The following is a 144,179-nucleotide window of genomic DNA, read 5'->3' as shown; positions in this document are numbered from 1 at the left end:
CATTGCGGGTCGAACTCGGTGAGGTCGAAGTCAGTAGCGCTGGTGTCGGCGGGGCCAGGGTTGTAATGTGTCGTGCAGTCCCCACAGGTCACAGTGCAGGTAGTGGCTCAGTGACGGCATCCAGCATCGTCGGTGAGACCAGGGCTGCTATTTGAAGAGGGGAGATGTGATGTGTGGTGTCTAAAGGTCATGGTGCAGGCGGCAGCGTGGCGTTGTTGCTGAATTACTGTCATTGATAGAACAAAGGTTGCGATAAGAAGCGGGCGATGCGATGTGTAGTGCCCACAGGCCGCTGTGAAAGCAGCGGCATTGGTTAACAATGCTGGAGCAGGTGGCGCTGACGTCGGTTGACCAGGGCTGCAGTGTAGGATGGGGTGATCCTTTGTGTACCTCACAAGCGGTGTCTACAGGGCATGGTGCAGGCAGCCGTGTCGGTGTAAGCGTGGAACAACATCATCATTGGTGATACCAGGGCTGCGATGTAAAGCGAGGCAATGCAATGTGCGGTGCCCACAGGTCACGGTGGAAGCAGCAGCTCGATGACGGCAGCGGCAGCTGTGAGACTAGGGCTACGTGGTAAAGTGGGGCGATGCTTCTTGCAGTGCCGTCAGGTCACGGTGCAGGCAGCGTCGTAGGAGACAGCATTAGAGATGGCGTTGTTGTTATTTTTTCTTCTGTTGCAGCATGCACACGGAGTTCCCAGTGCTGGTAAGCAGATGACATTGAAGTCTTTGATGTTTGTGAGACTTCCAATAGGAGGCAAGCTCTACCTCATGCCCTTGGAGAAACTTAAACAGCAGAATCAAAAAAAGTTCAGTCCAGTCCTTTCACTGCCCAAGACCGAAGCAGCACACACCAGGTCAACACAGCAAAGCACGCAGCAAAGTGGTAGTCTCTCCTGACAGTGGTTCCAGCTCTTCTTCTTTACAAAGTCGTTAGTCCAGAATAATCTAAAGCTGTAATGTCAGAGCCCCAATACTTATACCAGTTTTGGTTTGTGAAGGAGTTAAACAACAAAGAATAATTTTTGTTATGCACAAAACTTGCCCTTCCCTGATCTGCCCCCAGACACACTACGGGGTGTGGAGACAGCATTGTGTGGAGACAAGAACAGCCCTATTCAGGTGTCAGTGAAAACTCCTCCCACCACTCTAGCTCAGGAAGGCCCATCATCTGGGTGATGAGCCATCCAGATATGCAGGGCACACCTCAGCTCCCTTTGTGTGACTGTCCAAAGTGCATGCAGGAAAGCCCAGCTGTCAGGCAACACAGAAGTGAATTCCACAGGCACGTATGCAGGAAAATGCCCACTTTCTAAAAGTTAAAAACCATCCTCACTAAAAGATGTATTTTTAAATAGTGAGTTCAGACATCCCAAACTCCAACTTCCTATCATCTTCCAATGAGAATCTGCATGTTATCCTATGGAAGAGATAGCCTTGCAATAGTGAAACACGAAATGCACAGTATTTTACTATCAAGACATGTAAAAGCAAACCACTACATGCCCTACCCTTTACGTGCACTGCACCTGGCCATGGGGCTGCCTTCAACCTACCTTTGGGGGTAACTTACATGTAATGAAAGGGAAGGTGTGGGCCTGGCAGGTAGGTGTACTTGCCAGGTCGACATGGTAGTGTAAAACTGCTCCAGAGATGCTGCGGTTGCAGGTCTGTGACACCTTTGAAAGGCTAAGTAGCAAGTATGTGGGTGGCACAATCACTGCTGAAGGCCCACTGGTAGCATTTGGTTTACTGGCCCCCGAACACATACAGTGCATTTTACTAGGGACTTATTAGTAAATCAAATATGCCAATCATAGATAAAATCCATCACCAATACAATTTACACAGAGAGCATATGCACTTTAGCACTGATGAGCGTGGTAAAGTGTGTGGAGACATCAAACTAGCAAAAAGAAAGTCCAGCATACGATCAAAACAGGAGGTCAGGAAGCAAACAGACAGGGGAAGCACGCCAAAAGAGGCCAGGTCTAACACCCCTTTAGGGTCTTGTTGAATTTTTCCACAAGCCCATTGGTCTAGGGATGATGTTGGGTAGTGAACATTTAGGTAACACCACATTCATCCCACATCGCCTTCCAAAAGCCAGACATAAAGTTAGTCTCCCTGTCTGAGACCACCTCCTCAGTAAAGGCAAATCATGTGAAGATGCTACTTAGGGCTCTGGCAACTGTGGGAACAGTGCACGCCATGATGGGTATTGCTTCTGGGTATCTGGTGTCATGGTCCACTACCACCAAAATAAACCTGTTTCCAGAAGCAGTTGGTGGGTCTAGGGGACTAACAATGTCAATCCCCGCCTTCTCAATGGGAGTCCAAACCACTGGCAGTGATATTAAGGAAGCCTATCAAGGGAGAATCTAAATGAAGAACAGGAGCCAAATTTCCCATGTCTCTAACATTGAGCATGGTCTGTCCAGAGCTCTTGCTGACTGAGGAGGGCATTTACACTTGGAATAAAGGTGAAACATGTCCTCTTTTGAGCCACTAGTTACAGGTGGAGCCCACTGGCGCTATATTTTAGGGACCAAATCCTTTTTTTTCCTCATCAGACTTTCACCAAGAGCAAGAGAAAAGCAGACATGGGGAAAGAAGGACGAAGAGACAGACAGAAAAACGTGGAAAGGGAAAAAGCAGGAACCTCTAAGAGTGAGAAAAATAGAAAGGGAGAGTCTAGTGGTGGTTTGAGGAGCCATGGGAAGGAATTAAGACTATACTACCTTGGTATTTGACATACTGACATTAAGTAGTGCTGACCGCAGACACCTGAGCAAAACGTTCCGCCCTAGCACATATTCTTTTACAAATTAAACTCTGGTTGTACATGTCGTACATTTTTCCATTGATTTTCACCTTAGAAATTGGTTTTGTGGCCTTTTTGATGTTCTCTCAGGGCCTGCTTTTTTACTCAAATATAAATTGGAACACCTCGGTACTGTTTCTCTGCAGCGACCTTTTGTGTGGGGCATAGGAGCAGCACTAGTACGCGAAGAGGCAGCAGTCTGGTGTCAGGTCAGATGCTGGGCTCTTGCTTTGCACCACTCCAGCTGTCAGATTACTTCCCCTCTTGATCCCACTCTGAGACACGGAGGTATTGAATGAGTTGGCCTACTCACAGAGCATGCATTCTACAGTCTTCAGTTAACCTATAAGTGCCAGGAGGGAAGATTAACCATCAAGCCCATTCAGTAGATTGAAGGGTATTTCTTTGTGTATGCTTTTTGAGTACTTGCTATGTTTCTGAAAAATGCCAGCAGCAGTATGTCAGTAGGGGTTGCAGACAAAGTGTAGGAGAGGGAGAGATATTTGAGAGTTGAACACAGAGCAGGTTTGGGGAAGGATACACTCTTGCATCTTGTTTTTCAGTAAAAGTCCCATGTAGAGGACAGTCTTCTACCGAGGTTGTGACTGATAAGAACGCTTGCATCACTAATAGTTTAATTAACATAGATTAATCACATCTAAACTGTGCTTGTATGTTGATTAGTGCTCCACACAACACTATCATTAATTATATACTGAGCATCGTGTCACTTAGCGATTCCCTCTGGACCTACATCTGTAAAATTCAAAGGAACTCCTACCTCTCTGTCAGTGTTCCCCGGCGCTTTCATCTATTCTTACTGGCAATCTGAAGCAACACTGCTATGGTGTTGATCTGAGCCTGCCACTTTATCATCTGTACACCATCCTGCCTCGGATAACCCCAGGACAGGTGTTGTTCCCATGATATCAGTGTCTCCTGACCAGAACACCCTTGCTGTGATTTTGACGTTTCATTACTTCATGCTTCATGCCAAATAGTCCATACTCAGGTGGCTCCTGAACTTCCTTTATCAGCACGCATACTCCACTAACCGGGCAGCAGTAGGTCATGTTGTGGTGGGCAGACTGTACAGCAGCACACATGCGTACTGGTACTGGCCAATCAGAGCCAGGGGAGGCAGACTGGTCAGACTGTGCAAAGCAATGCAATAATACACAGTCCAAGCACCATCCCCATCATAATTTACCAGCCTCTCTAACAATAGCAGAGCCAATACTAGAAAGCATGAAAAGAGGTGATACACTCAATTTTTCAATAAGCTGCTTTACATGACAATCTTTTATTTGCAGTAATGTGGTACATTGGCCTAAAATGCATAGGACATCTCGTAACACGATAATTGCACCTCATCAGAGGATGAAGTGGGGCGTGGGGGGTGGGGGTCTGTTGGGAATCAGGTTTCCAATCTTTTTTTTACTTTTATTGCAAGTTTCCATACTTTTTGGTACAGAATAACGGTTCTTACAATATTAATGACAACCCTACGTTACTTCATGTTATAAAGAAAGAAGGGGGGTGTCCCTTGCACGGTGAATATTAGCATTTGTTTCACATTTAAGTTGTGAGCCTTATATTATATATATATATATATATATATATATAGTCACTGAAAAAACCATAGGGTTTACAGACGTTATAGTTAGTTATAGTTAGGAATTAGCATTTAAAAAACCTTAGAAATTCACTAAAAAAAACATAGGTTTCAGGGACGTTATAGTTAGTTGAACATTTGACTCATATAAAACCAGAAAAAATTGCCTGTTATAGTTAGTTGAGCTAACTATAACTCGCGTGCCCGTAATGCACTGCTGATGGTGTCATATATTACATCACTCATGACATGGTCAGTGACATCACTGATTACATCACTGATGACATCTCAAATGACATCACTGATGACATCACTCACGACAGGGATCCATGAGGTGTACACTCTCCTGCAATCAACACTCCATCTGATTTGTGAGCACTGCTGCCCGTAGTGTTTGCTCACATAACAATGACAGCAGGTAAGCAGAGCGGCCTGGGTGCACAGGGCCTCCAATTGAGCGCGCTGCGGCGAGAGGGGTGCGGTGCTTCAGCCTAGCTGCGCAGGTCCGAACAGACGATATTGCCATGTGTTATGATGTGATCTTTGACCTCATTCAGTCACATCTCTGTCTCATTTTAAAGACCTGCTGGACTGTACTGTAGGCCTGAGCCAGCGGGCAGCGCTGGCCTACAGACATCACTTCAGCGCGCTGCTGCGGGAGGGATGGGATGCATCAGACAGACTACGTACGTGCGAATAAGCGATATTGCCATGTGTTATGATGTGATCTTTGACCTCATTCAGTCACATCTCTGTCTCATTTTAAAGACCTGCTATACCATAAGGTAGGCCTGAACCTACGGGCAGCGCTGCCCTACAGACACCTGTTCAGGGTGGTTCTGCGGGTGGGATGCATCACCCTGAGTGCGCACGTGTGAAAAAGCAATGTTGTCGTGAATGTTGTCGTGCGTAATGATGTGATCTCTAACCTCATTCAGTCACATCGGTCTAATTTTAATGACCTGCTCGACCGTACTGTAGGCCTGAGCCAGCGGGCAGCGCTGCACTACAGACATGTGGCGTTGGCTTTTAGGACACTGTAGTGAGCTCCTTACTAAGTGTACATGCACACAGGCTCCCGCCACTGCATTACACGCGCACATTATGCTTCTAGCATGCACTCTGTTCCTTTGTATGTGAACGTTGGCATAACATATTATTATTTAACCTTGTGTATTCTTGTGCACTCCAACTCCTCTTTGAACAACGATTACCACTAACAATTGGTAGATCGTACTTCAAAAACGAAGGATGCACTCAACTCCTATTTTCTATCAAGCTAGAAATAACCCTTCATTTACCTCCAGACGTTTCCACCATTAAATTATTTCTTCCTTTTCAGACATTCCATTGATTGCCACAAAAAGGGCGGAGCAGGAGCTGACCCCGCAATGATGCCCTGGCATTCTGACACCTTCCATCGTGGTATCAAGACACCATTCCCAACCGGAAACCTGGTCTATCGTAGTAACATACCCCGGACTAGAAGCTTGCACCAACACATCGTGGGACACACCAGTGGTGGCAGGTGAGCAGTGAAGCCTTGGTGTGCAAGACCTACAATTGAGCACAGTCTGGGGGAAGGGGTTGGGGTGCAGCACCCTAGGTGCACAGGTGCATGCAAGCGATTTTCCCGTAGCTAATAATGTAGGACTATATTATCAAACAACGGCGATAACATTATCACCACTTTAGCGACAGGAAACTGCAGCTAAAGCGATGATAAGGGGTTGATAATATGCCCTTGTAAATTCCCATAGAAGCCCAGGTTCACACCAGAACCTGGGTTTCTAAGGGAATTCACAAGGGCATATAATCAACCCCTTATCGCCTCTTTAGCGGCAGTTTCCTGCCGCTAAAGCGGCGATAATGTTATCGCCCTTCCTTCATAATATGGCCCATAATCTCTGGCCTCGTGTATTTAATTTTAAGGACTTGCTGAACCACACTCTTTCTCGCAGGCCCCAGCGTCCTAGACAAACGGGTGACGGAGGGTAAACACTAAGAGCTGGGTGCAATAGGCCGACGCTCTGTCTCCTCCTCCCTCTCTTCTTTTGACTCTCCCTCCCCTTCTCCCTTCCACCCACTCCCCCTCCCTTCCATTCTCACTATGGTCCTTTCATTCGGACTACCTTTCTTTACCTCTTCCACATAGCACACATACTTATGTTTCATTTTTATCTTGCAGGTTTCCTACGCTGCTTCCACTGGAGTCCAACCCACGTTTTTTTTTATTATACTGTTCTATTAAAGTTACATTTCTATTTATTTCTGTTTTAATAAAGGTTACTTATTTTTTCAAATGAATAACTGAGTGTATAGGTCTTCTTTTTCTGACGACACTTTTCTATTGTTTATTGTGAAAATCATCTGTTTATAGGAGATTTTAAGGACAACATTATTTAATATTAGAGTGCACCTACCAAACATAATCTAACTGACTATTAGACAAATGAAACCTGGGTAATTGTACAACTGCAAGAGTTCTATGAGTGTATCACTTTATAACACCATAAGTACTGCCCGTGTGATTACAGAACAAATAAGGCACTGCCTAGGACCCCCGGGGCTTCAGGGACTGCTGAGGCCCACCCTACATATTTAAATAAAGAACCAGTGTGTGGCGATCCCCGGACTTGAGTTGGCCTTGAACCCCCCGAACAATTAGTAAACAATACCCGGGAAGGTGGCGCTCCCCTAGGCTGCAAAACGTCTATGTGCCCTTCCACGCCTAATTTACATGTGACATTAAGATCCCCAGTCCTACAGAGACCCCGCAATATAATAATTGGATTGGCCACGGAACATTACCCACCCATTAGAGCCCTCATTTAAAAGAACAGGTGAGACCCCGCTTTTCTTTTTTTTGTTCTTTTGTCTCCATTTTTACCATCGGCATCCCCTCTATTACGGTGATACAAGGTTTTCCTCCTCTCGCTTCAAGTAGTCGAACAAGTATTTGCTATCACAGTGTGGAAGCCATGCACCACCCCCTAATAGAAAACACAAATGTCCAGTGAATGCACACCCAGGGACATTGTGTGAGCTGCGCCTGAGAGGTCGCCCTCCCTACCACCATGATGCATTTGTTAGTATAAACGCATACTAACACTACTTACACACGTGTAGTACAGCGACCAGATTGTAGTGAAGAAGCAGAGGAAGCGCAAAATCTAAAAATATAAATCCTACCAGAAGTCGGATGACATAGTTTAATAAGCCGGCGACTCTGGCATGAGTATAAACAGCTACACAAACAAAACGGGTCTTCAGCACAACGCAAGCAATTTTGAAATATTGCTGAGTGGTGCCTTCTTTTTGCCTTCTCCCACTCGTCGCCAAATTTATGTAGTGAAGAGACAGACAACAGTGAATCCAATAAGTAGATTTATTACAAGAAAACAAGACACCTGAAACAACCACCAACAGGAGCAGACAGCAAAGCAACCGTCTAATCCAGTACCGTGTACAAACTCCGCAAGGTTTCCCTCATGACAGCCCTACATTCTAACTTTACATACTGAGGGCCATATTGTCAAGGAACGGCGTTAAAATTATCTACGCTTTAGCAGCAGGAAACTGCCACTAAAACGGAGATAATGGGCTTGATAATATGCCGTAGAGAATTCCAATAGAAGCCCATGTTCTCATGTTAACATGGGCTTCTATTGGAATTCTCTATGGCATATTATCAAGCCCATTATCGCCATTTTAGCTGCAGTTTCCTTCTGCTAAAGCGGCGATAATTTTAACGCCATTCCTTGATAATATGCCCCTTAGATTCTAGTAGAATTACATACTAACATTCTACTATGACTTACAATGGAATACTACACGGAGCACATGAGCTCATAGTTTCATCCACGAGTCTTGACACCGGTAGGGGTAAGACTTTCGCTTCCCACTCCCTATATTGTATAAACGTAAACTAACACTTCTTCCACAAGTATGCTACAGCGCCCAGAGCACATCACTTTACAGCAATGAGCTCACAATTTAGGCTCACGGTTTAATCCCAGAGTCTTCACACCAGTAGGGAGGAGTAGTTCACTTCCCACTCCCTATATACTATAAACGCATACTATCACTACTTACACACTTAAACTACAGCGGCTAGTATCCTACACTGCCCAGAGCCCATCACTTTACAGCAATCAGCTCGGTTTCATCCCCAAGTCTTCACACCGGTAGGCGTAACTACTTCGCTTCCCGCTTCCAGTATACTATCAACACACAGTAGCAGTCAGTAGTTCGCTTCCCACTCCCTGTATGGTATAAACGCCTACTAACACTACTTGCACACATATGCTACAAACACCAGACCACATCACTTTACAGAAATGACCTCACGGTTTAGACTTTCGGTTTCATACCCGAGTGTTTCACCATATCAGATCACCACAATGCCACTCTGAGCAACAACGCACTTTCAGACCGTTAACAGTGATAACTACCTACTGGCGACCGCCAGTTGGTAATCAAGAACAAATTACAATAGTTCCTTGATTCTTTTAGCTTTCAAAAATTCTCTCTATTACTGTCTTTCTACTTTTCCCATATAAATAGTTTTTTTAATATTCAAGTACACATCGAAGTCAGAAATGCAACGTATTCTATCAATACACTTTCTAGAACATTCTACAACACGTGGAGGTTAAAAGTTCATCAAGGTTTTTAAACCTAAAGATATTTTTTTGCAACATTTGCTCGAACATTTAACAGCATGTGCAGGTTAAAAGTTCACGATTGTTTTAAGTTCGAACAGTGCCTTCCAAATGCAAGTAGCAGGTGTGGTTGAGTTGAGCAAATGTTATCCTATAATATGTACTATAATATGTACGTGCAAACTGCTTTTTCTTAACCAATCACAAACATACTTTTCCACAAAACGAATGTGCACCCTACTTTTAAAAAACATTGCTTTTCATCTCCCATTCAGGTACCGTTTTGAATGCGAAAAGAAACTAGTTCCCCATCTTTAAACATATCTCTTATTCTACGTGGGAACTGCATGAGCTACAGACATCTTTCCATACCTTCCAGCCATACCTTCAAAATGCTAGTGTGGATCATAGGACATAGAGGTTCAAAAGGTATGCAGAACAGAGACGTATTGACTTAGACCTAGGTTTACAAAATGTGGACATTAAATGGTTTGGACAGAGAGGATTGAAGCGGCACCAATTGTTGCCTTTGGTTAAAACCTGTTTGCATCTCCAACACCCTGACCTCATGATTGTGCACTGTAGTGGAAACGACCTAGGTACATTGACTGGGGTACATTTGGAAATGCTTATGAAGGACACCTTTGGACAAATTATGTTACTTTTGCCTCAAACTGTCTTTGTATATTCCAATATATGCCAAAGACAGAAGTGGAAATAGTCCAAACAATTTTGTCCTCAGATTGAAAAATCTCGGAAAAAAGTAAACAAAGCTGTCTCTGCATACCTCAGAGACCACAAAATGGGGTCCATATACAACAACGACATACGTTTTGATATGGCGGATATATACAGAAGTGATGGAGTACACTTCACAGATCAGGGAAACCGAGTTGTCCTGAATAACTGGAAGCTGTGCATCCGCACTTATATGTAGCTCCAACTAATGAACACAAGGGCTCTTTTTAGAGCCACCCTATAACTTACAACGTAGGCCCCCTATTTTAGGGCCCTATAACGCCAACTCCCGCACCCTCGCCAAGATTTATTCTCCACACAGCTGTGGCGCAGCGGCCAGACTATCTCACTTTGCAGCACAGACCTCTCGCTTTGATCCCCAGCTCTACTCACCCATAGGGGTGAGTAGTTTGCGCTCAACAAATACCATAATGATTTACCTTCACACTCCCTATACAACACCACCTAAGCACCATACACAAGCTACAATGTTCTAAACAAAAGTTCATCCAAGTACCTATAACTACATGCTGACACTACTTTCACAGATGTGGCACAGCGGCCAGATCACATGACTTTACAGCATATGACACACAGTTTGGGCTCACGCTTTAATCCCCGACTCCGGCAGCAGCTCATCTTAGCAACATGAGACTCAAGACAATACCTCACATATATTCTGTACCCCAGGGCTTTCATACCAGTACAGGTCAGTAGTTCGTCCTAGTAGTTATAAACACATCCGGCCACTACTTCCACAACTGTAGTGCAGCGGCCACGGCACATGACTTCACAGTATAAGACACACAATTTGAGCTCACGCTTTAATCCCCGAGTCCCGCACCAGCTCACCTTACCCGCATCAGACTCTACCCAATACCTTAGTTAATTTCCATAGCCCACCACTTACACACCGGTAGGGGTAAATACTTCGCTTTGCACCCCCTCTATAGCATACCCTAAACACCCCACAGAGGTTACAGTGCTCCTACCCTCCTATTTCCCTCTTTTTTCACCCTACTCGCTTCAACAGAATCACAAAATGGTGGCCAACACTTCCTAGTTGCAACCGCTCGCAGCCAATCAGCAACAAGCTCGTGCTCGTAACGCCTCAGCCAATCATATGGCAGAATGCCCAAATATCAATATCTGTAAATTTCGATATTTCTCAAAAACTACTGAATTAATTTACACCACATAAACAAAAGCGTGCTTTCTAGACCAAGACCCTTCTCCCAGCCAAATGTGGGGTCATTCCGTTCACCCGATCGACCTGTAGCCTTTTCTAAAGTTTCCTATGGAAATTAACATAGAGAAAACACGTTTTGGGACCGACCTTTTTCCTCAGCCCCCCCTTCATGTATCACCCCCAAACTTTCAACATAGGAGCGGATCTCAACAAAGAATTAGTTTTGAAACTTTCGCGAAGATTCGTCAATCGGTGCCAAAGTTATTGGGAATAGAATGTTGCCCTTTTCCTATGGTAACTAGGTCCTAACTATAACTACCTACTGGCGACCGCCAGTAGGTAATATATATATATATATATATATATGTATATATATACACACCTTTAATATAGAGCGCAAATAACTCCCGAAGGAGCATCTCGGTGCTGCACTGCTGTGAAGAAGAAATGTCCTAAAACAGCCAGGTCTTCAAAGCCTTCTTGAAGGCGATAGTGAGTGAGCATAAGCGAAGGTTAGTGGGGAGTTTATTCCAATGATAAGGGGAAATGTAGGAAAAAGATCTACCCCCTGATTTGAGGTCCGAATGAGAGGGATAGTCAAAAGAGCCTTATCCGAAGATCTAAGGCAGTTTGCGGGTCAATAAGGTATTAAATGCATTGACAAGTAGACAGGGCTGGATTTTTGAAGTGCCTTATGTGTCAGACAACAGAGTTTAACAAGCATTTGCAATGCAATAGGTCTTGCATTTGCGAGAGTTTGAGCTATTGGCATTGTAAATGACCACACATTCTATTTATGTGTGTTGAAAATGTGCAAGTGGTGCATAAACATGCACGTGTACTTATAGTTGTTGTTTACGAGAAGCTAGGCTGGCAGTTACCGCAACTATTTTACTGCCAGCCATGCATCTTGTAGGCAAGAACAACAAGTACAAAGTGTGTGTTTACGCAACACTTGCAGGTTTTAAAAACACATAAATGAACCTCGCAGATTTTAAAATCACATAAACTAAAGGTATTCTAAATTACAATGTCAATAGCTCAAACTCTCGCAGATGCAAGACCTTTTGCATTGCAAATGCTTGTTTATTTTGACTATATTATCTTACTTTTGTTTTTAGGCTACTGATGCATTTTTGTCTTGTGTAGGTTCTCTAAAAAGCTATTAGAATCTGAGCCACCACAAATACTTTGTGAACAGCGGCCTGAATTTAGAAAAATTAAAGTAACCTGCGATTAAATGAGTAAACATGTTTTAACTAAACTGGTAAATAAACACTATCTTTCATTACTTTTAACACATCATTTAATGTGTTTCAGTGCATTTCCTTTGCATTCATTATTATCAAGGGGAAACAGCACACCTCCCCATTCTTGAAACACATTCTTTTATTTTCTCTTTTCATTGTAGAGAACCCTCACATCTCTCTAGCTTAGTGACTGCACCTAAAACTAGCCCTGACCATAGACATTTTGCTGTGATCTGAAAGCGCTTTGTATACCAGAGGTATAGGATTAGATGCAGGTGTGATTGGTTGCAGGATCACTATGGGTGGCACTGTTAAGGGTTGTAGGAACAGTGCCAGAAGCAGTGTTAGCTATTCATGTTGAGTATTCATGTCATGGGTTAAGCCCAGAAAGCATGATCAGTCCATGCATGAAGCAAAGGAGTGGTAAGAATGCCTTACGGTCTGCGCTGGTGTAGATGATGTCTGAAGTTCACACAAAAAGTCATACCTTTATTGGTCTAGTCGTCTTGGACTGAGGTCAGAAAGTCGAGTGAGTGCTGACACTTTCCTGCTGTGGTGATGCAGCCCACCCATTGCTAGTAGGACATAAGCGACACACTGTTTGAGCTTGGTTTCCCATTTCTGGCAGGTAGGCTCAACAGCACATACTTGTGTGGCGGTAACAGCAGCTTCACGGTGCTGACTGGAATCAATTCTTTATTGTTTAAGTTAGTTAAAACCATAACAATGTCACAGTGCAAATAAGGTATCAATAGTTTAACATCATATAAATGATTTAAGATATAAAAAAGATAAGGAAAAAAAAGAGCATGTTACTTAGTTTATCCTAAAAGCTGGACATAATGTCCCCATCATGAGACCTGTTAAATTTAGTTTGTGATTCTGTATCGTAAAATTGTTGTCAGGATTACAGTTTCATCAAATATTAACATTAAAAACTTATTAACATTTTAAAATTGCAATAGAGATACTAAACATTACTGGGTTGGCAGTGCCTGCTTCCATCAGCCATATTGTTTTTTTCATAAAATAATACAAATTTCGTCATTTTATAGGTCAGCTAAGGGTCTGTTGTACCAAGTCCTCTAATGATGGCCGATCTACAAGTTCGGATTCCTCTGTCATTAAAAGCCTTTTTTAGGAGCGGTATGCGTTTCGATTTTAAGCTGGGGCAGACACACATGAGATGGATAAAATCTTGCCATGCTGCACCACATAAGCTGCATGTTTTGATGCCTAAATATATCCATGTAGGTTGATCAGCCAGGCTTGGTAATAATACCCCAAATCTAATTGCCATTAACTTTCGTTTCAAGTGGGGCGAATATATTGTACCGAGGTATTCCGCCGGTCGAACTGATGTATAAGATTGAAGAACCATCCAGGCATGGGATCTTTTGGCTAAGGTACATTTGTCTTCTAGTGATAATTGTAGCTTAGCCGCTTTGTTTGTTATGCTATGGAAGACTTGGAAGGAAGGGTTCTGCGCCCAAAGTTCGGTTGTCTCGGTTTCATTCAATGCCTTTTTCAGGAATTTGCCGTAACTTGAGCATCGATCATCTTCCTGGGCTCGACACAAGGCGTCATTTAAGGTATTAGATCGGTTCTGCCAGAGTTTGTACCAAATTTTTATCGCGGCGTATTTCCTCCCTATCTCCTGTTTGATAAGGCAGAATTCCAGTCAGACCTGAGCCAGGGAAGCTGGCTGAGGTAGACTAAAGACTTTTTTATAGGCCTTTTTTTGCAGAGAGTCTAGAAGTTTTCCGTCTTTGCCATTTAACACTATGCTTGCATAGGTTACTGCAGGGAGTAGTTTAGCGGCCATCACTGCTATTAGTGGCGTAAAGGAGGGACCATATAGTTTTTTTGCAAGGACGCAGAATGCATGAATAATGCTGTTTCCTTTTTTTCCAGATATTGTTTCTGAAATTGAAAATTTAATCTATTGTCAATATATACCCCCAGGTACTTATAAGTACTGACTATTCCAAGGCTCGTCTCTCTCACCTTGAATTGATACTGATGTCGCGTACAGTTCGTGAGTGACATAGTTTTTGTTTCGGTGTTGTTAATTTCTAAGGCGTTGGTGGTAGCAAACATTAGTAGCTCATTAAGTGCTCTCTGTAGGCCTTTTCTGGTTAGACTAAGCAAGACTATATCGTCTGAATATGAGAGGTGCGTTATGGACAATGTTGCCAGGCGCGGAAGATGTGTATTTGCCTGATCCAATCGAGGTGAGAGATCTGCCATAAAGAGGTTAAATTAATGGGGGGCTAGTACACAGCCTTGTTTTAGTCCAATCTCTGTTTGTATCTTCCTGGACAATTTTGTGCCATTTGCTATTTTCACACGGACCCACGTACACATATACAGTTGTATAATGGGTCGTAACATTGTTTCCGGGAGACCCAGGTTCTGTGTTTACTCCATAACAGACCGCGGTTCACACAGTCGAACGCAGATTTGAAGTCTATAAAACACAGTTGTAGTGGTCTATGCAGGCGTTTGCACTTATCAGCTATTGTGGCAAGGGCTAAAATATTTGTTGTTGTGCCACATACTTTGCGGAACCCTGTTTGGTTGAATGGAATCAGCCCTTTTATGTTGGACCATTCTACCAAGTCTTCCAGGATTAATGAGGCAAAATATTTTGCTTCCACATCAATAAGTGCGATTAGCCTGTAATATGCCAGGTCTGCCCTGTCACCTCCCTTGAAGATCGGGTTAATGATTGACCCCTTCCAGCTTGGGGGGAGGGTATTTGTTAGACCGATATCATTGTAGAGACCTGTTAGTGATTTTGCCCAATAGTCGGGATCACCCCTGAAGATGGCCTGTGGGATGCCATTTGGGCCTGGGGCCCCGTCGTTGCGACCCTGTTTTATGATTCTGGAGATATCTTCTAAGGTGTAATGTTGACTTTCCAGGGCTTGTGGTGCGGCTAGGGTGGTACCGAGGTCTTGTGGTCCAGGGTGTTTCTTCCCAGAAAGTTTAGGGTCCAGAGATTTGATGTTACTGTTTGTTACGCTTTTCGGGAATATTGTGAGATCTTCAAATATTTTACTTAAATGAACTACCCAACCAGTCTCTGTTACAGAGGCATTATTCTATTGATCTTGTTGTGCCATTTACTAATTCCCAGAAGAGCCTGTTGTTTGTTTGTTTAGCACATGAAAGTAACTTTGTCCAGAATGTCTCCTGTTGTGCTTTCTGGTCCTTCCAGATTTGATTTTTGTACTGCTTCTTGATGATCTTTATTTTCTCCCAGGCATGATTTGGGACTTTCTGTAAGTTATTTTTACTCACCGCCTTTCTCAGTTCTTTTCTTAGAGAGTAGGCCTTGGTTGAAATATTTGCATTGGGCTTAAACCTTCTGTTCTGTGTGTAATTCATTTTGGGTGCTTGAATTAATAATTTGTTCGTGAAGGTGAACCAGTTCTCTACTGAGTTGTTGCCGGATGTGATCTTTGTTTCAATTATTTCTTTTACTAACATTATTAGTTCTGGCAGAGTTTCTACTGACCATCGAATACGTTTCAGGTTAGTTGTAGTTAGTTGGCCCATCTTGGGCACCCTGATAGGTCCATCGCGGAGCAGTGTCATCTTTTGTTCTACCATTTAAGACTCGCAAGCCAAGATGTTCTAGTGCCAGAACCAGCTTTTGCTCGTTCAAATCGTGTCTCTTTATTGTAAAGGATGGTTGTGGGGGAACAGACCATAGCTCATTATCCGCTGTTAGTTGCTCATCATCATGTGGTGTATAAATTAAATATGAATTGAAATCGCCAGTTATTATTATCTCCCAAACCGGGTTGTCAAATCTGATTGAGGTGATTATTGACATCAGTTATCAAATTGTGCCTCTTATTTCCTGGCGTTCGGGTGAAAATAGAGGTTAATTAATATTACTGTTGTTGTCTGACTTTTAGGCCCTTGGACCATTTTAATTACTTGTAGGTCTGATGTCGTACTAGGTAGCTGTTCAGTTTTGATGTTTAGAGCCGCTGATGTATATATTGCTAAGCCACCCTTTGGCCTTCCATGTTTATGTGTTCTGGTTGCCATTACGTGGTGGAGTGTGTAATTGGAAACTTCCTTGCGCTCCATCAGCCATGTTTCTTGGAGTGCAATGATGTCATAATACTCCCAGTATGTCGGAACAGTGTTGTCCTGTAGTTTTCTTTTTGCACCTACGATGTTCCAGGATAAAAGTTTTACGGTATTGTTATTGGTGCTTTTTCCCTTTGTGGCGAGTCATTCTATTTTCCGGACGTTTAGGGCTAGGCCATCTAATTCCATTTGTTAGTGTTGTGGTGTTCTTCAGAAAGGATGACCAGGAACACAAGCATACGTGAGTAATGTCTTGTTGTGGAGTTTGACTGCCCGTAATATCTTCGGAAAGGTTTGTTTTTCCTCTTGCATTTTGTAGCACTGAGTACACTGAGATGTTGTGTTCCTCTTTTTTTGGTTTATTTTGCACATTTAGTAGAGGTGAAGGATATTGTGGTTTCGATGGTCTTGCCATTGTAATGCCCCAACCTTCAAACTCTTGTCTGGCATTCATTATTAAAGCCACTATTTCATCGTTTTTCCATGTCGATAGTGTTTTTTCTGTGATACTGTGTTTTTCTTGACGAATAAACTCAATCGACAATAGGTTTGTGGTGGTCAGATGCTTTAGGTTGGGATTTCAGCTACAAGTCTCAATATGTTCCCTCTATTGAAGAAATCTTGTTGCCCCTGAGAGATGTAGTGGGGGATTAATATGATCTGCTTATTCAAAGTGTTTTCTTGATTACTGTCCAATGTTATTACTGTAGGTGCTGAATGTTGTAATACCTCTCTTTGATTGATTCCAGGTATATCACATGTTTGCATATTGATTTTGATTGAGAATTTTTCCTTCGGTGCATCTTCTTTTGGGGGGCTTCTTTGCTCCATCTCTGGGCTGCCCTTTGTTTGCACTTGGTTATATCTGATATCAGATGATCGCTTCACAAGAGTCTTTTCTCGTACCTTTCTTCGATTGATTTTGGGTCTATCACCTGTTTGCTTATTGATTTTAACTGTAAAGTTTGTCTTCCTTGCATTTTCTTTTGGAGGGCTTCTTTGCTCCATCTCTGGGCCGCCCATTGTTTGCACTGGGTTGTGCCTGGTATCAGATAGTTGCTTCACAAGAGGCAGTTCCGATGCGCATTTTTTTTGCTTCTGTCTTCCTTTGTTTTCTGTGCTGATGTCATCTCGGGTTGTATTAACGACTTCCTACGTTGCTCGATTTACCATTATTCTGTCTTTCTGTACTTCTCGACTTATGTGTCTAGTTTCCTGATTTGTTCGGGATTCGTGTTTGTGTTGGGTCTGAAGGTTTCTTATTTTTACTTCCAGTGGTTTGCTATTAATGGATGCTGTTTGGATTCGTGTTTGGTTTGTCTGAATCATATTGAATGATTCATCTGTTTGTAGATTGTGACTTAATGAGGTTGACGAGGTGTGGTGTCCTTGTTGTTGCTCTTCCTCTACTATGGTCCTCTGGTCTGTATGTGTACTTGACAGTTCTTGATTTGTTTGTAATTTTTGGGTTTCGAAGATATGAAACCATTTCTTGCTGGAATTGGTGTCTTTTATTGTGTTCTGAATGTTCTTTCTGGATTTCCTTGCTCGTTTCCTCTGTCTCTTGGTTTGCCGGCATATTTCTGTCTTGCCTTGGCCATCTAGTAAGGCCGGATGAGAATTAGCTTGAGCCGTGTCTTTATCTATCCTCCTTGTCCCTTCACTGATCATCTTTGGTCGGTCACTTATGTGTAGTACCTTAGGTTGTTCCTTTCCGAGATTACTGATGTTATTTTTAAGACGTGGCTCTGTCCGAGATTATTGGTGAATCTGCTATAATCAGTACGTTTGAATGACCAGCGAGGGAAGTTTGTTGGTTTGTCTTTGGGGACTTGGTGGTAAGATTTGTGTTTATTGTCGGACCATAACCCGTCTTTTGCCTTTCATTTAAAATACTTGTTATAATTGCTGGTACTTTACTTAGCTTATCGATTATTGGGCCACATACACAATCTTTGCCTGCTGCTGCATTTGTTTCTCGCTCCTTAATTGTCAAGTCCGCTAGCATTTCCAATTTCGTATTAATTCCTACGGTGTATGAGGCGATTATATTCATCAAGTCCATCTGTGTGTCTATCTTGTCCGATTGCATATTAAGTACTGTTATTGTGGTTTCTAGCACTTTTAATAGTGATGAATATGCTGACTGGTGGATCCCCTCTTTTATTTCCGATGCGGGCCCTGCTCCGCTTTTGTCTCTGCTTCCATCTCGTTCCTTTGCTTTATCTCCTGTTATTATGTTATTCTGTAAAAGACTTGTTGTGTTGGAGCTCTTTTGCAACTGTGCAGTCAGATCTTGTTTGTTTCTTTTTGCGTTATGACTCATTTGGCTCTGAGTTTTGATGACTGTTCCAATGTACTTGATATTTCGATTATTGGTAGCGAGTGTTCTATTTTCTTTTCTCTTGTTTCTTTACTCTTTCCGTTCTCCGATTGGTTAAGAGTCTCAGCTTCCAATGCCTGCAAGAGTTCAGTGTTGCTTGATAGTGAAATTGAGCGCATCCATGAGTTGTTTTGGTCAATATTTACAGATTTTAGATTATCTGATGTTTCCAAATGTGTTACCTCTGACATTTGTTTAAATGGTACTAGATTTAATACTGATTTTGGCGTTGAATGTCACCAAGGGTGGACGAGCTATCTCAGTCCTTCTGCCACAACTTTGGAACCAGCTACCGGACACTTTACGGAAGGAATCGGGTCTGTTTCCCTTCAGGAAGCAGTTAAAAACTCTGCTATTTAGGGATACATCTTAAATTACTTGTTACCATGACTGTCCTCCCCGGCCTGAATGCTGCCTCTCTTCTGTCAAGCGCTAAGAGACCTGTCGGTATATATGCGCTATATAAAAACAACATACAAATACAAATACAAATAGTCAGAGGCATGGACTTGTGCCTGTATGACTAAGTTACTGCTGTTTTGTTGGTCGTTCACGATGACATTTTCATTTGTTTTGCTGACCTTCTGTGTGCTTTTGATCTCCGTGTTGTTAGACTAAGTTCTTAAAAGATTATTTTGTTGTGTCAATGGTTTTTGGAAGGCCCTCCAGTTGGCCTGTTTCTGAGAAGATAGCTGTCGTTGGATCTTTTAGAAATGGAATCGAATACTTCCCTCTAGGGTAAAGGTCACTACCAACGAACTGTTCACTCGTGTATTTTTGTATTTATTTTATGTTTTTACCAGCACTTGCTCCCGCAGCCTCCTACTGCCCTACTTAGTTTTTGGGAACGCTGAATGGTGTTTACTTTCTTGATCGCGTATCATTTGAAATCACAAAGTAGAGATTTGGGTGGTTGACAAGTGCAATGTTCTAATTTACGATTAACCTGAACTGGAGTAAAAGGCTTTATCTGTTAGAAAAGAATGAATTTTTTCTAATAAAAGGAAATTAGATCCCTAAAAAGCGGGTAGTTTCACATATATGTATTATCTCCTTTTGTATCATCTTATATTTATTTGCAGTTGTATGTAGTGCGAACTCGACCACAGGTATATCAGAGCGCTTTACATGATCACCAGTTGCATTTCAGATAGGCACATTCTTTTTTTTAGTCACAGGGAGTCTAAGTCATTTGCCCGGAATCACCGGATGTTTGAGCCGACGCCGAAAGCCAAACCTGCTTCCCCAGCTTCAAAGTCGGCCGCACTGGCAGTTAAGGCACATCCTCCCTGCTTTGCCTAAAGTCATTCAATGAATAAACAAACAAGGTCCTCAGACATACAAAAAAATTCGATTCTGTCCTACTTTAGTATGAAGAACTTGCACAGTCGCTGGCACAGATATGTACAGTCACGGAGAGCCTCTGTTCTCAGAATAGGACCCGCCTCAGGAAGGGTTTGGAAGAGCTGGAGTTTGTTATGCTGCTTCGGTAATTAGAGCACTGAAGGAAGTGCTGTGTCCGAGCAGCTGCGCTGAAGCCAGTCTTGGTGGCTCAGAAACAGGCTGTTACTTATCTGCATATGTGAGCTCTAAACAACATTTACGTTAACTATCTCTGCCTGATTGAAAGGAAGGGGCTTGGATGGGCTACAAAACCCACAAATGACTCAGTTGTTTTTTATTATTTATTATTGATAAACTTCTTCAAGCTGTTGTATGCTCCGGACACACAGCTGGAACGCAGAGTGCAGTGCAGACGTCGATAGTCATTTTATTAGCCTCCTGTGAGTGATGGGAAAGCGCGCTCATGACGTGCAGTCAAGGGCAGCGTCTCGTTTGTGCAGATAATTAACACAATAAGCGTCTTGAATGCCCGGACATTCAACTGGCATGCCGACTGCAGTGCAGATGTCGATGGCCATTTTATTAGCCTCCTGTCAGTGATGTGTGCGGCGGCCACCACTGCCATTCTGACAAACAAAATTAAAGGGAAATAAAATGAACACGAGAAGTACCTTGTGACAAAACAATAAAAGTGAACACACGCATGGCTGGCAGTCAAGGGAAGCATCCTATGAGTGGTGTGTGTGGCACCCACTGCCGCAATTGTAAACAATGAAAAAACAAAACTGAAAGTGCGCAGAAAATGACAAGCACTGGCGAGGGACAGCGAAAGTCCAAATTAAAGCAAGTGACGGGCTGCTGGTGGCGAGCGTGAAATCCGCCATCCGTCCACTCTAGTAGCTTCAGTAATATACCGGCGCATGCGCGCACACACACACACGCATCCACTAGTCATGCGCCTGCCGCTATAGCATAAAAAAACAACAAAGTAGTCCATACATTAAAAGATACAGCCCTGCAGCGGGACTTAACTGTAGTTAGGCGGTGCTGCTTCCGGAATAAACGGAAGTACGTATCAAATCAACAGCCAATAAAAAAGCAGCTAAGAAGAGCAATGCCACAGTTAAACTAATGGCAAGCGGCAGGACAATTTTTCCTGCAATGGGTGGAGTTTCACCCAACATACAGATTACTTGATGTCTCGGAGAAACAACGCATGTGCTGCCTAGGCAAGACCTAAAAAATTACCTGTTTTTTAGGTCTCGCCTACGCAGCAGAGGAGACCTCTTGAAATCGATTCGCTTTTTCTGCCAAAACGTGCACGCATTGCATTGCTTTCAATGGCAACGCGTGCACGTTTGGCGATTCCCTTGCGGGAGCGAGCTTTGAAACCATCTGTTTGTAATTAACTTTCAAAAAGATGGTGCCCCTGCTCGCTCCTGCAAAGGAAACTCTGTGTGTGTTCTCGGCCGCACTCCCACACCCCTCCCACTTGTTTCATTTGCCTCTTTCTTCCTCCCATATCCGCTTCCTTCTTCTCTTCCTTCCTCTTTGTTTTTGCTTCCGTTCCACTTGATCCTTCGGTCCCATATGTACGTCATCCCTTTCTTCCTTCATCCCGTCCATTGTTTCTTGCTTCGTCTCTTTCTTCAGCCCATACGTGCTTCCTCCCTGCCTTTCTTTCATCCTTTCCCTCTAGCTATCTTCCTGCCACCCCCTCCTTCCTGTCCTGTCCCCTGCCATCTGTCACTAATGTTTTTTTGTTTTTTTCCTTTCCCTCCTCCGAGCCTCTTTTTTGGACTTTGTCTCTTTCCTTCTCTCTGGTGCGGGGCTTCTCGAGGCACACGGGGGGGCCTCAATGAAAGGGTCCACAGAACACGTCACACAGGGAAATGTATGCCACTTCAATCCCCTAATTACTTGTGAATGCGGAAGTGATGCTCTTTGCCCTTCACGCGCTCTTGTGACACAAACAACTGCGAGCCTCGAAACTCATTCACACTGAGGCATGAAACAAGAAATACATCCGAGTGAGACTTGTCTCAGTAAAAAACATAAAGTGCACTAAATGGCCCAGTAATGACGTTTTGGAAAGAATGGAAAGCTAATGGACAGGTCTATTTGTACCATAATTGAAATGTCCTCCATATAAAGCAGTAAACCGGCACATTTCCTCCCATTTAGACGGTGAGTGGAATAAGAAATGCTTCACAGGGGACGCTCGGAAGGGAACTGGGGGATACTTTAGGTGACATTGGTGGGGGGGAGCGTGGGCAGATGAATGACCGTGCAGAACTAAATGCCAGAAAACTCAGGGTAATCAGTAAAATGGTGAAATACTGGATCTGTGCTCATGTTCTATCACGTTTTATCACTTGACTGAGGGGTTCAAGGTGCTTGTGGGGGACGTGATCTAAACAAGCATTGGCATAGCCAATAGGTCTCGCCTTTGGGACCTCATAAGTGTTTAGTTATCCAGCACAATATCCTTGGTGCAACAACATCAAGTGTTGCATGGCTAAACACTTATAAGGTCCCAAAGGTGAGACCTATTGGTCATGCCAATGTTTGTTTGATAGGCAATCAATGGAGATTCCGAAGAATAGGGGAAGTGGGGGAACGAGACAGTAGCTTACAAATGAGTCTAGTTGCGGTTTTTAGTACCACGTGCAGCTTCCTAAAAAAAAGAGCTGTTTACTGATGTTACCAGAGCATTACAGTAGTCCAGGCGACTAAATATGAGAGCTTGGACAAGAGTTATTCTTGCATTGTCGGGAAGCCAAAGAAGAGCCGTTTTTAAAACCGTTGTGGAGGCAAAGTTAACTCTAAGTGAAAGTCCAACAATATAGTTATAAAGTATTTTTTTCTTTTTTACTTATGCATCTTACTGCACCCCTACACTTCACTGACATCACATTACAACACTGAAATTCTGAGAGCTATGTTTTTCAGCCAAAGCTTTCCCCGCATACTGCCTCCCCACATTCTCTTTCATAGGGCATGCCATCAATTCTACCTCCCCCTCACCCCCGTTTTCCCCGCCCTCCCTGAATTTCCAGTCCCACTGTACAATGCACATAGCTGCCAAGGTTTCAGATTGCTATGTGTGACATTTTCATAATTTCATTGTAATTATGAGTGACATTTTTACGACTATGAGTAACACTTTCTCATGATAACATCAAGCAATTTAGACGAGGTCAACATATAAATTACATCAGAAATTACACCCACTTGAGCAACAAGAAACTAAGAAGTCACTGAACTAAAATGCGCTAATGGCAGGCAACTGAAAACTGAGCAGAGCAGAGTCAGGCTGCATGACTGCACAGTTCTCAGACGCAGTACACTACATGCCAGGGGGAGCTGGCAGCTCAGAACGATTGAAGCATTAATGTTATTTATTAGTAGCAGCCATAGCAAGTTTGCTGAATTACTAAAACACAGATGCCACAGCAGCATTCATCCACACTGGGCCCCCTGGATCCTCCTTGCTCCCCGGCAGTCAATCAAGTCAGGATGCAGAGCATCAGTGTGTACTCCACGGCCTTTCTGTCACAAATGGGACCGAGCCCACAACTGAAGGATGTGAGGCCCCAACATCAAAAATACGCCAATACAGTGTGGCAGGATACACCTCTACCCTCTGCCTCGAATTTGGAGGTAAAGGAGCACTTTGCTAACGAAGAATTCTGTTGGGCGGGCGGTTATATATGTTGCCAACCCTTTTCACTATTTACTGTTAAAGAAAATCGCTATTTGGAACTTTGCCCTGAGGAAGTCTTTTGGAAAATTAACCATAGACGAAACACGTGTTGGCTGTTTTTTCTAAGATCGAATGAATTAAGAATAGAACCTTTTTGCTCAAAATAAGTGATTCGAAGAAAATCTTCTTTACGAATGGACTTGGATTATTTCTCGTCCTGATAATCAAGCTTTTTGCTTAAACAAGTCTTCTAAGGACAATGACAGAAGCTGTAAATAAAGATTGTGAATGAAGATGAAGATCGGACAATATTTCCATCTGTTACACAGAAACTCGTGATTCTGAGAAAACTTCTATGAACTGTAATTGAAGTTTTATATATGCGAAGATTGCTCAGGGAACTATTATTTCATCAAAAATACGCACCTCAGCTGTAATGTCTATAAGCTGCAACAGTAGTAGACTCCTTGCTGTCCCATGTGCTCGAGTCTTGCCGGTTCAGTGCTGCATGCAGTGCCAGAGTCGGACTCACTGTGCAGACGTCAGCTGCAATGATAGCAGGTTCAGCACTCTAACCTAAGCTCTTCAGAGGCATGGCGGAGGTGTACTGAGCTGAGACCATGACTGCAAGCCTCGTCAGCCGGCCTTTGCTTTTTGAGAGAACTGTGGCGCAGTACTACCGGCATGGAAGGTAGCAGGTAAGTTGGCACAACTTTGCAAAATTAACTCTAACAGCCCTTACACATAAAAAGGCTCTATGATTTACATTTTACTTACTAATGTTATTTTAACATGTAGCTCCAAAATCTACAGTCGGAAAACATAAACCAGTGTGCAGTATGAGCTGTTAAAGAGTGTAGCAATTGGGAAACAGGCAGCTGCACACATGGACAGCAGACTGATCCCATTCGACAATATAATGTAAACAAATAACAACATCTCTCTTTTTCAGTGCAGGCAGTTAAAAATGCACTCCGGAAACTTCAGTACATAGTTTCTTGCATCCAATAACTGTCACGATGCAAGAACGTGCAGAGGACGTTCTGTTTTATGCACTCCATTTACCCTGCAAGCGTTAAAAAGACAATTTGACACTCGGATGTTCTCACACTTACTTGCGAGGAGAGCACGGAATTTCAGTTTATAGGCTCCTCAGAGTTCGTCCGCAACTTCTCACTCAACTCCCTTGGCAATGGCAAAGTGCCCCCCCCGACTCACTCAGGCTCAGCAGCAGGCGCAGCTCAGAGCGGAGCTGCGCAGTGGGCTGCATCCGCCCCCTCGGTCCATGGGGTTGGGTCATCATTGATTTTAATTTACGGTCGCGGGCGGTGCGAGCAGGCTGTCGCAACCTAGCCAGGCAGCCTCCCAAACTTTTAACTGCGGCCAGAGTAGGACGACGTGACGTCACATCCCCCGATCCACTGTGTCAAACCTGAGTCCTGGTGACAAGAGGATGTGGTCTGTTGGCTTAAACTGCCGACTTTGGTGCAGAAAACCAGGGTTCGAGCCTCGAGGTCGCGTCCACATCCTGTGATTCTGGGCAAATCACTTAATCTCCCCGTGCCTGAATGTGTAATGTAAATACGGTGCTCATGTAAAAGCGCTCCAATACCTTCGGGTCAAGTTCGCGCTTTATAAATATGCCTACCGAAAAAAACAGAATGCTGCTGAGCAGCAGAAATCTTGATTCCTTCATTGAGAAAGCCTTGTAGCAGCCAGCGCCTTATCAGCTATTAGCTCAGCCAGCCCCCAAGCCTGCCGAGAATAGCGCGCACGCAGCGGTGCGCTGCCAGACAGCTTTAGTTTAGTCATATCAGCGCTTTAACAGCTTGTAAAGTGGTTAGTTAAATTCTTTTATTGAAATAGGTGTAATCTTATTTGCAGAGCTTCTTTTATGTTTATCACTCTCCTAAAGTTCTAGCTCGGCAGCCGAGGCAGGTGCTATGGCCGTTATGCGTGACTTTGCAATTCAGTGCGGTGATGCTGATCACCACACTGAAATGCGTTAATCTAACGCATGATGCGTGACACTTGGCAGGGCTGAATGCAAAGAACGGTGAACGAGTTTCTTGTTTTGCTTGTTTCTTAGGTGGATTGTCTTAAAAGCGAATATGCTTCCAACTATAGTCCTCTTTATATTTCTGTTTGAAACAACTTGACTTGCCAACAAAGCTCCTATTAATTTGGAAACAAAAATAAGACTAGAATGAAGGAAAAAGAGCTTCGCTAGGAGCTCGTTTAGTTTATTACTTCTGTCTGGCTTTACGCTATATGTCTATGAGTTTGACCAATCCGTCCAGCCAGGGTTCGGAATTTTATGTACGTTCTAGTATCTGCTCTTTCTTACAGGAAACCACGGGACGTGTCACTGTAGCGCTCTACATTTACGTCACCAACATCGAAAGTTCCTGTCTAGTTCTACATTATAAGAAACGCCATATTGCTACTGACAGCCCACTTCGGTAATAGAGGACTGTGTAAAAGGATTCACGATGTTATGTAATTGATCAAAACTCTATCTATCGGCTTATTACGCATCTGCATGTTTTTGAAATTAGGGACTTGAAGAATGTGCCGCGTATGCAGTTGTGTAATTGAAACGCAGTTCGTAGCTAGCCAAGAGCTAGTGCAGGGAGTATCTCAGGAGGTATAGATGTATGTCTAATTTAAAGCTGGGCAGCACCTGAAGGGGAAACGTCTGCAAGTATGCGTTGACAGACATCGTTTCTGTAGTGGCTAATTAAGGACCACAGTTCCCGTCGTACCCTGTGCACTGGTGTGCGGAAGTGACGTCCTAAGTCTGCTGCGGTGCCGCCCGGCAGAGAGAAAGAAATCCCAAGTCATGGAGGAGTTAGGAATTGCCGTGGCTGAGAAAGTGCAGGTATGCCGGGTTATGTGCCGAAGCCATGTCAGCTCTCGAGTGCGTCGTTTAATGTGGGTCCTTTGTCTGAAGTTGGTCTCAGACAGGTTACTGGCTGTGACCTCTGGACATTCATGGTTACTCACTGATTGCTGGGTCTTTGAGGGCAAGCGGAATAAGTCTGCATAGATATAGAGGAACACTGGTTCTGCTACCGCCGATTTCTAGAAACAGATTTTACATTTGATTGTGTCTAAAAATGTCGCTTGACATTTTCCTAACTACTGCTGTACAGTGACATTAAAGACTATCGCTTTTATCCATCCTCATTAAAGTAACATTCTTTTTGAAACCGCGTTAGGGCGCAGTACCATAAACAACCCCCACAGAAGAAACAAGATTTTGCCATGCACTAGGTCTCGCATTTCTTATATTTAGAGTTATTGGTGTTCTAACGGTATTTTTTTTATTTATTTGTCAGTTGTGGTTGTTTGTGGTGTGTGGTGAAATTATATTAGTTGTAATAGAATGGTTTTTGTTTTAGTGGTGATTATGTGTTGTGTAGTTTATTTGTGTAGTAGAATTATGCGGTATGTTGAATAGATAGTGGTAACAGTTGTAGAGAAGAGGTTGATAGGAAGAATTAGTCGTATATGTAGTTTACGGAGGACGTTGTTATTGATCTGGGAAGACAGAATGATAAATATTGTGTGAGAAAGGAGTGCATAGGTAGTACTTGTTTTAAATAAGTATTTTTTTAAATCAGAAGATAGGTTAATGTGAGGATTAGTGTTTTTAGTGATAATTTGAATTGTGTGAAACTGTAAAGATGTGTAGTTAAGTATTTTATTGATGTGGTGGTATTGTATGGGATAGAGAAATAGATGTGTGGTAGAGCAGTAGAGCAAGATAAGGGTGTAAAGGAAAGGGGTATTTGGAGAAAAGGTGGAATGTGAGAGGTGTATTAGTGTATAGGTTGAGAAGATTTAGTAAGATAGTATATGTTAGTAGGTTGTATAGAAAGGAGATGGTTAATAGGATGAAGGAGTAATATCGTGTAGCGGTACATGTTGGTTAGCATGTAATTATGTATTTTCCCAAATAACTAAGTATAAGTAAAAAAAAAAAGTTCTACTTCTTCTCCTCCGAGCTCCTACAACAAACTAATCAAAAACGCTAAGGCAGAGTACTTTAGATACCAACTTGACCAGGCCGCTAACCTCCCCAAGAAACTCTTTGAACTTGTTAAACAGCAATCGGTGGTAGCTCCAAACCACTCTGATTCTGAAGGCAGCCCACCCTCCTGTGACGAACTGGCTGCTTTCTTCACAGAGAAAGCAAGTCTCATCAATATTGAACTCGCCTCTAAAAAGGCACTACTGCCATCTTCGGGGCCCGCACCACCTCCTGACCTCTCTGAGAAGCTCAGCCTGACCACCAAGAACAATGCATCATGGGGCACCTTCACTCCCCTCAGTGAAAAAGACATCAACAAGATTCTTCAGAGTATCAACCCTTCTAATCATTTCAGCGACCGTTGCCTCCTTCCATCTTCAAAGAAATCAAGAATTTCCTCATCCCCACCTGGACAAGGATTGTAAACGCTTCACTGTCACAGGGCTCAGTCCCAGAGTGCCTAAAAGCAGCTCAGGTATTACCCATACTAAAAAAAAAAACGAATGCTCATAGGGCTAACTTTAACAACTTCCGCCCTATATCCAACATCTCCACCCTAGCCAAGCTCCTAGAAAACTGCATCCAATCCCAACTCTGTGTGCACATAGAGAACTTCCAACTCTTAGACCAGCATCAATCTTGCTTTCGGAAGGGGCATGGCACTGAATCTGCTCTCATTCACGTCTTGGATGTGAAGTACGCAGAAGCTCCTCCATGGCTGCTTTCAAACTGGAAGCCAAAAGATTCCTAATGAACAAGTTCTTACCTTAAATGGGTTATGATCATCCGCTCGAAATCTCTGATCCTACAACCGTTAAAGCTTCATTTGATGCCACTCTTCTTTAGCTCATCGTTTATCCCCTCTTAGCCCAATATGTATTAGTTGTTGTATTTTTCTCCTTTGACCACTTTGTACTGTAATTATTCATGTTTATAATGCCTTTTTTTTAATGTCAATATTGCATTTATTACCTTCCTTCCATCCTTTTGTAAAGTACTCTGATGTCCTTCGGGATCTTGTTTGCGCTATATAAAACTTTATAAATAAATAAAGTTGGTATTATGGAGGAAAAGCTATACTTGGAAAAATCATATTTTCGAGTGAATTTACTACCAGTGTGTATATTAAAATTATTTTTTTTTAAATCCTGAAGTGTATTTTTTTTTTATAAAAGCTTTGCTGAATTGTGTATGTAATCTTTGGGGTTGTGTAAATTGTTTTGGTTTGGTTAAATTTGTGTGTTTTAAGGGTTCTTTGTGAAACTGAAAGTTCAGTTAAGGATATAACACTTTGGGGGTGATGTGTGTGTGTGTGAAACGCAAACCCAAAAGTATGACGAAAATAGCCTTGGTGGGCTATATAATAATTTCAGTGGCACGCCGATGGTGCTTTTGAGTTTGGCAAGAAAAGTGGCAGAAGCTACTGCATCTGTCCCCTTAGCATATAGCAATTACTGTGTGTAAAAAAAAAAAAAATTCTGCAAGTTTCCAAAGGCACATTTTCACCTATTAAGAAATATAAGTGAAACCCACTCCAATAAATCAGAGCACTTCCTACAAATAAGCATGCAGGTGCTTGCGTGTGTGGGTGAGAGGGTTTTCACAACTGAGTCCTAATTGTGGGAAGTGCTTTGATGCTGTTGAGTGGGATCCAGTTATATGTCCTAATAGGTGGAGATACACTTTGTAAACATTTCAAGGGTACAGAGTGTTCTAAAAATGGTTATTGCTTTATGCAATATAGTCTGCATTACCTTTAAGACCAAACTGGGGGAGTACATTTATCCATGATATACGTCTATAAGTGGAGCAGCCTGTTACACCTTGCTTGCCCTTTGGTACCCCTCGCTACTTCTTTTCGCAGGATTCCTGGCTGAGGGATTATAAAATAAGCACGGGTTTTAAAAAGTTGTTTGTAACTTCCCATTTCATTCTCTCCACGTAGCTTAAGCAATAATTGGAAGCCAAAAAGGCATATTTGAAAGTGCTCCACGACCTCCTCTTATAACAGACTTTGAGCGTACTCTTTTTAAGTAGTCTTAACATCTTCATTAGCGCTCCCGCTCCCCCTAAATTAAAACCCCTGTTCAGGACTCCCCTACTGGCCTGCTGAGTACTCCGAGCAGCATATGGATGTAAAGAACTCTATAACAAACAGGACATGTCAAATACTGTTGGGTAATGTACATCTCTTTAATTTGCAATGAAAGTGCACCCGCCACCATCTACACTTACAAAGCAACCCTTGAACGTGCACTTTATATTCGCACACAAACAATATAGCTTATGTATCCTAAAAATTGCACGCCGTATTTCTCTTAAAATAAAAAATTAACGTCGACCACTTCATAAACTTTACACTCCAGTCATTCCACCATTGGGGCCTCGTGCGTTGTATAACATTGCAGTGTGTGTCCTTCCGGAGGACTTACCTAATTAATATTAAATATATGTTCACTCGCTTCAGTACCATAATGGTACGTTGCACATCTATTTATATTAGGGTGTCTGACATAGTTGGGGGGACCATATTTTGAGCAGCAAAAACTGGAAAGGCATAAAAGTAAGACTATATGCCTATCCCTGTTTTTGTGTGGCCATGTAAAAATATGGGCCCATATGTATATGCTAGGTGTCTTGTAAATACATCTATATATAAATGCACACACACAAAACTGTGTTTACATAATATTAGCTATCGCAGTACCCTGTCTGACAGAAACAAATAACTTTCTTACAGTTGTTAAGAATTCGGATGCGCCTCTGAAAAGAAAGCAGAGCATACCTTTTAATCCTGCTTTGCAGAATGCCCTGACCTTTGTCCCAAATACCGGGACACGTATTTAAATTTAGGAAAAAATCGGGACACCCGGACAGTCCTCTGAAACCCTGTCCGGGGAAATCCGGGACGTCTGGTCACCCTATAATAGACTAAAACCTGAATTACTTTAAGACTGAGAGGCAACTGTGATTGCATGCCACTGCTTAACCATCACCTGCTCCTTTTCCTCTCTAAGCGGACTCCTTACGGCTACTCCTACTCTGTTATCTGTAATACATGGATAGTCGTCCACCCTTGCTTCCTTACCCTCTTCTTTGCCTGTCGTTCGTCCTCCTGCCTACCCTACCGCCCCAATTACCTCCATCATGACTTACTTGAAGCATATTTCTTCCTGTAGTCCTGCATTTCAGTAAGTCTTGTCTGGACCCTTCCTTCGGTGGTTTCCTAATAACACCGTGATCCGCTTTGATTTGTGAGGAATCGAGCGAATTGCAGTTTGGAATTCTGGCACCCTACCCTCATCCTTTAAGAAACTGACAGTTTGTAAGGCCTTTTATAATAATCTAGCACATTCTTTTTGTGGCGCCCTTAAGCGGCTGCCTACTACCTGTTATAGTATTAGCTATTTTTGTTGCTGTGTTTAATTTCTGAAATGGTGTAAAGGGAATCCTTTCTCGTTTCCTTATTTGCTTCTCTATTCCTATTACCTATTCTTGTATTTTTTCATTGTAATGCCGTAGTTTAACTGATAACATACCCCCAGTTTCCCTTTTCGAACACTTAAACCTTTTCCGGAACCGGTGAAGGCTTCTATTCTCTCAGTATGCATATATCCTAGTTGTTTATCTGCTTGTGCTTTGTGTCCGATTTTGATAAAGGGATTTTCCCAAAACTTTCCAACACATATAGCAGGCTACACCGATTGCCATCAAATTGACTTGCCGCTTTCATACCAAGGTGGCTTCGTTGCTAGAGTTTTTTGTTTCCAGTACTAATGGTTTGGTCGTGATCTTTTTCACACTGCATATTCATAGAAAACAATTTTCATTCCTAGTGTAAAGCTGTTCTCTTTGAACATAATTCTCTTAATGGGGTTCGTACTGCATTCTATGTCGCAACTGTCAAAGTTGTCTTTTGTTGGCTGTATTCTGTGCCTACCCATTGTGTAATTTATTCACGTCTTCCGTTCTTTACCTGAATGGTGCTTGTCACTAAACCCCCAAAATAATTACAGTGGCACTATTTATTTTTGCACTCCTCCTCAGCATCATCACTGTTAAAGCCTCCTGCGTGGCTAGACCTGATCTAGGACTGGTAGTGTTCTTTAAAAACATTGGTTACTCGTTTCAAAGGGATTTTTCTCGTTCAAACGAGGAATCACTTTAAAAAATCGTGTCATTGTAGGAATATATTAACCATGCATAGAACCCACTTGCAATAGAGTTAGTCACACGTGGCTTGGTATAAGAATTTTAGTAGTCTGAGGCATGTAATATTGCCTCAGGTGACCTTTGAGACAATTCACCAGGATCAGACCTGTTTGGAATTTGTCACTGCAAAAAAAGCCCGGAATACAACGATAACCTGGAGGTAAAAAAGTGTCTGATAATACAGATTTTCATGTGTTAATCCCCCTTCTTAAAGGGCATATGGTATCACTTGTAAGATGATCATTGTAATATTGCCTCCAGGAGTTATTGTTACCAACACCAAAGGGTACAGTAATACTGCATTACAATTACCATGGTGAATGTAAAGTGGGCTTATGTGTTGGCATAATGACATAAAAGCAAAACGAAAACAAATTCTGGATGAAAATAGTGCTTTCTTGGAATGTTGTGACTAGGGTGAATACCTCTTCTAGTTCTAGAACGTTTCCCTCACTGACAGGAAGCCTCTGCAAAATAATTGTCTGTCTTCCCAGGGAATATTCGGTTAACTGGATACTATTGGTCCCCTGTCCTTGGTGTGATAGATTCTTGACCCTATCTTTATTGTTCTCGTATCCCCCTCTCTACACCTAGGACACTATCTTCTTTGTGAGACTGGTGCTCTCCAAAATGCTGGAATATCTTTATCAGTGTCACTTGAATCCTCTTGGGGAGTGCTAACTATGCTCTTACTGCAAGGAAGAGCCTCCTTTAGAAAAGCTAGTTACGGCCATTGGCTTCCTAGGCAGTGATAAACATTGAGACCTGTCTGAGTGATTGGTCTCTTTCTTCAGTCAGAAGGAACTTGTTAAGCGTCACATGCCATTGACGTCGTTGTGCCAGGGATGCAATGAACCTCTTCCACCAGTAACAGGAGCCCTCAGTCTGGGAGTTGTCTTAGAGTTCTTCACTTAGAGTGCGTTCTTTGAGTGTTTGCCTCTGTGTCGATGATGTCACCGTTCTCCAAACAGTGAATGTTGTGCACAGTTTTCAACAAAATGCATCTGAGCTGTTTTTCGATAGTACATATAATTAAAATTAATGTCATCGTCTGATACTTGTAATGAGCCAAAGTCTAATTTTCTCCATCTACCTACCTCATCTTTGAAACAATGCCTCTGTCTAGTGATGGTGCGACTGTTCTCTTGCAGTGTATTTTTGCCACTGCTAATGCTTTATCCAAGCCTCCTTTAAAGTTGGTCGAACGCTTACCAGGTTACTGCATCACTACTCCTATTTAAAACCATCTCGCAAAATAGGTGTTTTTGTATGTACCCCATTATTAGGGTTGATGCGTACAGATATTGTAATAGTGAGGAATAGAATGTGATATCTGCCAGAGAAATACGACTCCTAAATATATGATAAGAAAATATGACGGGTGAATAAGAAGCTTATGACATGGTTTTTAATATTTCAATTGAACTTTTTGAATATAGTTCGAGTTTCTGTAAATTGAATAGAATGTGATTTGCACTTGTAGACTGACAGTTTTTTTCTTTTTTGAAAAACTTTTCGTAAGTATATTGAGTCTCCTAAAGGTATCTTAGAGTCACCAGTAAATGGAGTAGGATTGGGAAGTGTATGTGATTATAGTTACCATAGTGAGAATTATTGGTCATTTCTGTAGTACGTCTTGATTGCAGCAATGCCTTTCAAAAGAACTGCAGGGTGATACGGGTGGTGCATGCATGGAAGCTAATTGTAGATCATGCACATGGCTGAAAGTATGGGCATTAACTTCTTCCATTAAATAAGTATATGCTTATAAAGGAAAACAAATTGTCTTGTGGGTAAGATGCGTTAAAATGTCTTTTATTATAATCCATTTGTTTCACACCAATTTGCCAGTCAAAGAAGTGAGGTGGTCGTGCTATTTGCCCTAAATGCTACCCATGTACTTGATCCGCTGCATTGCACTATTGCAGACTAAGTCATAGGCCAGATATCGATGGGTTACCTCTATTCTGCAGATACTTTACCGTCCATGACAAATGTTTGCATTGCATTTTTTTTTTTTTACAGGATGAAACTCCTATTTTATCTGTATCAAGACCCCAGACTGGACTCTCATTCCTGGGCCCAGAGCCCGAAGATTTGGAGGACCTGTACAGTCGCTATAAGGTGGGGTGAACTTTGATATGTCCTTCTCCTGATTTGGTTTTTAATTTTTTTATACTTATCAACACTGCCAATGTACTGAGCCAAATCTGCCTTTTATTCTTTAAGCCTTTCTCCATCTATCCATCCCATCTTTGAGTTAGTGTTTCTTTCTAACTTTACTGCGACTGTTCTTTAAGTGATATCTTCACCACTGCCAGCGCTTTTAGGTCTGACGTTAGCCAAGACCTTTTGATATCTATCTGTCTCTCTATCCAGATAATCCCCAAGTTAATGTTCCTTTATTTACAACAAAATTGTTCCATCAGCGCGTTTCAACCTCGCAGGGTCGTTTTCACAGTAGGCAAGTCTATTGTTATATACTACTCCCACAGCAGCTAATTAGGAAGCATTGTAGGAGTTGGAGTTTCACCATACTTATTTGCAAGCAAACAAAGGGAGATGGTCCCTTTTGTCAACATAACATATTTTTTTTTTGTCTGCATATTTTTTTACTTTGTGTTGTGCTCCTTCACACAGACAGTAACCTGTTTAGTAGATGATTAAAAGTATTTTTACAATTGTGTAACTCAAATATATAACGCCATTGTACATTAATTGCAAAATTACATCAAGGTTATAACTAGTATTAAACCATAATTATTGTTTAAGAGCTTAGTCTCTTTAAAAAATAAATTGTTCAATTACATTTTTTTATAGCTTTATTTTAGGTCTAGTACCATCTTTGTTTTTAGATCATAGTTTGTTTTTAGATCATAGTTTGTATATCTATTGCAGTTTCTTGATTTGCTGCACTTCAAACTAACACTGCAATGGGCATCATTGTATGTTCATATTAATTCATGACATGTTCATCGATATAATTTCAATGGTTTCTTGATATAGATGTACATATAATCCCTCATCGTTATTCAGACCTTTCGGTGTCCTGGTTTTAAGTCTGCCAATATAAAGCAATTTCAATTGTCTTAATCTTTAGGTTCTGTTACCTCCATGTTTGTTGTTAGGAATCCTATCCAATCCAAAGAATCGCATTGTTTTTCCAGTTACTGTTCCGGAATAGGCAATATGTTTTGCTGTTGCTTAATTTACATCTTTGTTTTTGGCCACTTTTATGTGTTCTAATATGCTGTTCTTCTGCATGCATAATGTGCTTCCTATATATTGTAGCCCACAGACGCATTGTATGATGTAAACTTCGAGTTTTGTGATTTAGGTAATTTTGTGCAAAATCTTGAATCATTTTCCGTATTTATCTGTGATATTAATCCCTCTTTTGCATTTTGTAAAGCCATTGTATCGTTCTTCTAACCAATTCTTTTTGAGTTTGTCTTGAAAATGACTTTGCACCAACTGGTCTTTTTAGGATTTGGTTTTCCTGTAGGTTACTAAAGAAGGTGGTCCTAAACATGTGCCCATGTCTGGATCCTTGAATATTGACTGCCAGTGTTTTTGGATTATATAGGTGATTTTCTATTCTATAAGTCATTATAAATCTTGGTGCTTTGTGTTCCTGATGTTTGGGTACTAATGCTTTTTTTTCTCTTCGAATAATCAATGTCCCTGCACAAGATTTATTTCTGACTTTTTTTTGCAGATTTTTGCAGATCTTAGTTTCTATCCTCTGTTTCTCAATCTGTATACTGTCTCAGAAAACTTTGCTTCTGCAGCCTCATCTTTGGAACAGTTCCTTCGCATTCTGATCAGTTCACCATATGGGATACTTTTGATCAGAGGTGTCTGCTGGAAGCTCGTTCCATGAAGTATGCTGTTAGTTGATGTCTCTTTTCTATATAATGGTGAATGGATTTTTCCATATAGACCTGCATCTCCAAAAAGCTATTTCCAGTGCTGCTGGTTGAATAGGTAAATGATAGTCCGAAACTGTTTTGATTCAACTTTTCAAAGTACTTAACGTCTCTGTAACTATAGACACCAGGATTGGTATTTATTGCAACTTAAATAGGCAAAAATACATGCATGTAAACCTTCAAAATCAGCCTCTGCAAACATAAAATTAGGAACAAGAAACCAATCTCATAAAAGAACAAATCCAAATATCGAAAATGTGTTCGACCTCATGGATAATCTTGATGAGGAAGACCTGACAGAAAAATAAATCATACAGGAACTTTCTATAGAACCAAGCAAACATTATTTCAGTAAACTAAAACATAAATCCAAATATTGTCCTTCACTGTCCTCAAGAAGTAAATTTGATCTTTTTTCTGAAGCTATTACAACAGATCTAGAGAAAATGACAAAGATATGACATTGTGGTAAAACAGAAAAACCTCATACTAAAATAACGAACCGCATTGACAAATTTGATGGAAAATGATTGCTTAATAATCCAACCGGCCCGAAGGGGACCAGTATAGTTTTACTTACCAAAAGTGACTATATGGAAGAAGCCTACAGAAAAATAAGCAACACAACCAACAACACACAACTAAACTCTAATCGTATAAATCGAATGACTATGGATTTGAACATAAACTTAAAGAATGGCACGATTTAACTCTAATCAATGACGACGAATATCGTTTCATGTTAAATGATCAACCTACTATTCCAACAATATACTTTTTACCCCAAATTCACAAAACACTTGCAATGCCCATGGCAGACCTATTGTTTCCTCTTGTGACTCTATATGAAAATGTCAATCTATGTAGCTCAATACCTGGCACCAATAGTCTACAGCTTAAGCTCTTATATGAGAGAGATGGGAGATTTCTTATGCATACTGGCTGAGACCAATTGGAATTAAAATTTCTTAATGGTAACCATATACGTGGTGTCTCTTACCACCACAATTAGACATGAAATAGGGCTGCAGGCTTGCACCTATTTTTTTGAAGCAAAGGAAAATCACAGAATTGCAACACTCAAGGATGCTATTGACAATGATTGAAATGTGTCTAATGTTTTCCTGTTTAACCACTAGTTTTATCAACAGTAATGCGGAACTGCCATGGGCAAATCTTTTTCACCAAATTATGTTAATATTGTAATGGGCTGGTTGGAATAGGAAATTGCTTGGGGAACAGAAAATCAAGAGGAACTCAATAAGATAGTACTATGGGTCAGATACATAGACCATTTATTTTTAATTTGGGATGGGAACAATAACTAATTCATGAAGTACTTTGTAAAGTTGAATCAGAACAGTTTAATACTATCATTTGCCTATTCAAACAGCAGCATTGGAATAAACGTTTTGGATGTACAGGTCTATTTTGAAAAAGGTGACATCCATTCAATATGATATAGAAAAGAGACATCAACTAACAGCATACTTCATGGAACGAGCTTCACACCGACATCACTGATCAAAAACATCTTGCGGGGAGAACTAATCAGAATGCAAATGAACTGTTCCAAAGATGAGGGCTCAGCAGAGTTTTCTGATACAGTGTACTGATTGAGGAAAAGGACACAAACTAAGATATCTGCAAAAATGTGTAAAAAAAAGTCAGAAATGAATCTTGTGCAAAGACATTGATTACTCAGAGAAAAACAAGCAGTAGTACCCACACAACAAGAATAAGAAGCAACAAGATTAATGACATACACTAAAGAAAATAAGAGAATTACCAATATAATCCCAAAACACTGCCACATGATATCAAAGGAGCCAGACATATTCACATGTTTAGGACCATGTCCTTCATTAATCTAAAGGAAAACCAATCCTTAAAAGACCAGCTGTTGCAAAGCCATTTTCAAGACCAACCCAAAAAGACACAATGGCTTAACAAAATGCAATAGTTTGGATATGTATATGATTCCTCAGACCGAACGCAGGGGTAAATGAACCCAAAGATTAAGACAGTTGGAATCGCGTCATATTATCAGACTCAAAACGAAGACACCTAGAGGTCTGAATAACGATGAGGAATTATTATATGTACATCTATAACAAGAAACTATTGAAATGATATCTATGAACATGTTATGAATCAATATGAACATGCAATGCTGTCCATTGCAGTGTTAGTTTGAAGTGCAACAAATCATAAAACTGAAATTGGTATACCAATTATGAACTAAAAACAAAGCTGGTTCTAGACCTAAAAAAAGGCAATAAAAAATTGTAATTGAACGATTTTTTTCTTCGAGATTAAGCTCTTAACAATAATCATGGTAAGATATTGGATATAACCAGGTTGTAATTTTTGCAATTTTTGTAAAATGCTTGTATATCTTTTTGAGTGACACAATCGTAAAAATAACATTATTCATGTACTAAACATGTTACTATCTGTGTGAAGGAACTCGGCAGTATGTAAAACCATATGCTGACAAGAAATGTAAAACATGTTGACGTGACCAAAAGCACTACCGCCGTTTTTGTTTGCTTGTAAATAAGTATGGTGAAACTCCAACTCCCACAATGCTTCTCAGTTAGCTGCTGTGGAAGTAGTATATAAACCTTTTTAGAGAGCAGACTCGCCTACTGTGAAAAAGACCCTGTGAGGTTAAAATGCACTGGTGTAGCTTTTTTTTTCTTTTCTAAATAAAGCAACATTAACTTGGAGATTATAGAGTGCAGAGTATTTTTGTCAAATTATTTTTTTATATATGTTTATTAATTTTTTTGTTGCAAGGGACATTATTTTTGTTTTGCCTTCAGTTTCTTGTATTTCCAGAGATTCTGCTGTTGGAGAAAGCAGTCTAGATGGTGTTCTCAGGCTTTTACAAAGAATAATCTTTGTTTGTTACAGAAATTGCAACAGGAGCTAGAGTTTCTGGAGGTGCAGGAGGAGTACATCAAGGATGAGCAAAAAAACCTGAAGAAGGAATTCCTCCATGCTCAGGAAGAGGTGAAGCGGATCCAGAGTATCCCCCTGGTCATTGGCCAGTTCCTTGAGGCTGTGGATCAGAACACTGCTATTGTCGGGTCCACTACAGGTAATCAACTGCTTCTGGTATTAGTTGGTTTTGTTTGGCTTAATACGTAATGTGTTTAGTCAAATCTTACTTGCATCCTGATCTCTTCTTTCAGGTTCCAACTACTACGTGAGGATTCTTAGCACAATTGACCGGGAGCTCCTGAAGCCCAATGCCTCAGTTGCTCTTCACAAACACAGCAATGCCCTTGTGGACGTGCTGCCTCCTGAGGCTGACAGCAGCATTATGATGCTTAGTTCAGGTAAGGGTCTAATGTTTTGCATTCGAGACCTCTTGTGACTTATCTTGCTTTGACATTAGTGCTTTAATAGTATTTCTCCAAGCCTCTCTCCCTGGACGGCTGTGGGTGTCCTGTTGTATACTGCTATCCCATGCAGAGTTTATTGGATCCTTTATCTGAAGAGGAGTGTTTGATCTGGATTGACCTCTTCATAGACTAACTTTCAGTTGGACATATATTTACCATTCCCGTTTTATTCTGATTTTCCAACTGCGGTCTGGCCACAGATTAGAATGAGGGTTTTTTCATTTAATTTCTTATTCATTTAACCATATCTATTTGGTGGGATTTTGTACCTATTTAATGTTGTTTATTTTTTCAATGCAATATAAGAGGAGCTGCTACTGTCTTTGTCTGGAGTACAAAAAGTAAAAATCTTGACTAAGCACTGACCTGAAGGTGGAAGGGGCTGAAAGGAAAGACTGACACGCAAGATTTTTAGAAATGTCTCATGGATTTATACTACTTTTTCTATAATGGATTATCCCATGGCAGCTGGTTCCATATAAATACAAATAGAACATTAATGCAGCAATCCATTACAAAAACTCTGTGTAGAGTTGGTGAACAGAGAATTTATTTTGGTGGCATTTTTAATTAGAATATGATTGATCATAGAAGAATGGAATGCATTTGATTTATTGTTGAGTATAAATGTAAAGATGAAATGGCTTTGTTGCTGATGTTTTTGAAAGGCTTTGGTACAAAACTGTTTTGCGTTTGCTATGAAATAGAACCTTTTGTGCTCTTTGTTTCCACTTGACAACAGCTGTGTTCAGCCAGTCCTTAGATTATGACCAGGGTTGTGGAAGTTGCATAGATGATGAAACTTTGCTTTGCTTTGTTCTATGCGACTGAGAACCCGGGGGGGGGCAGCATATTGCGAGAGAAAGAGCTGATTTTCCATTTTAGAGCATCCGATTATAGGAATCTGATATTAAAGTGGCAGTGCATGTTTCAACAGAGCCTATTTCAATTGGTGAATAAACGGACTGGCACAAATCCTTAGAGCAGTATGCCCAATGCAAGTTGATTATGTTAAAAAAGAAGAAGCATAAGTAGTATGGCTCCAACAATGGGAACCACTGTTGATTAAATTGTGACTTTTGACACATTTTATCAGGAGCTTTGAAGGTCAGAAAACCCTACACAGATGGTGAAGTAATTTATGCACATGGAGATTAAAATCTCCTAAAAAATTAATAGATGTTGGGCTCAGTCCATCCACATTACTGTTCAGCTTGTCATATTGGTGTGGGAACAGAGCTTGTGTCTTATTCCTAAAGGGGATCTGATCTGACGAATCCAGTAGCTGAAATTAAATGCAAAGCAAAGTAGTCGCTTTGCCTGAGAGCTCTGATGCCAGAGCACGCCATTAAACTGAATTTGAACTGTTCTTGATTACCTCACCCAGTTCATTTCCCTGGTTCTTGATTTTCATGCACATGCTCTAACATGTTCTGGGAGTCTTCTGCAAATGTAGCCTGTTAGTGTTTTAAAAAACATATATTTATTTGCTCTCAGATCAAAAACCAGACGTTCTGTATTCGGATATTGGAGGAATGGACATTCAGAAGCAGGAAGTTAGGGAGGCAGTTGAGCTGCCACTGACACACTTTGAGCTGTATAAACAGGTATGTGCGGTGTCTGCTGATGAGTGTTTCATGCGCTCATTGGTCATTGAGGTACTAACCTGTGTCTTTTTAATGCTGTCCAAATTCTTAAACATGGTAGTAGATGCCCTTTATGTTACAAATTACAATGCAGCAAGTGCTGCGTAGATGATTTAGCTGACAATGTTGTTTTTTGATGGCCAGCATAACTTTATTATTCTGCATATGTTTGAGAATCTATCTTTCCCACACTGAGCAAAGAATATTTGTATCCTTCACATGCATTAACATTTTGTATTGCTATTATTCAGGGCTCATGTATCGAAACATTTGTGTGATAAAATTATTAACATTCAAAAAGTGTTTTTCTACATAGTCTCAATAGAGCCTGTTACACTCATAGTTCTTTCATAATGGTTACATTCCACTCTTTCAGCCGAAATGATAAAATATGTTTGTGGGTGTACTACCTTTAAATTGTGGTTTAGCACATTAGAGATTTTAGATCGCAGATATGTAGGGTCTTTTTTAGGTCTTACTTAGACAGCTCATGAGCTGTCTCTGAGACATTTTGTTCTCTATTAGTGGTCTTGGAGCTCACCCATTACTTATCATTGGTTCACTTCACTCTCATTTACTTGGTGTTTATTGGTCAGATGCACTCTTTGCATGGTCCCTCCTTTTCCGTGGGTTTGTCACTTGTCCGGAGTATGAACGCATTGATTGTGTCCCTCTACTGCTTTGTTTATGAGCTTCACTTTTCTTTCTGTTTCAGCACTCCATCAGGGCGCGGTTATTTAGCTGGCTCAGTCATGTTGTGTTTTTCTCCCCCCTCGGTGCCCCACCTGATTCCCTCCATCTTCATTGTTGCTTGCCCCTACGGCCCTTCCTTCGTCTGTGTCCTCTTTATCGTTTTACCCACCCACATGCCGCCTTTGTAATGCGACCTCACACTATGCTGCTAGCAGCAGATGGCAGCCCCTGGTTTAGACCCCCACTTTGGGCAGGAAAACTGGCAAGGAAAATCTAGCAAGAATGGGAGGTGTGCCTACCTCTACCAACTCCACCCCTAAGGTGCAGGAGACGAGGCGAACCACATCTTGAAGATGGTGGGACTCCTCCAACCAGGGCTAGGACTATGCCCTCTCCCAAACGAGGGTGGCATAATTGAGGGTGTAGACACCCCAGGTAAGTTGCCCATTGGCCCTACCGGTCACTCCCTTAAAACACTCCTAATTCTAGCTTTTAGGTGGCTCCCCCAGACCCTGAAACTAGGGCTTGCTGACTTAAGAAGGACGAAGAAGACACTGTGCAGAGAGAACTGACGACGCCCACTGCCTTGGCCCCAGCCCTATGGCCTGTCTGCAGCTTCCAAGACCCTGCAAAGAGAGCGACGCCTCTCCTGCAACGAGCGACCGCCACAACCCCGGGAGGACTGCCTGCCTTTGAAAAAGATCAGAATTCCATAGGACAGCAGCTCTGTCCACAAGAAACCAACACAAAGGACTCTGTTGCCCTCCAGATCCGCGATCCCTGACCACTTCACCTGACGCCTCCAAACTGTGTCCAGCTGGCCCACAGATCCTGAGTCCAAGTCCAGCATTGGCGGACCCGTCCTGGACTCCACGACTATGCCTGCCGTCTGAATCCAAATGCTCCCCCTGACTGCAACCGGCTCCCGTTAGAGAAACCTGACTTATCCAGTATTAGGGGTGTCTTTCATAGATTCACATGCCTGAATCATTCCCAGTCGTCGAGACGGGAGCCTCCGGTACATAGAAAAGTAATGTCCTATAGACATACATAGCGAAAACTAGGCCTAAGGGCCTCCCCTTAGTAGCCTATCCTTGTCCTTATGTAAAAAGGACCAAACTCTTAGAGCCAGCCAATCAGCTATCACCTCCCTCTAGAACCTTCCTGACAGGAGCCTCAGTCCCTCAGATTTTCTACCGCACGTTGTGCTAGGGAGTCTCCAGCCTGAGTTCTCCTCAGGATCTCTTTAAAACCAACTTGTTCACTTTTGAAAGTGAGTTCTTCCTTCAAAAACTTGAACAGGATTACCTCAAGCCACTTATCACTGCAGTGAGTGATTTATTTCTTCAAAATTCTGGCATGTCTGAATCCCAGAAGAAAGCCCTTTTCAGGGCCTGCTCTTCATGTGGGAAGAAAAGGCTACATGTGGATGACAAGCATGACCTCTGCCTATATTGCCTTTATCCTGACCACATACCTAAAGACTGTAAGATATGTAGGTCTTTCCCTCACAAGACCTTGAGGAACAGAGAGGGTCGCCTGCTCATCTGGCTGGACAGGCTTAAGGAGAGGGAGAGTGTGGTATCCTCAGAGGGAAGCTTTTCAAGGACCTCTGAAGTCTCCCTGAAGAGGCCAAGAGTGGCGTCTCCTGGCCCCTCAGACACTCCTCCTATGAAGGCACAAAAGAAGTCTTCAGAGGCAAGATCGACAAAATCTTCAGTGTCTGAAAAGGATTCTCAGGCTTTTAAGAAGCCTACCCAGTCGTCCAGCAAACTTGCGACATCCTCCTCAGCACAAAAAAGAGTTGGGGCGCCAGTTTATGTCTCCACAGCGACGACAACTGTGTCAACGACGACAGCGTCGTCGGTCTTCTCGTCGACGACGACCACTCCATCGTCGTCAGCAGGTAAACCTATTCCATCTAGAATACTGCTAAAGCCGTCGTCGACGTCCAAAAGCTCGTCGACGACGAACATTGCCCCGTCGACGACGACCTTATCGATGAAGAGCCCCCCCGTCGACAGGAGTGTTGAAGACGACAACGAGGAATGAATCGTCGACGAGCGCATCGTCGACGAAAGCATCATCGACAAAGAAAATATCGTTTACGGGGGCACCGTCGACTAAGGTCATGCCGTCGACGAGGGTATCGTCGACGGAGGAATCGTCGACGACCTTGGTCATTACTGAGCCATGGAAGAAATCCAAGCAGATAGAGACGTCGTCTATGACCCTACCACCGTCGACAACACCAAGGACGACGGCAGGGGATCCTGCAAAAGATTCTGTGTCTGGCAAACTGACCAAGAAGCAGATTACACCAGAAACAACGTCACCAAGTAAGGTGCAAACTCATTTGCCTACGGAGATTCTCCAGAGTGAGGAATCTGAAGAAGAACTCCTGGATCAGGCTACTTCCCCTTCAGAACTTCACGTGAAATGTCAGAGCACGGACGAAGAACAGGAGGAGATGAGCCACCAGGAACACTCTTTCCGAGCTCAGGTTCGCACGGAGGTCACCCCGATGGTATGCCTTCCCGTTTCAATTGTAAATGACCTTAAATACCTTATCGAGGACTACAAACAGCGTTTCCCGGAATCACCGGCAATTGAGACAGGGGGCCCGACGCCTACTACAAATACACCAGCGGCAGCCCCAAAACAGACACGGCCAACTACTCAGGTCCGCCATGAGAAAGTGCCACCTCAGGTGATAGAATCATCAGATGAGGAGGCTGAAGAAATGGAAGAGGGGGAAGTCCAAGAAGACCACACGGATCACGATGAGGAGGAAGAGTATGTGGCATCTTCCCCAGCTTCACCCCAACCGCGCCAAGCAGATTCACCGCCAGTGGACATTGGCGGTTTCCATAGAATAGTGGAAAGAGCAGCGAAGCGATTTCATATGGTGATGGAATCGACAGACAGAGTGCTTCTTACATGACTTCAAGGAGCAAACAAAGAAGACAACGAAGTCGATCCCAATAATAGACTTTCTCTGGGACCAGGGAAAGAAACTGATGCTGACACCGGCCTCTGTACCTGCGGTTGTTCCACGCCTGGATAAAAAATACAAGGCTCCAACCACGGCGCCAGCTTGCCTTAATGGGCACCCAAAACCGGATTCGGTCGTAACCCAGGCGGCCCAAAAGAATTCTCGCAACCCTTCCTCTCCTCTCAGCCCCACCGGACAGGGAAGGCAGGAAGTTGGACACAATCGGTAAAAGGTTTACTACGACATCGGCCATGACCATCAAGGTGGCCAACTCCATAGCCCTGTTAGGGCGTTATAACCGCCAGCTTTGGGAAGATATAGCCCCATATATAGCGGAACTGCCAGACACAGTTCAGGAGGAGGTCAAGGCACTGCTTACGGAGGGCCAAACCTCGGCAGCTGAGATCATTGATTGTGCCATAAATGTGGCCATGACGGGCTTTCGACAACTAGCTGGGGCAGCAGTCCTGCGCCGTCAGGGATGGCTTAAGGCAACATCATTCAGGCAAGAGGTGCAGACGAAGGTGCTGGACATGCCCTTCGACGGCTAACACCTTTTCGGGGACAAGATTGACGAGGCGCTCCAAGCGATCAAGAAAGACACTGATACTGCTAGAGCACTTGGTACTTTGCAGGCAAGGAATCAGTCCTTTCGAGGCAACAAATCCAGGGGCCAGTCCTCCTACAGGGGATCCTATCAAAATAGGTCCTCGTATTCCTACCAGAATAAATCCCAGTACCAACAGAAGCAGCAACAAGGTCGTCAGACTTCTTATGGGAGATCAAACTTCAGGGGCAAAAACCAGAAGAGGGGCACTGGCGGACGCCAGTGACCAATTACTCCAGCCAGTCCAGCAACTATATCCCTCATTAAAGATTGGAGGAAAATTGACCCATTTCCTAGAAAATTGGCATCTCATCACCACAGATCGCTGGGTACTCCAATTAATAAGATTCGGCCATTCCCTGGAATTCACCACCATCCCACCTGCAACCCCTCCCCGCAGGCTTCCGCACAAACATCTACGACTGCTGCTCCAAGAAATATCTGCGATGTTGAAGAAAGGAGCGATCGAGCGAGTTCCATCGTCTCAAAGAGGGAAAGGATTCTATTCCCGCTTCTTTCTTGTACACAAGAAGGAGAAAAAGTGGAGGCCCATACTAGACCTCAGGGCACTCAACTCTTTCCTGAAGAGTCAGTCGTTCAGGATGGTGACGATCCAAGAAATACTAGGCATTCTAGAAAAAAGATTTTATGACCTCTTTGAATCTCCAGGATGCCTACTACCACATCCCGATACTCAAGGGGCACAGAAAATTCCTGAGATTCGAGGTGGCAGAACAGCACTACCAATTCAAAGTCCTACCGTTTGGCCTCAAATCCGCACCGCGGATTTTCACCAAGTGCCTTTCACCTGTGGCAGCTTTCCTGCGTCAAATGGGTCACCAAGTCTTCCCCTACCTCGACGACTGGCTGGTAAAGGCACCTTCAGCTGCAGGCACGACCGAATCCTCCAACACCTGCACCGATCTTTTTCAACAACTAGGATTAACTCTCAATCACGAGAAATCCTGCATGTCCCCAACAAGAAACATCACCTTCCTCGGGGCGACCTTGAACACTGAATGCGCAAGGGCATTTCCTTCAAAGGAAAGGAAAAACAAAATAATATCTCTGGCCACGGCTGTGGCATCAAAGAAGTCCCTAAGAGTTCGAACCTACAAATCACTACTAGGAATGATGTCTTCTTGTATACTCCTCATCCCTCACTGCAGACTCAGGATGCGTCCATTGCAAGAAGCCCTCACGAACCAATGGACACAGAGTACCAGTTCTTTCGAATACATTGTGAAGATAACACCGCAAATATCCAAGAGCCTGGAATGGTGGAGAAATCACAAGAATTTGTCTATAGGACTGCCATTCCTACTTCCAGCAGCACCTCTGGTGATCACCACCGATGCATCCCTGGAAGGCTGGGGAGCCGTCCTACAGGACCTCCAAGTAAGCGGCAAATGGACAAATCAGGAGAAGCAACTCCATATCAATCTTCTGGAACTGAGGGCTGTGTATCTGGCGCTAGAAGCCTTTTTACCACGCATCCAGAACTCCCAGGTGCTCGTCAGAACGGACAACACCACGACGATGCACTATCTCAACAAACAGGGAGGAACGCGTTCGCTCTATCAATTACGCGAATCGCAAAAGGTCTGGAACTGGCTTGTACTCCAGGGGATCACGCTCCGGGTGGACTATGTCCCGGGCAAGGACAACACCATTGCGGACGCCCTAAGCAGACAGAAATCCCTCTCCCACGAATGGGAGCTCGACAAGAGTACGCTGGATCACATATTCTCAGAATGGGGAGTCCCAGGAATCGACCTGTTTGCCACCAGGGAGAACGCCAAATGCCCAAACTACGCAAGCTGGCGTCCCCAACCAAGGTCACTCGGAAATGCTTTTTCCATAGGTTGGTTCAGCGTATTTGCGTACGCTTTCCCACCGTTTCCGATTGATTTCCAGGGTTCTCAGGAAGATGAAGGCGGAGCCCTGTACCCTGATCCTAATTGCCCCGTTCTGGCCGAGGCAGCACTGGTTCTCGGATCTTCATCGCCTCCATCAGGACACCGATTCGTCTGAAGCAGCACCCGAACCTGCTGACAATGTCCAACGGGCAGGTGCAATACCCGAACCTGCAATCGCTCAGGTTATCGGCCTGGCTCCTGAGCACAGAGTTCGGTCAACTAAACATTCCGCAGGAATGCAGGGACGTGCTGGCAAAAGCGAGAGCGGACAGTACCAACAAGACGTACTCTCTAAAATGGAAATGATTCTGCACATGGTGTTTAGAGAAAGGCCTGAGACCACTCCATATCACACCCGTACAGATATTGCCATATCTACTACACTTGACACAGTCAGGATTGGCGCACTCATCCATAAAGGTGCATCTGGCGGCCATTTCACGATTCACCAGGACTTACAAAGGACCGTCTCTCTGGTCCAATAGGCTTATCAAGCGGTTCCTAAAGGGACTATATAGATCCTTCCCCAAGACCTAGAAGGGTCCCACCGACATGGCACCTCAATTTAGTCCTTAACCAACTCATGAAGCACCCTTTTGAGCCCATTCATCGAGCATCCATCAAGTACATCTCATGGAAAACGGCTCTGCTGCTCGCTCTAACATCTGCCAGGAGAGTAAGCGAGCTACAGGCTCTATCCATTCAGGAACCCTTCATGCAGTTCAAACAGGACAGGGTGGTGCTGAGGACAAATCCCAAGTTCATACCGAAAGTGCCTTCAGACTTTCACCTTAATGAACCGATGGTTCTACGTTCCTTCTTTGCAAACCCTACCACCGCAGCAGAAAGGACGCTACACTCCTTGGACCTCAAAAGGTGTCTAAAATTTTACATAGACAAAACAAAGAGCTTCAGGAAGTCATCACAGCTATTTGTGGCCTACTGTAGGCCAAGGATGGGTATGCCTCTAACGAAACAGAGCATCTCAAAGTGGATCTCCTCAGCGATAGCATTCTGCCATGACGGGGCCGGACGGCCTTTGAGAGCTAATGTTGAAGCGCATTCCACCAGAGCGATGTCCACATCAGCAGCGCTGTTCGCTGGAGTGCCGATTTTGGACATATGTAGAGCGGCGACGTGGAAGTCACCGCACACCTTCTCCAGACACTACTGCCTGGATGCTGAACTTCTGAAGGATGCAGCAGTGGGCCAGGCGGTGCTTCGCCATCTATTCCAGTGAGGTGAGCCTTCCAACATCCCGCCATCCTGGTATGCACATCTCTTGCTGCTATGATATATTGATGTATGCCAATGTTTCAAAGTCTCATGGTAATATGTGTATTATCTAAAATGACTATATGGCATGATTACATCAGTAATGTGCATAATGTATTGCTGACTACTCTGATTCAGGCATGTGAATCTATGAAAGACACCCCCTAATACTGGATAAGAAACGCGTTACTTACCTGTAACAGCAGTTATCCAGTATTGGTGTCTTTCATAGATTCACATGCAACCCTCCCGCCTCCCCTGGAAGGACTCACGTCTCTCTCCAACTGTATTACGCCTACCTAGCTTGGTGCGTACGAAAATCTGAGGGACTGAGGCTCCTGTCAGGAAGGTTCTAGAGGGATGTGATAGCTGATTGGCTGGCTCTAAGAGTTTGGTCCTTTTTACATAAGGACAAGGATAGGCTACTAAGGGGAGGCCCTTAGGCCTAGTTTTCGCTATGTATGTCTATAGGACATTACTTTTCTATGTACCGGAGGCTCCCGTCTCGACGACGGGGAATGATTCAGGCATGTGAATCTATGAAAGACACCAATACTGGATAACTGCTGTTACAGGTAAGTAACGCGTTTCTTCCAAGGACAAACCTGCACCCGAAGCCCCAGGGCAATGAGGTGTTCGACTGACTGTGTCCCTGCGACCTACAGCATCCCAACTTAACTCTGCTGTCACTGATGTTCCTCGTAAAGCCTCCAGTTCGACGCCTGCAGCCTGCTTTCAAATCCAAGATTCTCTATTTACTTGCATTGGGCCCCAACACCATGTTTGCACCTTGCACCCGGCTGCCCCTGTGCCGCTGATTTGTTTGGTGCTGCCTTGTGGCCCCCTGTACTTGCCTAAACCACAGAAGCTTGAACTCTGCAGCTGCTTTGATTACCTGCCAGCAGTGTGTCTTAAAGCACCACCAGCCCCATTTGGTAATTTTGGGCCTGATTTTCAACTTTTACCTCTGCACCCGGTTGTCCCAATGCCCCTGGTGGTGCAATGTTTGTGCTGACCTGAACCTTGCCCTCTGCTGACCCTGCAACCTGAAGACTGGATTTGTAAGTTACTTACCTGTAAAACTGCATTATTGTTTCCTCCATAGGTTAACGTTGCAAAGACTGGCAATTGCACTATGTGACCACTTTTGAAACTGAAAATAATTTCCATTTAAAAAACATACTTACCTTTTTGCGAAGATCTTGGTCTCAGAATAAATCTTGAGAAAACCTTCTTTTTAGATTTTGGTGTGGATCTCCTTTTTGAGTTGTCATTTATTGGTCATTGTGTGCACAACAAATGTTTTGCACTCCTCTTTGTTAGGCCTAAGACTTCTCGCTCACACTACTACAAATAGAGCACTTTGGGTTTGCATTGAGCCCTGTACGCTTCTGGGGGAATCTCTGGATTCTGTGCAGGGTATAACCACCTAGTGGTATACAATATACAGAGCCAGCTTCCTACAACTTTACTTATAACACATTGATATTGAGCAGAAGAGTTCAGGTCAGTGTCCAACAATGTACATTCTAGAAACCTTGATTACTACACAAAGGGGTGCCATTATAACACAATACTAATCCAAGATGGCCATCAAGTTGCCTGCAGTCAAGCTATGCTCTATGCATGTGGTATGTTTGATGATTGGGAAGCAGCTTAACGTACCTGCTCTCTCATTCTCCACCTCCATCGCCCATAGGCAAGATCTGTTGGCTTTGCGGGCTTGTTTTGGTAAGTGTTCATTGTGGTAATTTGCATCGTAGGCCGTTAATTAAAAAAACAAACATTTTAAAAAAATGAGTTGTCATAACTTTAGATTTGTGTGTGTATATATCTGTAACTGTAAAGATCTGTTTTAATTTACGCGGGGATGCAAGGAGCTACCCTCGACTGAATCCAATCCTTCCTCTCCAGCCGAACGGAAATCAACTGCGGAGTACACCAGGGATCGTCACTCAGCCCCACGCTCTTCAACATCTACATGGCCCCTCTTGTCACCATCGTCCGACAGCATGGGCTCAGCATCATATCCTACGCCTAAGACACCCAGCTTATTCTCTCACTCACAAAGAATCCCGAAGATACCAGACTCTGCTTCCAGGAAGGAATGAAGAACGTGGCTGCCTGGATGAAAGACAGCTGCTTGAAGCTCAACTCAGAGAAGACAGAGGTCCTCATCCTTGGACCCTGCACCTCTGTCTGGGACAACACCTGGTTGCTCTCTGCGCTCGGGAACCCACCCACCCCTACAGACCACGCTCGGAACCTCGGCATCATCCTTGACTCCTCCCTCTCCATGAACCGCCAGATCAACGCCGTTGCTTCCATTAGTTTCAACTGCCTTCGCATCCTCCGTAAGACCTTCAAATGGAATCCCCTCCCCCCCCCCCCCCCCCGACTGCAGAAGAACTGTCACCCACGCACTCATAACTAGCAGACTGGACTACGGCAACGCCCTCTACACCGGAATCAACAAGAATCTTCTACACAAACTCCAAACCATCCAGAACACCGCAGCCAGACTTCCTCGGTACACCACGTCACGAGCACATGACCCAACCTCTACGAGGCCTCCACTTGTTCCCCATCGAGAAGAGGGTCACCTTCAAACTCCTCACCCACGCCTACAAATCCCTCAACAGTGGACCCAAATACCTCAACAAGAGAGTATCCTACGTACCAAAGCGGAACCTCCGGTCCGCCGACCTCGCCCTGGCAGAGGTCCCCCGCATCCGCAGAAACAGAACCGGCGGGAGGGCCTTCTCCTACATCGCAGCCAGGACCTGGAACGGGCTCCCTGTGAACATCGGACGCTCCCCAACCCTGCACACTGTCAGGAAGGACCTCAAGACTTGGCTCTTAGACTGATCCGGAGCAGCTCTTCTCTTTCCCCCCCTCCCCAACCCAGGCGCCTTGAGACCCTCACGGGTGAGTAGCCCACTTTACAAACCCCTTGATTTATTGATATATATCCTACTGGCGGTTGCCAGTAGGTAGTTATAGTTAGGACCTATTATCCATAGGACAATCGTAACATTCTTTTCCCAATAACTCGTCGTTTGATCAATCTTCGGAAAATTTTCAAAACTCGTGGGGTGCTCCGGTCGCCGCCTATCTTAAAAGTTTTGAGGTAATTCGCCAAGCGGGGGGCGAGAAATAAGAGGGGGGGTCCCAAAACATGTTTTCTCCATGCTAATTCCCATAGGTAACTTTAGAAACAGCTACAACCCGAACTGCTGAACGGAAATACACCAAATTTGGTGAAAAGGTAGCCCTTGGTTCAGAAAGATCCCTTTTTGTTAAGTGGTGTAAATCCGTTCAGTAGTTCATGAGAAATTAGAAAAAGAAAATTTAAATATCTGGGTGGAGCCTAACGGCATCTCATTGTGGGATCTGATTGGCTGTCAGCACTTCATCCTGGAATTGCTGGCAGCCATCTTGGGACCCATATACATGATAGTACCCCATTGAAATGCATTGTAGTGAATAGAAGATTTTGAGGGTTACCAAAAGGAGAACTATAAAGGGTGATAACAGACATTAGTTACATTAGAATTCATTTGTTTATGGTACCATACTAATTTCAGGAATTTTGGTGTGTTCTAAGGTGATTTTACCCTGTGAAAAACCTTCGGCTGGGATATCATGAATCATGTTTGAGAGAAAACTGAAGCTAAAATGAGAGCATATGTTATGTAAATTCACATTATCTTTCTCAGTCATGTGAGAATGAAATCTGTCATTCTCAGTAAATCATGTACATCCAACAAGGGCAGACAGACTGTCAGTTGATTCCTTTTGTGTTCTACTGCAGCTTCTCAGAGTGTTTTAAAGAAGAACTAGAGAGCTAACAGTCTTACTTATGAGACAATTATGGCACACCTGAAGCCATCTTGATTGGAATAGACTTGTAACACTTAACATTTAATTTAAAATGGAACAAAATGAGGGGGTTCATTTTGCCATAGAAATTATGGTTAGTGCTGCAGAAAGAAAATTTAGGGCATTTTTTAAGTGAGATCTCAAATCCTCTTTTATTTCATTTGAAAATTCTGACATGCAGACTGAAACAATCACTTTCAATACCAGCAGTAGACTTCCCTGGTGAGCAGTAGCTTTACTACAGTGATCTAATGAACAACTAGAGTGCTAACATTCTGAAGTTATGGCAAATGTGTGACACATCTGAATGCCTTCTTGATGGAAACAAAGTAAAAAACTGAAAGCATTTCCTACTGAGGAGACTGCAGTAAAGGAGAAAATTTGGAAACTTTATAACAAATAAGTCTCCCAAGATGGTCACCAGAGAAAAAAAAGCCCAAATGTAGCACAAATATCACCCAGATGTAGACCACATATAGCCCAATGACAGAAGTGTGCAAAACACTTTTTATTTTTATTTTTTCTGCATTTTTATATAGTGCAGACTGGTCAGGTATTGGAGCGTTACATCTTACTTGGACCCCTTATTGCGTATTTTGCACTAAGTACATGAGATTGATCTTGCGAAACATTGAACTTTACGATTCTGTTAACCTGAAGTTGCTCTGAACCGGGCTTTGTAACGCCCGTTTTTACCTACTGGTTTTAATTAATTCTCACTGTATTGTATAAGAAAGAGGATTTACTGTTTTTATGTACACTTTTTTATGATCTATGTTTCTAAATCGGATCGAATAAAGTTTAATGAATTCTATGGCAGGACGGAGGCAAGGATTATGCATATCTTTCCTCACTTTATTTGCATAGCAGTTCAAAGAAAACGTAGCACAACAATCATTAAACAAAACACTACACAACCCATGAACCATTAGGGGGTAATCTCCAAGGCAACTATAATCCAATCATATCACAGTCCATCGTATGTTATATAGTGACGTCCCTTCCGCTTCCTCTTTCTTCACTGCTCGTCAGTTAAGTGCATTCCTTACATTCTTGGCTTAATCTGACGTTGTTGCTGTTTGTATAGTGGTTTCTTGTGCACGTTATTAGCTCTACTGCCTTGGTATTGTTTCATATTCCCTGCGCAGCAGGCTCTTTCCTGAGAGCGTTCTCCCCCCTCGCAGTTTCTCCCGCTGCGTGCGCGGTGAGATCTGTCGGATGGGTCTGGTCCGAGCGAGGCAGCTCCATCAAACGCTCCCGCTGGTCGTTACGCGCGTTTGGGAATCCCGTCACTCCTTTAGTGTCCGCTTGATTCCCGACCAACCCTCACCTAATTTTGACACCGCAACGCAGTGATTTTCCCACACGGCCACGTTAGTGACCAGTGCCACCTGGTGGTGGTAATTGGTATCGCACCTCAGTCTATTCTTATAACAGCTTCGGGGAAAGCCCAGCTGTTGGAGCACCGGCGAGGGGGCTGCCTTAAGGAGTTTAAGGGCATTTGTTCTGTGCTCACACCCTCGGCTATCATGTCTTCTCCAGAAGACCATTTTTACTCCTCCTGCCAGGAAGTGGAGGAGGAATGGTCCCCCAACTTCTCCCTCCTGAAGTGGACCAAGCCCTCTCTCTGGCTATTTCTATGGCGCTGGCTTCTCTTAGGGATCAGGTTGATAAGCTGGCGAAAAGCATCCCTGGGATGTTCAGTGACCCAGATCTGGTGGTGGCGGGACCCAGTAGCTCCCAGATGGGAAATAAAAGGGCCGTTAAGCAGAACGCGGGGCTCTTGGAAGGATTTGATAAACTTACGAAGACATTCCTCAATCGTCCGGGAGGAGAAGGACGAGTCCGGAGAAAATTGCGACGCTGTCACCACTATTGTACACCCCGACAGTGGGTTTCCCTTAGAGGTAGAGGGTGTATCGGAGGACGATTTCTATTCTGATGAGGATAAAGACATCCCTGGCATCCAGAGTCCCACTCCTCTCAGTCCCGGGTTGGGGATGGGATCCACTCGGACATGTTCGAGCCTACCCAAATTTACCATCCTAGGTCGGCGGAGTGGACCCCTGACACCAAAGTGGCAGAGTATGTGGTGGGGAAAATCCATCAACCCCTTGAAAGGGAGGTCAGGAATAGGATGAGGGGAGAATGCCCCAGGCCCTCACTGAAGGGGAAGGTGGCGCACACACCTGAAATTGATGAGAAACTATGTACCTTTTTCTCTAAGTACGAGGGATCCCAAGAAAGGAATTGATAGGTCTTGGACGTGGTAGGGACCTTGACCCAAATTATTCAATTGGCGGAGCGTTCAAAAGATCCCCTTTGTCCACTGATATTGTGGCTGGTTGGGCGCATTACCCTAAATCACTACCCAATCACCACTGCACTACCCTAAATACTAAAACACTACCACCAGCACGACTCCCTACACTACCCAAACACCACTACACTACCCTAAACCCTAGAGAAAAAGAAAACACTCCATGCCCAATCCCCCTTACCTCTCACTCCTCGTGGTTCTTCTCTCCTCGTGGTTCTTCTCTCCTCGTGGTTCTTCTCTCCTCGTGGTTCTTCTCTCCTCGTGGTTCTTCTCTCCTCGTGGTTCTTCTCTCCTCGTGGTTCTTCTCTCCTCGTGGTTCCTGCTTCACGTCGTCTCTGAGGGGCGGTGCACGTCGTTGTGAGGAAACGTAACAGCCTTTGTTTCCTTACAACAACGTGGATCGTCTACATGTTTTTTAGAACGCATGGTCATTTACCATACATACCTTTACAACTAAATTTGTTGTAAAGGCATGCGTGGTAAATGACCATGCGTTCTAAAAAAATGTGTAGTAATGACTTCGCAATGTACAACGCATGTGTGGTAATGCATGCGTTGTAATGGTATCGCGAAGTAAAATTCGTAACGGCTGTTTACCGATCGAAGCTGGCCCCTGTTCTTCAGTGAGACGTTTATTTGATAAATTAGGAGGAAGGAATGTGTTTTTTTACCGAAAAGTGCATTCCCAGCTGTCGTATTGTGAAAGTGTCTGAGTGGCCTGGTTTCACTTCCGGTGAGAAAGTTGAAGAGTCTGTTTGGATCTAAAGGAGTTCTGTTGTTGGACGGGGCCAGCGCGACACGTCATCAGGAAACATAGCTAATGGAAAGCGTCCTCCCTGAAGTGTGGAGCAGTGCCATGAGAGGTCAACGAGTGTGCGTCCCACCGCAGTATGACCGTACTGCGTGACCCATGTGTCACCTCCAAGGTACGGGAGGCAGAAGTAGCATAGCAGGTCCTCTTGTAGACCGTTGTAGCACTAATTCTACATTTTGGTACTAGGTCATTTTAACTGTGTTGTTCCTGCCATACAAAGAGAAGATCCTGTTATTCAGTGCCCTTGTTACCTTTTTTGTGGGTTGTGGTGCTTGTCACTAAGCTGCCCCGCCGGTGCACACCACTGGGCACCCCACCTCGTGTGCCATCTGCAGGGCCTCGGCCCTCGGGTCACTGGTTTCGGTTTCTTGAGTGGCAACAAACAGTTGCTCCGAAAGGACTAGCCTGAACACTTAGGTGAATATCCCCTACACCAACATTCCGCGGAAATTCTTTAGTAGCTCTCCCACGTCGACGAGGACGTCATAATAGCACAGCTCTGCTCGCGACACTGTATGACATCATAGGAGCCAAAAGAGGACCTCGTCGGCGTGCTGACGTCGGATCCACCCATTTTTTTCTGTGCCACCGAGGCAAACCAATGGACCGAGACATTTTCACATGTATGCATAGTATAATAAATATATATATATATATATATATATATATTCACTGAAAAAACCATAGGTTTCACACATGTTATAGTTAGCTGGACATTTCAATCATAAAAAACCAATGAAATTCCACGTTATAGTTAGATCAGGTAACTATAACTTGCGCGCCCACAATAAACTGCTGATGACGTCACATATTACATCACTCATGACATGGTCAGTGACATCACTCTTCACATCAATGATGACATCTGAAATGACACATTGTGGATTGCGGTCGCTCAAGTTATAGTTACCTGATCTAACTATAACGTGGAATTTCATTGGTTTTTTATGATTGAAATGTCCAGCTAACTATAACATGTGTGAAACCTATGGTTTTTTCAGTGAATTTGCAAGGTTTTTTAAATGCTAATTCCTAACTATAACGTGTGTGAAACCTATGGTTTTTTCAGTGAATTTGTACGTTTTTTTTAAATGCAAATTTTTTTTGAGATTTTTTGTAAACCTATGTATAAAATAATATATGTACTATATCCTGCATTATGGAATGGTTAATTTTTTTAATGCATTTTTTTTCCGTGCGCGTACGGTAAGCGGACGCTACGCGCTCCGTACGTCATAAGTACGGTGTGCTTACGTGATACGATGCGCGTACGGTAAGCTGACGCTACGCACGTCATAAGTACAGCGCGCTTACGTGATACGTACGTGACGTACGCGTACACGCGGAAGCAACGTCGCGGTTACGCAGGGGCGTGTAATGCGCATGCGCGAGTGCCTCTTACGTACGCGCTCCGTAAGCGCCACGTTTGCGCATGCGTACTTGTTTGCGAGCGCATACCGTAAGCTTACGGAGCGCGCACGGTAGGTCATGTGATCCACAAAACACTTTTCATTGGTTGAAACTAGTTTCAGTTCCAGAAACTTCCCACACCACACCCATTCCCCTCATTACTGCTTGAGATCCCCTAGGAGAAGGAGCTAAATTGACATTGAGATACAATGGCAGAACAGCAGACATCTTCTGAGAGTGAGGCTAGCAGCACCACCATCATCCAGAGAAGGAGGAAACAAAAGAATTCTTTTGTTGGGAGTATCTTACTTTTCCAGAGGGGGAGAAAAAGGTCAATGCTCCATTGGTCACTTGCACACTTTGTGACCGTGTTTTATCTAGAGGAAATCCAAGGAAGAAGTATTCCTTTGGAAATCACTCTATGATGAGACACCTTAGGGATAGACATCCCAGGACCTTTGCTCGACATACTGGAGAAAACTCTTCAGTAAGTCACCAGAGCCCAACCTCAGAAGCTCAGCCGAGTACATCATCGGCAGCTCAGCTGAGCCCTTCCTCTGAGGTGGGAGCATCCCCTTCTTCTGCTCCTCTGGACGTTAACCCTCTATTTGGGAGGGTTGTAATGAGGTGTATAACGTGTTCTGGTCTTATTGTTTTTGGGGAGACCAGTGTTCCCCTTATTAACAATAAGATAGATCAGCACGTTTGTAGACGCTCATAATATTCCCATTCTTTCTTTCCTCCATCCCTGTATTAACCAAACGGTTCTTTTAGGAGCCAACCTTACCTCACAATTTTTTTTTTTTTTTTTTTTTAAGCTTTCCTTTTTGAAAATGTTTTTTTGCCGTGCGCGCACGGTACGCGTAATTACGCGAAGTTCGCGGAATTTTTCCTCGCGGAATTTCTCCGTTTACATCGTGCGCGTACGCTGCGTGCATTCGGCTTTTTTATTTTTTTTTGTTTTTTTTAATTAAAATAAATTTTTTGCCCTTGGGGGTCCTTCTGGGACCCCCTGACAAAGGCTAGGGGGTCAGGAACTGTCCACCCTGCCCCCTTTTCACGTTCTCCACCTTTGTTTTTCACCCCCTCAGACTGCGAGAGACAAAATGGCGGCCGGCACTTCCTGGTTTCGACCGATTCGAATGTTTACTTTGATCTAACAACCAATCAGAATCGCGCACCGTACGCGTACGGTAAGCTTACCGTAAGCGCACGGAGCGCGCCCATAGATATATATATTGATTTAAATGATATTTTCTCAGGAAATAGTGAACAGATTTACACAAGACCTTCAAAAGGCACATCCCTGACCTGAGGGCTACCTCTCTGCCAAATTTCACATAATTCTGTTCAGCCGTTCGGGCTGTAGCTCGGACTAAAAGTCCTATGGAAAAATGCATGGGGAAAGCGCGTTTTGGGACCCCCCTTTTTTCTCAGCCCCCGCTTGACGAATCCCCCCGAGACTTTCAGGGTAGGAGCGGAGCGTGCGCCCCATTAGTTTTTAAAATTTCGCGAGGATTCGTCAACCGGCGCCAAAGTTATTCAAAATAGAATTTTGAGATTTCCTATGGAAACACAGTCCTAACTATAACTATCTACTGGCGACCGCCAGTAGATAATATATATATATATATATATTACCTACTGGCGGTCGCCAGTAGGTAGTTATAGTTAGGACCCCTTTTCCATAGGAAATCCGCAACATTCTATTTTGAATAACTTTGGCGCCGGTCGACGAATCCTCGCGAATTTCTCAAAATAGGTGGGGCGCCACGCTCCGCTCCTACCCTGAAAGTCTCGGGGGGATACGTCAAGCGGGGGCTGAGATAAAAGGGGGGTCCCAAAACGCGTTTTTCCCATGCATTTTTCCATAGGACCTTTAGACAGGGCTACAGCCCGAACGGCTGAACAGAATTACTTGAAATTTGGCAGAGAGGTAGTCCTCAGGTCAAGGAAGTGCCTTTTGTAGGTTTGGTGTAAATCTGTTCAGTAGATTCTGAGAAAATAGCCTTTGAATCAATATATATATATCTGAGCCAGCTTACGGTACGCTTACCGTACGCGTACGGTGGCGTGCGCGAGCGCAATTCTGATTGGCTCTTAGATCTTAGTAAACATTCGAATCGGCCGAAACCAGGAAGCGGCGGCCGCCATTTTGTGTATGTCACTCAGAAAAAAAAAGAGTGATAACAAGAAAAGGGGGCAAGGAGGAGAGTTACAGACCCCCTTACATTTGTGAGGGGGTCAAAGAAGGACAGAAAAGTACAAAGAAAACATTAATTGATTTAAAAAAAAAAAATCACGGGGTACGCGTACGGTAAGCGTACGGTAACAAAAAAAAATAAATAAAAGAAATGAAATTCAGATTTAAGTGTTTAGTTATTAGGGGGCTCTAAAAAGAGCCGTTGTGTTTATAAAGTGATTTTTTATTGGTACCTACAAGTAAGTACCGATGCAGAGTCTAAGGTTCAAGAGGAAGACTCTGTTCCCTTCATCATTGAAGTGCACACCATCTCCTCTATAAATGTCTTGCGTGTCGTAACGCAAGTTGTTGTGGTAAATGGAACCCATACCATAGTCACGGAGGAAAGCAGAAACAGATTTGTTGACGTGCTTTCTTGCTTTGTCAATCTGCGGACAGAAATGATTGGACCAGTTCCATTTTTGCCTTTGGCATATGTTGGAAAACACAAAGGCAGTTTTAGGGAAAAGAGAAAACAGTTGTGCAAAGGTGTCCTTCATAAGCATTTCCAGACCTACCCCAGTCAAAGTGCCTAGGTCATTGCCACCACAGTGCACTATTATGAGGTCAGGGTGTTGGATTTGAATGAAGGATTTCACCAATGGCATCAATTGGTGCCACTTTAACCCTCTCTGACCAATCCATTTAATGTCTACATTTGGCAAAGCAAGGTCTCTCACCATACCTGTTTTCTCTGCAAACTTTTCACTCCAGAAGACATAGCTGTGCCCTACAATCCACACTGTGAACATCTTCAAAGGAGAACTGGATGCACTCAGGAGGGGTCTTTCAGTAGAATGGCAATATGAAAAGAAAGACAGTTTGGAAATGGAGGCATACATATTTTTTTCAAAAAAAAAAGAACTGATTGGCTGTTTCATACCATTCTAGAATAAAAACTAGGCTGTATGTGTAAATTAATAGAAGCATGTTTTGTATTGGTACAGAAAAATGTGTTACCAAAGAACAGTACTATGGATTTGCTGTTAGGTTTGAAAAGTCAAGCACTCTTGCTCTGTGGAATTGAAACATTGTTTGGCGAACTTCTGACCTGACTCCACACAGCAGTGTTCCATGAGCTGTTGCTATGGTAGCAGGCAGAAGTCAAGTTGGGGGAAGGGTACTAGGCAGAAGTCAAGTTGGGGGAAGGGTACTTTTGGAAAAGGGTTGGTTTTCAACCAATAGAAATGTGTGATTACATTTGAAAAAAAGGGGGAAGCACTGAGATTTGAAACTTACATGTATATGTGTGGAAAAATAGAGGGAAACTTTGCCATTATCTGGTTCTGCTGAGAGGAGAGAGGTGTAGAGAACAGAGATCCTGGCTCTGATAATCTGCTGTTTGAGTGCCACATTTCTTTCACAACTAACTAATTTTAAAGGTGAGTTTAGAGTTTGAGAGGAGATGTATATGGTAAATTAAGAAATGAATAATAGAAATGTAATTCTTTTTGTTGAAGTTGTGTTTATTATTTTCTGTTTTGGGAGAAATTTAAATGTGAGGAACATGTAAAATAATATGGACTATGTTTTCACGATAAATTAAGGTGTATTGGTATAAAAAAAGAATAGTTAAGGGTTTGAGGTTGGACTCAGTAATGCAAATACATTCAGCATCACTAAGGCTGGTTGCCCTTGGTGGAATGTAGGCAGTCACCCAGGTTACACATGTTGGGAAATATAGGCAGAGATTTATTGTGTACAACTCTGGTAATTTTATATTTGCATTAGTAGGAAAAAGGGGGAGCGATTTTTTTTTTTGGTGCAGAAGCAGACTCTTAGCACACACCCAGCTCCTTTCCATGTATAATCATGCACAGTATTTACAAGCGAGTGGGGTTTTGAGGTTTCAGTCTGTAATGCAAATACATTCAGCATCACTAAGGCTGGTTGCCCTTGCTGGACTGTAGGCAGTCACCCAGGATACACATGGTGGTGGTCTGAAAAAGCAGTATAGACATGTGCTTTTAAAAAAATCTGAAAAGTGGATTTATAATGTGTCAGTCTGTATAAGTGATTTTCACTTGCCAAAAAAAAAGAGCAGTAAGTGTGCATTCAAATTAAGGCAAAAATATTTTGGGTAAATATGTAAATATGTGTACTGTATTATCAAATGTTTTAAAAAATATTAATACTTTTTTCTTTTTTTTCAGATTGATATAGAAAATTTTAGAAAACTAGAACCATTTTTAAAGCATTTTTTTTTTAAACAAAAAGTGAATAAATATTTTTGGGAGTGGGTATGGTAAGTGAATAATATGATGGTACCTTTTTTTCTACTTCTCTACAATCACATTTTCAGTTTTTCATTGTAGTCTCTCAAGGACCTTGTAATGTGATAATTGATTTTTAGTGTTTTTTAAAAAAAAAAAAAAAAAAATTACGCGCACCGTACACGTACGGTGTAAAAAAAAAAAAAAAAAAAGTTTTTAAAAACATATATAAAAAGAAGATGAAAGATAAGGTTGGCTCTTAAAAGAGCCGTTGTGTTCATGCAGGGAGAGAGGAAAGAAAGAATGGGAAAATTAGTCTCTGCGACAAGTGTGCTGATCTATTTTGAGGTTCACTAGGGAAACACTGGTCTCCCTATGACAAATTAGATCATGACAAGAGGCGCATCGAATATCAACCCTCCGAAATCGAGGGTTAATTTCCAGAGGGCCAGCAAAAGGAGATGCTCCCCCCCACAGATGAAGGGCTCACCTGACCTGCAGAAGAAGGAGTCAGCCCTGCAGATGATGGTCCAGGCTGAGCTGCTGTGGATGTGCTTGGTTGACTTTCTGAAGGGTTACCTCCAAAAAGTCGAGCATGTGTCCTCTTGTGTACATCCTTGAGGTGCCTCATCATGGTATGATTCCCAAAGGAATACTTCCTGTCAGGATTACCTCTTGAAAGTACGCGCTGACACAGCTTGCAAGTCACTAAGGGTGCATTTACCTTTAGCTGGCCTTCAGGAAAAGTAAAATAATCCCATACATAAGAGGTCTTTTGTTTCCTCGCTCTCTGCCTCAAGGTAGTGCTGCTAGTGCTAGCCTCACTCTCAGAAGGGCTCTGCTGTTCTGCCATCGTATCACAAAGACAACCCAGCTCCTTCTCCTAAGGGATCACAAGCAGAAATGAGGGGAATGGGTGTGGTGTCAATGTCAATGTCAATGTCAAAGATTTTTATATAGCGCACAAATCACCAAAGGTCGCAGGGCGCTGGTGTAGGAGAGTTCTAGAACTGAAAGTAGTTTCATCCAATCAAAAGTTGTGTTTCATGATCACATGACCTACCGTACGCTTACGGTACGCTTACGGTGCGCTTACGGCAAAAGTACGCATGCGCGTAAAAAAGACACGCGCTTGCGCGCATGCGCATTACAGTCACTACCCGACACTTCCGCGTAACGTGCGTGTGTAGCGTACACGCGTACGCGTCCCACGCGGAGTACGCGCGGCTACGCAAATTGCGTAACTATACGCAAACAGCGTAGATAAATTACGGGCATTGCGTAAACCGTACGCTTACCGTAAGCTTACGGTACGCGTACTAAAAAAAAAAGGAAAAAATGTACTGCAAAAAATTTTAACATGTTTATTTTATGAATTATATTTAAAAAAACATATTAAAGAATTTTAAAAATTTAACCATAGTCTTTATAAAAGGTTAGAACATTAAATTAAAAATATGTTTAAAAAAATAGAAGAAAAAAAAAATTAGCATTTAAAAAACCTTGCAAATTCACTGAAAAAACCATGGGTTTCACACACGTTATAGTTAGGAATTAGCATTTAAAAAAACCTTGCAAATTCACTGAAAAAACCATGGGTTTCACACACGTTATAGTTAGGAATTAGCATTTAAAAAACCTTGCTAATTCAATGAAAAAACCATAGGTTTCACACACGTTATAGTTAGGAATTAGCATTTAAAAAACCTTAGAAATTCAATGAAAAAACCAAAGGTTTCACACACGTTATAGTTAGCTGGACAGTTTACTCGTAAAAAACCATTGAAATTCCCCCGTTATAGTTAGTTAAGCTAACTATAACTCGCGCGCCCGCAATGCACTGCTGATGACGTCACATATTACATCACTCATGACATGGTCAGTGACATCACTCATGACATCACTGATGACATCTCAAATGACATCACTGATGACATCATCCTTGTGATAGAGTGGCAGACCTCCTCTCACCCTAATATAACCTTTGATTCACACATTCAAAAATAGAGACTAAACTTTTCAAAACAATGGACATACCAATACCAGTTACAACAACCTATTCAGTAATTCTAAGATCCACATACACATCCACTCATTCACCAACAGTCCTATACAGTCACTCATACATGTACTCACTCATCATATGTACTCATACACCTATACATCCTGTTACACAATGCCACTCATCCGTAGAGTTACTCACACACATAGTCACTCATGCTAATAAAGAATCAAACATCCGTTTACTTGCATATAGTTATACACACACCACCACACTTACTTCTACAAAAACTTACACATACTTAGTCTTTTAAACAATCACTTATAGAAACACATACTTATTCATACAGGAACTCTTTCAATCTCTCACTCTCACATATACTCACTTATATACACCAATAGTCACATATACTAGTTAAAAACATATGTAGTTACTCATAAAGACACTGTTGAGACAGTCATTCACTCACTAACACACCCATACACACACTCATCCACCCATGCAGTCCTGCACACATACTATCTTCAACACATACAAACAGTGAGTCACTCATTCATGCACCTATGCACTACATAATACCCCCCACCGAACCATGCAGACACTCAGACTGATACTCAAAAAACCAACTAATAACCTATATAGACACTCATGTAGGTACTCACCAACCCATACAGCCACTTATACACAAAGTGAAAGACTGATACAGATATATACATATTTAAACATTACTCACTAAGCCATGTATTCACTATGATACACTTAATCAGTTACACAATCAATTTTTCAAAAACAAATCATCCATTTAGACACTTATATACCCATTTATTCTTCCATCGACCTTGAGATATACATATATAAAACATATTTAATTTTCAGAAAAACACACATTCACTGGATGATGTCATCGGTGATGTCATCAGTGATGTCATTTGAGATGTCATCAGTGATGTCATGAGTGATGTCACTGACCATGTCATGAGTGATGTAATATGTGACGTCATCAGCAGTGCATTGCGGGCGCGCGAGTTATAGTTAGCTTAACTAACTATAACGGGGGAATTTCAATGGTTTTTTACGAGTAAAATGTCCAGCTAACTATAACGTGTGTGAAACCTTTGGTTTTTTCATTGAATATATATATATATATATATATATATATATATATATATATACTGAAAAAATCATAGGTTTCAGGCACGTTCTAATTAGAAATTAGCATTTCAAAAACCTTAGAAATTCACTGAGAAAAATCATAGGTTTCAGGGGCTTTCTAGTTAGTTGGACATTTCACTCGTACAAAATCATAGAAATTCCCCCGTTATAGTTAGTTCAGCTAACTATAACTCGCACGCCCGCAATGCACTGCTGATGTCACATATTACAGCACTCATGACATGGTCAGTGACATCACTGATGTCATCTCAAATGACATCACTGATGACATCATCCAGTGAATGTGTTTTTCTGAAAATTAAATGTTTTATATATGTATATCTCAAGGTCGATGAAAGAATAAATGGGTATACAAGTGTCTAAATGGATGATTATTTTTTTTTTTGTGTGTAAAATTGATTGTATAACTAAGTATCTTAGTGAACACATGGGTTAGTGAGTAATGTTTAAATATGTAAATATCTGTATCAGTCTCTCACTTTGTGTATAAGTGGCTGCATTGGTTTGTGAGTAGCTACTGGAGTGTCTATATGGGTTATTAGTTGGTTTAAGTATCAATATGAGTGTCTGTATGGTTCGGTGGGGGTATTACTTAGTGCATAGATGCATGAATGAGTGACTCACTGTTTGTATGTGTTGAAGACAGCATGTGTGCAGGACTGTATAGGTGGATGAGTGTGTATGGGTGTGTTAGTGAGTGAATAACTGTCTCTATAGTGTCTTTATGAGTAACTACATAGGTTTTAAACTAGTATATGAGAGTATTGGTGTAGTGTATATAAATGAGTATATGTGAGTGAGAGATTGGAAGAGTTCCTGTACAAATAAGTAGGTGTTTCTATAAGTGATTGTTTAAGAGAGTAAGTATTTGTAAGATTCTGTAGAAGTAAGCGTGGTAGTGTGTGTTTAACTGTATATGCAAGTAAATGGATGTTTGATACTTCGTTTGCATGTGTGATGAAGGTGAAGCTTGACTCTTCAGCCACGACGACCAGGAGGGGTCGAGGACGACCAGGAGCTGGATTCGCGCTGTCCCACAAAAGATGTCGAGTGCTGCAGCGTTGGTGCCTCTGATTTGACACAACAAGCCTTGGAAACAGCAACCCACGCAGGAGGGAGAAAGATGCTTTGGTGCAGACCAGCAAGGTCTGAGGGACTCACCACTTGATTGGGAGTCGGGGCACGTCTGGAGCAACCAGGGAAGCCCAAGGAAAATTTAAGTTGCCTTCACAGGGACCCACCAATCGACGGACCAGCGATTGCGAAGGGACCTCAAGAGGAAACACAAAATGGCGGCCCACGGGTCACTCAGGGTGATTAGGCCGACAATCTTCGGTGGATCTTCTGCTCGAGGTGGGGGCTACAAGTAACCCCAACCACGACTTCAAGAGACGTCCAGAAGTCAATGCACTTGCAAAAGTGCACAGTGACCTGGAGTTCCAGTTCCATGCTACTCACGAGGACTGGGTGTCACAGCTTTCCTGGGGACTCTGGTCGACCTCTGAGATGTCTGGAAATCCTCTTCCTGGGCTGCAAATACTTCGGAGTCCGGCGGAAGCTTTGGAGATGCAGACCGGCAATTGCTTAGTTGATGCCTGCCAAGCAGGGTCACTCCTTCACCCCAAGAGATTTAGTAGAGCGTCGAAGTTCCAGGATTCAGCTTCAGAGTTTCGTCCAGGGATATCTAAAGTCCTGTTGCCAGGGGTTCCTTACTTATACCCAAGGATGGGGTTGGACTAACTCTGGGGACCCACCTATGGGAGGGTTTGGAAAGAGGGGTGGCTACACCCATTTCCTTTGTCCAGTTTCATGCCAGAGCAGGGGCTGGAAGCCCCTGAACCGGTTTGAGCTGGATTATGCACAGGGACACCAAATGTGCCCCCAGTGCAAGACTTCAAAGCACTCGGAGAGTGCTCCCACCCAGCCCCAATACACATAAGCCTGTCTGGGAGGTGGATACACCTCCCTATGACAAATAACCTATTGTCCAGGCCTCCCCTGCCGGAGTTTCGGTCAGCAGCAGGAGGCCAGACCCGTGTCTGTGGCTGCAGCATCCATTTTGTGATGCCAGGGCTCTATTCGATTTCTACCGGGTATACCAGTACTGCCATGTCTCTCCCTCTAGAAGGGTGGGATCATATCCTCACATCAAGAACTGATGTGGGGGTATGATTCCAAGGTGTTTGACACCAAACACGACAGGTTTCCGTGCAGCCAGTCCAAAGTTAGCATTAACCGTTAAAGATATAATGCACTTAAGAGTATATGGTCAGGCTGCCCCACTGACAACCCCCGGAGAAGAAATTCCGGAGGCTGCAGAAGGGCTCAGCTCATGCCTGGGCACCCTCTCACATCTAACCAAGCACCCTGCCTTCAGGATTGATAAGGCCTGCCATAGGAGTGACTGATAGGTTACTATGTGCAGTGATAGGTGAGGAGTGATAGGTGAGGTATAGTGAACCTGTACCTCAGTAAGGGGTGCATGCACCCCCTTACCCAGGCTGCAGTAGCAGACCTGTGGGGTCATTATCGAGGGCTTTCCAGGGGTGGCACAATACATGCTTCAGCCCCTGGTAGGCCTCTAGGGTACCTATGCCCTGGGTATATAGTATACCATATACTAGGGACTCACAGGGCTACCCCAGAATCCAATCTTGAGTGTACCTGAGTACATGCAATCAATTTAGAGAGGAAGCAGCTAGGCAGGGGCCCTGAATAGCAGGGTCCCAGCCAGACTAAGTCGAAAAACAGTGAAACACGAGCAAAAAGTGGGGGTAAACATGTGCAGCAGATCCTACTCTCCTACATTAAGTAATTTTTTTTAGGGCTCAGGAATAGTTGGGTTAAGGGTTTTTTAGAGTTTTGGGATGGGTAGTGTTGAGGGGCTAGTAAAGGGTTTTTAGGATTTAGGGATGGTTTTAGTGGTAAAAAGGGCTAAGTAATGCATATGTAATATTAAAAGATGGGAGCTTATCCTCATAAACAATCTATATCTATACACGTATGTATGTGCGTTTATTTAAACACTGGTACTGCACTAGGCATTTGTTCAAGAATCTAAACTAAATATTAAGTACAAGGAAAATATCAATTTCAGCTTATTTGTATGTGCGTAGCTGCAAGTAAAAAAAAAAATCGCTGACTGCCTGGTCACGTCGCTTTTTTAACTTAGCTATGTAGGAAACCAGCTCTCACCACTGCAACATATAGAAAAAGAAATTGAGATGGCCAATAGATCGCGCATATGTGAAATCTATTGGCTTTGCCAGTTATTTTTGTATGTAGGATCTCAACCATGTAACACGCACCCTGCAGCTGATGGAGCAAACACCCTATCTGGCTTTAAATAGAAACAAAGGATCCAATTAATCTAGTTCAATCCTGAGGCACACTACTTATCTTATGTGATAGAATAACTCACCCTAACGTTTTAGCACCATGAAAGCATGTTATATACTTCTTCTTCGCCATCATAGTATCTATTTGGTATATTTTTCATAACTAGCAACTACGAGGCACAGATATTCGATTAATACTTGTTCTGTGGGTCTAACAATGTTCAGATCCGTTCAATGCAACAAGTTTAATTCTTTCCCTAGGATCTAAGGTCTGTCCGATAACAATTGGTTACCGTAGCAGCATTCTTGGGTTACTCTTGACACAAAATGTGCATGTGTTGTGTAATTGTGCTACAATTGGCTAGGTATTTCCGCACCCCTGTAAGTCCCTCGTTGATGGAACCCCAGGTACTTGGGGCATGGGTACTAAAGAGGGTGCCTGAGGGCTGCAGCATATCTTATGCCACCCTAAGGGACCCACATACAAAATCCACAGAGACTGCCAATGTAGGCTATGTGACATGGTGCAAACCATGATTGAAGACATGACATACTCCTGTGTGCAATGCCAAAGTCACCTGCATCTAATATATGCAAACCACCCCTAAAGCAGGCCTTTGAGCCAGAAGGCAGGGTGGGTTACATTTTATTTAAGGACATATTTTCATGAACAAATCTGCCCTAGTGATTTCTAGTTCTATTGCTATGTATTCCCTGTGAGGCTGTTTTGAGGCTGTTTTAAGGTATGTGCTGGGCACTGGTCAAAACGAGTTCCCCAGCTACATAATGGCTTCACTGAAACATATGGGGGTTTGGTATAACGTCACACTGATTCCAGTGATGGATTTATTAATACATGCATCCCGTGGGTACCTTAGAGGTATACCCTGAACCCAACTAGACCTCTAGTGTGCTGTTGACTGGTCCAATCCAGCTTGCCACCAAAAACGAGTTTCTGTTCCCCATAGATGAGAGCCCTGCTCTCATAAGACAGAAACGGTGTCTGCTCTGAGAGGTGTTTATGCCTCCTCCAAGCAGGATGACTGGTGATCTGCATATCAAGGCAGACGGCTTCAAAGGCCTCCATCTCCTTTGATATGCGACCCAAGGCTACTCCCAAAATTGCAGTCGACTTTTGAGAACTGTAAAAATTAATAACTTGAAAAATACCTACCTGATTCAGATCTTGGTTTCTAAATTCACATAAAAGTATGTTATTTTTTTATTGGTGTTGGATTTATTTATTGAGGTTGTGTATTGTGTGTGCAATAAATGCTTGGCGTTACCTACCCTCTCATGTTCCTTACTGCTCTCCCACACCTCCACAAAGGAGAGCATTTGAGGGTGTTATTTGTGCCTCTTTAATTCCTTTTGAGTTTGCCTGGACTCTTTGCACGGTGTGCTTCTTTTTGGTCCACTATATAAAGAGCCAGCTTCCTACATAGTTTGACTCCATTGGTTGATTTTAATATATTTTGTATTCAGTTTTCTCGGTGTCTTTCCCACTGATTAGTAAGATCATGCTTGAAGTGCAAGGGTACAATATAGCTCCAAGTCCATATGCATTCGAATAGTCCAGGTAGTTACAGGGCTGAAATTGAGCAACATTTCATTAATTCAATTCAAACTTCATTTTGGCAGTTTGAGCCATCAAAGCTTTGCAAAAACATTAAAATAGAATTGCATGTTAAAACCAAAGCAATTGAAATGCGTAAAAACTCAAATTTGTCTTAAAATAATAAGCGTTCTTTTAGGATCAAAATGAAAGGACAGACTTCATTCTAGTATCCTAATTTGGTGGCAAAGCATTTCTGTTGCAAAGAAGTACACACAAAGGAGCAAACTGTTAACGGTCTACTCAATCCTTGTTAATTAGAATATATTTCATAGTAGAATCTTGGTAACTAAATAACTAATGCACGCTTCGCCATCGAGTAGCTCGTGAGCTACTGGTAGCTCTCCAGCTACTGATAAGTAGCTCTCCTGTGTGCATCCCAGACTACTACGTTAGAAGATTTTATAAGTTTAAATTAACAAATGTATACCAAAATTGAAAAGTGTGTATTTGTAAAGAAAATGTGTATTATGAGGATTTCCAAAATACACCTAAAGCTGATATTTGATCGGTAAAATCATGTGGAGTTGAAAAGACTTAATACAGTATTATTACCTTTGGTGCCAGGGCATTGCAGTAGTAGCTAATATGTTTTATCCCTCTAGAGGCATTCCAAATTGATAAACCAAAGCCTTTTTAGGTCTCGGCTGGTGTGGGCTGCGCATATGCGCAGTCTCGCTGGCGAGATTTGATGTTTTGGAGGAGTTTTGGTAAAGGGCTTTAAGCCCCGCCCCTCTTTTCCATTGGCTGGCGTCACCGTTTATGCTAAATGGTGGCCAGCCATTTGAAAAGAGCTTGTTGTGAAGTTTACGTTTGGCTTTTTCGCCCGTCCCACTTGGACGGGCTCGCCTGCTTTCCTTCTGAAGTAAAAGGTTTCTTATCTTTATGGGGCCTAACACATGGCCACGTAAAGATAAGAAACCTTTTACTTCAGAAGGAAAGCAGGCGAGGCCGTCCAAGTGGGATGGCAGAAAAAGAGAAAAGTCTGTCAGCTGCCTGGCGAGCGCTTGTTTAGGCTTCAAACGCCGGGTTTCCAAGCGTATCCAATGCTGGCTGCTGGGGTAATGTCTTCACCCGGGTAAGCCATTAGTGTCTGTCGGCAGGGTGGCGAGGTTTTCCACTAAGTGTCTGCCTTTGTTAAAAAAAAAAAAAAAAAAGTAAACCAAAGCGATAAACCGAGAAGATTTAAACAACCGGGTGAGAGCACCTCAAAGTAAGGAAGCAGACTTCCAGGCGCAGTCTAGCGTTCGAGATCTCTGTGCGGATTAAATATTTTTTTTTTAAACATGGCTGCTGGGTGCTTTGCCTAGTAAAGACTTTGACATCAGGCTGTTTCAGCCTACCGCGACAACTTCTTGTTAAAAATGCTTCCATGTGAATAAAGCAGGAAAAGGAGGCAGAGATCCCAAATCTGTCTCCGTGATGATGGGGAAGATTCCAAGCGCACAAGCTCTGGACGGGATCATGGGGTTGAGATGCAGTGAGTAGGCTGCCACTAGCCCTGCTGTTCAAGAAACTGGCGCAATCCAGGCGAAAGCGAAAGAGTGGATAAGCATTAAGCACGTGAAAGATGAGACACTTCAAAAGAGTGACACGCCCAACAAAGGGCCCAATGCAAGAGGGGCTCCCTTTCCACTGCTTTACACATCTCGATGGTTCAAATTGGTTGCCATCAATGTCTATATGCAAGAGTACTCGATACAGGCCCACTTTACTTCCGCATGTTCCGAACCCTGGTGTATTTCTGGACGGCCTTCATCACTGTGCATCGATGTGTGCGCACTTCTATAAACAACTGTAGAATTAAGCAAGTCCACGTTCTCTAGCTCGGGTGTGGTGCATTTATTGAGTAGGTCATACATTTTGCTATTCGCATGCCTGGCCTAATGTTTTTGTTCTTTTATTTGTGTTGAATGTGTGCATGGTAGTCCAGGTGAGCATGTCATGGCAAAATGACGACATGTCACTGGCTCAGATAGTCTTGTAGGGGTGAAACTGAGTCAGCCACGCAGATATCCTACTGGCCTAACAGGAATTGTCTAGGTTTTCCCATTAGCCAGTTCAGCCGTGGTATTTGTGAGCGCCAAGAGGTGCCTGTGCTAGGTGTCGTGTCCAGTCATTCCAGTTCATAGAAAGTACAGTGTTATAGTGCCAACACAGCGCCTAATCATGGGTGATCCCTGTCCTCATAGAAAAGGGGCAGCACAGCATAGTGTCCACCATGCAGCACCACACACTGCATTTCGATACCATACACCTCGGAGGCAGCGCTCTACCAAGCGCTCTACCAAGCGCTCTACCAAGCGCTCTACCACTCTCTGCCACTCTCTGCCACTCTCTCCTACTCACACACATATTGCCCATATATATGCATATTCATGTATATAATGTGTATATATGTGTGTGTGTATATATATATATATATATATATATTTAAAATATATATATATATATATATATATATCTGCATAGTTGTATCAATACAATTAGAAATGCATACATATATGCATACATATGCATGTTATGTAAATTAAAGTTTGAAAAACACTAATAAAAGCAAAGCTAAAAGGCCACCTAATTATGAACAGAATTGCTTTAACTTAAACGAAGGCGAGACCTGTTGCATTTTCAATGCTTGTTTGGATTACTGCCGGCAACCTTGCACAGGGGTGATTGCTGCTGGTAATCTTGTAAAGGATGGCACTAATGCAATCTTCTCTTGTGTGTAATAATAATTGGTAATAATTGGTAGCTCTATAAGGTTTTTATTGAAAATCAGTAGCTCTTGTTCAAGAAAGGTCGGAGACCCCCTGAGTTACTATCGGATGTCCTTTAACCACCTTTCTCTTACCTCGTGCAGATTGGCATTGATCCTCCCCGTGGGGTTCTTATGTACGGTCCTCCTGGATGTGGGAAAACCATGCTGGCCAAAGCCGTGGCTCATCATACCACAGGTGAGAACAAACTCTAGTGGTTTAGGAAGGAATACGTGCCGATGGGAGATTCGTACCATGGCATTTACATTTTGGTATCTGCCGCAGGCAAATGAAGGTTTGAAGGGTGGTTTGTTGGGCTCTGTGATTGAGGATTGACGCAGTTCATTTTCTTAGAGTCCAAGTGAGACTCTTGGCTGGTCAGGGAACTTCAAAGTGTAAATTCTGTGCTCTGCAGGGAAATACCTAAAAGTACTAAGGTACTGCGACACACCGTCCATTTTCGATCCGTAGCCTGTTTTTATTCCACGTGAAAGGTTCTAATATTTGCGAAGAATCCCTCCATTCATGTTCACACCCAGCATGCAATGGTTGCAGTGCGTGCACTGCTATGATTATTTTGAATTTTAAGTATTTTTTGCTTAAAAGTTGTTCCGTGCACCCAGCATGCATCACAGTGCTGTCACACTTTCTGTGCCTCCTTCTAGCTGCCTTCATTCGAGTGGTGGGCTCAGAGTTTGTACAGAAGTACCTGGGCGAAGGACCCCGCATGGTGCGAGACGTTTTCCGACTGGCTAAGGAGAATGCCCCTGCGATTATCTTCATTGATGAAATTGATGCCATTGCAACGAAACGCTTTGATGCACAGACTGGAGGTATTGTTAGAATCATTATCTATACTCAATGTGTGTTCTGAAATGGAAGTGAGTGGACCTGTCCAACGGTGTACCATAGCATTAGGTCATTTGGTGTCTGACAATTTGATACAATAAAGAAAAATCTATTTAAAAGGAGAGAGCTGGTGTACGAGGCAACATAATTGCAGTTCTAAGATGAAACAGGCGTGAGCAGTGTTCCAGGGGCCATCAGCAACCCTTGTATTCCACCAAAAAGCAGCTTGTGTGTGGGTACAAAACCATTAGAAGCATCCACACACCTTGTACGCGTATGTTTTATAATTGACATGGCAATTAAACACTGCCCCATAGATGCACCACAAACAGTTGTGAAATTGGCATAACACAGGATCGTGTTGCAAAGGTTTTTAAAGATCACCTATTGGTGTGCTTCTGGAGAAAGGGAGTCCCAGTTCTCTTTGGTGACCATTACAAGAGCTTGCTTGATGGTAATTACAAACCCTGCCACTGGTCCATATGCCATTCCTTGGTTTGCAACTTTACTTATGAAAAATAACAGGTGTTTTTCTCCCCCCCTTCTCGTTAATTCACCCATACATGTTTATAAAAGAGCCTATAGTCTAAAGATTTGGTTACGGTAGTAAAGGTTACAATAAGAAACAATTGCGTATTACTTCTTCTGAGTCCTAATCTCTCTCCAGAACTATTCTTCTGCATCTTCCACGCCAGCTTGGTAGTTCTCAAGACTCAACTCATTTTGCGGGTCCAACCTAGTCATCCTTCTCTTTAATGCTAATGCACTATGTGACGCCATCAAGTTCACATTGGTCTGTGTTTGAAACTTAAAGGCTCTCAATCCAAGGTGGTCCCCTCTCCACTTTTAACTTTTGTTGCTTCTCACTATCCAACCCATAGTCCTTTAAGGCAGATGTGCAATTTTGTCTTCCGAGATTTCCTACAGGCAGTGATACAGCTGCTGTTTATTGTAACATTTGGTCTGTAGATGCCTCTAAAAATTGATGAATAGTTTCCGACTAATGCATCTCCAGTTTGTGATTATTTATCTCCCGCAAACAGCCTACTGGAACAATTTTAAGAGACCTAAGTAGAAAATGAAATCTAGAGAGTGGATGAAAGGAAATAAAAAGTCCCCTCCTTTCCTAGATAAATTACCCTATGATTAATAAGGATCCGGTATAGCACAGAACTCCTTTATTAGCCACAAACTATAATTTTAAAACCGTTATCCAGATTTTTGTTTTACATTGGTTACTTAACAATGGCGGCTGGTGAGATTTGAAAGTGGTGAGGCGTAAAATAATTATTGTACTGCACTGCAGCGAGCGAGCCCGAACAAACTACGGAGGGTTCGGAGGAGGGGTTCTCCTCCGAGAACATTTTGAAAAAAGAGTGGACAAATCGTGCATTTTCAAGCAAATTTGAGAAAGCAGGAAGGTTAATAAAGCAGTTGTTGTTTGCCTTGCTATTTCTCTGTCAAGCAGCATCACACCCCTGTACATCTCCCTTCTATGTTCATTGCCTTGCTATGCCCCTTTAAAACACCAGCACAACCTTGTATGTCTCTCTTCTGTGTTCATCGCCTTGCTATGTCCCTATGAAACGGAAGCAAGGCCCTGCATATCTCTGTTCCGTTCATTGCCTTGCTATTTCCCTAGCAAGCAGCAGCACAGCCCTGTATATCTCTCTTCTATGTTCGCTTGCTAGGTCCCTGTCATGCAGCAGCACAGCCCTGTGCATCTCTCTTCTATGTTCATCTACATACCGCCTTGTAGTATGTTTGCTATCCTTTCCTGCGACGCATGCACTGTTTTGCTGTCCCTTTTTACCATGCTAATATGTACGTATCCAGAACTACATAATACTAAACACAGTAAAGGCATTTCATTTATGATACTCTAGCATTAATTAGTGTGCCCCAGCTTAGGGCATGAGGGGCACTTTTCTCTTTCTTGCAATTAATTCATGTCACCCTTGCTACGACTCAAGAATGCTCACGATAAGCCACAGAGCTTTTTTACTTTACACAGTAATGGGTGTGGCTTCCATTTTACTGTGCACTGCATACTGTTTTGAGTGCTTGACAGTTGCTATTGACTCCTTTCTATGACTATGACAAGTTAAGTATCTGAAACAACCACACTGACGAAAGTCAAGCAAGGCAAATCCTGTCTGTGAGTGTTGAACTCTGTTGGGAGCTATCCGTCTATGGCTGAAAGTCCTGGTTGATATAACTTTATAATACAATTATGCATACCATTTTCTTCTAAAGTTCAGTAAAATAGCATTAAAACGTCATAACAATATTAAGCATACCTGCAGGATTCTGTGGGGAATGTAAATCTCCATAAATATGGCTGCACAGATGTCTTTTTCATTTTTGGATTTATTTTAAAAATAAAAGTACGATCTGATTTTTGCCTTGTGCAGTTTTGTCAATTCTGTGGATGAGATGAAGTGATTGCAACGGTCTGGCTCTTACCACCCCACAGCCCCTGACATTTCCATGTGTTTTTTAGCAGCATTTATTTCAAGCAGAATTACAGAATGACTGCTGGGAGTGGGTCAGATGTGGTGCATATGGATTCCTTCATTTAACGGTGCACTCAGTCTGACAGTATTACCAGAGTCACACCTGACTGAGTGAACGGAGTACAAATTCAAAATATACTTGTAGCACAGCTACTGTAAATCTCATTAAATAAAGTAAGCATTAGACTTCCTGCATAAGACCCCCACCTCTTATTTCTGCATTGGCACTCTGCTGAAATGCTATGTATGAGCCTCCTTGCAAATAATAGCCAGAAGTGGCCCCAAAAGTAGTGGTTATTTATTCAGCATGGCAGCCTCCCGCTGTAGCTACTTAATTGGGTGGTTGCCTATCCCTCAGAGTGGGGGTGTAGCCTAGTGCCTACATTTCGTGCTTTAGAACCTGAAGATGTGGGCTTCAGCACTAATCCAAAACATTGTGTTATTCTCGCCCTCTCACTTTGTCCCTCTCAGCTGGAAGTTTCAAATACGTAGAAAAGCGTTCCGCGTGAGGGATCTCGTGGTGTCCTATTAATGCGACCCCATCAGTTTGTTTTCTGTGATCTTGCCTCCGTTACTCCCGCAGCCTGTGAAGGGCATCTCTTGTTGCAGATGCCTTCCGACGAAGGACACATTCTCTGTAACTTGCTATCGCAAGTATTGTAACATATCAAAGATAATATCAGTAGATATCTCCTGGGGTACATAGCAGTCCTCCTCCCTACACATCGTCCTCGAAACATACTTAGAAATTGTATCTCTCTTTCAACCTGAGAAAAGTAAATTGCTCATTGTTTCACTAAAGCACTTGGCATGAATGAATATGCATCCTGCAGTTAAAAAAAAAAAAAAAAAGTAAATGAAATGATTCACAAGGAACCAGGGTTGTCTTTAGAATTTCAGCAGTAAATTGCATTGAATGCTTTAATGGCCATACACTGCTCAGTGATACTGCAAACAGACTGTAATGCAAGCAGTTGAGATCTCCGAATTCTGAAAGAGGTTCTGACATTTCCTGCATGTCAGCCATGGAAAAGCTCTATAGAATGTTTCCCACGTGTACAGATGGTGAACCTCCCGTTGTGTATAATGGGTCCATGGGGCAGATGTTTCCACGCTGTACATTCGAAGATCTGCACGTCTTCCTAGACTACGTTTTCGTGCATTGGTGTACTTTCCAAAGACTCTGACAAAGTATTGGTATCCAATAAACTCACTGTAAAAAGTGCACAGTGCCCATTCATAAAGCACAATTTTATGCACACATGAACACTGATGCCCCTCCCCAAAAGTAACGCAGTTCTCCGTTAGCATCACGCCAAACATATAATTGTTGTTTTATTATAAGCACTGTTCCAAACGTGTTAAGCACGCTTTCTTATAAGTTATACCGTATAACTTATACGTGATAATACACAACGCATGTGCGTGTTTGTCTCACTCCTGCTCCTCCGGTTTGGGGCACGGAGTGACGCTGCAGTGAAATGCGGGGACCCCAGACTCCAGTGCAGTTTAGACACCAGTACCTCGGCTCGGATAAAATGGTTTTTCAAGAATAGTCTTTTGATTTGAAGCAGCTGGGCTGCACGTTTTCCAGCACTTAATTTTGAAAGATTATGACCAAATGCAAATTGGTGAATTTTGGCGGAACTTTGGCTCTTTACACCCTAAGATGTCCGAAATAGGTGAAGTTAAACCCTCCCATGAAGCAATAGCAAATGAATGGCAGTGGCCGTCAGAGCAGGCAAAGAGCTCACACGGTAGGGGTGGGGAGGGCAGGTGAGGGCCACAGTGCTAGATGTCGCACTTCGTATCTGCCCAGTCGCTGTTAAATAGACCAGCTCCGTGACAGTGTTGTACTCCCACTTTGGGGCAGCACTTTACCTAGCGGCTAGCGACAAGACCCCCTCACTATGGGAGGCCGCACGCAAGGCCGGGGTCGGGGTTTCGGTACCACACATGACTTTTCTTGCGTGTTGATGTCAAAAGTCCTTCTTACTGGGTGGCAGTGCCAGGTGGCTGCAGCGGGATGGGGGTATGTAAAGCATTCTTGACTGTTTCCCCCCAGAATGTGCCTCACACGCGCTATCAAACACCAGGGCATGACATTGAGATGGGCAGAGAAACCCAAGGGAGTGCCTCGGAATGTTTCAGCTGAAACTCGCATGCATTCATTCATACATTCAAAACTTTGCTACAAGTTTTAATTCAATTAGTAGTAATGTATATATAAATCTCTAACAATGCCGTTACACTGTAAAATAACATTTTATTGTGATACTGACCTGCAATTTGCTACGTGTCCACGTTATACTTACAGGCACTGATTAATCTTTACTTACCTACAAGCGCTAACGATCGTGGCACTCTAAAGGGTCGCATCCTTAGTTGACGGTCAGTGCCCTTTCAAAGCCTAGGTCAGTGCCCCTTCCCCAGCAAGAAGTAGTGCAGCATCAGGGCCTGCTTTCAGCCCTGCATTTTACGTTTCCCCGCATTTCGTTTTTTATTTATTTGCAGTCTCGGCCGTCATGACTCAAAAGAGGGGGGGGGGGGGGGTAGCACGGGGGGAGGGTCACGGGGGAAGGTCCCGCGGGGAGGGCGGGGGGGTCATTTATTTAATACAAAAATTAATCTTACCATGCATCTCCTCCGGTCCCGCGTCACATTGTGTCTTCTCTCCATACAGGACAGGAAGCAGGCAGCCTCCCTCCCCTCCGCCAATCACAACGCTGCAATGGCAGCAGTGGAGAGCGCAATAGCCGGGCGCCTAATGGGAATCCCTTTTCTCTATGTAGGCTGCACGCAGCCTACTTAGAGAAAAGGGAGAGTGCTCATGACTGCTTTGGCCGTCCCCAGGCCGACCAAAGCAATCATTGTCCAAAGGATTGGGCTAGCTACTCAACCCCCCCCCCCTGCCCTTGAGCAGGACCGCCCTCCCACAACCAGGCACTCCAGGCACTTCTGCTTTCTTGCAGTGCGAGAAGCAGAAACATAAAATGGTAGTTTTACCATTTCATCTTTCTGCTTCTCACACTGTGAGAAAGTAGTGGGGCGACATCCCCACGCCCCTATGGAGGAGCCACCACTGTTAATTAAATATGGTGTTGAGCACTGCACATATGCTTTCATAATATCACAAATTGAGTAGAAATGCATACTGAAGATAGTTCGGTCATGATTGACACCCAAAAGATATGGTGTTGTGTAAAATCAACTCTGTCGTGGCATTTTGACTTCAGTAATTTATTTATTCAGCACTTGTTGACACAATGACATCTTGGTGCAATGATTCGTAGACCATATTAGCTGTAGAAAGGGAAAGGAAAATGAGTACTTCTAGAGCGCCATCATCTACAAGGGCAAGCTATTACTAGGCCTGGGCGTAGTTCGCGAAGTAGCACTTCGCGAAGCTACGCAAAGTGAAGTTCGCACTACGCGAGCTACGCGTAGCACTTCGCGAACTGCGTAGTACCTTGTTCGCACTGTGCCAGATGTCGTTTTCAATGATTGCACAGTGTGGACAAGCAACCGGCACTGTGCAATCATTGAAAATGGCATCTTGCACAGTGCGAGCTGTAGTTTTCTGATGCTCGAGTAGATTTTTACTCGAGCTTCAGCTTTCTCAACGCGAACTGGTAGTATCTCATCGCGAGCGGTCGCGAGCATACGCGACCACTCGCAATGAGAAACCTGACCTCCTCGCATTGGGAATCTCGCCGGGAGGATTATTTTCCATGCTCGCTATCGCCAACTTGAAGTTGCTGATCGCGAACAAGGAAAAAGTCTCGCCGGGATGTCATTTTGCCTGCTCGCGTTCGCCAACTTGACGTTGAGGACCGCGAGCAAGCAAAAAATGACCGCAGCACTACGCAACACTACGCTACGCGTGTTCGCACTGTGCTACGTGCAGTTCGCGTAGTGCGAAGTAGCGCGAACTTCGCAAACTACGCTAGCGTAGTGCTTCGCCCAGGCTTAGCTACTACAATAATTAAAATTGGTTTTTCAAGGCTTTTGTGAAGGCCAGGTGTAGGAAGCTGGCTCTCTATATAGTGGACTAAAACGAGACCCAGATTGGTATATAGAGGCAAAAGTAGATCAAACTAACTCTGTTTTGTGGTAGTGTGGGCCAGCAGGTGGGCGTACCAGAGTAGAACTAAGCATTTTTTGTACTCTGAGGCAATAAATGAGACACACACTCAAAAATAAATCCGAGACCAATTTGCAAAAATAGCAATGGTTTTTATAAAAACTTATCAGACCAAGAACTTCGTTCACAGGTAAGTACTTTTTCAGTTGGGAAAATAACTCAGTTGTGCGCAATTACACACAATAGAAGTCTAAGGAGAAAAATAGAAAAAATTTAAAGAAAATCGTACAGTTGGTTCTTGAGGTTCCCCATCGGTTTTTAGGAGGGTAGCAAGGCCAGTTCTAATGTTCCACCAGCAGAGCATCGAGCGTCCCGGATTTGGCCGGGAGCACAGTGCTGAGGTCGTTGGTAGCAGGCACGCTATGGAGAAGGGAGCCACCTCAAAAGAGCCTGCATAATGGGACTTATTGGTAAGTCTGGGGGACCTCAAACGATTGGTCGGGTTGCAAGGGCCTTAGGACCATGGGAGCGCAGCTGGTTCGTCAGTTTCCACACCGGGCGTGCTGGGTGCAGAGCAGGTAGTTCAGCTGGGATCTGGGCCTCAAGATGATCTTCATGGTCCGGGGCAAGCAGGTTGCAGGATGATTTCCAGGCAGCTGGTCCACTTGCTAATTGTGTCTCAGGGGTTCCGATGCCAGGGCTTCCTGGGCAGTTGGAGTCTGAATTGGACTTTTCATCTCGGTGTCGGTTGTAGGTGTTTTGCTACCCTCGGTATTGCTACGGCATGACTCAGTTAGGTCCTGGTGTCCTCTCACTTGGTGGGGGGCAGATATCACCCTCTGAAGCTGGTGTAACGCTTCGGGTTCATTTACTGCATCGCTGGGGAGTGGCAGGTCGGTGGCTGATGTATTGTAGCACTCTGCTGTTAAAATTCTTTTTGCCATTTTCCATTAAACATGGCACTGCTTAATGGCCTATCCCACCGATCAAAAGTATTCCTCTGGTATGTCTTTAAGTGTTGATTTTGGTTGTGAGTTCGGACCTTTGGGATTTTTATGAATTAGCACCATATAAGACTAAGCTTCCCATTAGAATTTTTACAATATTCATTGCTTGCATGTACTTTATAAACCTTGAGATGAATGATAGATATATTTCCTTCTATAGATACATATTAGTTTTTTCATTTGATTCTAACTTTCATCTTTTTCATTTTATTTTAACTTTCATCATGATTCTCACCTCTTCTGCATTGCCTGCTCATAAAACCTAGTGATTTGTGCATCACCTGTATGCATAGTTGAAAATAGGTATTTGTATTTTATGTTCTTAGTTTAACAATGCCTTTAGATTAAAATGAGGTCCACCTTTTTGCTGCTATTCAGCCCAGCATACCCAAGGTAACCTTGCCTTTTTTTTCTCACCTGCAGCTGACCGGGAGGTTCAACGGATCCTCCTTGAGTTGTTAAACCAGATGGATGGTTTTGATCAAAATGTTAATGTGAAGGTAAGGACTTGTAAAATTGCAAAATGTAGTTCACCCCATTTCCTATTTTAGTTTTTCCCCCTATTTGAAATAAAATATTTTTAGACTTGCTTTTGACAAATGGGCATTTAAACTCTCGTCCGTTATGATGTTGAAGAAATTGTCAATGTGTAGCGCTATGAAGTTTATTGTGGCCATTAGTAAAGAGCATGAACTTAACTAGGTTGCTGAAACCCTTAGCTCAATCAATTTGAATGTCAAAAGGGAGGTTTCTTGTAAAAAATAAATAAAAAAAAGATGTTGTAGCAGAAGGTTCGTGCTGGATAGTCATTATGAAGAGCTTGTCCCGTGAACTCCTGCTATAGGCTCAAAAATATATTCTGGCCTCTTTTTTTAAAAGGCAGTTGAGATCATTGTTCAGGTCCTGTCAGTAAAATAGTTGGTCTCTGAAAAAGCTTGTTTACTTACACCTACCACAGTGGAAATCACATAAAACAGAATACCTCCAGTAAGAAGCACTTCATGAAACCTGACATGTTTTTTGGAATCCCAACTTAGCGTTTTAAATGGTTCTGTTTTATAATATGCTTCTTAAAAACATTGGAATATTTTGTTTGATTGAGCAGTTGCCATTGATAATGGGTCTTTATGATTATCCATTTCTTAACCATGCTTGCAAATTTCTTCAAGGTCATAATGGCCACCAACCGAGCAGACACTCTAGATCCTGCACTGCTAAGGCCAGGCCGACTTGATCGTAAGATTGAATTTCCAGTCCCAGACAGACGACAGAAGCGCCTCATCTTCTCTACCATCACAAGCAAAATGAACCTGTCTGAGGAGGTTGATCTGGAGGACTGTATCCTTTGTATACTGTAATTGTAAAGAAGGGTGGAGTGTGTAGAATTATATCCAATCGTGATGAATTATTTACCTGTTACTGTTCGCTTTTTCAAGCCCCCGCATAAATGATCATGTTGAACATCCACAAAAGGAGTAGTGGTATTAGTGCAAGTAGGATATGTGATTTGCATTTATTTTGTGTAATGGATTTGGGCTTTCATATATAGGAGTAATTTAAAAGAAAATACCAACTTATACTAAAACATGTCAGTTAAGTAGATTGTTATTACTGCCCTGATGTCACTGCATAATCGATGGATTCAGTCAGTCTGTGGTAGCACCGGCTAATATTCAGTTATCTAATATCTAAAATGTATGTGTAGCTCTGGACGATTCAGTTGACCTATAGCAACAACAAAAAAATCTCCCTCATTCAACATAGATACCAGGTGTCCTTTCACTTGGCCAAGGATTTCCCAGTGCTTATATTAAGCAGCTTCTAGATTAGTAGTCATGAGCAACTTGCCTATTGCAGTCATACAATTTATTTGTGGTGAATAAAAACCAGATAATGTGATGGGTGCGAGGGGAATCCTTTTAATCTGCCAATGTCTTTCTTCTGGTGTGAGATGTATTCAAACTTTTTTCCATGAGTAGGTTACTTCTGGTAATCTTAAGTGGCTAATTTTCACACGTTTTCCATCTCCAAAACCTGTCTGGCATGTCTGTAAAATGAAGAATTAACTACTGGTAAGACTTTTGGGAGCAGCACTTGGGGCACTTTTCACAAAGGTAAACTTGCATGGGTCGATTTACTTGTAAGTCTACACTTGCAACTTAGTCTAAATCTATGCTTTTTTGCTACTTAAAATTTCTGATTGTAGATTTGCAGTCACGTGTAGTTATGTCTTACCCTCTCTGTTCAGGGGCTGGAGACATCAAAGACTGAAATTACGAGTGTAAAGTTACTACTGATAACTTTTCACATGTAAATGTAGATCTCCGCACAATGGCGGAGAACTACTTTTCGGAAAGTATAGTGAAAATGAATAACGTTTATTTTTTACAAGTATTTTAATGTTAAATATAAATGTAAACCATTTTTTTTCCGCCCGGAACTAATAAAATGTTATAACATATTAACCCTTCACAATAAAACTTCAAATTACAAATTTTAATATATTAATTTATAAATAGGAAGTTTAAGAAAAAAAAACCATTCAAATTTAGATTTTTAGTAAATTTAAATGTTAATCAAGTTGCGCTTAATGTACAATTTTAATAGAAATGTAGTTTGTTTTGTAAAAAAAAAAAAGTTTGCTTTGAATTTCTAAAATGTTAGTTTTTCAAAACGTTTAAGCCTAAATGATTAAAATACTTTAATATTATTTCCTGCTGGGTCTTATAGATATTCCCTGCCTTTGATATTGTCTATTGTAATGTGCTGGAGTAAATTTTCTACTGTTTTGTGATTTTTAGGGCTGTCGTAACTTTGGAAGTGTAGTTTGTGACAGGAATGGTCTTACTCGTTTGTGGGCGAGTGTTTGTATTAGCATGCCCTTTAGTAAACCTCTCCTTATTCCTCCTTTAACCCCTCCCCCAGTTCAGTGATAAGTATTTCCCATTTTCTAGCCAATCCCCTGTCTCTCCTTCATTTGCGAGAAAACCATATACTTACGCGTTCAGTGATCTCTAGGCAAGAAAGATAGGATGAATAATTATTCATCCGGCAGTGCAAGTGCTAATATTCAAAATGTAGCCAGGCCAAATTAGCAAACACTTTTAAAATGTATTTAGTACAAACTGCAGTAAATGAATAGACCCTTAGTAACCTAGCTCTGTCACCTGAAGTCTGCTAATATCCTCGCTGACCCTGCCCACTGACATTGAGTGTGAGGCTCTTGACTCACTTTTGCTTTTATCTACAACTTTGAAATGGGGGATGAAAATACGAGCGTGATAAAACATGTTGAAGTGAAAAGGGAATGGCATGCCTTGATAATTGGGCTCTAAAGCAGTGTTAACAGTATCTACAGCCGTGCTCTCAACCCTGGCCCCCACTCTCCACACTGCTTGCCACACTGTACCACACAGGAGGTTCTCATGCCTCTCCTGCAAGTTCTCATGCATTCCTCCACACCATACGTCCACTACTCCTGCATCCGCAGCACCCAGCATCCGTCTCGCTCGCACCTGCTCACACAAGCTACATGCACACGCTCATACTGATCACCAAACGCCACCCACAGAGCGCACCACACTCGAATGCATGCTCCTCAACACCCCCTCGCTTACTGTATTGGGATATGGGACCTACTGCACAACCATGCTCCGGACCTGCTCTTCCTCACAGAAACATAGCTGAACTCAGCATCTGCACCAGACATTGCTACAGCCATCCTCCGGCTATAAGATCACCAGGGAAGACGTCTGCTCAAGCCCGTACGGGGAGTCAACATCATATTCAAAGATACCATCAGCTGCACCACCTAAACGGATACCGTTACCAGCTACGTGAAAGACTTTTCGTTCAAGATATGCATCACAGCCAACTTCTCCTTGGATGGAATTCTCGTATACAGACCACCAAATTTACCAGCGACATCAAGGAATTTATCACTCCCCTCCTCATCACTGCCATAGTCTTCATCTTCCTTGGGGACCTTACCTTTTATCCTAAAACTACACCGACCCAGGTTCTAGGACCCTTCTAGAAAACCTCAGCCACACCAAGCACTGTACCGAACCTACCTACACAGCCGGACACCTACTGGGACCAATTTTCTCCTCAATCCGAAATATCAGTTTACAAAGCAGCAACTATGACCTGTACATAACCATGCCCTCGTCTATTTCAGCGTCTGCACTGGCCTGAGCACACCTGCAACAAGAACCTCAGCAGCTCGATCACCGCATGCACCAACACCCTGGGTCCCCTCAAGCATAACCCAAAGGCAAGAGCCCAATCACTGGCCAGTTGGTACATAGAGGAACTGAGGCTATCAAAATGCCACTGCCAGCAACTGGAGTGTAAATGGAGAACAAGCCAAGATAAAGAAATCTTCAAATCGGTACTAAGATGCTACCACCAGCAGATGTAGAACACCAAAGAGCACAGCTTTTGCACATCTCATACACGACGGTACTAACGGCAGCAAGGAAATCTTTGCCATCATCAAATTTCATCTCCCCTCCTTCTGGCTCCTGCAGCATCACCCTTTCACATGTCCTTTGCAACAAGCTCACTAATTTGTTCTGTAACAAAATCCTCTCCAAATAAAGCAACATTGACCTTCCCATCACGACCAAAGAATGAACCCCAACCTCTTATCCCTCCTTAAGCACTGAAGAAGTCCCTGCTACCATAAAGACCATCCACACTGCAACCCTATCTGACCTTTGCCCCCTCCACACCTTCACCATAGGGTCCTACTGATCAGCAAAGCACTAACTTCCATCCTCAACGCCTTCATTGACTCTGCCACATTCCAGGACACCTAGAAGCATCCCACTGTCATGCCCCGGCTAAAGAGGAATGAGGAAGTTCCTGAAATGGGTCCAAAGCAACACTAGAAAAGGTGCCACTCACCCTAGTCACCAGCAAGTTGGATTGTGGGAACACCCGCTATGCTAGGATGAGCATAACTCACTAGAAGACAACAAAACATCCAGAACTCGGCAGTCACTCTACTGCAATCTCTCACACAGAACTCACATCACACCCCATCTCTGGGAGCTCCACTAACTCGCTCATTTCAAACTCCTCACACATATGTAAGGCACTACATAACTTAGGCCCCACTTACCTGAACAGTCATATTGCCTTCCACCAACCACCCAGACACCACCTCTCCACAGGACTCCTATTCGCAAATGTCCCACACATGCACAGACTAAGATCAGGAGGAAGGGCGTTCTCTTAAATTTCTCCTAAAGCGTAAAACCGCCTTCCACTCCACATAAGAGCTTCCTCTTCTCTTCTTGAATTGTGCAAGAAGCTGAAGACCTGGCTTTTCAATTAACCAACCTGCTATAGGCAGGGCTAGGCACTCACTTGCTCAGCACCAGGATGCCTATGCGAGTGATAGTGCGCTTTACAAATTAACATAATATATCTTCAGCTAAGCAAGAGAGGAAATTATTCACTGTGTTTATAATCCATGATTTTAACATCAGCCATGCTGTAGGTAAACACATGATAGCATGATGACGGGGCTTGAAAATTAACAAATACGTTATAATGCTGAATAAAACCAGGATCATATACAGTTTGATGACCCTGACTTCTGCTTTGTTGACGTGTTACTGCAGTGATTTAAGTGTGCACTTGTTACTACTCTTTCTCCTTTCGTCTTCCCCGTATTTGAACTATATGGCGTAAGGTGGCTCCATTTCATTTTCTAACTATTTACTGTTGATCCTTAGTCTTGTTCGTTTTAAGGTCCTTTCCAAACTGCTACACCGGTTATGTGCAACACTTAGGAAGTAAAAAGTGAATAATAAAGTGCTTCAGAAACCTAATGCATTCAAATGTTGCACTTTAGAAACTCCCAGCACAGGGCAAATTACAGCAACGTTTACATCATGCTAACAGGACTCGTTATGACCGATTTTCAAAGATGGATTGTGGGTAAAAGAACTCGTGTCCATTCGGAATCTGAAATCCCTTGCATACGACATCCTCTGGCATGTGATTCTTGTTGAATGATGGATGAACATTAGAGCACATCAAAAAACATGAGCAGTATTTGCACAGTTGGTTCTCTTTCAATTAATGTGAAATTAATCTCTGATGTAATGTCCTTCATTTAAAAGAAACTTAGTACTCCCAGCCGAATAAAGTAGTAGTGCATTAGAAATTGGATAATGTGCTAGGGCATCCCAATGGGTAAACACAACAAATACTCAAGTTTGTTATGTGACTATTTGAAATTTGTGCGCTAGAAATACGATCTTGTCAAGACCTTCTCTGTCATGTGTTCCAGTATAGTGCTATTTACTTTTTGATTATTGGTAGTCTAAGAATTTTTTTGTCCTCTTTGAAAAAGTGTTTGCAAATTTGGTCCGATAATATTTTGTATATATTACAACTTGCACTGCTGTATGCACAATTATTTTCCAGAATGTGATTGACGAGTTTGTCATTTTCTGAGAATTTTCCTCATCAGTAGGCTTCTTGATTGTGTGTCTTATACCTGTGGCATAGACCTTATGAAGGGGTTGACCTTTCAGTGCCCAGCTGCTAAATATGTTTCTAGTATTTTCCATTCAGCATGCTGCTTTAAAATATTCCTTTACTCACTGCTACAGATGTTGCGAGGCCTGATAAGATCTCTGGTGCAGACATCAACTCAATCTGCCAAGAGGTAAGTGCTAAATAGAGGCCACCAGTTAATAAAAGTTGACTTTGTCTGTGTGGGTTGACAAATCTTCGACTCTACTTGTTTATAAAAGGCGTGACCAATCACATGATTCCTGTAATGTTTTAAACCCTTCCAGGATTTGGAACTCAGCTTGCATAGTGCACAAACAGATGCAGGATCACACAATGTACAGCAGAGACAGGGAGTTTCTGATACTCGTAGGATTCTTAGCTGGAACATTGCTGGCTCTACTAACAAACTGGTTATGAAGCTTTCTTTGAATTACTGTTGCAATTGTATGCCTGCAAGAAACTTGGGATACTGGTTCCAATTTTAATCTTGATGGTTTTCTTTCCTTTTCTATCCCAGCTACCCCATTCATCTCAATAGATGTCTATAGGTGGTCTCCTTATCATAGTCTTTCAAAATGGGACTTGTAAAGCCACCAAACTCAATACCAGCTCTCCAAACTTGGCTGCAGTCATGTTGTCATTTCCTAGCTCCCTCAGTTTGCTTCTAGTGAACTTTTATAATGCCTTTTCTCTGTATCGACCCCCATAGGCCCTTAAAAGAAAATATTTGATAGCTTGTCTAATTATATCTCTGATATGTCATTTTTGCTCGTGATTTTAACTTACACCCCTGTTCGCTAGGATGCTTTACTCACTATGAAGATGTGGTTCATTCTCCTCTTGAGACTGCATTTTTCTCACACTCCTGAGGGGAATCTTAAGAGTTCAATCATGGCTGAGCTTAATTTAGTGTCCACCTTTTCCTCTGAAGTTGAGAGTGTGAGAAAGTGCCATCTTTCTTGCATGGTATGCCCCCACTTTTTGCTAAATTGCTGAATGTACTTCGATTGAGTGTACCCTGGGTTCCTGCCAATCAGGTGCCCAGGGCCTATGTTCCTTCCTTAAACCACACAAACTCCAAATTGGCAAACCCTAGCCACATGTCGGCCCCTAGTAAATGGTACCCTAGGTACCCAGGGCCTTGTGACCAGGGAAGGCCTCTAAGGGCTGCAGCACTCATTGTGCCACCCTCAGAGGCCCTGTACCCTTACACACACACACTGCCCTTGCAGGCTGAGTGTCTGGGTGCAGGACAAAACAAAGAGTCGACATGGCACACATCACTGTGTACCATGCCCATCACCTACACTGCCAAGGCATATGTCAGCCACCCCTCTAGCTGGGTGCATTACGCCTATGGTGTGGGCACAGGAGCAGGAGCCCTGTGCCCCTACAGTACCCGGGTCCATTCCTGGGCACTGTAAGTGCAGTGCTGTCATCTAAGAATACATGGTGCTGAGAGCTTGTCAAACACGAGCTCCACAGCACCATATTGGCAACACTGAAGCCTGGGAAGTTTGGTATCAAACTTCTCAGCACATTGAACCCACACTGATGCCAGTGTAGGATTTAATGTACTAAGCACCCCAGAGGGCATCTTAGAAGATGCCCCCTTACAGCTAACTTGCAATCCACGTCTGCTCTGAGGCTGCCCAGGCTGCCACACAGCAGACACGTTGCTGGACCCCTGGGTGGGAGAGCCCCTGCTCTCCCGGGCCTGCAACAATGCACATCCTGGGTGAGGTGAGAAATCTCCTCCCCCAGGATGAGCAAAGGGAAGCTTCAAAGGCATGCCGCCAGTTGGAGTTTCCCCAGGCCACTGCAACCCCCCACTCTGGCGGGAAGCTTGGCCGGAAACCCCATACAAGGACAGGGGATGTGCCAGCCTGACCACCCCACCCCTCAGGTGGGGGAGGCGAGGTGAAGCACATCTCCGGGCTCTCGCCATCTTGAAGATGGGGGGCCCTACCCTATCAGGATTAGGCTACTGCCCCCTCCCACAGGAGAGAGGCAGGATAGGGGGTGTACCCACCCCAGGACAAGGACCCATTGGTCCCTGGCCTTCACCTACCTGTAACGCCCCTAAATCTAGTATTTAGGGGCCCCCTGAACCTTCCTTCCTTAGATTCCAGATAGAAAAACGACAAGAAGAGCAAGAAGAACAAAGACCTGCCCTGCAGCTGCTAAAAAGAGAAGAAGACACCAACTGCTTTGGCCCCAGCCCTACCGGCCTGTCGACTCTCGAACCTGCACCAGCGCGGCATCCCACGTGGCCAGCAACCTCACCAACCCCGGAGGACCTGGCTACCTTTTAGCTCTAAGCCCCTGGGACTCCCACGAGTAGAGGCTCTACTCAAGAAACCTACTTGCTATCCCTGGCACCAGCCCGGGACCGCGGACCCAACACACTCTGCACCAGCCAAGCCTGGCCAGTGCCGGAGTGGACAAAGACCCAGAGGACGACCCCACGGCGACTGTGACCCAGAGTCCGGCACCCAAGGACCCCCCTCGACATCCCGGAAGAAGCCTGCAGCCTCAGAACGAAGTGCCACCCCAGCCGCGATCAACCAGAGGGTAAGATTCCCGACGTCAAAAGGCACCCCTGCACCCGGCGCCCTGCGACCCCCTGTGCCCAATCCCGGGGTACCCACCTAACCTACAACTACCCAACTTACCTCTCGAAGTGGTGGTGGCACCTGAAACATCCTCGTCCCCGAGCCTGCAGCCTCTTTCCAAACCGGAACATTCCCATTGATTTCCATTGAGCGCCCTAAGGCTCAAAAGCACCCTGCACCCAGCCGCCCGAGTGGCCCTGGCAGTGCCCTCTCTACACTAACCTACTTCCCCACTTGCCCTGAGTAAGTGACCAGGAGCCCAGCTCCCACAGCCGCGTGGCTTGCCAGACAGCAGCCACCAACCAAGGCCCCCTATCCCTCATAGGATAACATTGGGCCCAACTCTCTCTGCACCCGGCCGTCCTGAAACCGCTGAGGGTGAACCAACTGTACCTACCTGACACTGGGGGACCCCTGAGTCCATGCCCGGAATTTCAACACTACCAGTCGAGTACTTACCCTTAAACCGCTAACTTCATTTTCCTCATAGGGTAACATTGACTGGCTTTTTCTTCAAAAATCTTCTAAGTGTGAACTTTTCAAAACTGCAAAAATTCACCAAAAATCAGCCAAGTGACAAAAACGAATTTACTCACCTGCTCCTAGGTGAGCTCCCAGTGCTGGATCTTGGTGCCCAGCCCTGACTCTGAAAAGTGTTCACAACTATACTTACTTCTAACTCATTTTTCTCCCATAGGAAACCATTGTCTGCTTTTCTGTGAAATTTCTTCTAAGTGTCTACTTTTGCAAATTTGAAATATTCTTTTAAAATCGTACCATTTCTGCAAACGAAATTACTTACCTGCTTTTGATAAGGACCCCAGTCCTGGGTCTAGGCACCCAGTCCTGGATTACTAAAGTAACGATAAAGTACTCTACCTGCAATTTGAATTTCTTGCCATAGAGATCCATTGAATGTTTTCTGTGAAATATTTTCTAAGTGCTAACTTTTGAAATAGCTAAATATTATTTAAAAATCATTACAGTTATTAAGTCGACTTTCATCACTTGATTCTGAATACTGACCCCAGGCTGGTTCTAGGAGCCAGACCTGGAATTCCAGAAGTAATCTGAAAAGTAATTTATTACAAATAACCTGAATTTACCATTGAGCTCAATGCATTGTTATGTTTAGGAAATAGGATTGTTTATTGCAACCAACTGTGACTGTTTACACAAATTTATTGCTTAAAACAAAAGTATTTATATTCAACCTCTCATTCTGAGAAAGTATATTTTTACCCCCTTTGTGGTTCTAAAAATAAAACAAGCATATATTTTATATATACAAATCATTGGCCTAGAGTTCAGTTATTGAGTGTGTGAAACCATTTGCTGACTGAGTGTGTACAATAAATGCTTTACACTGTCCTCTGGTACTGCCTTACTGCTCGACCAAGCTACCACTTTTGAGAGTAAGGTCATACCTAACTTTGACCTCTATCAGCCTCTGGGGGACTGTGGACTCTGTACACCCTGTACCTATTAGGGAACAGTATATACAGAGCCACTTTCTCACAGAGACCCAACATGATACATATACACCTACCCATGTTGGTAGAGATGCTGCTAGCATGATTGATCACTTTAGTTCCTCATCCATGGTTCACTTTCTTTTAAGCTCTAAGGGGGTTTGAGCCTGCCATAATCTCCTACAGTATGTTTTCTCTGGGACCCTAAAAAAGTTTTCCCTGTGTGCTCTATAACCGGCAGTGTTCTACCTCACTCACAGGAGCAGCACCTTAGATGGAATAGAGTGCTCCCAGATGCTTTTTATTTAAATCTTTTTAGAGCTTTCCAATCCAAGTTTGGTTTCTCTTTGAATTCTAACTCCCCTGTTGCTATTATCTTGAGTTCATTATCCTCTATAAGCTGCTACATTATCTCCCCTTTGATGTGCAATTATACTTAAGGTCCCTGAGCCTTCTTAAAGGTTTGATGCTAAATGTTCATGGGCACATTGTGTTGTGCTGGAGGCTGTTTAGACTGTTCCTAGAGCTGGTATGTGGGTTGCATCTTGTTGTACCTCGTACGAGAGAAGCTTAAAAGAACGTAAAAAGTTCCGATGTGAGGAGGCATGGGAACAGTTGGTGGGTGCTAGCAGGTTGCATTATAGTACAAATGTTTTAGAAATTGTTAATCGCCCAATTTTGAAACCCGCTGTTGAACCTTATTTAGTGTCCACCATTTTGCCTGAACTCTGAGTAAGCCATTTTGAGACTATTTATAATAAGCCATATTTTACACACGGAACCTGTAATTTTCCAGTGACCTGTGCCCTTGTTGATTTAATCACTTTTTTCCTGTAAGTAGGCCTGTGGCTTTATTCAGTCATCTCCTAATAAGGGCCCTGGACCCGATGGTTCCCATTGGATGTTTTTTAAATCAAATTTAGAACTCCGGTTCCTGTTGATCACTTTGTAACTTAATATGGTTGCTATACCGTCCATTCCAAAGTCAAGGTCTACATCTGTAATAGTTCCTGTTTTAAAAAAGCGTTATCGTACTGACCCCAGGTGTTATCGCCGCATCTCCTTGATTAATTTAGTGATCCCGGTTTTTGGCCAGACCTTTTTGAACAGGCTGATCGACTGGGCCATTGATAATAATATTCTATCTGATGTGCAATTCTATTCCAGGCCAGTAAACGGGACGGTTGACCAGTGCCTTAAATTATATCTCATTATTAACAAGCATACAGTGGCTTATAAAAGGGCTTTACACTTGGCTTTCATGGACCTGAGTATAGTATGTGAACGAGTCAACGGGGAGAAATTATGGGATATCCTGTTATGATTGTGGTGGTAGCCAATCTAGTTTTAGTATTGCGTGTCCTTCATTTGACCTGATCGGCTTCAATCTGATTTGGGCCATAGGGGGGATACACGGAGCATTTTAAATTAATTCGGGGGCTTTGCCAAGGTTGCATATTAACTCAGTTTATTTGATAGCCTCTATATTAACAACCTAGGGCAGGCACTTATTGCGGGTGGAACAGTTATGCCCCAGCTAGGACATTGTTCGACCTCTGGCTCTGTGCTGCTTTATGGAGATGAGGCCGTACTTATCTCAAAACCAGCTATGGGTTTTGAACATTTGCTCAAACCGTTTGTGCGATCTACAAATGTCATTTTATTTCAAATCAAGGCTATCCATAAATTGCACAGTTACTCCAAGGAGTGTCTCGGCGCTACCTAGCAGTTTCTCCGCACACTAAACCATAGACACTGAGGGCAACCTCCGATATCAAACAGCCATGTTTTAAAAGTCTTTCTGAAGATTAAAAGAGCAGGATTTGCTCTTAGTGACAGTGGAAGTTTATTCCAAGCCTTAGGTCCAAGATACGAAAAGGATCTGCCCCTGGATCTGGAACGGCAGATCTTGGGAATCCGGTAGCCTGCACCCTTATCGTGTAGCGCTTTATGCACTTGGACTAGTGTCTTGAACTGGATCCTCTTTCTCACGGGGAGCCAATTAAGTGCTCTCAACTGCGGGGATATGTGGGTCAATTGACACTCCTTAGCACACGTGACAATTTCAAATTAACAATATATGTAACGCGTTTCCACAAATACTAAACAAAATAATGCAAAAAGTATTGGTCTTGCTTCTTCTTTGTTGTTCACTTTATTTTGTGCAAGTCTTCTCAGTAATTCTCAACAGCCAACACGTGTTTCGTCGCTACAGGGGGATGTCGTCCCGCGACTTTCTTAAGGCTGTGTTTTTATAAAGAAAAACAAAGACCAGTATATGTATTGGGACAATACGCAATCCTATTGACGATAGACAATCCTTAACCATAAGTAGTGGGAAAGTCACCAGTCTAGTGTAGCTCATGCTTAAAGGTGAAGAAAAACAGTACAACTCTAATTAAAACCCAAATGCACAATAACACAGAAAATACCTCTGTGAAACAGTAGGTCTATGAACCTAATAGCGATGGAGAGAGCAATTAGGTGTGTCTAGGATAGTGTGTGTTGCTCCTAAATTTCCTCAGAAATAAGATAAATGAGAACCTATTAACGCAAACGTGAGACGTGAATCATTTAGGGTGTTAGAGGGGGTCTAGTGAAAATAATCATATGCGTTCACTGATTAAGTGAAAACTCGTGATGTGAGTAGGTGAAATTTGTGTGAAGAGTAAATTAGTCAAGGTTTATAACTACCTATATCTTGTATGTAAACTGAATCTGAAAACGTAAACAAATAGATTTGTGAAAGTCGTTTATGTTTATTCAGTATCCAATGTTCATGAGTTTAAAAACGTTACTAAACTCTAGAAAGAACCTACTTATTGAGCGGTGATAATTCCAAACCGCAAATGGTTTCAGGTGTGGTGGCGTCTGAATATCGAAAGCGTTTATCTGGTTCTTGTTTCTTCCAGGTTTAATCCTCTCAGTGCTGTAAAGTTATGAAATCTCTCATTACAGTTTGTTCAGTAGCGTGATTTCTTAGTTCTACCAAAATATAGACTGGCAGCAATCTTGCCGTTCTTTATTTAAAATGGGGGTTTACGAGCAAATGACGATTTAATGTGTATCATAACTCAGCTGTATGAACAAGTAAATTGGCAACAATCTTCGAAATCAGTAACTTTAACCCAAGCGGGAAGCCCCATATATAGCTATTACAGTATCCTGAAAGTAAAATGGATCTGCATAGTAGGGCCACAGTCGAAGCGATCTGCTTTTGGATTGACTATAATAAAATAAGATTAAGCTTAATACTCTCGATTATTGTCATTTCCTAGCCATATGTATGGAAAAATAAAAAGCCTTGTTTGCATTTTGAGTCTTGTGCCCCCCAGACAGAGATCTTGATGTCAAGCTTCTGCCGTGATATATAAATAAAAATAAACATTACGAATCCTGAGTCGTACTAACCGCTCTGCATAGTCTATGTTTCATACCTTATTCCACTCCGAGGAAGTCCTCCGTGAAGCCAACCTGTGATTACGATGCCGAGTGCGCTCGTACCAAGGATCCCCACACTGCTTTAAAAGCCGGAAATCTATCCTGTTTATTCACGTTGTACGTGAAATCAGTTCTTACTCTCATGGTGTGAACAGAGAGGAAGGACTTAACGTTCCATTCTATCCATAAATTGCACAGTTACTCCAAGGAGTGTCCCGGCGCTTCATAGCAGTTTCTCCGCACATTAAACCATAGACACTGAGGGCAACCTCCGATTTCAAACAGCCATGTTTTAAAAGTCTTTCTGAAGATTAAAAGAGCAGGATTTGCTCTTAGTGACAGAGGAAGTTTATTCCAAGCCTTGGGTCCAAGATACGAAAAGGATCTGCTCCTGGTTCTGGAACGGGAGATCTTGGGACTCCGGTAGGCTGCACCCTTATCGTGTAGCACTTTATGCACTTGGACTAGTGTCTTGAACTGAATCCTCTTTCTCATGGGGAACCAATGAAGTGCTCTCAACTGCGGGGATATGTGGGTCCTAGGGTCCAGGTTGATAATCAATATTGCGGCCACATTCTACACCACCTGTAGCCTATTCAACACATATTCTGGGATATGATTTGAGTACAAACTTCTCCAAATCACATTATGGTGATTGGCCCTAGGCTTAGCAAGTCTAGTAATTATCATATTAAGGGCCACACCGTTAGTGAAGTTACTACCTTTCCCTATCTAGGGGTTATATTTGATACTTACTTGACCTGGTCCCCGCTGGTTTCTGCCAGGTGCCACATGTTTACAAGAAGCATTGCTTCTGTTTTTGATTTTCGACCAGGTTAGTGCATATAACTATCAAGGTAATGCTCAACATCTATAAAGTAAAGAGTGTTCCTATCATTGCTTATGGTAGTGGTATTTGTCATCCCAAATTGTAGTTGAACAAGTATTTAACAACGCTTTTATGTCTCCCACAAAGCACTTCCTCGTATGTTATCCACTAGGAACTTAGGTTGTGGTTTTAGCTGATACTCTGCTGATGCGGCCCCTGCTTCTTTGGTTATGATTCTGGTTATGTCCCGGTGAAAGTTTTAATAGTTTAGTGATTAAGGACTATTTGGCCCTTGACCATATCTCCAGAATAGACTGGTTATAATATGTAAAGGACTACTGTAATAAGATGGCCCGACCTGAAATTTTCGACAACCCTGACATAATTGCCACAGGTGATTTTGCATGGATTAAGATGACTTTTATGGCCTAGAAAGAAAAAAGAGAGCGATTATCTGTTTTGATAAATCTTTTGTCAGAGCTCATTTGCTGCTCCAAACAGCTTCCTCTGTCGAATCGTAGATATCCTTTAACATGTTGAATCGCCATCACTTTCTCTTAACATGTTTTTTTATTTATTTAGGAGTTTTATATAACGTTGGCCAGACCCGAAGGTATCGGAGCGCTTTTCATCATGATCACTCGTAAGATACATAGACATACTAGTATATACAATGGCTCCAGACGTATCGTAGTAATATCGGCGTAGAGCGCACAATGTCACTTGCAGGGTATGTTATCACAGTAGTATGTACACTGCCTTGTCGTCAGAGAGAGCACAGTGACTCGTGACTGGATTGGCCCAGGAGGGGGGTGTAAGAAAGTGGGTTTCTGTTGCAGTAACCCCCCTTCCCGCCCCCCCCACCCCTTTTTTGCCTAATAGCTGATGCACTTTTCCTTGTTGTGCCCTGGGCTCATGCCAATCAGGTGCCCAGGGCCTGTGTTCCTTCCCTAAAAACTGCCTAACATTCAAAACCCAAATTGGCAAACCCTAGCCACATGTCAGCCCCTGGTAAATGGTACCCTTGTGACCAGGGAAGGCCTTTAAGGGCTGCAGCACTCATTGTGCCAACCTTAGAGACCCTGTACCCTAACACACACACACTGCTCTTGCAGGCTGAGTGTCTGGATACAAGACAAAACAGAGAGTCGACATGGCACACATCCCTGTGTGCCATGCCCACAACCTACACTGCCCTGGCATACATCAGCCACCCCTCTAGCTGGGTGCCCTATGCCAGTGGTGTGGGCACAGAGACAGGAGCCCTGTGCCCCTACAGTACCCAGGTCCATTCCTGGGTCCTGTAAGTGCAGTGCTGCCAGCTAAGAGTATATGGTGCTGGGAGCTTGTCAAACACGAACTCCACAGCACCATAATGGCAGCACTGTAGACTGAGAAGTTTGGTATCAAACTGCTCAGCACATTAAATCCACACTGATGCCAGTGTGTGATTTAATGTACCAAGCACCACAGAGGGCATCTTAGAGAGGCCCCCTGAAACCTAAACCTACAATCCACGTCTGTTCTGAGGCTGCCTAGGCTGCCACACAGACATGTTGCTGGACCCCTGGGTAGGAGAGCCCCTGCTCTCCTGGGTCTGCAACAATGCACATCCTGGGCGAGGTGCTAAATCTCCTCCCCCAGGATGGGGAGGGGGAAGCTTCAAAGGCATGCCGCCTCTGTGAGCTTCCCCAGGCCACTGCAACCCCCACTCTGGCGGGAAGCTTGGCCGGAAACCCCAAATAAGGACAGGGGATGTGCGGGCCTGCCAACCCCACCCTCTGGTGGGGGAGGCGAGGTGAAGCACATCTCCGGGCTCTCGCCATCTTGAAGATGGGAAGCCCTGCCCAATCAGGACTAGGCTCCTGCCCCCCTCCCACAGGAGAGAGGCAGGATAGGGGGTGTACCCACCCCAGGACAGGGACTCATTGGCCCCTGCCCTTCACCTACCTGTAACGCCCCTAAATCTAGTATTTAGGGGCACCCTGAACCTTCCTTCCCCAGATTCAAAACTACAAAGAAGAGCAAGAAGAAAGAACACCTGCCCTGCAGCTGCTAAAAAGAGAAAGACACCAACTGCTTTGGCCCCAGCCCTACCAGCCTGTTGAACCTCAAGCCTGCTCCTGCTCCAAACCCGGCATCTCTTGTGGCCAGCAACCTCACAAACCCCGGAGGACCTGGCTACCTTTTGGCTCTAAGCCCCTGGGACTCCCATGAGTAGAGGCTCTACTCAAAACCTACCTCTAATCCCTGGCAGCAGCCCGGAACCGCGAACCCAGCACACTCTGCACCAGCCAAGCCTGGCCAGTGCCGGAGTGGACAAAGACCACGAGGACGACCCCACGGCGACTGTGACCCAGAGTCCGGCACCCAAGGACCTCCCTCGACACTCCTGAAGAAGCCTGCAGCCTCAGACCAAGGTGCCCCCCCAACCGCGATCAACAGAGGGTAAGATTTCCCAACACCAAAAGGCACCCCTGCACGCGGCGCCGCACGGCCCCCTGTGCCCAATCCCGGGGTACCTACCTATCCTCCTACTACCCATATTACCTCTTGAAGTGGTGGTGGCACCTGAAGAATCCTCGTCCCCGAGCTTGCAGTCTTTTTCCAAACCAAAGATTTCCCATTGAAATCAATTGAGCGCCCGAAGGCTCAAAAGCACCCTGCACCCAGCCGCCCGAGTGGCCCTGGCAGTGAAACCTCTACACCTACCTACTTCCCAACTTGCCCTGAGTAAGTGACCAGGAGTCCAGCTCCCACAGCCGCGTGGCTTGCCAGTCAGCAGCCCCCAACCAAGGCCCCCCTATCCCTCATAGGACAACATTGGGCCTAACTCACTCTGCACCCGGCCACCCTAGAGTCGCTGAGGGTGAACCAACTGTACCTACCTGACCCTGGGGGACCCCTGTGTCTATGCCCAGAACCTCAACTCTGCCAGTCGAGTACTTACCTTTAAACCGATAACTCTATGTTCGAGGCATATGAGCTGCAGATTATACACTGTGCATAGATCGCCATCTGGTGTTGGGCCCGGATGTTTGCAGTTTGTTTTTCCTCTTGGAAAGTCTTTGGAAGTCACGAGGTCGGTGACTCCTCCTTTGGTTCGTATTGCGCATGGGCTTCGGCTCCATCCTCAGATTGTTTTTTTTCCGCCATCGGGCTCGGATGTAATACTTCGCGCTCCGGTTCCGAACTTTTCCAGTTCAGCGATCGACGCAATATCCTCGCTCATCGAGATCCTTCAGATAATAAATAATCTTAATCACCTTCTCTTCGGCACTTCTTCGATTCCTGTCGTCGACGGCGGCCTTTGGGCCTATTCCGGCTCCGGTCTCAGCTGATGGAAAGAACTCCCTTCAAGAAGTGCCCTCGATGTGGGTCCAAATTCCCCCACACCGATCTTCATGAGGTGTGCAACCTCTGCCTCTCCCCTGAACACGAGGCCCGAGACTGTCCCACCTGCAAGTCTTTTAGATCTAAAAAGACTATTCGATATCGAAGGGCCAGACGCAACATGGCGCACTCCTCGACCTCCGCTCCAGTCGACATCTTTGGGGACGACGTCGAAGCTCCGGGACAGCAGAACATCGAAGAAGAGGACGACTACCTCGTCAGTGCTTCCGAGGCCGACGACTCAGATGCGGAGGACATTACCCCGGCGCAGAGGGTCGTGAGTACTATACCCCCTCCCACGCCGATACCCAAAAAGGCTTCGGTCACGCCTTCGCCTTCGAGCCTAGGCAAGAGCAAGGATACTGCTTCTCACACCCCACCTTCGGGTCCGGTAAAGAAGCCTGTTAAGCCTTCCTGCAGCTCGGGCTCGAGCCAGCCTACCAGCGGTACCGAAAGACACCCTTCGGCACCGAAGAAAAAATCGGCCTCCACCTCCACACCGAGCCCAGCACCAAAGCCCTCGGTGTCGAAACCTGCCCTCTCGGTGCTGACCAAACATCATAAGGCCCTCGGCACCGACACTCCCGTGCCGAAGCCTCTTTCGGCACCGAACAACAAATCTGAGGTCCCGAAGAAGCACGGCTTAGACAAGCCTAAAAAGCTGTCGGCCCCGAAAACCTCAAGCCGACTGAACAACCAGTGTCGCTAGAACTTTTCACACCGGATCCTCTGCAAAAGACACTTACCAAGGATCCAAAAACTGCACATTTGACAGTCTTCAAAAAAGAGACACTTGGACAAACCATCTCCACCTCCAAAGAGGAAGGACACTGCTACCTCCCCTTTCAGAGTGCCTTCCCCACCTCCACCTTCTCCACCCCTACCTCATCCCTCTCCAACCCTGTCTCCAGACCAAGATGATCTAGGGGACCCTTACTATGATCCAGCAGATGTGCCTCAAGACCCCACCCCTACTGGATCTCCAGACCCATGGAATGACTATAACAATCCAGACATCCCAGATGTCCCACAGGATGACCTTTACCCATCTAGGCCATCCCCACCAGAAGATTCGTTAGGCTTTCACCACCTACTACAGAGGGCGGCACATTATCATGGGGTGGAGTTACATACTGACCCAGTGGAGGAAGATTTTCTCCTAGACACCTTCGATAATGCACATAGGTCTACTGCCATGCTACCTATGTTAAAGGGAGTAATCAAACATGCACCGGAGGTTTTTAAAGACCCAGTCAGGGCCAGGGTCCTAAACCCCCGTATAGAGAAATGCAAAGCTGCCCCCACAGATCCTTCATACATTAAAGGCCCTGCACCACTGGATTCCTTAGTGGTATCTACAGCTAGGAAGCGTTCAAATTCTCAGGCGTCAGGCGAAGCACCACCACCTGACAAAGAGTTCAAGCTCCTAGACGCGTCAGGGAAGCGCACTGCATCACAAGCCGCCAATATATGGCGTATCGCCAACACGCAAGCGCTATTGGCCAGATACGACCGGGTGCATTATGATGAGTTAGAGACCATCATGCACCATCTCCCTGAAAAATACAGAAATCGGGCTAATGAATTGATCCAAGAGGGAAAAACAATAACTAATACCTCTATACGCTGTGCCCTAGATGCGGCAGATACAGCCTCCAGGGCCATAAACACCAGTGTCCTTCTCCGTCGCCACGCCTGGCTAAGAGTTTCAGGTTTTAAACCTGAGGTACAAGCCTCCATATTGAACCACCCATTCGACCAACATCATTTATTTGGCCCAAAAGTTGACGAAGCCCTCCAAGATGAAGAAAGATACGGCGAAATCCATGGGAGCCCTACAGTCACACACTCCTAGGCGCTCTTTTCGCCGCTCTTCCTTTCGGGGCACGGGCAGGGGCTACTCCTCGGATAGTGCATCCACGTCCTACAAATCCCCTCCTGAATCTACCTTCACAAAGGGTTATCAAAGAGGCGGATACAGAGGTAATAATAATAATAAAGGCAGAGGCAAGACAAATACCGCCCGCTCTGCCACACCGCCTACCCAATGACTTTCCCCCGCTCCCTCCAGACCATTCCACTCCGGTCGGGGGCAGAATACAACATTTCCTTCACGTCTGGGAGACAATCACCTCAGACAGATGGGTGACCCAAATTATTCATTCAGGGTATTGCCTAGAATTAACATCTAGCCCCCCAAACATTCCACCCAGGCAACGCCCAATGTCTCAAGAACATGCCACGTTATTAAAACAGGAGGTAATCTCCCTCCTGCAAAAACAAGCCATAGAGCAGGTCCCCATCAATCAACAAAATTTAGGGGTCTACTCCCTGTACTTTCTGATTCCAAAGAGAGACGAGACTCTACGACCTATCCTAGATCTCCGACCTCTAAATACTTACATACATTCAGACCATTTTCACATGGTAACCCTTCAAATGTTCTTCCACTCCTCTCCCAGAACGACTTTCTCACCATTCTGGACTTGAAAGACGCATACTTTCACAATCCCAATACACCATGCTCACAGTAAGTACCTCAGATTTGTAGTGGACGGGCAACACTACCAGTTCAAGGTTCTCCCGTTCGGGGTAATAGCACCAAGGGTATTCACCAAGTGCCTAGCAGTAGTGGCGGCACACCTCAGAAGACAGCACATTCACGTCTTCCCATATTTGGACGACTGGCTAATAAAAGCCACATCCTACGAACAATGTGTGCAACACACCGCCGCTACAATCCAACTACTTCATCAGCTAAGTTTCACGGTGAACCACCAAAAGTCCCACCTGGTACCATCACACACAAAACAATACCTCGGTGTCACCATAGACACCTCAAAAGCCATAGCCTATCCCAATCCTGCCAGGAATGCAAATATACAGGCTCTGCGTCAAAAATTCATATGTCAACACTCTCTCCCAGCAAGGGTGTTTATGCAACTGATAGGGATGATGGCCTCTTGCATTTTCATAGTGCCCCATGCAAGACTCCAGATGCGTCCAATCCAAGAGTGTTTAGCGCGCCAGTGGAACCAGGCCCAGGGGCAACTGACAGATCTGGTGTTGGTAGACGGTCGCACCCATCACTCTCTGCAGTGGTGGAACACCACAAACCTTTCCAGAGGTCGACCGTTCCTGGACCCGGTTCCACAAATAATCCTAACAGACGCATCGTTCTCCGGCTGGGGAGCTCATCTGTTACATCTCACAGTACAGGGCACATGGACGCCGCAACAGAAGTTACTCCACATCAACCATCTGGAGTTACTGGCAATCTTCCTAGCCCTAAAATCCTTCCAGACACAGATTTCAGGCAAGGCAGTCCTCATTCGCACAGACATGACTGCCATGTACTACATTCAAAAACAGGGGGGCACACACTCTCCACAGCTCTCTCAATAAGCACAGAGAATATGGAGATGGGCAATTCCACAGAAAATCTTTCTCCTGGCCCAACACGTCCCAGGAGTCCAAAACACCGTGGCAGATCTGCTCAGCAGACAAACGCAACAGATTCACGAATGGGAACTTCACCCACAGGTTCTTCACCCGTTCTTTCAGAAGTGGGGGCATCCACACATAGACCTATTCGCCACCCACGACAACAAAAAATGCCCAAGCTTCGCCGCCAGATATCCACACCCATTGTCCAAAGGCAATGCGATATGGATGAACTGGTCGAACAAATTTGCCTACGCTTTTCCACCTCTCCCACTAATTCCATTAGTGGTGCGAAAGCTACAACAGCATTCCCTAACACTGATCCTAGTAGCTCCAACATGGGCCAGACAACCGTGGTACACCACACTGCTGGAACTCTCGGTAGTACCACACCAAAAGCTGCACCTCTCACCATGCCTCCTAACCCAGAACCATGGAGAGATCAGGCACCCGGACCCAGCTCAGCCTTGCGATCTGGCTCCTGAGGTCCTAGAATTCGGATACCTTAACCTTCCCCCTGATTGCATGAATATTATCAGGGAAGCTAGACGCCCTACTACTAGGGCATGCTATGCTGCAAAGTGGAAAAGATTTGTTGTTTACTGCCACAACAACACAATCAACCCTCTAAATGTGTCCATACAGCACATTATATGTTACTTGCTCCATCTACAAAGGTGTAACCTAGCATATACATCCATTCAGTTACACCTCGCAGCAATTGCTGCTTACTTACAAAACAGGCAGCACCTATCACTTTTCAGGGTGTCTGCCATCAAGGCCTTTATGGAAGGCCTCAAAAGAGTAATTCCACCCAGAGTGCCACCCTCACCTGTCTGGAACTTGAATATAGTTCTCACAAGGCTAATGGGACCCCTTTTCGAACCATTACATAAATCTGAGCTGCAATTTCTCACATGGAAAACAGCATTTCTAGTGGCCATCACTTCCCTTAGAAGGGTTAGTGAAATACAAGCACTTACTATACAGGAACCTTTTCTCCAAATGCATCAGAACAAGGTTGTACTCTGCACCAACCCAAAATTTCTACCCAAAGTCATTTCTCCATTCCATCTAAACCAGTCGGTAGAATTACCAGTCTTTTTCTCACAACCTCAAACCGTTGCGGAAAGGGCTTTACACACACTGGATGTTAAAAGAGCCTTACTTTACTACATCCAAAGAACACAACCTTTCAGAAAAACCAAACAGCTATTTGTCTCTTTCTCTCCACCACATAAAGGCAACCATATTTCTAAATCAGGGATAGCTAGGTGGATTGTAAAATGCATACAGATTTGCTACCACAAAGCAAAACGAACGCTATCTGTTCCCCCTAAAGCCCACTCTACAAGGAAGATAGGGGCTTCTATGGCTTTTCTAGGAAACATACCACTAGATGACATCTGCAAAGCAGCGACATGGTCAACACCGCACACTTTCACAAAACATTACGGTGTAGATGTGCAAACCAAGCAACAAGCTAGTGTGGGCCAGGCTGTACTAAAAACACTGTTCCAAACAACTGCAACGGATGCCGGTGGTCGCTGCTAGGGTTGGGTACTGCTATATAGTCTATGCACAGTGTATAATCTGCAGCTCATATGCCTCGAACGGAATATGCTACTTACCAGTATGCATCTGTTCTTGGCATGTAGAGCTGCAGATCTATACACGCCCACCCGCCTCCCCGGCTACCTGTATCCGTTCCAGTCTATCTCATTTAGATACAACACACATGGGTTTCTTTACTGTTATTACTAAGCTCCATCTTTCCCTGCTGGCGAAACAATCTGAGGATGGAGCCGAAGCCCATGCGCAATACGAACCAAAGGAGGAGTCACCGACCTCGTGACTTCCAAAGACTTTCCAAGAGGAAAAACAAACTGCAAACATCCGGGCCCAACACCAGATGGCGATCTATGCACAGTGTATAGATCTGCAGCTCTACATGTCAAGAACAGATGCATACTGGTAAGTAGCATATTCCTTTCGTCATAGGGTAACATAGACTGGCTTTTTCCTGAAATTTCTTCCAAGTGTGGACTTTTCAAATCTTAATATATTCACCAAAAATCAGCCGAGTAGCGAAAACTAAATAACTCACATGCTCTTAGGTGAGCTCCCAGTGCTGGATCTTGGTGCCCAGCACTAACTCTGAAAAATACTTACAACTGTACTTACCAGTAACCCAATTTTCTCCCATAGGAAATCATTGACTGTTTTTCTGTGAAATTTCGTCTAAGTGTCAATTTCTGCAATCTTTAAATATTCTTTAAAAATCGTATAATATCTGAAAACGTAATTACTTACCTGTTTTGGATAAAGATCCCAGTACTGAGTCTAGGTACCCAGTACTGGATTACAAAAGTAACGAGAATATACTATACCTGTAACTTGCATTTTCTGCCATAGGGAATCATTGACTTTTTTCTATGAAATATTTTCTGTCAACTTTTAAAATAGCTAAATATTGTTTAAAAATCATCACAGTAATTAAGTCGACTTTCATCACTTGATTCCAAGTACTGACCCAGGACTGAATCTAGGATCCAGTCCTGGAATTCCAAAAGTAATCCTAAAAGTAATCTGTGGCAAATAACATGAACCTTCCATTGAACTCAATGCATTATTGTGTTTAAAATAGTGTTGCCTATTCCAACCACTTGTAACTGTTTACAAAAGTCAATTGCGTATTGCAAAAGTATTTATAGAAAGCATCTCATTCTGAGAAAGTATATTTTAATTCCAATTGTTGGTTCTAAAATAAAACAAGCATATATTTTTTATATATAAACCATTGGCCTAGAGTTCAGTTATTGAGTGTGTGAGACCATTTGCTGACTGAGTGTGTACAACAAATGCTTTACACTGTCCTATGATACTGCCTTACTGCTCGACCAAGCTACCACTTTAGAGAGTAAGATTATATCTAACTTTAGCCTCTGTCAAACCCTTGGGGGTTGTGGACTCTGTACACCCTGTACCTATTAAGGAACAGTATATCTCACAGGGGGGTGTGGGGGAAGGGAGGGGGTATAGGGGAAAGTGAGGTAGAGTTGTCTTGTGAGCAGTTGTGGGCCTGCTTCAATGGATTGGTTAGCTATCCATACGGGGGAGATCGGTCGGGGAAGAGTTCTTTGAGTTGCCTTTTGAATTGTATGTAGGAGGTGTTGGTCCTGATGTGGAGTGGTATGGAGTTCCAAATTTTGGGAGCACTTCCTGTGAAGGATCGGGATGTTTTGTTTTGTTTGCGAGTTCTTGGAGGGATAAGGAGTAGGGTGTTGGTACTCCTTAGGCTTCTTGTCTCGTTTCAGATTAAATGTATTGCATCACCTGTTGGCAATTCCTCATGGTAGCCCTTATGAATGTGTTCTCTTACCATGCACTTGTGATTGTTTCTACACAGGACATCTTGCGCTTTGCTGTGGTTAGCCCAATTTATAGAAATCTTTTATTTTTCCTTTATTTGCTGGCAAGCAGTTTTTTTACGATCAACCTGCTTTGTTTTATTGTACGTTATTACCTGATGTGTATATATAGATATATGGTTTCATCAGGCTTGTTAGGTCTCGCCTACGCAGCGCTCATGAACTGCATAGGAGGGCCTTTAGCCATCGCCCTGCTCATTTTCATGCTTGTGGCGGCATCCACCTTGCGGAAGCGAGCAGGGGTGCGCCACAAGCACGAGTTCAGTGCTTGAAAATGAGCAGACTGCTCTCCCAAGCGCGCGCCTCTCTCCTCGCCCACACGTCTCGCCCACTCACTCGCTCTGCCCCCTCAGTCTTCTTTTTGCTCGTGCTTCTTGTTTCTTTTTCGTTTGCTGTATCGCCTTAGACTTTGCGTACACAGCTCGCCCATCCCCAGCCTTATCTTGTTTTCTTTTTACCCGGGCCCTCCTGCTGGCCTGCCACCTACATTTTCCTTCAGTGTTTTGTGCATTTGTAGATGATTGCTATGAACAAAACGTCAGTAGTGAAATGCTGTATTGGTGCCCTTTAGGTGCTCCTGAAATCACGTACACCAACCTGCCTGCATAATGTTACTGTGACGTGCATGAGTATGTGAGGACAGACGGCTGTTGCATGTCATGACACACGGAAGAGGCTACACGACACTTAGTTTAAAGACAACCGAACAGGCTGGTTTCTAATCTCACCACTGTAATGCATGACGCCATCTTTGCAGTCACATAGCTGCGAACTGCGGCTCGTCCACCACCACCCACTCCCCCCATCCTCCCCCCACCCAGTCATTAGTAAAGGACTCGGAGCTATGTGACACAAAACAGGTCTTTATATTGCCCGTGAGAGCAGCCCTGGAAAAATATTCGGATTCGGTGACATTAAGGAATATTCAGGTTCTGATATTCGCAGTTTTTTCTTTTTTCAGTTTATAAAATTCATATCTAATCAGACATGTTGGGTTTTAACACTGCTTCAACATTACAGACACATTCTTTGATATTAGTGGCCTCTTGCAGAAACTTCGGTCCCATGAGCTCATGGCCTTTTTTTAAGTGGCTTTGAAATCATCGCCTTATAGGAAACGCGGTCTATGTTAAGATACCCTATCAGTGGCTTCATCAAGTACAGCAACCCAGCTTCCAGACACCACAAGTTTGGCAGATAAATCACCGTAAAACTTCATATGAAAATCGACTTGATAATAATTTAAGAACTGGTTTCAAGAAATAACCACCATTGGCATAGCCGATAGGTCTCGCCTTTGGGACCTGCTGCATAACTAAATACTTATAAGGTCCCAAAGGCGAGACCTATTGGCTATGCCAATGCTTGTTTTTTATCTGGTGCTGTACGATTACGAAATGATTTATCTCCTGTATAATGTATTGAATGATTTTTATTGCTATTGTCTTTTATGGTTTTATTTTTTTAAATAAAAAAAAAGGATTGAGGCTTTTATGTGTGGGAACTGGCTTTGCTGTTGACTGTGCTCACAGTTTCCAAAATGTACAACTTTAAGCCAACTCTGAAAGCCATACCAATTCTTTTGCTGAATGTCTTCACAGCAATTAAGACCTCGACCTTTGCTTAGATGTATTGGCCTTGCGTGTTTTGATTGTGCCACCGTTCTATTTTCCCGTTCCTAGTTGCCTTAACGTCATTTACAATTTAAGTGATTTTTTTTTATTATATGCCTAGCTGTCCTGTTAATTACTATGTATGTTTTATGCCTATTGCTGCCACTATAGTCTAACGTATCGAGCAGGGTAGGCCATAGTGAACAATGAACTAGTTCGTGCACTTCAATCTCGGTATGCAACTAGAGTCCCTAAACATGATTTTTTGTCTTGTTGGCTTGTGCCACACAGACCTTCGTAACGTGGCACCTGTACAAATATTTCTTCTTTCTCCCATGGTTAATGATTTTTGAAACGCAACCCTTAACGCCCAAGCTCCACACTGACAATGTTGTCTGACAATAAAGGTATGCAGCCTATGTATCTAGCAACATTAGGTAATTTATGCATATCCTTTCTTCATGGTGCAAGCTGAATGACAGTCTTAATTTCTGCACTGCGGGACACCACTAGGCTTTCAGTTGAAACCTGAGGAGGAAGACGACCGTTAAATTTCAAACTCGCGTGTCACGGCAGTGAACAAATGGGAGAAGGACACACAATTGGCAACCAGGCAAGAAAACGAAACCCATGGGCGCTCAGCAAACAGTATAAGGCTGTAGTCTTATTGCAGTAATGTTGGTGCTCCCAAGAGAGGAGGGGTCAACTGCCAATTCCACCCCGATAGTCCCTTCAAAGAAGAGTGGAGAATCATCAAAAATCCTCCCCGAGCACGTGCAAATTAATAGATAGTCAAAACCAGTATCAGAATCTTGATTGTTCTTAGTCCACTTTTAATTCTTTGACATCTGTTCAGGGACACAATTTACTCCATGTCTGGTTTTCATTAATACAGTTCCATTCTTCAAATATTCAACTTGAGAGTGTAGATAAGTAAAGCAATTTCCTACAGCCAACATGTGTTTCATCGTGTGTTATCTCACACCTCTACTTCTACAGGGCTGAGTCCAACAAGATAATAATCAATTCAAGAGTTTTCCTCTATGGCATCCAGTAACGTTTGTGTGAACAACAGACAATGGTAGTCTGAAACCCCTCAGAGTATACTTACAGTGCGAATAATTATTTGGACCAATTTTGATGTGTGGACCGAACCTGTAAGTTTATTACGGAGGGGTTTCAGAATACCATTGTCTGTTCAAACAGATGTTACTGGATGCCATAGAGAAACTCTGGAATTGAATATTATCTTGTTGGCCTCACCCCTTAAGAAGTCGAGGTGTGAGATAACCTCACAGATGAGCACACTGAGGTTGCAGGCGGTGACTGGGAATCCAGTCTGGGCAAACCCAAGCTGGGAATCAACTCTGAAGGGTCTCGGGACCTCACTGGCAATGTGGGCCCACTTCGACTCAGGCTGGGGGAACAGGTGCAGTGGTACTTTCCGGCGTTGGGTTTTTGTAGATTCGGAGTCCTTGCAGTTCTTCCTGGGTGCATGCTGGGTGCAGGGGAGCAGTTCTGCTTGCTACTCCACGGGAGATCCTGGTTACTTCTTGAGGTGCTGGCAGTTCTCCCACGCTTTTGGAGGTAGAGCAGCTGCAGGATGAGTCGGATTTGGGAAGATTGGCAGGCAGGCCTGTAGGGTTGGCGTCCAGTCAGTTGCTGCGCCTCAGTTCTTGTTTATCACAGTTCTTTAGTGTCGTCCTCCTTCTCAGGTCTTTAGAATCTCCTAATTTTGCCATGACCAAGATGGCAGAATTTTCCTAAAGGGTGGCTCATCAAGCAGCTCACCTTAGGATTGTGACTGGCCTGGTAGAACACCTCGCCTCCCTGCATATCTAATTTACTCCAGTATTGGAACTTTCATAGATTCCCATAGCTTGTATCATTCCCCCGTCGTCGAAATGGGAGTCTCGGTATTCCAAATGACATAGCAGTAGGTACAAAAGAGAAAGGAAAAAAGGCCTAGGCCTCATTCCCTTTTGTAGCATATCTACCTCTTTTTGTAAAAGAGACCAAAACAAAGCAACAACCAATCAGATTAGCCTCACCCCACAGAACCTTCCTGAGAGAAGCTCAGAGCCTCAGATTTTCTACCGCACGTTGTGCTTAGGGAGTATCCTTTGAGCTCTGCTCACTTCAACTTTGTTGACTGCTTTTTTCAAAATATTTATCTTCCAACTTGTTGCTGTTTTCCTTCCGGAATGTCTGACAAGGAGAAGAAAGCCCTTTTCAAGCATTGTTCCACCTGTGGCAAAAAACGGCTTTATGTGGAAGACAGGTATCAGGATTGTATTTATTGCCTGTACCTGGAACCTAAGGCTGCGGAATGCAAGATCTGCCGCACCTTTTCTACAAAGACCCTTCAGGACTGTGAGGGTTGCCTTCTCACGTGGCTCCAGAAGATTAAGTCACGGAAGGGTGCTACATCCAGTGACAGTGAGGATTTTTCATCTGGCACCTCCTCTCGCAGGTCAGTGAAAAGGGGTAGGGGTTTCCCTTCGCCATCCTCTGACCGCCCTGCTAAGGCCTGAAAAAAGACCCCCCGTGAGTCTGAGAGACGGAGTCCGAGTAAATCTCCTCACCATGGTGCAAAAGAGAGGGAAGGACTTTCTACTGCCCCAGCAGTGGTGGTATCCACTGTGGCGTTCAAGAAGCCCTCTTCTCTATCTTCAGAGAGGTCAGCAAAGGACTCTAGGTCGACGACGCAGTTGAAGACTCCGTCGACAAAGGCTTCTAAACCTCAACTTAAAGTCCAGCCGTCTACGGGCTTGTCGATGGTGCCTTCTGTTCCAGCATTGACGTCCGCGACGACTGGAGTGTCGATACCAGCGTCTACGAGGGTGTCGACGACGGTGTTGATGACGGTGGTGGCGACGACGGTGTCGTCCACGAGAGCTCTGACGACGGCGGGAGTGTCGACGGTCTCGTCGACTGTGTAGACGTCACCCTCCTTCTTGATGTCATATCCGGTGTTGTACGTCTCAAGGAAATCGTAATCCTCTCCGTCGACGAGGTAGTCGTCGGAATAGTCGGCGTCGATAATGAAACCATCGTCGAAGTCGTCGTCGTCGGTAGCTGCACCGTCGACGACTGGATCGTCGACGGTGCAGCTACCGACGACGACGACTTCGACGATGGTTTCATTATCGACGCCGACTATTCCGACGACTACCTCGTCGACGGAGAGGATTACGATTTCCTTGAGACGTACAACACCGGATATGACATCAAGAAGGAGGGTGACCCCCTTGCCTCCTGCATTGTTGTTAGAAGAAGAAGACTCTGATGGGGATGATCAGGATTCTTGTGGTTATGCCCATAGTCCTTCCCCCAACTGCTGGTGAATTGTCAGGACACTAATTCAGAGGGCGACTACATGCCTGGGTACTCCTATCCACCATCCTATGGGCGTCAGGACAGCGCAGGCCAGGGTATGGTTGCGGTTCCTTCATCACTCCTGGCAGATCTCCAGGGCATGTTACATGATTATCGGAAGAGGTTTTCTCACGCTCCTCCTCCTCAGTCTTCGGCTTTGTCTGCAGTGCATACTGTGCCTACTCCATCGGCTCCTACTGAATTTTCTCCAGGGCAACCGCCTCAGGCGGTTTCTCAACTGCAAGTTTCCAGCCCGGGGTTGCCTCCAGTGATCCCGGTTGTTCCGGATGATTCCTCTGATGAGGATCAAGTTGTTGGCAACACGTCTAATCAGTGTGTTGAGTGGGAGGACTGTCATTCCAGATCCGGCTTCACCTACTCCTGATCCGGTGGATTCTCCCCCGGCAGATATTGGGGGTTTCCACAAGCTGATGGAAAGAGCCTCCAGTAGATTCCAGCTTCCTATGCCATCGGCCCCAGCGGAATGCTTCCTGTATGATTTTAAGGAGCCCTACGGGAAGGTGGTTCGATCAATTCCTATTGTTGGCCATCTTTGGGACGAGGGTTTGAAGGCTATGAGGAACCCGGCTACGGTGATTCCGGTTTTGCCGCGCCTCGAAAAGAAGTACAAGGCGCCTGAGGACAGTCCAACGTCCTTGATTGGACAGCCGAAGCCGGATTCGGTAATATCCCAGGCGGCGCAACGCAAGTCACGTAACTCTTCGGCACCACTCACCACCCCTCCGGATAAAGAAGGCAGGCGCCTTGATAATGCGGGGAAACATTTCTCCTCTATGGCCAGTCTTTTGGCAAGGGCAGCTAATGCATTGGCGATCCTTGGCAGGTGCGATCGCCAAATGTGGTGCGACCTTTCGCCTTACTTGGACCAACTTCCATCGGAGGCCAAGAAAATTCTTCAGGAGGGGGAGGCTACGTCTGCGGAAGTGATTGACTGCGCCATGGACATTGCCACTACATCTTTCCCTGCACTGGCAGGTGCGGCTGTTCTTCGTCGGCAGGGCTGGCTCCGGGTGACTTGGTTCCGACCGGAGGTTCAGAACAAGATCTTGGACCTCCCGTTTGATGGGGAGGCATTGTTTGGGAAACATGTCGATGTTGCCCTCAAGGACATTAAAAAAGATACGGAGACGGCGAGGTCTCTTGGCACTCTTCAGTATCGTAAAGTGCCTTTCCATGGGTCAGAGGGAAGAGTACCACGTCCTACAGAGGCTCGTACCAACAACAAAGGTACTCTTCTTATGGTTCGACACCCCAGTCGTGTTTCCCGCAGTACCAACAACGACAAGGCCAGTCCTCGTCTTTCTCTCGCTCAACCACTAGAGAGAAACAGGCTCGCCAGGGACGTGACTCCTCCAAGAGACAATAGCGGCGTTCTGGCTCTGCCTACTGTACCCTCCTCCCCGTTGACACCTGTGGGAGGCAGGGTGTCCCATTACCTCCACAACTGGACCCGGATAACATCGGACCGTTGGGTCCTCAACATCATTCGAGGTTCTTCATATGCCACCTTCCAAGCCCCCTGTCGCCATGCCTTCAAAACATCTGCGTCTCTTAAGGCTCGAAGTACATCAGATGCTCCTCAAGGGAGCAGTGGAACCGGTTCCCCTGTCTCAGAGGGGGGACGGTTTCTACTCCAGGTTTTTCCTGGTCCAGAAGACGCCGGAGAAATGGCGACCAATTTTAGATCTCAGGGAGCTCAACACCTATCTCATCTGTCAATCCTTTCGGATGGTGTCTCTCCAGGATATCTTGCGTCTCCTCAACCTGGGAGATTTCATGGCCACTCTCGATCTCGAGGATGCGTATTTTCACATCCCTATTCATCCAGCCCACAGGAGGTTTCTACGCTTCACAGTAGCCAAGAGCTACTTCCAATTCAGGGTGTTACCCTTTGGACTTCGTTCTGCCCCGAGAATCTTTACCAAGGCGCTGGCACCGGTAGCAGCTTTCCTCCGGAAGCCGCATTATCAAATCTTCCCCTACCTGGACGATTGGTTGCTGTAGGCTCTGTCCAGGCTCCTAGCGGAGGAAACAGTCGGGGCGTGTACAGCTCTGTTCAACAATCTGGGTCTGACTCTCAACAGAGAAGTCGTAGCTCTGTCCGTCCAAGAGGGCACGGTTCCTAGGTGCTATCTTGGACACGTCTCAACAAGGCTTCCCCAACCGTCGAAAGGCAAGAAAAGCTGAAATCCTTGGCACGTCTGTTGAGAAGAAGAAAGTGTCTTTCAGTACGCCGTTACAAATCCCTGCTAGGCGTGATCTCTTCATGCATCCCTCTTCATGCATCCCTCTGATACCCCATTGCAGATTACGGATGCGATCTCTTCAAGAGCAACTAGACATGCAGTGGCAACAAGTTCACGGCTCTTTCGACGACAAGGTGGTGATTACGGCGGCGATGAGGGACGCCGCCTTGTGGTGGACACAGGAGGAGAATTTGTCCTGCGGTCTATCCTTCGTAAGCAATCCCGCTCCTCATGTTGTCACAACAGATGCCTCGCTGGACGGCTGGGGTGCGGTGCTTCAGGACTTGCAGGTCAGCGGGCATTGGTTACCCAAGCACAGTCTCCTTCATATCAACCTCCTGGAACTCCGAGCGATCCGCCTGGCTCTTCAAGCATTTCTGCCGTGGTTGCAGGGTTCCGCGGTTCTCGTCCGCACGGACAATACCACGGCCATGCATTACATCAACAAAAAAGGGGGCACCAGGTCTCTTCCGTTGTCACAGGAGGCCCAGAGGATTTGGGAATGGGCGATCCTCCACGGAATATCTCACAGCGGAACACCTTCCAGGGGTCCTCAACGAAAAGGCGGACAGACTCAGCAGGCTTTCATCCATCAGCCACGAGTGGGAACTAAACCAGATGGTCTTGGAGTACATTTTTCGCCAGTGGGGAAAACCTTTGATAGATCTTTTTGCCACCCCGGAGAGTAGGGTCTGCTTTCTATGTTCACCCCCACTTTTTGCTTTTGCTTTACTGGTTTTCGACTTAGATGTGGCTGTGGGCCTGCTAATCAGACCCACAGCCCTGCTGTTCTCTCTAAATTGATACTATGTACTTTAGATGCATAACCCATTTGGATAGGATCACCTTATTGGCCCCTGTACAGTGTACCCTAGGTACCCAGGGCATAGGTGTACCCGAGGCCTACCAGGGGCTGCAGCATGTATTATGCCACCCCTGGCCTGGCCTTCCATTATGACACAACTGTCTGATCACTCAGCTGGGGCAAGGTCGTGTAATCACTCCTTGCTTAGGTGTAGTATTCCTATACCTATCTTACATATAGACATGTGTACCTATCAGCCACTCCTATGGCAGGCCTTAACAATCCTGGAGGCAGAGTGCTTGGTGACATGTGAGATGGTGCTCAAGCATGAGCTGAGCCTGTCTGCAGCTTTCGGAACCATGTCCTTATAGCTGTTCTATGACATAGCCTACCATACACTCTTAAAGTGCCTTATAATCTTAAACGGTTATGGTAACTATGGTTTGGCTTTATCAAAACATGTCGTGTAAGGTGTCTAACACTTTGGAATAATACCCTCATCCCATTTCTGGGGATGAGGATATTATCCCTCCCGTCTAGAGGGAGAAGACATGTTGAAACCTACTTACCCGGTTAAAGTTAACTAGAGCCCCAGCATCACAAAATGGATGCTGCTGCCACGACACAAGTCTGACCTCCTGCTGCTGGGAGTGATCCCGGCAAGGGAGGCTTGGACAATAGGTTTCCTGCCTTGGGAGGTGCGAGCACCACCCCAGACAGGCCTTAGTGTATTGGGGCAGGGAGGGATGAATGAAACGAGACACTGCCTGGGGCACACAAGGTGTCCCGTGCATAGTCTAGTTCAAACCGGTGCTGGGGCACACCAGCCCCAGTCCTGGCGCGAAACTGGACAAAGGGAAGGCGGTGTAACCACCCCCCTCCCAGGTCCCACTCATAAGGCGTGACCTAGCAGGTAACCCAGCCCCCCAGATTTGTATAAGAGTGGTAGCTGGGAGATTAGATTATCCTGAACCTGCAACTTGAACAGAAACTCTGGACCTTCGACATTCGACGAAAGAAGAAGACTGAAGAATCTCCCTTGTGGCCAAGGAGTGGCCACAAGGGAGACTCTCTTTGCTTTGCTGAAGTTCTACGAGGGACCGACTGCAGAGCCCGACCAGAGCCTTGACTTCCAGACTTTTCCGACCCTGATCCACATCCACAGCCGAGCTGAGATCCGTGGAGGCGACGAGAGACGTGAGACCGGCTACCTGGGAAAAGTGGCGAGTATCTTCCAGCGCAGCTTCTGAGGCACCCTCGAAGTTGTGCACCGGGGATTGAGAAACCCCAAGCACCATCTGCACCGAAGATCAGCCCCCCACACTCCACGAGTCCTGCGTGGGGCCCTTCTGCATTTTCCTGCTTGCCGCGTCTGTCCGGTTGCTTGCCCGTTGGCTAGCGGCCTCTTTGACGACACACCTTGAAATCTTCACTGCTGGTTTGGCTCCTTCAGACTGGCTCCCGCTTCTTTGCAAAAGAGAAGCACCCCAGACCTTCCTGGTCTGCACCAGAAGCAAGTCCTCCGTTCTTCGTGGGTTCCGCTTGCCAAGGCTTGGTGAGTCCTAGTTCGACCACGCCGCCGCCGACAGCAAGAGCCTTCGTGGGACAGCTCGCCTCCTGGTCCTGGTCGTCCTCGACGCCTCCTGGTACCTGTGGCTGCAGCGACAAGCTTCACCCTTCACCTGCAATCTTCGCGACATCGCCTGGTTCCTTCCTGGTTCCACGTGGTCACTGGCTAGTGACCTTGACTCTGTCCCTTCTGCTTGCAGGTACCCTTCCTTCTTGATCCCGGCCTTGGGATCCACCGGACACTCTGCCCTGACTGCCTGTCAGCAACTTTCCTTCAGGCATCCATAGAAGTCCACGACGAAACCCGACGCAAGTTCACACCTATGCACCCGCAGCCCGTGGGCTAGGTAACTTGGGTACTTCGGTGCTCACAAGGGTATTGACTATCCTAGGGTCTAGTTTCCGAGTCTCGACTCTATAGCTGCTTCAGAAGTGTTTTTAAACTGCTTATTTCAGAACTGTACTATTTCTATCGACTATACGCATTACGCGTGAGTGTTTCCACTCTGCACCTGAATCCCGTGGGCCTCCCACTTCCTAACTGTTGGTAGTGTAGTGTAGCCCCAGCGATGGCCTAGGCCTATCCTATTTCCGTGACAGTGGACCTTATACCACTTCTTTAGTATATGGTTTGCGTGGCCCCTAGGGCCTAACTGTATTACTTACCTGTGTGACTTAATGTATGCTTAAATAAGACTGTGTTGTACTTACCTCGAATCTCATAAAGAGTGCGGAGGGTTTGACTAGAATAAATACACTTTATTTTATATATATCTGTTGTGGTGTCCTTTCATTTGGTATTCAAGGGATTATATATGGTATCACAGCTGGCTTCACATGCCATTCAGAGTTTAGCCTAAGACTGCTCTTGTCCATGCTACCACTAGGATAGCTGGTCTATAAGGTTGACTTTACAATCAATCACCATAAGGGTTGTTTGGACTGATATAAAGTGTACACTAGAATTAGTGACCTCATACATCAGGCCAACTTCTCACACCCGGAAAACCGGAAATGCCAGTCTTACGCAAGCAAAGTTCACCATCGCGGATCACTGGGGAATGTGCTTTCGATAGCTTGGTCAAGCGCATTTGTGTACGCTTTCCCCCCATTCCGTTAATACCGAGGATACTCAAGAAGATCAAGGCGGAACCATGCAAAATGATCTTTATAGCCCCGGCATGGCCGAGGCAGTTTTGGTTCACGGAGCTTCACCTTCTTTCTCTGGTCCCTCCTCGTCCTCTACGTACTATTCCGGATCTTCTCACAATGTCCCAGGGCCAGATCTGGCATCCGGATCCTCGTTCCTTGCACCTCTCAGCATGGCTCCTGAGCAGCGAGAGTTCCTAGATCTTCCTCTCTCGAACAAATTAAGGGATGTTCTCTCTCAGGCTAGAGCCCCTTCCACTAACCAGACTTACTGTCTCAAATGGAAACGCTTTTGCATCTGGTGCCATCAGCAAGGTGTGGATCCCTTTTTGTCTCAGCCTCATCAAGTTCTTACTTATTTCCTGTCCTTGGCTAAGGCAGGTTTGGCTCATTCCTCAATAACGGTGCACTTGGCTGCAGTTTCTCGCTTCAGACGCACTGCCTCTGGACCGTCTCTTTGGTCCTCTAGAATTGTCAAGCAATTTCTCAAGGGACTGTTTCGAGTTTATCCTTCCGTGAGGCCTCCACCTCCCACATGGCATTTGAACTTGGTTCTCACCCAGCTGATGAAGCCTCCTTTTGAACCGGTTCATCGAGCGGATCTGAAGTTCCTCTCATGGAAATTGGCACTCCTTCTTGCTCTCACGTCAGCATGGCGTATTGGGGAATTGCAAGCTCTTACAATTCAGACACCTTTCCTCCAATTCAAAAGGAATACTGTCATTCTGCGGACTAATCCAAAGTTCATACCAAAGGTGCCTTCGGACTTTCATTTAAATGAGCCAGTGATTCTCAAGGCTTTCTTTCCTCAACCGTCTACACCGGCGGAAAGGGCACTTCATTCGCTGGATGTGCAGCGGTGCTTGAAATTTTATATGGACCGTACTAAAGCCTTTAGAAAATCTTCGCAATTGTTCGTTGCATTCAGTGCTCCCCGCAAAGGGTTACCCCTGTCCAAGCAGGGTATTGCTAGATGGATCTCCAGTGCTATACAGTTCTGTCATTCTGCAGCGGACAAGCCTCTAGGGGCAGAATTAGAGCACACTCAACGAGGTCCATGGCTTCTTCTACGGCTCTTTGCGGGGGTCCAGATTAAAGACCTCTGCAGAGCTGAGACTTGGAGCAGCGTGCACACCTTTGCAAGACATTACTGTCTGGAGACCTTGGCACAGGAAGACACGGCTGTGGGCCAGGCAGTCCTGAGGAACCTCTTCCATTGAGTGGTGAGCTTTCCTTCCTTCCCTCCTTCCTTTGTATGGTTCTTGCACATTTTGCTATGTACTTTTCTTATGTGATTGCATGGTACTTGTATGTTTACAAAAAAATTTAAAATAAATTTAAAAAAAAGAGCAAAGTACGGTGATAGTTTTAGACAATGAGATGTCTCAGGGAGGCAAAATGTGTTTCTTACTGCTAGCTACTCTGATACAAGCTATGGGAATCTATGAAAGTTCCAATACTGGAGTAAGAAACAAGTTACTTACCTGTAACTTTGGTTCTCCAGTATTGGTAACTTTCATAGATTCCCATGCGCCCACCCTCCTCCCCTGGGAAAGCTCAGCCCTCAGCAGGTTTGGTTGTATGTTACACAACGGCTACGAAAATCTGAGGCTCTGAGCTTCTCTCTTGAAGGTTCTGTGGGGTGAGGCTAATCTGATTGGTTGTTGCTTTGTTTTGGTCTCTTTTACAAAAAGAGATAGATATGCTACAAAAGGGAATGAGGCCTCGGCCTTTTTTCTTTCTCTTTTGTACCTACTGCTATGTTATTTGGAATACCGAGACTCCCATTCCGACGACGGGGAATCATACAAGCTATGGGAATCTATGAAAGTTACCAATACTGGAGAACCAAAGTTACAGGTAAGTAACTTGTTTCTTCCCTCCTGTCCTGGTGCCAAATGGGCCCAGGGCTGGAGGTTGGCATTTCCCCTGTCTGGGGAAGCCATAATCACATATCAAAGGCGGCAGAGCCCTTGAAGCCTTCTGCCTTGATGTGCTGATTACTGAGCCATCCTGCTTGGAGTAGGTGACACCACCTCTGGCTAGAACAGGCATTGTTTCTGCCCGCCAAGAGCATAGGTTCTCACCTGTAGGGTGTCGGAAACCCATCTGTGGTGGCAGGCTGGTCTACACCAGTCAGCCAGCACACTAGAGGTGGTAGGATTTTCAGGAGGCTCCTCTAAGGTGGCCTCTCGGTACATGCATCAGTAAGTCCACCTTTGAAATTAGTGTGGGTGTATTAATACAAGATGTTCGATACCAAACACCATAGATTTCAGTGATAGCTGGTAAACACTTTTTTTTTTTACCAGTGTCCAGCACATGTCCTTAAAATAGTTTTCTTGTTCACTTGTGACAGGTATGAATTTGCATAGACATGTCATGTATATCTGCTTATGCTGCTATGTCCACACATGTAGTATAGTGCATCCTGCCTTAGTGCTGTAAGGCCTGCTAGGGATGGTGGGGGGGGCTTACTGCATATAATTGTCTGTAGGCATTGGTCACAGGAGGTGTGACCTGTAGTGTTTTATCTGCGCCAAGACACGCAGCCTGGAATGCCAGTCTGCTTGGGTTAGGGTGGCACAGTACATGCTGTGGCCCTTAGGGACCCTCTTTAGCACCCATGCCCTCCCTGGGTACTTGTGATACCATTTGCTTAGGACTTACAGTGGTCCTAAAGGTATGGTCAATTGGGGAACTATTGTTCAATTGTACAGTTTTAGGGACAGAGATCTGGCACTTGGGACCTGATTAGCAGTAACCCAAGGCACTTTGTCAAAATTCCATCAAATACCAGGCAAAAAGTGGGGGTGAGGGGTGACCATGTGAAAAAAGGGCACTTTTCTACAGTCAACCCCACAGAAGGTATGATCGACCAGGATGAGCAGAAGCAGCACACCATGCAGCTGAGGGCACATTTCTTGCTCCTGTGAACTTGTACATTATGCCCGAGTGGTTTATGCTGCTGCAAGTCTTGAAATTTGGGACGAACTGGACTGCACTGCTGAATCTGAACTGTGCCGCCATCAAAAAATAACCTGCATTGAACTCTCAATTCACTCCCTGACTCACCCAAAGTCCAGAGGCACTCCTATGACCAGCTGTTGACCATCAGCTACACCAGACCCTGCCTGCAAAAACAGGCACAGGGTGGAGGCTTCAACTGCTGCCTCGGAGTATGGAACCAAAGCACACGGAGCCAGAAGGTTTCCGCCCATGACTGCTCTTTCAAAGAGCATGCATTTCTGAGATATGAACATTTGGACTAGACTGTTTTGAATGAGAGCACAAACTCTAAAAGAGCAGGGTAGCACTGCATCTGTGCCTGGAACCTGCCACTTCATATCTAATCCCAATTTTAGGAGACCGAGACGAGCAGGGAGGGTAAAGGGCTGAACCCTGATGCCGGAGTACAGTGGTGCAGCAGCAGGTTTCAACCTGCATTTTCTAGTGCATACCATTTCGTTTTTTGAGTTGTAATACAATACTCTCTGCCACTGAGAATCAAGTTCTGAAGGAGTTGTACCTCTCCCAGTTTGCAGAGCCATAGTAGAATGGGCCTCAGAATATCAGAGGCAAATGATCCCAACGTCCATGGCTGAGGTCCGCGAGCCCCTGTTTGCCCTGCAGCCCACTGAATGCGGTCTAGCAAGTTTGCAAAATAGTTTTTCTGCCACAGTGATGCAGAAACTTGCTCTAAAACTGTAGTGAATGCCAGTAAGCAGCTTTATCAAGAAAAGTTGTGAAATTCAGGCTTTGTTATCAAGGAACAGCTATGAAATTGTAGAGGGATGATGCTGTTCTGAAGGTGAACCCATGGTTTATCCCTAAAGTGCCCTTGGAATTCCATTTTAAACAACACATTCTGATTCCCCCACTTTTTCTCCAACCAGCAGTCGGCAGGGTTGGTGTGGTCTAATTTACATGCATCCCCACCTCCTTCCTTTTTCACAAGGTGCTTCATGACTGTTTGTGTTCTTAATTTCTGAATTATAGAAGCCTTGAAGACTAAGTGGAGCGCAGAGGCCTTTCCACCTTATTGGCTCCATCCTGGGCCATATAGTAAGATAGATCAGTTACATAAAGTGAAATGTTATACGTTTTTTTTAGTTCTGCTTTCCCGAATGATTGTGGTGAATAATCGAACTGTGATGTTATAAAAATTGTCATTCTGCAGAACTGCAGTTGCAGCTAACTTTTCTTTCCGTTTGGTTCAAGCACATGTCCATGCAGCTCATTCATTCTTCTTAGCCACTTAACATGATTAGCACGTGTATTACTCTTTGCTGCTGCAAAGGTGACACTCTTGGATTAGGAGATGTCCTTAAATATATGTCTAGCATGATCGTCAACCAAAGTGTGGCAGCGGTGTGATTGGAGCCATGAAACTGAGCTGTCTTTCTGTATCCCTAGGGCGGTATGCTGGCAGTCCGGGAGAACCGGTACATCGTCCTGTCCAAGGATTTTGAGAAGGCCTACAAAACAGTCATAAAGAAGGACGAACAGGAGCATGAGTTCTACAAATAAAGACTGCTCTGTTTCAACTGCTCCCCCTTTCTTTCTCTTACCCGGGAACCTTGCCAAGCTGAGGCTTTCATTGTACCCTCCCACCTCTCTAGATTGAAGTGTGAATAAAATGTTCATGTAATTTTAGTTGTTTGGACCGATAAAGAAGAGTTTAATAAAAATTAAGTGGACCATTCTGTTAATAATGTTTTAGGTCGAGCATTCGAGACCTATTGTTATTTCTTAGGTCGGGTTAAAGACTTCCCCCAGCTTTTGATTTGTTTGTTTAAGTGTCCCTCAAAAATCCTTGCTTGCCAGTGGTCAGTCCTGCCTCTTTGTCCCTCCTTTCTCTCTTCTGTTCCTCCCTGGCAGCATGGTATAAGTACTGTCTCATTACGCAATGGTTTTACATCTGTTCTCTGGGGGACTATTTATTTTCTTGGTTTCCTGCTCTGTTACTGTTTGCCTGTGTTCAGCTTTGGTGGCATAGCTGTTTAGATTTAACTGTATAATTTCTCCCTCCCACCTCCACTTAATGCTACAGTTGAGTCAGTGCTGCCTCCCACGCAGCGCCTCCCACTTCATTGGTTTTATTTTTTTTAACTTTTCTGCAATTTTCCATGTCGATAGGCAATTGGGCTTTTGTTTTGTAGGATATGGCTTTGTTTGGGCTTCTTTTGAAGGGGGATTGGGTTTGTTTTGTTTTCCTTGACTCAATTTAGTAAGGCACAAAACACTAGCCATATACTTTAACAAATAACAAAAAAACGTATATTTGGGCATTGTTCGTCCTTTTTTAAAACGATGCAGCAGCCTTAGTGCTCGGTGTGAAGATGGTGCAGTCCTGCTCTGCCTTTAATTGTGGGAACAGGTACAACGAGGAGACGCCCATCTTTTATCACAAGTAAGAAAATATTCTTGCTCTTGCGCTTTTAGCGCAGCACTGTTTACTTTCTTGTTATGGTTAATATTTATTAGGATGTGTCTGCATTTTCATGTCTTAATTTATGATTTGAGACTATTTTGCTGCCTTAATCTAGCTCACTCCAACATGGCCGCCCTTGTCCATGTTCTTTACTTTACTTTTTTTCCATTGTGCACGCATGCGCTGTATTTTCACTAATCACCTTTGCCTCTTTTACTTTACTGGATTCATTCTGGCGTTCGTAGTCCTGACGCCACGCTCACTGACAAGTGCTGCCCTGCGTTCTACATTGAAAGTCTCTGTGAGGGTTCTCCTTACAATTAATCAGCATGCCACGTTTCAGGTTGGCGAGTTTATATTCTTATTCTATCAGGTGTATAAAGCGATGGAATGGCTCAAGTGGAAAACAACTCTCTTGGTGTTAGCAGGCACGCAGGTTTTTTGTTACCTGTTTTCTTTTAATAACAGTATTTCCTCGGCACTCTACGTGTAATTTGCACTAACAGAAAATTAGACGGGACGTGAAAAATAACAAAGTCTGGAAACTTGTCAGCCGGTTTCATGGAGATGGCGTGACTAAGAGTTGAATAGGTCAGTGGAAACAGAACACCCTGTCAGCCCTGCATCCTCTTTGTATGCACTGCAAACAAACCGACAGGGACACACTTTCATAAGGCTGGAATACATGTTATCGTTTGTGTTATCACTGCCTTCCTCCCCCAAACCTGCACGCATTGCTTTCCCCTTCCACACTAGAATGTTGCAGACTCGTGGAAGAAACGAGCAGCATAAAATAAAGAGTTCAGATTGCATGAATCTTGGCACGTCTGGATTACATGCACATTAAACGGAATCTGAGCAAAATTTGCCTTGAACGCACATTCTGATCAAGTACGGACAATAAGGGGCATTCTTCGCCTGCCACACACCCTGGCACCAGATGTAGTCTGTTGGCTGTTCTTATGCGCATTCTGAACAATGCACAGGAAGAGCTCAGTGGTGACAGGCACTCCAGAGCCACTGACTCAAGTTATATTCAGAGTTCCACACGTAATCTATGTGCCTACCCTAACCTTGACCGCGGTTAATGTTATTCTCAAGCAATATCGAATGAAAGTATCTCTTGGAAAGTACTTAAAAAAAAAAAAAAAAATTGGTAGCAGTCAAGTTTTTCACCCACATCAGAATGGCACAGAGCACAACAAGATTGTGTAGAAATCAAAGAATTGAGCGTTTTTTCTGTGTCTTTTAATCTTGCAGGGTGAGCTAATAAGTGGAGACAACCAGACCGCATTACCAGCAATGTACACTCCTGCTTGTGCAAAAACAGTGTCTCCGTATAGATTAATGTGAACACATTTATATTTACAACATTCAAATACTTATATGCTTAAACCCACTTTCTTAAGACCTTGTAGTCCCAGCTATCTTTAAACAGAGCATACTTGTGTCATGCTCCTCTGTTGCAGCTACATGAACCATATCCATCATCTGCCATGACTGCCTACATAAAGTGCATGCCTGTGATTGACCTCTGGTGTCCATAAGTGGGCTCCAAGTAGTGTTTGCCATGATTGCGTTTACTTTGCTTAGTTACTTGAACATAACCATAGCGTTACTGTACAATTGCTATTAAAAGCTTATAATATGGTATGGTGTGCACTTTTTTCTTTATTCAGGCCACCCCAACAAAAAAAAAAATCATTGCCATTTACAATGCCAATAGCTCCAACTCCAGCAAATGCGAGACCTATTGCATTGCAAATGCTTGTTTTAATTAGGTTGCAATCAAGGTCTGTTGTAGAGAAAGGCTTTTAAATTGTTTTATTTTATTGAAGTTTGAACCCTACAAGACTCTGAAGGCTATCATGACGCTGCACAACTTTAACTTTTCAAATCTGGTTCAGATTTTCCAATCATGGGGTCATACGTAAATGGCCCGACCCATCTTCCCTGTGTTGTCAACCTTAGGTGCCTATAGAAAAAGCCAAGTGGTTGTAGTGACATTTTCAGATCGATCTGCATGGGTGGAATTGCTCTATCTAGGGTATTTCTTGTCCAGCTTGGGTTTCTAAAATAATAATTGTAAAATCTTCTTTAAGAGTCTTTTGTAGGGGGCCAATCCGGCTCACTCTTCGTGTTAAAAGTATCTGGTCAGCTCCTGCCACCGGGTATCCACAATTCTTAAGTCAGTGTACCGCTCTGTTCTTTAGGGTGTCATGGGTTTCCTTCTGACCTGGATGCAAGGGAGGGTGGGGGGCTTTAACCATGATTGTCAATGTGGACAGCATTCAGGTGGTACGTTTATAGATCCATCAACTCCTCCCTCGTATGCCACATTATCTCTCCTCTGTGTATAATTTTGGGGGGTTTCTGGGTCGGATCTGTCCCTTCGAACTTGCTGGACTTTGTCGTCTCGTTGTCTTAGGGTAATGTTATTTGCGGGCTCAGTTCTCCTGTTTTTATACCCTGCATTTACTGAATCGTTGGATCCCCCAGCTAGTTCTCTACTTGTCACCTTACTTGTTACCTTATCAGTCACATAATGCACCATTAGTACCCCCAAAAAACTGTTCCTAATAAATCTATGTTAAAAGTTTTATATAATGTGAACTAGACCTACAAAGTTGATGGTGCTCCTTACAAATAGTCTTTTTGCAAAAAGAAGAGTGCAGACGTAAGTCTATCGCTATAGCAGTGGTTCTCAAAGTAAAGGCTATGGGCTGCTGACGCCCGGCACACCACCTCTTACAGCCCACAGGTCTTCATCCGACCCCCCTGGTAAGCCAAGAGTTGCAGCAGAGAAGGCTGCTCGAGTGCCGTTTTCTTGGTTGCTGGTGTTAGCCAAGCAAAAACGTTTCGTCATTCTGGGCTTGCTTTCTTTAGTTAGTGAAGCTTATTTTATGAGCAGGGTGGACCTTCTCTTGAAGCAAGCTGAATGACTGTAAAAACAAAGGCCAAAAACAACAAATAACGATGTTCTAAGGGTATATTTTGTGCTATTTTGATAATACATTTATGAGACATATTCGCGTTGGCAATGATTTTTAGCCATGCTGTATATGCAGCATCGCTGCAAAAAAAGTAAAAAGAAAGACTGACATGGCAGTTGTCATTTTGTAGGCAAGCTCTAACAGGGCAAGCATCCATAAGTGAGCATTTTTTTCTTTTTCTTTACAAATCCCAGACGGAATAGTAAATAAAGTTTGTATGACATGTACTTTTTTTTGGTATTGCGCTGATGTGCTTTTTCAAAACGGGGCTTATGTTTGATATGGGGCATACCACTGCATAAATGTAGCTCTCTGGCACAACCCAAACTGTACTTTATGACCCTCGTGAAACTGTTTGTGAGTACCCATGCTTTTGACTGAGATGTAGACCAGAATGGAGATAAACCCATGCAGTTTATATACATGTTCAGCAAAATGGACTAGTGGCTAACGGATCAAGCCTGTTGCGAGCTTGAGGAAGACAACTGAATCTACAGCCATCCCATAGGGTGAAATGCTGTCGTAACAGTAGGGTTTTTATTTAATTTCTACATTTTACGTAGCTAAAGTCGTTATTCAACATTAACTGGCCTGATAAGCTAGCCTAAAGACCTAAGATACCCAGACCTTTGAAAAAATGAAAAGAAAAGAGCATAGCTCTGGGTGATTGTAGTATTGTTTCTGATTACTTTGTATGAAAATAGTAAGCAATTGAATGATGAACTCTTTTCTTGATTCTTTTTTCATAACTCAAAAGTTACTTATTTAGGAGCCTCTGAAAGATTAAAGAAATCCTTTGTCATTCTTGCCTAGATTAGGATGTTATCTGCCGGTTACAAACTGATTTGTGAATCAGGTGTGTTATCCAGTCAAGCTGACTTTTTTGGGGTTGGAATTTGTAGCCTGCTAGTTCAATTCAATATAAGCTTTGTTCTGTATGTACAGACAACCCTAAAAGCAGTTACAGATTTAAAATACAATTTTAAAAACATTTCCAGCCATATGTAAAATATTCCATCTCAAAATATATGTTGATCAGTTATCAGAGCTAGACCCGTGACCCTCGGTCAGTGATCAGCTCTTCTCCAGCAGCTCCGTGTGTCTGCGCTCAGTCGCCGGTCCCACCCAGGCAGGGTTCGAGACCTCTCCCTGCTGGGTCCTGCACCTGTAATTCTTTTTGGTTTCTGGCTTACTTTGCTTATTATTGCTTATTGCGCCTGTAATTCTTTTGGGTTCTTGCTTACTTTGCTTATTTCGCGTATTTTTCCCTGCATTCTCCTAGTTGCCCGGACGCTGGTACTGCATCTGTTTTTCCCGCCCGCTCCCGCCTCCACGCCCCTCCCCTACTTAAATGATAACCGCTGCGCAGTCGCGCTGCTGGCGCGCCTAAGGCAACCCCATTTGCACCCGTCCGTGCCTGGACTGCGCCCAGCACCCGACCACCTGGCCCCCACGATGCCCTTCGCCGCTACGACACCAACACCCTCCACAAACTCAACACTGGCTGATCATCAAACTGCTTCCAGGCCAGCACGAAACTCACACACAGACCCTTCACCTGCCGTAGCTGCAGCTTCACAAGCCGCCGAACATCTGCACGTCCTAGCCCACCCGTCAGAGCAGAACGCAACCACCTCAGATGCATACTACTCAACACCCGCTCCGTCCACAAGCACGCCATCGAACTCTGGGACCTACTCGACTCAGCCTTCCCGGACATTGCCTTCTAACCGAGACCTGGATGAACCCGTCCTCGGCACCTGACATCATCCTTGATGGCTACAAGATCACCAGAAGGGACCGCACCAACAGACCAGGAGGAGGAATCGCCATTGTCTACAGAAATACCCTCAGTTTCTCGACCTGCACAGCAGACACCTCCAGCACTGCCGAACACCTGCACTTCCAAATCCACACGGACCCCAACACCACCCTCAGAGGAACACTTGTTTACAGACCCCCCCCCATCCGGACCCCAGCCACAGTTTGACACCATCTCGGACATCGTCAGCACGCACGCTCTTGCTTCCACAGACTACATTCTCCTCGAAGACCTGAACTTCCACCTTGAACGCCAACGACAGCAACTCCGTCGCTCTGCTCGATAACCTCACCAACCTTGGACTCAAACAGATAGTCAGGACCCCCACCCACACCGCCGGACACATGCTCTACCCCCATCCTCTCCGCCAGCAACCACGTCTCCTTCAACCACACCACCGAACTCCACTGGACCGACCATCGCTGCAACCACTTCACCTTCAAGAAACCCACCTCGCACCACCACCTGCAACGGATCCCCTACCGCAGCTGTAACAAGGTCTACGAAGACCAGCTCATCACCACCCTCGCCTGAGACCTACCAACAGACACCGACACAGCCGCCCGCAACCTCAGGCAATGGATCGACTACTGCACCAACACTCTCGCCCTGATCAAAAAAAACCTCAAACAGACGCACCGACAGGCCAGTTGGTTCACCACCGACCTCCAGGAATCCAAGCGGACTCGCCGAAGACTCGAGAAAGTGGCGCCGCGAACAGACACCGGACAACCACGCAGCCCTAAAGAACGCCAGCCGCAAGCACCACCAACTCATCCGAGCCACCAAAAGGACCTCCTTAAAGGAACGCATCGACAACAACGCACACAACAGCAAAGCTCTTCAACATCGTCAAGGAACTCTCCAACCCCAGCTCCAGCTCCAGCGACATCCCGCCGTTGCAAGACCTATGCGACTCCTTAGCCACCTTCTTTCACCACAAGATCGCAGACATCCACGACCGCTTCAATGCCCAGACCCTACAGCTGCCGACAACGCATAACCCCCCCCCAGCCTCACCAACCTCCTGATCTACTGGACCCACATCAACGACGATGACACCATCAAGACCATGGACCCCATCCACTCCGGCTCACCATCCGACCCCTGCTCTCCCCACATCTTCAACAAAGCAAACCGCATCATCGCACTCCAACTCCGGAAGATCATTATCAGCTCCATTGAGACCGCCACCTACCTGGAAAGCTGGAAGCACGCCCAGATCAACGCCCTACTCAAAAAACCTACAGCGGACCCAAAGGACCTCAAGAACATCCGGCCCATCTCCCTGCTTCCGTTCCCGGCAAAAGTCATCAAAGATCGTCAACGGGCAACTTACTCACTTCCTCGAGGAGAACAACATCCTGGACCGTTCCTATCTGTTTTCCACAGCACCGAAACCACCCTCATCGCTGCCACAGACTACATCAGGACCCTACTGGACAACGGTGAAACCGCGGCCCTCATCCTGGACCTCTCGGCCGCCTTTGACACAGTCTGCCACCACGCACACACCTACACACCGTAGGAATACTCGACAAGGCCCTGGACTGGACCACCTCTTTCCTCACTGACAGAACCCAGAGGGTCTGCCTCCCCCCATTCTGTTCTGAAGCCACCAAGATCTGTGGCGTGCCCCAAGGATCATCCCTCTTCAACGTCTACATGGCACCGCTCACCAACATCATTGCCTCCTATGCCGACGACACACAGCTGATCCTCTCACTCACCAAGAACCCCTCCACCGCCCAAACCAACCTCCACGAAGGAATGAAGGCTGTCACCAACTGGATGCAGAACAGCCGCCTGAAACTCTCTGACAAGACAGGGGTCCTCATCCTCGGCTCCACCTCCTCTGCCTGGGACTACTCATGGTGGTCAGCCGCCCTGGGAGCTGCACCCACACCCACCAACCACGCACGCAACCTGGGCTTCATCCTAGATTCCTCGCTTTCAATGACCCAGCAAGTCAACACAGTCTCCTCCTGCTTCAACACCCTCCGCATGCCCCGCAAGATCTACAGATGGATCCCAACGGAATCAGAAGGATGGTCACCCAGGCTCTCGTCAGCAGCAGACTGGACTACGGCAACGCCTTCTACACAAGAACCACGGCCAAACTCCAGTAAAGACTCCACGCAAACAGAATGACTCCTGCATGCCTTATCTTTGATATACCCTGCCACACCCATATCACCCCCCACCTGAAAGACATGCACTGGCTCCCAGTCAACAAGAGGATCACCTTCAAGCTCCTCACCCACGCTCACAAAGCACTCCACAACACCGAACCAGCATACCTCAACAAACGTCTCACCTTCTACACCCCGAACTGCCAGCTTCGCTCCGCCCACCTCACCCTCACCACTGTCCCACGCATTCACAGGACCTCCACCGGCGGCAGATCCTTCTCCTACCTCGCCGCCAAGACATGGAACACCCTCCCCACACAGCAGCGACAGACCCAGGACCTGCTGACCTTCAGGAGACTTCTCAAGACCTGGCTGTCCGAGCAGTAGCTGCACCCCCCCCCCCCCCCCAACCCCCTCGGCACCTTGAGACCCTCACGGGTGATTAGTGCGCTCTACAAATCGCTGATTGATTGATTGACCAGAAGACGGCGCATTTTCTTACATTAATTGCTTTTAAAATATGATTCTACATAAAAACATACCCCGGGGTCTTCAAGGGCAACAAGTAATTTCATAGCGGCACAGTGTGTTCTCACATTGTATTTTCTAAGAAGTGGTTTCAGGTAATAACACCTAAAATACAGATAAAAATTACAAAAGAGGATAAAGTGCCTTGTGCTTTGCTTGGATTGCTCGTAGGTGCAGAGAGTGGAATCTAGGGGACACCTTTTCACTATGGGGAAAGCGACTAAATGGTGTACTATTCCTATTCAATCTAATCCATTCAAAGCGTTGTGAAGGCTTAGTCACCAAAGTCTTGAATTCCCTTCCTAGATTCAAATGTTTGGTCAAATATAAAAGTGGATTGGTTCGCTACCACTCTCATGCAGGTCGCCAAGTCCCAGGGCATAGATCTAGATATAGAGGTAAGAATTAAGTAAAACAAAAATGGAGCTGGGATCAGAAGACCAAAGGGGTGTGGCCCAGCCTAGCCGCAGACGGTCCCGCCCTTGGCCCGGGGGAGCCCTCGTCCGACCTGCACCGCGGGAGCCCCAAGCAGCCTTTCAGCGCCTCCTGGCGTGAGAGATGATCGTTGGCGGTGCCTGCCGCAATGCCTGGTTGGGCTGTGGTCCCCTGTGAAAGTGCAAACGGGTGAAGAAGGGCTAATAGTTCATTCCAAGCTGCGCAGCATAGGTAAACTTGAAAGATTTCCTCACAGCCCAGTGTCTCCCAAACGCTTGTCGATAGGAGGAGACTTGGATATATCTGAAGTGTTTTAACTTTTCTTCTTGAGCTACATCTTTTTCTGGGTTGAGAGGCATTCAGGAGATGTGTGTCTGAACCAGTTTTAATTTTTTTTTTTTTACATATAAATAATTATTTTTATTAAAGAAGCAGAATCAGCATAAAAACATTTGTGTGGATATCTACATACAGGAGGAATTCATTTGTTGACTTGGCAGTAATCAATATGACAACATCTATCCAGAATGGCACAACATGGGATACAGTTTATGGCGAGGACAGGTCGTCCAAGGTGATGCTCCGTGGAGGGCTGCAGATCTCTCCTCTGTATGTGTTCCATGCTCCCCAGATCTGGGACCACTTTTTAGGGCAACCCCGTGCACCGTACACGGTTTTTCCCCAGAACATGCACCAATCCCTTTTGTTCTTCCAGTCTGTTATGGTAGGTGGGTTTGCTGCGTCCCATAGTTGGGGGTATGTTTCTTTTGGCAATCATGAGGCCCAACGTCACCCAAATCTTACCCGCTCTATCTAGGTCTGTGGGCTCCCGCACATTCAACAGGCACCTTATCGCCTCAAGGGGAGGGGCTAGGCCCAGCACCCCACCAAATACTGCATGAATTTGACACCAGTATCTTTGGATATGGTCACACTCCCATATGATGTGCATGAATGTCCCTTCAGAGCCACAGTGCCGGCAACAGTCTCCCCCTTCTGCTCTTCCCATTCAAACCAGGCAGGGTCTGGTAACATTGAAGGATTTTGAGCTGTATGAGTCGTAACCTGGCTGAGATTGCTACCTCCCTAGGGGAGGCTAGTGCCTCCTGCCATTCTTCGTCGTCCATCCCTTTCCCACTTTGCTCTGGAGAGGGTCTGCTGTGTTATTCACTAGTGTTTTGTATGTGAGGGAAATGCTTTTCTCCAATAGGTATCCATCAAGCAATCTGTCTTTCAGAGGTGTGTATGCTGGGGAGGAAGATCTTTTAGCTATGTGTGACTGTAGTGAGTGCCGGACCTGGAGTTAACAGAAGTGTTTGGAGTTAGCTAGCTCATACTTCTGCTGAAGGGAAGTAAATTGCATTACTTCACCCTTTAACCACAATGGATGAGATTCCCATAAGGTCCCATTTATCGAAGCCTTTTGACTTCCAGAGGTCACCTAATCTCTCCGAATCCCAGAGGGGTGTTGCTAATGTCAGTTTGTGTGCCCAACCCAGGCTTTTGGTTGCTGCGTGCCAGATCTGAACAGTGTTTTGTCGGCCCAGTAAGGGGGAAGCGTTTTGGTTTAGAGTAGAGCCCTGTTGTAGTTACCTCTTGGAAGGAGCCATCGATCAATGGCATAGCCTGGGTGGTCCATGCGGCGAGATGTGCCCTGATTATTCGCTGCTAGATGTGCCGCCCAATAATATTTTTTGATGTCTGGGAGGCTAATCCCGCCATCATACCAGCTCAGTGTGAGTTTGGTGAGCGCTATTCTGGATTTTCCTCCCCACAGTAAATCTCTCTGCAGGCCCTCGATTTCCCTAAAATAACAATCAGGGTAGTTTTGTAGTGCATATCGAAACCGGTGCCAGGACATCATCTTGAAGAGCGCCGCTCTGCCCAGAAGGGAAAGAGGGAGCGCCTTCCATGCGGTGATGTCATGCTTCAGTCTTTGCAGCGGTGGTAGGAGATTACGGTCATGGCAGAGGTGGGAGTTTGACGTCACGTAGATCCCTAGGTATTTAAATCCCACCGTGGTGACTTGAATCGGGCAATCTTTCGGTACAGTGGGTGGGTCACCGTGCAAGACATAACAAAGATTTACCCCAGTTGATGGAGTATCCAGAGAATCTACCAAAAATAGCGAGGATGTCAAACACTGCGATAAGTGAGGCCTTCAGTGTCGCTAGAAAGAGAAGGATGTCCTCTGCGTTAGCAAGATGTGGTCTTCCCATGACTCCGTCCATCGCAGTCCTCGCATGACCGGGTCTCGACAGACCCACGCCGCCAGAGGCTCCAAAGCGAGTGCAAAAAGGAGAGGGGAAAGCGGGCATCCCTGGCAGGTTCCCTGACCCAGCGCGAAGACCGCTGGCTTTTATTATTTACTACTACCTGCGCCAGGGGCTAAGAGTACAGGAGCTTAACCCAGTGAATAAACCAGTCCCCAAATCCCAGCTTCGCTAGCACAGCGAAGAGGTAGGGCCATTTGATTGTGTCGAATGCTATTGACGCATCCAGTGACACTGATTGCCGGTTCCTGTATTGTGGCGAGCCGTCCCAGTACCCCGTGTACTCTGCGGAGATTTAGGACAGTGTTGCGCTGCGGCATGAAGCCTGACTGATCTGGGTGTATCAATCCACTGATCACTTTAACGAGGCGGTTCACCAGTAGTTTTGCAAGGATTTTGGGTTCAGCATTTAAGAGAGAGATGGGCCTATATGAAATACAGTCTCTTAGGCTTGTTTTCTTTGGATGGTGAGGAGCGTGGCTACCCGTTGGTCGGGAGGGAGTGTTCCCTGTTTATCAGTAAACATGGATCTTGGATGCGGGGCCAGCCTATCCGGCGCCAGCTTATATTGCTCAATTGGTAGGCCGTTGGGGCCCAGTGCTTTACCTGACTTAAGACTCCTGATTGCCATCGCGACTTCGTCAGTGAAGTCGCTGTCTAGCAATTCTCGATCTTCAACCTGCAGGACAGGAAAGGTGATGTTTCTTTTTTTAGTTCAGTAAAACTTTTATTGAAAGAATATGCTCAAACGTTACAAAATAAGAGAAAACAAGAAAAGTGACAAGTAAAAGTACATAGTAGAGTAAGTAATGGCAAAAAAGAAAATAGAAATACAGGTTATGATATGAAACACCAATAGTTGAATATAATTATAAGCAAAAACTGGCAAGTGATATGAACGAGGCAATAAAAAGGGATACGAAATATAAATTATAAGCATAAGAAAAGAAGTTATGGAGGTAAAGTCGTATCCAATCTGTGATTATAGCAAACAGCATACCACCAAGCCTTATAAGATAATTTGGAGAAATCCTTCCAATTTGTATTTATTTGCTGGAATGCCACTGCTAATAACAAATCTATTATTCTAGTGCTACGGGTGCAATGATTCCAGATGGGAGAGAGACTCCCCCAAACAAAGTGTGAAAAAGAGAAGGAGTGAGTGGACGATTTTTTTTTATTAATTTGAGACCAAACCTGTTTCCAGAAGCAAAAAGTAAAATGACAGCTAAAAAGCATGTGAAAAAGATCTGCATGTGGTGAGGAGCAGGACCAACACTTGTCAGAAACTTCTGGGAAATGTTTATTGAGAGTAAGTGGTGTAAATAGTAAACGATTATAAATAAAAAATAGTGTTTGAGTAGTATTCGCAGCTCTGGAAGATTTACGTATCTTCAACCACAACTTAGCCCACAGCTCAATGGGCCAAGAAATTGCAAAATCTTTTTCCCAATCTCCCTCTAATGTGGTTTTAATGCGAGGAAAGGATACAGTATGAAGAAAAGCATATATCGTAGAAGCCTTGGAGTGTTTAATAAGTAAAGAGTGCAGGGAGGTAGTATCAGAGGGAATATGAGTAGATGGAAGATGCAAACCAAGATGAGCATCGCAGGCCTGTTGTAGTGCGTGTGTCAATAGCGAATATTTAGTTCGACAAGCGAGAGGTAAATTGAAAGAAGTGGCAACTGAATCAAAGGAAATGATCTGAGTCTGATGGAACAATTGGCGCTCCCATATAAGGCCACGTGTTCTCCAGGATTTCCAAAAAATTGGCTTATTATTAATTAAGATGGACGCGTTATGCCAGAGAGGTTGATCAAAAAATGATGAAACCGGTATATCAGGAAGAATTTTGGAGGTATATTTAAGAATAGGAGTTGAAACAGATTGAGGTCTGCGAGAGAACATAAGATATTCTCTAAAGGAAAAGGGAGAAATAAAAGATTTCTCCAAGGTCAACCAGAGAGGGGAGGATAATGAGGAATCTTCAATCCAATGAGAGACTTGACGCAAGAGAGAGGATTTATGGTACAAAGAAAAGTTTGGGAAGTTCACCCCACCTTTTTTGGAACGCATTAGCTTAAACAGAGACATACGAGATTTTTTGTGCCCCCATAGAAAGGAAGATAAGAGAGTTTATTTTCTTGAAATATTTCAAGGGGATAGCAAGTGGTATATCGGAAATTTTAAACAAAACAATGGGAGAGAGCATCATCTTAATCGTGTCTAATCTTCCCCACCATGACAAATAGAGAGGATGCCATTTGTTAGTGAGAGTGGTTAATTTTTGTATACAGTCTTCCATACATTTAGCGATTGTACCAGAAAGGGAGGAATGGAAATTAAGGCCCAAATATTTAATATAGTCAGGACTCCAAGAAAAACCTGAAGCGGAGAAATCATCCTTGAAAGTCACTTTAGTAAGTGGTAGAATTTCACACTTATCCTTATTCAGCTTATAGCCCGATACTTGAGCAAAAGAATGGACTTCATCTAAAAATGCAGGAAGAGAGGTATATGGTTAGGAGATAAATAATAGGACATCATCCGCATAAGCGGCCATTTTAATGTCAGCAGCATGAAAATTAAAGCCGTGTATACTATCATTCTGACGAAGGCGCAAAAGGAAGGGTTCTGAAGCAAGATTAAACAAAAAAGGTGAAAGCGGGCAACCCTGTCTGACACCTTTGCTTAAGGAGAAGTAAGGAGATAAGCCCCCATTTGCAGAAATTGCTGCTCTAGGGCGAGAATAAAGGAAGGAAATTAGGAAGAAAATTTTTGGACCAAACCCAAACCACTTCAGAGTTTTAAATAGATAAGACCATTCAACCCGATCAAAAGCTTTTTCCGCATCCAAAGCTATGGCTGCGAGGGAGTGGGGATAATGAGAGGACTTGGAAAGAATATCAAAAAATAATCTAGTGTTATCGGATAACAATCTGCCCTTAACAAAACCAGACTGCTCTTTACCCAGGAGCTCAGGAAGAAAAGATTCTAAGCGCATCGCTAATGCTTTAGAATTTTTTTTATAATCAATATTTACTAAGGATATAGGGCAATAATTTTTACAATACTGTGGATCCTGACATGGTTTCGGAATAATACAGATAAGGGCATCACAAAAGGATACAGAAGCGGAACCAGTTTGGAGGAAGGTAGAGAGAAGTAAATGTAACTTGGGAATGAGCAATTTTGAAAAAAAAGAAAAGAACTAAACCGTGAAACCGTCCGGCCCCGGAGCTTTCCCGTGTTTAAGAGTATGACGAGCTTGGAGGAGATCTCTGTGAGTAAGATCAGCTTCCAAAGATGAAAGATCCGGAAGAGTGTCAAAGGGAGAAGATATGGTCGACAAAAATTGAGATATGGAATGGTCAGACGAAGATGTTTCGGAAGAGTACAGTGTTTCATAAAAATGTAAAAATTTGTGTAAGATGTCCTCACTTTTATGTTTTAATAACCCATCATGGCCATAAATAGATTCAATAGTGATTTTATTTTGTCTCACCTTTAAATAATTAGCCAACAACTTTCCTGCTTTATTCTGCTCACCATAAAACTTGGCACTAGATTTTAAGAGAAAATTAGAAGCATTAAACGTAGAATCCTTATTAAATTGAAGTTTAGCAGAATTGAGAGCATTTAAGCAATCGTTTGATTTAGAGGTATAATATAGATGTTCTAATCGTTTAATCTTGGAAAGTAGGACAGTAGTATCTTGTTGGGCTTTCTTCCTCTTGCGAGAGACATAATTCATGATGAAATCTCTGGCAGCTGCTTTGAAAGCATCCCAAACTACGGGGAATGAAAATTCACCCGTATGATTAAAGAGGAAATATTCGTGAAAAAAGGATGTAAAAGAGGAAACAAAGTGTGAATCAAGAAGGAGAGCATTGTTAAAACGCCACTTTTTAATAAAGGTAGGCCTTTGTACCACATCTAAAACAATGGAGACTGGGGCATGGTCTGAAATCAAAATGGAGCCAATGTCAGAAGAAATGAGGGACTGGGTGAGGTGATGTGAGATAAAAAAATAGTCTAGACGAGATTGAGTTTGGTGAGGGGGTGAAAAAAAAGAATATTATCGCAAAGTGGGATTACATAGTCTCCAAGCATCAGTGAGTTTGTATTGCGTAATAAGGTGAGTAAAAGATTTTTGGGATTTGTGTGGTATGTATGCGCTAGCTGAGTGTCTATCCAAAAAAGGATCAAAAACCTCATTACAATCGCCTACTAAAATAAAGTTAACATAATGTTGAGTGATTAGCGGAGCTAAAGAAGTCCAAAAAGAGGCATCCCACTTGTTGGAGCGTACACATTTAAAATAGACATAGGGACATTATCTAAAATAAAAGTAACTAATACCCATCATGAAATATCAGCAAAATGCGTTACTGACTTAACTGGGAGAGATTTTCGAAATAAGATCAAAACACCGTTACGTTTACCGTCACCTGGAGAAAAATAGACCTCACCCACCCATCCCCTTTGCAGTTTAGCAGATTCAACTGCCGATAAATGTGATTCCTGTATACAGGCTATATCTGCGTTGAGTTTGGAAAAATGGGATAATACTCTGTCTTTTAATTGGCGAATGCAAACCTCTAACATTCCAGGAGAATATATTCAAAGGCATAAAACAACATTAGATATGCATACCAAAAAGCCAGTTGAAAAATAATTCTGAACCAAAAAGGCAAGTAAAGCATAGAAACACAATAATACTGTACATTTGAAATAAGAGAAAAAAAATGTCATAAAAAACAACAAAGAAAAAGCCAAGTACAAGAGGAACAGAAGAAAGGAGAGTGAAAAAGAAGAAAGATAGAAAAAATATAAGCAAAGAAAATAGTGAAAAAAAGAACTGGATCAAGAGAAGTAGACAAGGAAGATGCTGAGAGGAAATAAAGATATGAAAGAAAGAAGTAACTAGGAAACATAAAGTAGAGAGAAAAAGAAAGGTAAGAGCATATGTAAAGATAAAATAATAGAAGATAAAGAGTAAAAAAACTTAAATAATGACGAAAACGAACAAACGAGGGGGAGGGTGGAGGCCACATAGAACGATGACGGGCCGTGAGCTCCAAAGGGAAGACAAGGAAGGGATACAACCGCAACGAACTCCAATAACATGAAGGTGGGTGACGGTACGGACGAAGACACCTGTGCAAAGGAGAAAGAGTACAAATGTGAAATGTTACAAAACAATATAAAAAGTGAACATAAAACATACAGCTAATAAACATTACAGCTAAGAAACATTGTAAACGCAGAACAGTCTGGATAACCAAGAAGAAATAAAGCACAAAAGCCTTAACATATGTGAACAAAACTAAAAATTAAGAACTTGAAGAAGCAGCAGTGTCCATTCCAGTGACATTGTGAGAGTACAGAAAACTTTTTAGTTTCAGTGGATCATCATAAGTAGTAGTCTTGTTGTTAAAAGTCACTTTGAAAAGGCAGGGATGGAAAAGACCATATCTCGCTCCCATAGAACGCAGCTGAGGCCTAAGTGAAAGGAATTCCTTGCGCCGATCAGCCGTAGGTTTAGCATAATCTTGTGAAAAGAAAAGCTGATTACCAGACCAGGTGAGTCGGGGAAGAGCCCTAGCCGCAGATAGCACTATAAGTAAATCCGTGTATTCTAGGAAATAGAGGATAACACCTCTCGGCCTTTTGACGTGAGTAGTAGAGAAGCCTGTAGGAGGAGGACCTAAACGATGCGCTCTCTGTATATTGAGATTAGTGGTATCTGGCAGTTTAAGAATCTTCGGCAAAAAGGACTTGAAAAAGGCAAGGGCATCAGACCCCTCAGAATTTTCCGCCAGGCCATAAATACGAAGATTGTTCCTCCGATTTCTGTTCTCTAAACTCTCAAGTTGTTTGTGGAGTGCAGATATCTGAACGCATAGAGGGTCAACTTTGGCAACAGAAGCGGTGAGAGTATCCACAGATTGTTCTAGAAGGGTTACACGACCATCAATATTAGACCATTTGTCAGACAACAGTTGAAGAGTAGATTTAGTTTCCTCAAGAGTAGTTTTAGTTTCTTCAATAAAAGGACGCAAAGCCCTAATTTCCTCCAATAAAATATCCATTGTGACTTGTGAATTTTGTTTAGGAGGAGAAGGGGGGTCCTTTTTGAGTCGTTTGATTGAGCCCTTAGCGACGCCGCTCATTTGTGAAGCTGAAGCAGAAGAGGAGAGTTTAGCAGAGGAGTCATCCATCTCCAAGCACTGAAATCTAGAGCTGGTGTGAAGGAGAAATTTGTGAGGATCTGGAGAAGGCTTGTGCAACTCCTTATATGTTCTGCCCATAGAAGAGAGGAGAAATGTACCTTTCAAACAGGTTACCTCATCCGGTCCCACACACATAAGGTGTAAGTTTGTGCTCCCCTTCAAAGGATTGTCAGGATCCAGAGAAAAAATCTTTATTATACCTTGCGAATCACTGGTAAAATGACTAGGATAACCTGGTTCCTTAAGTGAAGGCGATAACAATTGAAACTTTATTTCGCCACAGATAAAAAGCCGGCATAGGGTCTGGAAACACAATATCCGAAATATACTGCCAGGCTCAATGACAAGAAGAAAAGAAAATGATGACGTCCATGACTGAGTCTAATAGGTGCAATGCAATAAAATATAATAAGAGGGAATGAACCAAAAGACTCAGGGTAAAAGTAATCCAGACATAGGGCTCCAAAAGAGGTGAGACCTCAATTTGTAAGTCTTTTAGGTGGCCAGAAGGAGAAAAACACCATATGGGCATGCATACCGCATTTCTGTCACCGGGTGTTCTCCTCACATAAAAAACGTCGAATCCAAGATGGCGGCCGCTGTCATCTCCTCAGAAACACGGAGCACAACAAAGTGGATTCACGGAGTTACAGGCTGCCTAGAGTCTCGCAAAGAGGCTTGCCGGTGACAGCATTCCATCCGACATCAGGAACCGCACACCATTTGTACTGGGGAGCCGTAGGACGTGGTTATTCCAATCCGTCTACCGGAGCGTCACGCGAACGCCGCCATTCTCTCCGGGCGCTAAGCCACGCCCCCCGAAAGGTGATGTTTCTAAGGAGGAACCGCGAGTCCTCTTCTCTATAGATTGTGTCTACTGTAAATGACGCTATAGTGTGTCACAAACAAGTCCGCAATGGCCTGTGGGTATGTGATGGATTGCCCGTCTTTATCTATCAGTTCTGGGACTAACCTGGATGCCATCAACTTCCTGTCTAGCCATGCAATGAGTTTCCCTACCTTGTCTCCCAGGTCGTATATTCTACCTGTAGTTTCCCTCCCCATGGACCTAGCCCTTCTCCGTGGCTATCACTTTGTATTCTTCCCTCTTGAGTTGTAAGTCGTGCAGCTTCTATTGCGTCACTCCTTCCTCCAGCTCTCTTTCCAGGTCCGCACCCTCCACCATTTCTAGTTCCTTCATTCTGTCTTTTCGCACCCCAGCTATCAGGGAAAGCGCCTGCCTGCAGATCACTGACTTGAATGCCTCCCATAATGTCTGGGGGGCAGTCAACCGAGCCTACATTCTCCTGGAAGTACAAGTCCATGGCCTGCAGCAAGGATTTATGCACACCGGGGTCTCGGAGGTGCCATGAGTTAATAGGGGCTATCCTACCCGCTCCTCCCTTTCCCAGCATCAGGTGAGTTCACAGTGGGGAATGGTCAGAGATACCCCTTGCCATGTGTCTGATTTTGTGTATGTATGTCAGCTGGGACGCTGGAGCAATCACATAGTCAATACGGGAAAGGCTGCCATGGGCCCTGGAGTGGAATGTGTGTTAAATACTATCTGGGTGATACGCCCTCCATGCATCCACAAATCCGAGTGCTTTCAGAAAGTCTGGCAGCCACCGGGCTGAGTTCCTGATATCTCTCGGAGGATGTCTATCCAATGTGCCAGAGACCACTGAGTTGAAGTCCCTTCCCAGTAGTAGCAAGCCCTCCGGAATGGAGAGTTGCAACGCTCCCAGGTCCTTGAATGTTTGTAGGCCTGGTGGAACACAAACAGAAAGGCATGTGAGTGTGTGTCCCTCCCACTGTCCATGATTCCTATGTAGCTCCCAAGATTGTCTGATCAAGGAGATTGTACTATGAGTGGGAAGGAGTTGCGAATCAGTATGCCTACCCCTGGGGAACCGGTGGAGAAGCCTGCATGAGCTACTAATTTGTAGCCCCATCTATTGAGTGCTTTACATGAGTTTCCCACTAAATGTGTCTCTTGAAGGAGGATTACGTCCGGGGCATGTCGCCTAATATGCTGCAACACTACACAGCGCTTTACTTTGTCCTCGAGCCCATTAACGTTCCAGCTCAAGAGTTTAAGATTGTGGTCCCCGTGCATGTATGTTAAGGTGGGTATCAGTCAACAGTTCCTCCTGGGAAGTACATTGTGTCTGTGCTGATTCATTAAAAATAAAACAAACATGCCCCCATCCCACCTAACCCCCCCCCCCCTGCTCCCCTGCACCCTGGGCCCTAGAACGCCCATAGAATCAAACATCCAGAGTACCTGTCACCCAACTATAGAACTAAACGTAGAAATGTGGGATGAATGCCCCATCCCGCCCCAATTCTCCCAGAGCATGCAATGTCTCATCGTCCCCGAGAGGAACTAGTCACCAGAGTCCTGCCTCGTCAATCAAGGCGCAGCTCAATGATTTTGGAGCACCCTTTGTATGTCCCAATACCTGTGTCCCCAGCCGAGGCGGGGGGACATATCTGTGAGGTGGTGAGTCACTGCCCGCTCTGCCACCAGGTCTCATGTCTTCAGCGGGCGGGTGTACGGTTTGTCTCAATCGGAGTGATGTCCTCTAGCTCCTCGCCAGCCATTCCGTCGCAGTTTTGGGACTGTCAAAAAACCAGGCCTTACCGTCCGCCTCCACTCGAAGGTGCGCTGGGAACAACATTGCGTATTTCATCCCTTTATCACGCAGACACTTCTTTATGGTCAGGAAGGATCTCTGTCCTGGCGTTCTGGAGAATAACGTCTCTGTAGTTCAGTATCCGCGCCAACCGCGGCCACGGGAGAGCCCCAGGCTTCGGACGTCCCCCGGGATCCTCTGCGCGCTCTCGACCACAAAACATTTGGACAGGCTTTTGGGCTGGAGGTGGGGGAGTATGAGCTCCTCAACGAAAAGATCTGGTGCCTGTCCCTCCGCCCGTTCCAGTACTCCCAAAATATTAACGTTGCGTCGCGTATGCCCTTCATAGTCATCGAGCTTACTTTCAGCTAACTTTCGAAAGAGTTGTAGCTCGCAGATCTCAGTCTGAAGTTGCGAGGTATCGTCCACCAAGCTCTTGGTCGTAATTTCCAGTTGCTTGACTTTTCCGGTACTTTTTGCCAGGTCCGCCCTGATGAGTGCGATGTCTGAGGAGATAGTGTCCATCCTCAATTCCAAGGAGGATCGGACCCCAGAAATGGCCTCCATGACGTCTTTGAGTGTCAGTTCAGGGGGATTCTCCTCTGACCCACCTCTCACCCCTTCTCTTGGCTGTTGATCCTGGGGTAAGGTCTTGGAAATGGTGTAGCGGTCCAGTTTATTTTGCTGGACTATTTTGGAGCTCTTTGTCTGGAGATCGTGGGACATCGTGGGTTTCACCGTTGTAGGCCCCAGTGGTGCCGTACTGCACCAAGGCCCTGTGTCGTAGCAACTGTCAGGTGAGAGTCTCGACCTGTGTCTGCCCCCTCTTTGCAGGCTGGACTGTATCCGGGGAAAGGAGAGCACCCAGTCACCGAATGGTCTGGTAACCGGTCTGTGTAACGTCTTACAGGCCTCAGGATCTCGCCCCCGACCTCAGGTGTAGCACTAATCCAGGGTAGCCGGGTGGTTGGCCCCACCTCCGTGTTCTGTCACGGGACTCGGTTGATCGAGGTGTCTCCGGTCCGGTCCAGAGCCCAGTCTGACCCAGAGGATGGCCGCCGTGTGTCGTTACGCACTTGGCCTCGGCGTGCACCTCATCGCCCGGGCTGCACCACTCGTTCAGGCCACAAATGCCGGCAACTATATCTCCGGAACCGTCGGTCACCCGGCATCAGTTCTTTCACCAATCCAATCAGTGGGGGTTCTGCTCTTGGTAGCTGACCTCGGGGATCGGATATGTGTGACAGATAGACGGGTAGAAGAAGGATTCGATGGAGCAAACCTAACTAGCAGCCGCCATGCTACGCTGTGTAGCCGCGTCCCCCGGTTTTAATTCTTGATCACCCTCTGCCACATTCTGGGCTCATGTGGTGGACTGACTGATCTAGCATTCCAAAGTAATGGCAGTCACGATATTAACTTCTGGCCAAGATGTTACTTAGCTAATGCCTAATTCACTTCTACCTAGGCAGCTAACCCATCGTGTGTGCAGGAAACATTTGCAGTGGCCTTACACTGCTGGCCTATAACCCTTGGATTTCACAATGACACGCTTATAAGCTCAGTTCACTCTGTGGCTAGCAAGCGGTCTTAAAAGTTGACGTGTTTTTAGGAAATGTGAAATAGCCTCTTGTACATGATGCATGAAATCCATAATAAGAATGATGTCCAGTGGTGCATGATTGCGTTTCTCCGTGATTGCTTTTGGAGCCTGGGGTGGCAGGGGGTAGAGATAATGATTTGTGAAAGAAAATAAAAACAGAACGCTGTTCAGATGGTCATACACAATAGATCCATGCATCGCCAATTTGTCTTGTATGGGGTGAAATCGTGGCTTGTTACATTGTTTGCTTCACTCAACCATTATACCGCGTAAACCAAGGGTCAAAATCTCTAAAGGGTACTTTGTTTACTTGCACCCTAGGAAAAAGGGAGAATTTGTAGAAAAACAATCTGGCAACTGATGACAAAAAAAGATGGGAGCGGGCTCTGTGAGAAGTTGGCCTGGTATATGATGCTCACTAGTGAAAGTGATCACCTTGTACCATGCCAAGCAACCCTTATGGTGTGGTTGTAAGTCAACCTTTTCGGACTAGCTGCCCTAGTGGTAGCGTAGGCTAAGCAGTCTTTGAGGCTAAACTCGTGAAGCGTGTTAAGCCAGCTGTTTTACCAAATGTAACCCCCTTTTATACCAATGAAAGGACACCACACAGATATATATTCAAAATATATCTGTATTTATTTCTCAAAGTAACCCCTAGTCTCTTTCAGTGGCGGTTCTTTACATAGGGCGTAGGGGCGGCGCCCTTTGTGGTTTCTGCCTCTATTTTAATTTGATTGTAGTTACTGTAAAACAGATGCCGATACTAGACTGCCTGCTGAGTATCTATTAAAGTGATCCTCACTCAGAGTGTGCGTCAGGCAGCGGTCACAGCTCAGTGTCAGCCAGGCAAATTCGAATCACCAGTGCGCTTGCGCCAGCCTCTTCAGCTACACTTTGCTGGGCCAATGATCCCTCAGCCCTGGGGCCTGTGAGGTCATCAGCTCATCAAAGCCCTGACTGCCAGTGGTGAAGGGCCTCCCCAAATGACGTTGCTCCTAAAGTCAGCCTTGGGCGTTTCAAGCTTCATCCCTGAAGTTCCGAGGCTGCATGTCAATCAGGGAAGTCACACCCCCACACTCTCCAATCACGTGTGGCATGGAATCACTAACCCCACACAGCAGCGTAGCACCAATCGTGTCTCAAAGAGCAGCGTTTTTCCTCCAGAGCTAGAACCGTTATTGTGGAGCTAAGTAATTATATAAAACGAACTGATAATGTCTGCCCGGACACAAAGCACCAGTAAGAGATTTGCGTTAGAACAATATAGAAGCTGCAGAAAGAAAGTTCAGTCTGACTGACATTTTAAAAGTATAAAATACTCTCTGCAACATTTACTTTAAGACAGTATGTATTACATGTGTGTGTAG

General features: G+C 44.5%; 1 protein-coding gene across 1 annotated transcript; it reads left to right on the top strand.

Annotated features, from left to right (window-relative positions):
- Positions 1-26,556: 26,556 nt before the first annotated feature.
- Positions 26,557-121,408, top strand: PSMC4 (proteasome 26S subunit, ATPase 4). The gene is made up of 11 exons (XM_085616044.1): positions 26,557-26,706; positions 34,099-34,197; positions 38,925-39,111; positions 39,206-39,352; positions 40,916-41,025; positions 72,423-72,516; positions 72,984-73,151; positions 81,198-81,274; positions 81,944-82,112; positions 87,407-87,462; positions 121,134-121,408. The coding sequence occupies exons 1-11, from the start codon at positions 26,668-26,670 to the stop codon at positions 121,245-121,247; spliced, it is 1,260 nt and encodes a 419-aa protein (XP_085472170.1). The 5' UTR covers positions 26,557-26,667; the 3' UTR covers positions 121,248-121,408.
- The last annotated feature ends 22,771 nt before the right edge of the window (positions 121,409-144,179 follow it).

This window comes from Triturus cristatus, chromosome 7 (assembly GCF_964204655.1).
Source record: "Triturus cristatus chromosome 7, aTriCri1.1, whole genome shotgun sequence".
Lineage (NCBI taxonomy): Eukaryota > Metazoa > Chordata > Amphibia > Caudata > Salamandridae > Triturus > Triturus cristatus.
The sequence above is the reverse complement of the archived record's forward strand: the minus strand, read 5'-3'. Positions and strand labels throughout refer to the sequence as shown.

Excerpts from the sequence above, each read along its gene's own strand:
- PSMC4 (XM_085616044.1), top strand. The coding sequence starts at position 26,668 with ATGGAGGAGTTAGGAATTGCCGTGGCTGAGAAAGTGCAG. Across the intron at positions 81,275-81,943 it reads ATCAAAATGTTAATGTGAAG|GTCATAATGGCCACCAACCG; the intron begins GTAAGGACTTGT and ends AATTTCTTCAAG. Across the intron at positions 87,463-121,133 it reads TCAACTCAATCTGCCAAGAG|GGCGGTATGCTGGCAGTCCG; the intron begins GTAAGTGCTAAA and ends CTGTATCCCTAG.